Source organism: Caloenas nicobarica, chromosome 1, assembly GCF_036013445.1.
Source record: "Caloenas nicobarica isolate bCalNic1 chromosome 1, bCalNic1.hap1, whole genome shotgun sequence".
Lineage (NCBI taxonomy): Eukaryota > Metazoa > Chordata > Aves > Columbiformes > Columbidae > Caloenas > Caloenas nicobarica.
In genome coordinates this window covers 124,938,823-125,083,001 of record NC_088245.1, presented here as the reverse complement: position 1 = coordinate 125,083,001, position 144,179 = coordinate 124,938,823, and the positions used below count along the sequence as shown (strand labels likewise).

At 42.5% G+C, this 144,179-nt stretch overlaps 2 protein-coding genes across 4 annotated transcripts in view; one reads left to right on the top strand and one right to left on the bottom strand.

Moving 5' to 3' along the window:
* Positions 1-40,287, bottom strand: part of SCAF4 (SR-related CTD associated factor 4) — a 48,487-nt gene extending 8,200 nt beyond the window's left edge. Inside the window, exons 1-20 of one of the 2 annotated variants that reach the window (XM_065650625.1) lie at positions 39,999-40,287; positions 28,406-28,489; positions 27,715-27,759; positions 26,656-26,817; positions 24,229-24,364; positions 21,560-21,699; positions 20,831-21,007; positions 20,381-20,481; positions 19,830-19,877; positions 18,591-18,699; positions 18,078-18,245; positions 16,785-16,870; positions 14,702-14,892; positions 12,790-12,890; positions 11,627-11,740; positions 10,696-10,852; positions 8,468-8,622; positions 2,372-2,534; positions 2,158-2,238; positions 1,871-2,059 (exon numbers count right to left, since the gene is read on the bottom strand). In XM_065650625.1, coding sequence (XP_065506697.1) covers positions 1,871-2,059; positions 2,158-2,238; positions 2,372-2,534; positions 8,468-8,622; positions 10,696-10,852; positions 11,627-11,740; positions 12,790-12,890; positions 14,702-14,892; positions 16,785-16,870; positions 18,078-18,245; positions 18,591-18,699; positions 19,830-19,877; positions 20,381-20,481; positions 20,831-21,007; positions 21,560-21,699; positions 24,229-24,364; positions 26,656-26,817; positions 27,715-27,759; positions 28,406-28,489; positions 39,999-40,028 — 2,437 coding nt within the window. In that variant the 5' untranslated portion in view covers positions 40,029-40,287. The remainder of the gene's footprint in view (positions 1-1,870; positions 2,060-2,157; positions 2,239-2,371; positions 2,535-8,467; positions 8,623-10,695; positions 10,853-11,626; positions 11,741-12,789; positions 12,891-14,701; positions 14,893-16,784; positions 16,871-18,077; positions 18,246-18,590; positions 18,700-19,829; positions 19,878-20,380; positions 20,482-20,830; positions 21,008-21,559; positions 21,700-24,228; positions 24,365-26,655; positions 26,818-27,714; positions 27,760-28,405; positions 28,490-39,998) is intronic. The other variant, XM_065650634.1, reaches the window with a different exon arrangement.
* Positions 40,288-68,740: 28,453 nt separating this feature from the next.
* Positions 68,741-129,167, top strand: HUNK (hormonally up-regulated Neu-associated kinase). 2 transcript variants are annotated; one of them, XM_065648858.1, is made up of 10 exons: positions 68,741-69,004; positions 88,335-88,627; positions 99,223-99,278; positions 105,079-105,214; positions 107,040-107,167; positions 112,662-112,797; positions 117,234-117,402; positions 119,073-119,156; positions 124,761-124,824; positions 127,696-129,167. In XM_065648858.1, the coding sequence occupies exons 1-10, from the start codon at positions 68,741-68,743 to the stop codon at positions 128,340-128,342; spliced, it is 1,977 nt and encodes a 658-aa protein (XP_065504930.1). In that variant the 3' UTR covers positions 128,343-129,167. The 2 variants fall into 2 exon arrangements, with proteins under 2 accessions (XP_065504930.1, XP_065504939.1); XM_065648867.1 differs by having other exon boundaries at positions 124,644-124,824.
* Positions 129,168-144,179: the final 15,012 nt, after the last annotated feature.

Here is a 144,179-nt window from a genome sequence, read left to right as displayed (position 1 = left end):
AGTTTTCAAAGCAAAGACAATTGATATTAATCTTTTATCTTTAATCATGTAAAATATTATCGTCTGTTCCTTCTAGTTTTCTTGTATCTTGTATCAGATTGTGAACAGTCCCCCTTAACTCCAAAATGTCAGGATGGAAGGACTTTACATAATTCCTTGATTATAAATAACTTCTTGCAGTAAGACTCATCAACATAAGATGTTATTACTTAGGTAAACACACAGATCTCTAAGCTATTACTTCAGGTCTAACTCTATAAGCTCACACATGCAATCTAACAAAAAGAAAAAACTCTGCTATCCTCTTGTAGATGAGATAGAACGTTGGAGGAATCACTCTGACCACATGGACAACTTTACCTGCCTCAACTAGTCAGTAAACAAGTTAATAAAAAACAAAGACAAGTTTTTGATCTTCAGATAAGCTACTGTCCGAGTAACTAATGTGGGTATATAATTTACTTCACTCCAATCTTTATTTTGTAAAATTTTTCTCATGTGTATAGCAATACAGCAACCTGCAGAGAGTAACTCAATACATCCCAAAGGCTTGGAATAAAAAGTTCAAGTTATGCCATAAAACACATAGTACCATGAAACTTCAAAACTCTGGTAATACTGTGTTGCAATTACAAAAAGTGCAACTTCATCATTAAGATGTGAATGTCTTAAAAGTACAGTCTGATAATCCTTATTGTTACAACATTGTCAGAATCTATGGTGTCTGCAAATTTTTTTTAAGGTTTTCTCTGTTTGCCAAGTGTCCAAGATACTCTAAAACAATTACCTGCTGGTTTTGCATATCTGCTTTCGCAGCTTTTACAAAGCAGAGTGAAACTCAGAGAGAAGCAACTTCAAAGTTTTTGAAAAACACCTTTTAAAAGGGTCTTATTTTGAGTTTCCAACATGAAGGATCCAAAAATCACTAGTCACAGCTGGAAAATTCAGCCATCAAATCCAACAGAGCAGGACAAACAGTTGTGGTTTTTTTCAGTCTACACTGTAAAGTTCTGGGCAGAAACATCCTAAACCACAATTATCTTTTTCATTCACTTGTTAGGCTCTCACTTAGAGGTCTGAAATCCCATAAATGTAATAATCTCATTAAAATTTGTAGGAATCAAGTCTCTTGAGTATATTTTTGACACTGACCCATAAAAGGCCATCGTAAAATAAATATTTAAGCAGACCTCTGTAACACTAAACGGTATATACATCACTGTCTTTAAAAATCTGACCGAGTTCATATCATATCGTGAAATTAATTTATGTGAGATACTGAAAGTTAGCTTGGTTCTGCTATAGTCAAAATACCATTTTGTAGTATTTAAATAAGGTTAACATATTGTTTAAAAAGTTTCAAAACTTATAATACTGCAGGGCTGAATAAAAGCTTTTTAAAAATTTTATTAAAATAATTTATTCCATACATAAAAAGGAGACCATATTTTCACAGATTTAAAAAATGCTAAAAAAAATTACTGTTTCTAAGTTGATTTTATACATGTAATAGTTGAATCTAAAACATAGTTCATGTCATATAGATGTCGTAAGTTCATTTTCTATATGGTATAAAGCTCAGTTTGTTAAAAGTAGATAGCATTTCCTTCTGTCCTGAATTTGTAACATAAACGTCACAGCCTTTTTGTTTCTTCAGAAAACAGACCTTTGATAATAAAAATTACTGCTCCTTCTGTGCAAAATCCAGCCTCTAAAAATTATTTAAAAACCAAAACAAGGGCATAAATTTCAAAAAGTTAGGAAAATCTGCTTTACTTTCTCATGAACTGTAAGTCAGCAGTAAAGTCAAAATCATATTTTTAAATTCAGGGAACAATAAACTGAAGAATTTATACAAAAATGAACTTACCAAGAAGTGGAACACCTTGGGTGACAGGAGCAGGTACATTAGTAGGTGCTACAGGAGGTGGAACAGTCGCATATATTTTGGAATTATTGGTAGTTTCAGCATTCCCCCGGGATCCAGAAACCACTGTTGGGATGGGATTTCCTACGGATGAATCTTTTGTAGTGTCTTCACTTACACCAGTTGCTGTAGCTAAGAAACAACGCATTGACATATTACAAAAAAGTCAGCTTTTCCGCTTGCACGACACCTTCCTTCCACTGCTGCCTGCCCAAGATTTAAACACTTACAATTTGGGATGTTTACTGCTGGAGTGTGAGGAACTGATACTGGAGGAGTTATAGGTGGTGGTGGTCCAGGAGGAAGAAATCCTATGAAAAGGTAGACATCAACACTGAGTATCACTTTATCAAAACATACTTGTGCAGTTTATATAGCAGATGCTTTTATTTGCCATATAGTTTCAAAAAAGGACTTAGTATTCCTAAAATTATACACATATACCTGGGGGTAAATGCATCGGGTTGAAACCAGGCCGTAAAAATGGAGGTGGTGGAGGTGGTGGCACTCCAGGAGCAAATCCAGGAGGTGGGATTCCTAAAGGTGCTGTGAAAGCAGGTGGTTGGAGTGCACCAACCACAGGAGGACCTGATGGATGTGGTGGAACCTAAGAAAAAAGAAAGGGGAAAAATGTTACCTCAAGACTGAATATTGAGCTATTTCTTATTCAACTGTGGACTGCTGTTTTCTGTGCTTGTCCATCAAAACAAGAAGATTTAAGCTAGCTTAAATTACTCTGCAACAAGATGATTTACATAACTGATCTAATTAGCAGTCCAAAAAGTCCTACAACTTAAAATATGAACATTGATCTTGTTTGTCTTTGTTCTTAAAGAAAAAAAAAATCTCTGTGGTAAATCAATATTAATGCATGCTGGTAGCTCATCTAAATATACCCTTTACACAGTAGCTGGAATTAATTTTACCATCCAGCATGATACACTATAATGCACACAGCTTTGGAGCAATTAAAAAACCTTTTCTTTTTTCATTTTTGCTGCCTGAGTTTGTACATTAGAGTGACTACTGTTTCCTTATTAATTTATTTTTTATTATTATGATTTATATCAAGCTTCAAATGAAAACTGATTTAAATTAAGTTGGTCCCTAGACTCATATTTATGAGCTTACTATAAAAACTACATTAAATGTGTGGAAATCAAAAGGAAGAAAGTCTAATCAAGATATGCTCTGCATTTAAAATTGATTTATTAAAGCAAAGAAGAGCTGCGTACTCAAGTGATCGTAACTGACACCTCCATGACCATCAAAGTTTAAGAACTACTCCACTAAGACCCTTCATAACTCCTCTTTTATTTCTAGAGTAAAGAAGGAAAAGCTTTTACTCTTATATTCTCAGCACTGAAAGAAGTGGCACTAAGCCAAACTAAGAAAAATATTCTCCTTAAACCTGGAGAAAATGCTAAAGCTGCCAAGCACCTGATACGACTTCAAACTTCTGTTCCAAGTTCTTTACCAATGGCCAGGTTAACGAGCTGAGGCACATTAAAACTTGTACTATTAGAATTTTAAGAAAAATTAATTACAATAGGCTTTAATTCATTAGGCTTTAGTGTAGACCACCACTTTTTATTGTTAAGTTTTAAATTGGATATTTATTGCTTTATAATGACCTGCTGATTAGGTCCTGGCTTGAAGTTCAGCTAACTGAGCAGGATAGCTAACTGAGCAGGATGTGAGAAACCACTGGATGTGACATGAGAAATTGCCAGACAGGACAGGTAACAATGTGTGAAGCTGACAGATGTTACAGATGGCACCGTGAGGGATGACTGGATTCTGCAGGTGGTTAAGAGGGTGTTATGTGAACAACAGCCAAACTTCAGCGAGAAGCAGAAAGGAGGCACTGGGGACCTCCTGGGGACTAGGACCTTGCAAGGCCAACAGTGCACAGGTAAGCATTTCTAAGAGCACCATATAAGGCCAAGACTACCTACATGTACATTAACTTGGAGCAACGCAAGAGGTGCTGCCATTAATCACAGTTAAAGCTTTAGAAAAAGTACTCCAAAACCACAGTAACCTAATTTAGTAGGTATTTTTGTTTGTTTTGCAGGGCATTCCTTCAAAGCACAATGACAAAATTAGCTAGACATAGCGACAGACCCGCTGACTGCAGTAATGTTCTGTGAAGCAAGTGTTAATGTACAGTGTGTATGCAGCAGAAGGAATTGAGGACGGGTACCAAGAAGGCTAAAAGGTTTATAAAAGAGGGGAAACTTCCTGAATGCTGTCAGTCCTTAAGTAGTTAAAAGCTGCGAAAACTGTGGATGAAGCATGTGTACACTATGGCTTGAGAAGGTATAACGACTAGTAAAATCTTACGATGGAAGTAGAAGGAACATCAAAGGAAGATGGTTTAGGTATGTATTAGAGGATATTCATACCTAATTATCCAAGCTTAACTGCCGTATTTAATTTTTTCTAAAAAGTTAACCTAATGCATAATTGTAAGTAACACATTAAAACCTTCCCTTTAAGCAGAAAGAAAAAAGGAAAGCCATAAAAATCTGTGCATAAATGTCAAAACATCTAATTTAAAATACAATTCGAAGTGTAAAGTTTCCCTGTATGTTAAAGAGATGGAACTAATGAGATACCAAACACAGAGGACTGGTGAACAGTTTCAAAATAATGGCTAATGAATTGGATGAAACAAAATAACAAAAATGCTACTGGGAAGACCTTTTATTAATGGGGAGACAAATATTAGGGAAACCTCATATTTTACTAGCAACATTGGAAAGTAGAGTAACTAACCTCTCAATAGCTATAATGCAGACTACCAGGTGCATTTCAATGAACACTTCTTGGGGTCTGGCGTGTGTCCAGGTACAAATATTTCACCTATCAGATTGACACTTGAAGGAGAATCATTGGCCCTGTGAACTAAAGGAGCACAGTGTACCTACAGTGCTCCAAGACAAGTAAATATATATTTAAGTGTACCGGCAGGAAGACTGCCTTTTTCAACAGGAAGGGTATGGGACGGATATTGGACCAATGCACAACTCCCACATCTAGTTAGAGGGAGAAGGAGCATGTAGGACTGAGAAATAAATCAGCACATTTAGGAGGTACACACTCAACTTGGACTATGGCTTCTGGCTGAAATCCCATTAAATGAAGAAAAGGGACTTTGGGGTGCATTGGGAAATTTAGAGAAAGAGTGGTCACAGCAATGCTCCTGGACTTCAATGTATAGCCCTGGCAAAGTCAGAGCCATGGTTCACAGTAACAGAATGGCAGTTTTGGCAGGGTAACACCAAGCTTTGCCAAGAGAATGGAGCACCAATTGCCCCAAACCTCCTCAACGAATGAGCAACACAAGTAGTATCACAAGTGCTGTTAACTGAAACTGACTCTTAATAACCAGGAAATAGACTTAAGTTGGTCTTGGACACTGCAATATGACTTAAAAATTAACACAGACCTACCCTCAGAGCGGACCACTGAGATGCATTACTCAGACCTGCAGGAGTGGGACCAGATTCAGCAACAGCTCAGAGATCTGAATCTATAGGCAAGAAAAGGGCTCACTCCAGTAGCACAACACAAGTATTCCATCTATCTTGCCAACAACTCAGGTCCCTGTGCCTGAGAAGACGCTGTGTGCACTACTGAGGCCAAAGAACCAGACTTAGCTACGCAGGCTGTCACTCTTAGAAGGACATTATGGATCTAAAGTGCCTTAGTACATAAACGTTGCATTCATGGGTCCAGGTGATACTGGCAGTAACAAGAGGTCAGTCTGCAGTTAGTTACACTGCTCACAGGTCACGTCCAGCAGAGCAGGGCTCCATCCCTACATGTCTAGCCCCCACAGAGGGGGCAGCACAGAAGGCCCATTCAGGTTCTACCAGAGAAAGCAGTGATGCAGCTCCTTCCCATCCTACCTTTAAGCATGGGATTGTTAGGGTTGTGGGCAGATCACAAAGCTGCTGACGAGGCCCTGACCTAAAGTTAAGCTTCAAGAGAAAGGGCATTATGGGCATGAGAAGCTACTGGACACACCATGAGAAACTGCCAGACATGACAGCTAACAACGTGAGAAGCTGACAAGTTACAGATAGTGGCATGAGGGATGGCTGGATTTTGCAGGTGGTTTACAGGGTGCTTTGTGAACAATAGCCAAACTTCATGGATAACCAGAAAGGAGCACTGGGGACCTTACAGGGAAAAGGACCTCCCTTGTGAGGCCAACAGTACATAAGTAACCACATACAGGATTACCAGACGAGGACAATATTATTTAGGTAATCTGATCATAAATAGCAAATCTAGGTAGGGATGCAGCAAAACTAGCACCAATACAGAAAAAAATTATTAGGGGAAAATTATACTTGGGAGGAGATTGCAGTGGAGAAAGGGAAGAGAAAGCCCAACAAAAAGGAAGGTCAAGAAGTGAGAAAAGAGAGAGTACGTTATGCGAATCGTGCAGTCAAAGCTGTATGCATAAAGCCTGTTCTGCCATACCACACGCATCCACGCTGCTTCTCCAGTCAGTGGGAGCAGGCTGGGCAGGGGCTTTCCATGGCTAACAGGGGAGCAGCCAGCCAGCCAGCGCACCCTGGTATCACTGTACTGATGCCCGTTTCAGGCTGGACAGCACGAGCAGCTACCCAGCACTCCTAACAACCTCCCCACCTCTTACAGTCCCAAACACTAAAGCCAAATACAAATGAAAGCAGTTCTGCTTGTATCACAGGACAAAAAAGCATCAGCTAATTAAAAAGCAGTGGTACTCTACAAAGTTATTTAAACAAAAGAAGTGGAATATAATGAGCTTTTTCCTTCAGGTATTCAGTCACATTTGCATATTGCAAAACATATTACTTTTACTACTACCACCACTAACATCATCACACCTGAACTTAATTTGTAAATTTTAAGAACTATTTACAAATTATTAAACTACTGTAATTTTATGGCCAGGGAAGATAACTGAATTGGTCAAGTATAAGCATAAAAAAAGGTCATAGCAAAACCAAAGATAATGACTTAATACAGTTCTCTGATCCTGGCCTGAACTTGTGAAGATAAAAGTAAAAAATTGAAGCTGATGAGGCTGAGACAAGCAATCAGCACACTCAACATATTCTGAAACTGGTTGGTTTTTTCTTCACACGTTCTTTTTCAGCACAGATTTAAGGAAAATAAACAAAATCACTACGATTTAATACAGTTAATGGTTACTAAAACTCTCTGAAATTAGAACTTTGACTTACATGTTCATTTACTAATAACACCTTACAGCATTTCAGGAATTCTGTGTCAAAACAACACAAAATTAAACATGCTATATTCTCAAATCACGTAACTGGCTAAATGATATATGTCTCCAAATAATTTGAGTTCTTGATCTTTTCTGAGCGTCTGCCATATTGTAGTTCATAAATCACATTTTCTCAAGACGCAAAATAGTTTTATTCACACTTCCTCCTATTTGGGAGAAGATATACTACTATTTTAACAGTGACAAGAAAGAAACTATTACTGTAAAAGTAGTACCACATCTGTCAGTATGTAAAGCTAAAAGAAAACAGATTATAAAACACTGGAGGGAATAATTATTATTACATGCTACTTAAACTAATGGTAAAATTTCAGAGTGTTCTTTTAATGAGTGAACACACAACATCAGCTTTGACTAAAGAACCATTATAACAACAAAGGAAGAGTATGAAAATTTTTATATTAAATTCCCAAAGGCTGTTCAAAGAGAGTATACACAATATGAACAAACATGAAAGCAATATGCATATTTTAGAAGGTCTATAGCTTATTAAAGCCAACAGTGAGGAAAATTAATTACGAAACCAGAAAAAAAAAAAAGCAATCGTAAAACTGAGAGGATGCAATTCAGCTCGTTAATAAAAATAATCTACTGCAGTAATTTATCCGGGCCTGGGAGGACAGCTATTAGAAGTACAGTTCTACAATACTTCAAATAAAGATCTGGCAGACACGCACATACACTCTGCCTACATTAGCACTAGAGCAGCAATGAGGTTTTGGAGTAAATCCTCCATCATTCCCACTAACCACGTGCTGACTCAGTTCCCAGGGCTGTTCTGGTACATGCAAACTACATCCCTTTTCAGGGAAATCAAACCAGACACTCTGCTCTTGCCGGGCACAAAACATGCTCCAAACCATAACAGGTTCATTTTTTTTTTTCCCTCAGTCTTCCATTGCCACTGTGGCTTAGCAGAAAAAAAAAAAAAAGTTCTATGAGACTGTATTGCTCTTCTACGTGAAGAGGCTCAAATCATGGATTTCAGGTGCATACTTGATTTATGGCACAGCAAAGTTATCTTCATAAATCAACAGCATAGCCAGTCTGCAACAGGAGTATTTTTAACCCAGAACAACATGACAGACACACATACACAAAATCAACTAGTTACTGTTCATCATATTTCCTCCTCCTCTTTAATTTACTTATTGCCATACTCAATTATTATTTAAAGTAAGTTTTTGTTTAAATATCCAGAGCAAACGAGAAGCAACTCTCACCTGTGGAGGAGGTACTGTTATTGGTGCAGGCATGGGAACAGGAATTGGAACAGGTAAAGCTTTAGGTATAGGTGACACTGGTTCATTATGTGTAGCTTCTGCACCTCCATTTTGAGCTACTTCATTTTCAGACTTCTTGGGAATCCCCTTCCACTCTAAACAAAAAAAAACCAAACATATACGTATCAGCTCAGTAGAAGTGCACAAGTAGTCAAGCACTGCCATGTAAAATAACCGTGCTTTGCGATGTTTACAAAAAATGATGTAATTGAAAATATTCAGATGAGAAGCACAGAGCTAAGATGCATTTAAACATATATCTGATAATAAAATTTGCAAATTACTTTAAATGCAGTACAGCAAACCACTAAAACATAGCAGTAAATTTATTCCTTTCTTTAGTCATTCAACAATTTTTTGCACTGAAGGCATTTATCCATGCCCAGGACTCTGAAACACATTATCTGTAACAAAAACAGTGAGGTTGTTTTGGGACGAGCTTTCAACAGAGTAATTCTATTGCTCTCAAGCAAGAAGGCAGCAGCTTTTTCACTACTTTGAGAAGTCATTTCTGAAGAACCAACATTTTCAAGTCTTGAACAAGGAAAAGAACAATATAACAATGAAGAAGACAAGCAAATTAAGGGAAACATCAAACTCTATTTACAGAAGAAATATGGCTCCTATTATGGCTCCTATTGTTTGTCAGAAATTGCTGGGAAAAGCGAGTGAAGCAGAAAAAAGGAATCGGTGAAGACGCACTATGGGAAGGAGAAAAGCATTGAGAAGACTGCACCACACTTAGGTTATGTTTATCATTCATTAGACTTTTTGTTTCAAATGCACGCTCAATTTATTTTTGTGTTTTTATCAGGGATACTACTATTTAAAATAACCACACCCTACTTAGGGCAAATTGGAAAGACAAAACCCTGAAATAATGTTTCAATAACTATTAATAGACAGCACATTACACAATGATTAAAACCAACACAGTAGTCTAGAGCACTAATTCAAAGAACTTAAGGCAATTTCAATTTTTAAGTACTGCATTCATTTAATATTACTTTTAAAATCACAATGGCCAGCACGCTAGCAACTTTATATTGATTTGAAGCTGCTGATTGAGACCGCATCTGGAATATTGTGTCCAGTTCTGGGCCCCTCAGTTCAGGAAGGACAGAGAACTGCTGGAGAGAGTCCAGCGCAGGGCAACAAAGATGATGAAGGGAGTGGAGCATCTCCCTTATGAGGAAAGGCTGAGGGAGCTGGGTCTCTTTAGCTTGGAGAAGAGGAGACTGAGGGGTGACCTCATTAATGTTTATAAATGTGTAAAGGGTGAGTGTCACGAGGATGGAGCCAGGCTCTTCTCGGTGACAACCAATGATAGGACAAGGGGCAATGGGTATAAACTAGAACACAGGAGTTTCCATTTAAATTTGAGAAGAAACTTCTTCTCAGTGAGGGTGATGGAGCACTGGAACAGGCTGCCCACCCAGGGAGGTTGTGGAATCTCCTTCTCTGGAGACATTCAAAACCCGCCTGGATGCCTTCCTGTGTAACCTCATCTGGGTGTTCCTGCTCCGGCGGGGGGATGGGACTAGATGATCTTTCGAGGTCCCTTCCAATCCCTAACATTCTGTGATTCTGTGATTATAATGGGTAGCATTTTCTTAATACATAATAATATTTTCACTGTTTGCATACAAAATAACACAAATTCTATTAGGTCCCTATAAATGCAAGATTTGCTAAGGGAACTGAAAATGTCACAAGTGAGAAAACTATAGGCACTTTTTTCAGAAATTATAAAGTTGCTGTCTGCTCAGCTGCTACACAAGTACTCCTAAGTCAGGCTCGTTTGCTAGTGGTGTCTCACACAAACAAGGGGTGGAGGACCAGGCTGGCTCTGGGACAAACAAGCACAACACACTTGCATCATGCGTTGCCACCAAGGGCAACCACCAGCACAGCTGACAGGTCACCTGGTAACCAGGTGTGTTTTTAGCCCAGCCTCTCATAACACAGCTGCACAATTCCTGATGAGGGATTGTCCTTAACGGCTTACAAACTCCCTCCAATCTACAGGTTGTACATGATACACTTCTCAGCCATTTCAAGGATTTTATGTGCACCTCAGAGTCATGAAAGTCAGCCACACCAACTTCAGCACACCAGCACAAAGGAGAATTTTTTAAAAAGCATCTAAAGATGTAGCAATACTTTACCCGGACAAAGAGTTTCGTTGTCCAACATTCCTCCTTCACAGAAACTTTCAAGATCTTCAGGTTTTACTTTGTCCCATGGTATGTAAGTAACACCTAATTCTACATCCCAATACTGCTTATAATCTGGCTTTATTCCTTTATTCAAAGCCCATGCAATCTTGGGGGAAACAAAAATACATGTAGTCAGTAAAATGCTTCCACTTTAATGGATTCAATATTTACTTCTCAAAAACAGCATTAACACTTGAGGCTAAAAAGCTAAAAGAATACTCTAACAGTGAGAAAAATAGGTTAGTTACAAAACTCTGAAATAAGAGGGGTTTTTAAAGCAGACTTAGTTCTTATTTCTTGGTTTGACTCTTGCACAAAATAAAAATGTATAAATATAAAAATATAAATGAATTATGTATAAATATAAATAATAAATAAATGAAAAAGATAAAGGCATTTTCTTCAAATGTTCCCCCATCACTAAAATTAATTCTATTTCCCTTTAGAGGACAGTGTCACAGTCTAATATGATGTTCTACAAAAGGAAGAATTTCACTAATGAATGTGTTGTCCCTTATTTATTAGTACTCTTTGTAGGATAAGAATATATAATATTCTAATATAACTCAGTTATAAGACAAATAGCCAGCAACAAGAAAAACATAGTTACAGTCCACTGTAGTGACTAAAAGGGCACCATTTAATGTGGTTAAATAGACAATTATTGGCAATCTTTCAAGGAAACAGATACAAGTCCCACTAGTCACATTACAAAACAGGATGAATACATCAAGTAAACAGTGGTCCATTCACATAAATTAACAGAATACCATATCCAGAATACATAAAAGTCTAAAATACCCCAAGGCCTAGAATAGATGAAAAGGGATTACGGTGGTTACAGTAACTTTAGAACAGCTTGACATTTTCCAAGAAGTACCTTTATAGATTTCTGATTGACTTTGAAGTTTCCTCGGCTCAGTTTTTGCAGGGCACGGTAAGCATCTTGTCTGTGAACCATTACGATATAGGCACATCCTCTAGGGGGTATCATCTGTTTGTATTTTCAGAAAAAAAAAAAAAGAAGAGAAGATTTTTTTGGCACATTAACAAAGTAATGACAACATACAAGTCTTCGATTACAATACGCTGGAACATCAGCAAGTGTTTCAAAAAGGACTATGGCAGTATGAAAGAGAATGTTAGTTTAGAGGCTCATATAGCCAGTATCTTCTGGAAACACAAATTTCTAGCAAATTAAAAGCAACTTCTTATGTGGAAAGTTTTAAACACTGCTCCGTGTGAGAATATGGACAACTGTTGTATATTTAGTATTTTAAAACTGTTAAACAGTAGTGTTCATGTAAATGTTGTGGTCTGGCAATTAGTTACTTTGTTAGAAGAAACAAGACACTCTAATACCCCACTTCATTCCATATACAACAAGCAGCCAGCTGCACCTCCACGTTCTGTTTTATTTGCAGTTTTGTAATAATTTTTATTATTTGTAATGCATTTGAGAAAAAACTTCATCTTGTTTTACAAAATTTGGGAATAGGAAGAAAATTACAGTCACTCTTTTTTGGTTTGCTTGTTTAAATTAAATTTTATAGCTACTGGAAGAGCTGTCACTTGTAGAGAAAAATATCCTTAAATACAACAGTGTAACAATAGTTGTCCATGTTTATGACCAAAATGAGAGAAGAGAAACAGGCAAAAGAGATAAGAACACACGCTGAGAGTCCACACAAAATGGAGCAGAGAAGGAAGTCAGTAGCACAGCATGAAATTCTGTACCCATCTCAACAGCCCTTTCTCATTCGATTCTCTCCAAAGCATGATTTTTATGAAAATGGGATAATCTTCTGTATTATCCCTAAGAGCATTTTTAAACTGTAAGAAACTAAAGCAACTACCCTCTTGTTTTTCTACAAAGTGGCCAAATGAATTGAGTTTAAAAGTTAGAAAACAAAATCATGTAGGAAATGAGAGCTCTTGACTCTTCCGAATGTATCAACAATAAAGCTGTCTTAAAACAGTCTGAAAAGTCTTTTTGTAACCAGGACATATCAAAGTAGCTTACATCGCACCATTTATACTTACATTTATTGATTCAATTGGGCCAAACTCCTCCAAAAGACTTCCAACATCCTGTTGAGTTGTCCTTTTGTCAAGTTGTCCTACCCAAAGCGTAGTACTACAAACTACGAAGATTTAATGCAGATTGTAAGAGCACTTGGAAATACACGTTTCACAAACCACAGTGTCGAAACAGTTATTTTAAAAGTCAGTTATTCAAATGAAGAAAACAGCCAATATTAAAATTAATATTTTATTAATTAGAAGTTTTTGACAGAAGTATCTTTTTCTTGCCTCCCTGGAGCTGCGTTAACATTTAACCACAGCGACTACATCAGAATTGTTGTTAGAATGCCCTCACTAAGAAGCTCTCTAGTTAACTTAATATTGAAGTGACCTGCAACTACTGATGATCGTGAGCTCTGCAAATCATCATAAAAAGGAAAGATATGCTTCGCTGCTAGCAATGCACCATGAAATATCCCAACACATGCCGTGGATATTTCGCAACAAGGTAACTCACTTAGTATGAAATCCAAGCTAGAGGCCACCATCACAAGTGATGGATGGTACTTACTGGCAAGATGATAATTGTTTATGGTGATACACCCACTACTAGCAAGATTTACCTCCACAATGCGGCAGCAATTCAACTACAATGAGCAACCAAACTTTTAACATCTTTAGTGACCTACTCAATGCCATTTTCTCTACAGTTAAGTGAAAAATTGACACAAGCTTTTTCTTTCAGGAAAGAGTAACCAACGTGCTTACCTTGCTTTGTGCTTCAAGGTAATAAAACATACTCATCTATGTTTTCCCCACTAACTGATATAAAACTGCAAACCTAAAAAGCATTATGTGACAGAATCTGGGAGAGATGTTGGGAAAAGTGTATCCTGCACCACTGCCAGTTAGCTTTTAATGAACAGCTACTAAGTCTTTGCAGTCCTTTTAGACTAATGGTATTGTAATTCACAAGGTTTTGGCTAGATAAAACTCTCCAGTTTTTATTCCTCTTATATAAAAAAGAACATTCTCATTTTACTTGATGGCTCCAGAGAGGATTCCACACTCCCCAGGAATACTCAGAAGACAACTACTACATTTTGTCTATAAACAGAGGCAAAGCCAGGATTATTTCAGAAATCCGAAGATTAGCCTGTGTATTTTCCAGGTCAAAGCTCCCCTCCAGGTTTGAGAGACATACAACATTGAATAATTAAAAAAATTGTAATAATGTGCTCAACTTCTTGGTGCTCAATCTGCTTTACCTTATATGTCTTGAAGGAAGGAAATGAAAAACACAGTGTTTCAGCTTTTTCTTCCCTCATTTTACAGCCAAAATTTTTCTGACTTGGAGATATTCCAAAAATACCAAATTGTCTACTATGAGTAAAGGAAGTACAAGGATGTGTGGTGAATTTAATTCTTACCAGCTTTACAACAGTTCAGAGAATAAATCGCAGTACAGTTTACTTTTATTCTGTTTGGATGAGTCTTGGAACCCACATCAAATAGCATTAAAACCAAGAAAAAGGAACAAAAAAACCCAACAACAACAAAAAACCCCCACCACACACCAGGTTAAGAGCTGTCTTCTGGGATATTCTAAGCAGATATCATACACTGAAGGTAAGTAGACATGTCAAAATTAAATTTAAGAAAAATTCTAATAGATAGAAGAAGTGTATTTCTTTGACATTTACATTTTTCCTAAAATAACTGTTTGTCTTCTTAGTATTCCATTTTACATAGGTATGGTATCTACCACAATATCTTCAACTACACAGGACTCTAAAATTCATTAAAGAAAATACTGGACAAAGACAAAAAAATTCCATGTATGAACTTGGAAGATGCTGAGCATCCGAAAAAATGGTGTTATAGGAATTTGCAGAGTTACATCAACAATAAAGAGAAAGCATAAACTTACCACTAACAGTTTCTGACTTGATCTGAGGAAGGCCTTTTGACCTGCGTTCTCTCTCCCTCTCACGTTCACGTCTTTCTTGTGACCGAGACTTAGGAGAGTGTCGGCGTCTATCCCTGGACCGAGATCGAGATCGACGATGACGTGACCTTCGAGATCGGGAGCCAGATCTTGATCGTCTCCTTTTAGGTGACCTAGTTTAAACCAACAGCCATTTATGTTCAATCTTTCTGACCCAGACATTGACAGATAACTATTTCAGATATCTATTTAAAGAATCAGAGAAGAGTTCAATAAATAAAAAAATAAATAAATCCAAGTTCATTCACATGCATTTAGGACTAGAATAAATTATTACAGTAGCTTATTAATGCACTAAAAGTTCATTATTTTTCAATTTCTTATATTAATTTTGTATTGAAGTTTACTATCAAGACTATGTCCACATTAACACACAAAAAATTGCATCAGCTTAAATGAGGAAAATGTTCATTACTTTTACAAAAGAATGGCTAAAAAAAGAGATTAAAAATAAATTCTGCCAGTGAAACTGTATCTTACATCATGTTCAAGTTTTAAATCACTCAAGGTCTGGAACACAGAGTAAACCTTCAAAGAAGTCATATGAAAATTGGCACAGGAAAAGACTCGTAACTAAGTAGATAGCTTGGCTTTAATACTGCAGCCAGATTTGTTAGTCAGCTCAGACATGAGTAATACTGCCTCTGTGATCAGCAAAGTCCCATAGTACATTGGATCACAGATTTCCTTAAGAAAGATGTCTTTAGAGCACAGACAAAATAACACTATCATAGAATCACAGAATCGTTTTGGTTGGAAGAGACCCTCAAGATCACTGAGTCCAACCATAACCTAACTCTAGCACTAAACCATGTCCCTAAGAACCTCATCTAAACACCTCTTAAATACCTCCAGAGATGGTGACTCAGTCACTTCCCTGGGCAGCCTGTTCCAATGCCTGACAACCCTTTCCATGAAGATATTTTTTCTAATATCCAATCTAAACCTCTCCTGGCACAACTGGAGGCCATTTCCTCTCATCCTATCACTTGCTACTTGGGAGAAGAGACCACCACCCTCCATGCTACGACCTCCTTTCAGGCAGTTGTAGACAGTGACAAGGTCTCCCCTCAGCCTCCTTTTCTCCAGGCTGAATAGCCCCAGTTCCCTCAGCTGCTCCTCATCAGACTTGTGCTCCAGGTCCCTCACCAGCTCCGTTGCCCTTCTCTGAACTCTCTCCAGCACCTCACCTTTCTTGTAGTGAGAGGCTTCCCTAAAATTTGCTCAGTATTGACAGGCATAGAAGTTACACTCTACCAATAAGAGAGAGCTGTATAGATACCCAGTTTTCCTTAGAAGGTATATGGCTTTCAGGGGTTCACAAGTCTTAGGAGTCACTAATCGGTTTCTCATTACCACTGCACTGAAGAACATACAACATTTAGCTGTGTTTAAACACAACTCCCCTCAGAGATAAGATGTTGAAAGGGTCTCTTTTTTTTTTTCCTCTTTTCCAGAAGGGGAATTCAAGTAAAGTCCTTGACAGTTTTGACTGTACCAAGAAATTTCACTAGTGTTGTCCACACAGAGATTAATACACAGACAGTAACTTCTTGTAATTAATCCTTAGATTAAATTGAAATGGACTCTTTTGCTAAATGTGTCTTTTGTCATAGAATCCAACTTGTACAGCACAACTGGGCACTTAAAAGAAATGACCTCAAAGGAAGCACAGTGAGCAGGGCACCCAGGAAGTCAACTCAAAATGGAGGTAACAGGACTATGTCCTAAGGCATTGAAAATGAGCTCCATCAACAGTTCAAGTCACCTCACCTCTCAGCTATTTACTGTCATGTCAGTTAGAAATTACCACTCCCACAGTGGATTTGGCAGCACAGCAAAAGATTCTCTGAGCTCCAGATAATCAGCATAACTCTCCTCAGTAGTTGTACAGAATTAGTAAAGCATTTTCAAGTCTCTGGACATGACACACTTAGTTCTTCATGTTAAAATCCAATACTTCATATAATATGTACCCTCACTAAAAGAACTTTCACTAATTTACCTTGATGCAGATCTAGATCTTGACTTCCTGCTGTCAGAAACATGTCGTTTTCCCTCTTGAATAGGTGGCTGCTCCACTTCCATATCCTAAAATATTAAGTTGACTGGTGTTACGGGCAAGAAGCACAAGCATTTTATTTCGTTTTATGCCTAGACTAAATTACATAACAGCATGAAAATTCTACTGAATATTCACATACGTGAAATTAAAATGTAATAAAACTCTCTTCAAAAGCTTCACCACCACTTTGTGGTCACTAATAAGGAGACAGTCCAGTAATAAATGAACATAATACAACTACTGCAAAAACATAATAAAAGTAATTTACACAAAATTCTCATTTTCAATTTGCAAACTATTGTTTTCCCACATTTTAGTCAATTTCGGCACCGCATACGTCTCCACAGAATATCATGATATTCCTTAAAGTCAGTCAGTGGATCTTGTTCTGTCATCAAAATCACAGAAAAGTAAGGTCTACTAAACTTTTCTCCAAGATGTTATAGGAAAGTAGTTTAAGCCATATATATAAGCAAATTACAATACCATAAATTGGAAGAATGAAGCACTAAGTCATCAAAACGACACATAAAATGCAAGAATTTGCTTTAAAAAACCCCAGTAAGTTCCACAGTTCTTCCTTCCTACCCCAAATCCTCTACAGCTTCCCACTCTAGAACACACTGTGTCGTGCCTAAACTTTAGTTTTCACGATGCAATCCTGACAGGGAACATCCAAACAGTCTCTCAGAACGTACTGATTTAAAAGAATTCAAGACTAAAAAACTGATTACCAACATCCTCCAAAATCTTAGGAACAAGAAAGAAGTGTTTACCTACACTTGGATTTTTTACAAACTTTTACAGACTTCTGAGTTTATTTCCACTATATTAACAATCTACCAGGCCCTTAAAAACTGAAGTTTCCAGACGGTTTATCTCCAGAGTGAGATTGCACTGTTAGAATTCCATGGAACAAAATATTCCTGCAGCATGATGGGGACAGGAAAGGGAGGATGAGGAAAAGTGAGAAGTGGAAGGACAAAATGCAATCCAAAGTCTTTCACAAAAGGAGAGTTAAAGCATATGTATGCTGGGTTTGCTACACTTCTGAAATATCAGACTTGTCGTGTAGCACTGCAGCTATCCAACTTTTTCTCAGACAAGTTACCCTCACAGTCATCCCTTTCCATAGTTAGCATGAAATTTCTTCTCCTGAACAAATTACACAGGTTTGAGAAAGACATGTATTAGAGCATTTAAGTTAGTTTGTTTACTGCAAGGAGTCCTCACCTGCTGATGTGGTTTCTGCATGTGTGATTCACTCTGTACTGGAAAAGGAGACTGAAAAGTTTGCTGCACAGGTGCTGTTGGTGGAATCACAGGCTGAGCCATGGGTGGGAACTGAGGGGTAGGCAGGAGGCCAAAACCTGGCATTTGCCCGTTAGGAGGAAGCGGAACCTTGGGAGAAGAAAAAACACAAAACCTTTCAGTTAGGAAAAAAAATGCACTAGTGTTCCCAGTTTGCTTAAGTAAAATTGTATCCCTGCTCCAAAGTCACAATACAAGAGCAGAAGCCCAAGACAGATGAAGTAGCTCAAGTGTTTAGGCATATAAAATAGAAATCTTGTTCTTCAAAACTTGACCAGAACAGAGAACAAAAATGTTTCCTGGGAAAGCCAGAGGGCTAAGCCATATTCACTCTTCATTAAGAGGAACATCACTTCCTTATTTCTGCACCAAAGAAAGGAACAAAAGATAGAAAACATAACACAACAGAGGGACAAGGGAAAACCCTGAAGTTACCTGGTGACGCATTGGATCCTGCTGCATTCCCATCATCCGCTGCTGAAAAGGATCCATATTTGGGATTTGAGGAAATACTGTCTGTTGTACACCTTCTGCTGGAAACCCACTAAAACCAGTAATATTTTGGTGAGACCAGTCAGTAGATACACAGATTTTTTGCCTTTATTTTATATATTTCTATGTACATTTACACATTCTTGTTTCAAATTTAGACAGAAAAATTATCTTTATTATGATTCCATTTCCTCTCTAAAAAATGAAAACAAAAAACGGAGAAAGAGTGGCTTCCTTATCTTTTCTCCACTGTAAGAGTACTTCTTCAACATTTAAAGAAATGCTACATAAAGGTTTACGCCTCTCTTCTCTCTGTACTTATATGATCTTTCTAAAGATATCGGTCTATGGAAATTTTCCATGAGGGTTGTGTGCCTTAGGCTAACTTTCTTCCTCTCCAGTTCCTCTTTTGGGAACAAAATAAGCAAGCTTTTTCCTCAATGAAAATAAATTGGTCATACTTTTGCTAGAAAAAAACCCTTTAGTTTGGGAGGAATTTAGGGCAGAGGAGAAAGGATTACAGTAATGTCATTCTTGATTCAACACACAGAATGGACAGTGCTCAGGGAAATAATGAGGTCTGTGCATTTAACAGGGCCTGTTTACAGGATGCGGTTTGTGTAAGAAACTGAACAGGATTTCAGGAAGATAAAGGAATTTCATGGTGACGTGAAATGGAACTTTGTAGTATTTTAAGACACAGGTGCCATACAATTCTTAGATGATTCTGGGCAGATCAGTTTTTCATATAGAGTATTACTGATTTTGTGTGCCCAAAATGAGACTACTGGAATTCAGTCTTCAGAGGCATCTTACATAATGTAAAGGAATAAGGACAGAGGCTTTGAAGTGCTGCAAACAGAACATTAATATGCTGAAAAGCCTAGTCCAATGATCTCTAGTTGTGCATACACAAGCGGCGTATATGTTCGACCTACCTCTTCTTTCTGTACACCATGAGTTCCATCTGTATTACAGGGAAAACACTACTGATTTACTTAAAAGGCATTTTAATTAGGTAATACTTGTGGAACATTAAATTGCTCAAGGTGATAAACACAGTAAGAGAGCTAACGACAAAGTTAGTGATCCTGTTTTTGAGAGCAGGGTTTGGATGGCATATACAGAGAGTAAGACATGGGGCCACATACTGAAGCAGGGAAAAAAGAAATATTGACTAACCCAGGTATTGAGCACCATCCAGCCTGTGCACTGAATGAGAGAGGGGTCCTGTGGAAAAAACTAGTATGTGATCATGTAATTTAAGACTTTATCATAATGCATATCAAAAGGGAAACAGGAGTCTGAGTTAGTTTGCATGGGTATTTAATGCTTGAGAATTTAAAGATGCAAAGCCAATTTAAATGTTTTAAATAGCTAAAACTATCACGATGTTTGGAAAAGCATCTTGTCCCCAGCCAGCAAAGCAATCCAGCTGATTACTAACAATGCCCTGATACACTTAGTTGTACAATAAAAACATGGAACTCATCTTGAAAACAAAACTAAGCTTTTCTCGACAGAGCACATCCTCAATCGATGTAACATGCCAAATCTACACCAGATCACCAAAACAAAACAAAACACCCGAAGCTGTTAAAGTTGTTAATAGTGCTTTAACTTCGGACTATTAACAGTTAAGCACTGAATTAACTTGGAATTTTAATCAGCTTTCTAGCCTAAATATTTTTTAGAACAAAGATTTGTGAATTTTATTATGACACAAAACTTACAAAGCTGGCTGAGAAACTGAAGGAGAAGGAGCTGAATCTTCTTTCTTTGAATCTTCCACTGCTTCTGGTTCATCATCATAGTCAAACCGATCCAGCAATTTCTGAAAGAAATTACACCATTTTTTCTGTATGTTACAGAACTGGCAGCCAAAACATCCTTATTATCGAAGTCTTACTACATATCTAAGAGTTCTAGAAGTAAAGACAAGGTTAGAATCAGAAAAGAAAAATCTATATTCTAATGCAGAATCAGAAAGTACCCAAAAGCAGTTTTGTTCAGCTTTATAAAATGCAAAGACTATAAAAATAGGAAGCCAACCTCCAAAGGGAAAGAGAAGTAATGAAATTTGTATCGTTCTAATCCTAGCAAGCAGAGGACATTGAGGCATCCATCCATCAGTCTTCTGCTGAATTGAAGAAGTTAAAGATGAAGAGCAAATGAAGACTTACTTTGTCAAATGATGTTTTTTGCTCAGGTGGTGGGAAAGCAGCTTTCTGTTCTGGTGCTTGTGCCGCTGTAGTTTTCAACTGAGCAGTAATAGCTTGAACCTGAGCCATCACAGTGTTATCTATGACTGGTGACTGGGGTTTTTGAGGCTGTTGAAAAGTCTGAAGAATTTGCTGAAGCTACAAAAACATATATAGTATTAAATATTCACTCTTCTATAAACACATAGTATTGCAAGAGTTGTAGGATATAAATTTTACATCAAACCAGAATATGGCACAAGATGAACATGACCAACAACCTGACGGAACTATGAAGAACTTTCAGCAAGATCAAATGTCATTTTTAAATACTTCAGTGGCAAAATTCAGCAGATCCCAAGATTCCAGTATTCAGGCCTTTCAACACTGTGAATCTTTAAGTGGACCGAACAATAAAACTCAACATTTTGTTTGATATATTCTGCCTGTTCTTGAAACTTGGTACCTGCGTCAATTCAGAACTAATTATTTAGGAATATATAACTGAATTTTCCGCCAATACCATAATTACAGCATAGAAGGGTCACCAATCATTCAAATACTGACTTTAACTCTGACAAATTTTCCACTGAACACTTTACAGAGGCTTTTTATTTTGCTTCAAGTAAAAGCTGTTGCTTCCATTATTTTTCCCCCCTCCATTTAACATGAAAACTAAAGTTAGAAGGGAACCAAATACAAACAGCTTACCTGCTGTCCTTGTGTTGTTTGAAACAACTGAGCTACAGCTGCAAAGGCATCAGAACTGGGCAACTGTGGCACAGTAGGTACTGAGTTAGCAGTAACTTGAGGGGGCTCTGAAGGAACCTTTGCTGGAGGGGGTGGCGAACCTGAGTTTCATAGGAATTGAGAAAGTGCTACATTACTCCACGTTCATGTTCCTCTTCAGTGCATACATCTACCTCCTCGAAACAACTATCTACAATGCTCTATTTAAGTCCTACCTAAACTACCTCAATTGCATATTTGATTCATTTTGCCTTTAACTGCTCCATTCACTGCTCATATCTGCAAATTATACTCACTTAAGAGGAAAAAAAAAAAAGAAAAATGGCCTGAAAGCTAGTCTAGCATGCTATTTTAGACCACAACTCAATGTTTACAACTGTGCAATTTATAAAAGCTAAGAGAAAAACTATTACTCAAACAGTGTAAAGCAATGTGTATCAATACACTTAAAACGCTAGTTCTGGTTACAAAGTTCTGACTCATTCTTTTGGATGAATATTTCAAATCAATCATCTACTGTAGGAGTAGTTACATTTATACAGTGCTAAAATTACATATGGCCCTTTGAAGGCAACCGCGAGGCTGATGTGGCCCCCCGTGAAAATGAGTTTGACACCCTTGATCTACTAGTTCATTTTAAGAGCAGTTGAGTTTCTCTTAATATTTTCTATTTTCTAGCAGTAACTGAACTTTTGCTGAAATGGCTGGGAACAATTAAAGGTTTAAGAAAATTATTTCACAAGCAGCTTTTTCTTTGATAAGGTTTATTCACATGCCACTTTTGCATAGGCACAAGCCAAACCTGCATTTGATAAATAAATCCTACCATAAAAATAATCTTACTAATTTGTCCAGGAAAAGACTCCAATCTCCTCTGAGCTTTAATGAAACTGAGATCACATTTTAAGACATGCTATTAGCTTTGTTTACACATGCAGCCTTCCCATTCTCTTTGCTTTTTTTTAATAAACATTTTGCCAGTACAAAGTAAACAAGCAGTAATACCATCTACTCCTACGTTCTGTGAGGAAGCAAGTATTATTTAGCAAATAGATTTTAATGGACTACTATAAAACTGTACAAGGAGAGACAGTTAAAAAACCCCCACAGAGCTAAGTATTTTTAGTTTGAGACACTAAGCAAATAAGTTTGCCTCACAACACCAACTTGTTTAAAGCCATTCATATGTTTGCAGTTTAAATAACTGCTGTGTTGACATACAGCAAGCAGAGACAAGCATGTGGAATAATATTCTCCCAGAAGTCAGATGCTACACAAAAATACTGCAAAAAGATACATGAATGTTTTTAAATATAAATTAACTCCCAAATTATTTCCTGTATATATTCAGAAGGATATTTGCTTGCTCAAGGGAGAAAATTTGCATTTCACTCTCTCTCTTGTTTCGGCTAAACAGAATTTGTAGCATTATGAACTAAACAGATCTTATTTCACATAATGCATTAATGTATTTATTATTATTCATTAGCATATTTATTTCAGGGCCAAATTATCCCCTTTGGTGCATCTGAATAATCTCACTGAAACCAGTAATTCTGTACATGAAAATCTATGCATAACGCATCCAATCTGTTCGCTATTAGTGATGAGACAAAGATGGAAAAATTGTGCCACTCATCTGTCATATCAGAATGAATCTGTATAGCCAGCAGTCTGCACCCAAGCTCAGATGCTAAGACATTCCGTCTCCTGCCATGTTTATAAAACATGTCAATAGGATACACCTTCCAAAACACTGCTGGAGACAATTTCACTTCTATTGCACATTGTTATTTTGTTGTCTGTAATCACACCTCACTCCATCACATTTTTTTGCCAGTCCTACTCCAACGTACACAAGTACAATAAATAATGAGGTTACCCAAGTTAAGTCCGAAATATAGAGTGCAAACTCAAAAAGAAGGCCCTCCAGAGAAAGAGAGAATTGTGGCATGCATATTCTCATCTACAATTCAGTAACCTCGCTACCAGCTTTTTATGTGGCATAAAATAGGTCAGTGAAAAATACTATGGGCAGGTCGTCATTATTTTATTCTTTAAGTCACTGGTTTTCAACCAGTACTGTCAAGCATAAATCTACTGTTCAACAATTTGGATTTGAAACACCAGTTAAAATGTTTCGGGGTTGCATACTGAAAGAGACTGACAGCTGTTGCTTTTGGATACTAAGTTAACTCAAAGAAAGATGAAGCTCTTCAGATGTAAGACCACGCTTCACTTATCCAGATTCTAACATTAAAAAAATGACATCAGAATTCTAAAATTGAGAAACAATAGAAAAATATTTCAGACCAAAAGGAAAAAAAAGAAGTTTTTTTTAAGAGGGGACACTGAAGTCACCTGTAAGTAAAGTGTGCACATATGTATGTACATATGCATACACGATATAAATTTCAGACGTTTTGCAGATAAGCATTCACATTCTGATCACTTCTGAAGTACAGTATCAGCATTTATTTAGAATGAGCTTAGCTGCTCCAGATAATTGTGAAAACAAAGTTGAGTTTATTAATATGCAACTGTTGAAATTAATAGTAGGAGCTTTCATGTGAAAGCAAGCCAGCTATTATCATTCCGCCTTTTAAAAGAATTTACAATGTCATTCATACCTTCATTATTAGCAGCATTTTCTGTCACTGCTGCAGTGGCACTAGTTCCTGCTGCCATATCCAGAAGCGGTTGAATTATTTCAATTTTAAATACTCCATTTTTCTGCCAAAGGTTCAGGACACGGACTATTTTACTCTGTTGAAACAAAAGCAAGTATCAATGCTAAATGCATCTTTCTTAATTCAAAAACTGCAAATTTATCTTTCATATGTTGAAAAGAAAGGTTTGAACAGTACAGGAGTTTAACATAATAAGGCATACCTATTTAACAACCCCTGTTTTGTCACATAGGTCAGCAAGACCTTTTACACGGCAAAGATAAAAACTGCCAATTTATTTTACTATCTGCTTTAACAAAAAGCGACTTGTGCAATTTTTCTAAAACTGTTCTGGCCAGTCAGAAAAACCGGGTTTGATATACAATGGAGAAAGTCACATCAACCCCATAATTTCTTCACAGGTGGTCATAAAGGGGTGAAACAAACAACAAATGCAACAATAAAGATAGAAAATGAAGATAAGCAAGAAAACCCTAATGAAGAGAGGGGCAATTAGACCATAAAACACTAGAACAAAGCTTTAAAGTTAGATAGAAGATTATTTGCTTGAATTTTTTTCTATTAACCCAACCAATTCTGTGTTGACACCAGAAAACCAAACTCCATCATTAATCAAAAGATCAGGAAAGAAAGTGGAAAACATTCTAACTGATCACTGCAGAAAGATTAAAGTAGAACCTCTGATTGTCAGCTGTTATTTTAAGCTTGTTTCTTTTTTTAACATTAAGAACAAGGAAGCTTTCAGGAACAAGCTGGAAATTAGTCTTTCCTTCTTTAGCCCAGTATTTAATAATAATATCTAACTAGATGCACTGCTTACATGCAAGCAGGTAAAAGTCAGAATACATGTTATATTGCCATGCCTGTCATTTTTGTATAGTCATCTAACTTGGACGCATACATGTTTTAAGTAGTTTTTACTTCTAACGTAAGTGCTAAGAATGAATCTATTCTGTTCCTTCTTGTTTCAACAATAAAATGCCTTACTGTGAGGCAGTTATATACACCCATGCAAATCCACCTATACTTTCATAAGATAAGTAATTAAAGAATTTCACTAAATGTTTTCTACAATATGATCAATTAGCGAGAAACCTTAAAATGGCTATTTTAAAATAAGATTTTGTCTGAAAACCAGTTAACTCTAAAACAGCACATTTTTTGGCTTTGAGTACTCTCTCTCTCCAGAAGACTTAAAAATAATATGAAGGCCAAAAAATGAATAATTTTAATACTTCTTCTCAATCACATATTAATCTTACAGAAAGGCTGTTAAAAAAAAAAGTAGCACAATTTTCTTTGGATATCAACCATAGTTGTTGTCTATTTGCAGATCAGGTTTTTTGTTTAGGTACTGGAAATTCATTACGGCAAGCACGTTTAAACAGTATCATTCCCCTAGTGGAAAGCATCTTAACTATTTTAGCAGTGAGGTATGAGGTAGTACCATAAAGGAGAGGATAGTATAATTCATTTAGATGAACAAAATGGTAGCCACAGAGACAGACAGAAGAAGGGAACTGCTCTATTTCACCTGGGTATGAACCCAGAAGCTCCAGAATATCAGATTCAAGGCCTAAAGGTCTAAATGTTCCACACATTAGAAAACTAACAGAGCATCAAAGCCTTTGAAAAGCTTAGTCAGAAAGTTAGGGGAAAAGTCAGAATAAGAGTATTTTGCTCTTACGTTACAATTACAAAAAAGAACGAGTAGGCAATTTTCTGGAAACCAACTGGCAACTTCTAAAACACACTTATCTTGGGAGTCTTTTGAAATTGTCCTGACAGAGGGCATAAAAGCCATCTTCCGTTGGTAGCAACCTGGAACATCATGAATTCAGGATACTTTCTGAGACTGTTCTGTCAGCAAGTACAGCAAAACTAAGAAAAACAAGGCCTTAAACCAGTCCTGACAATGGAGAGCAGCAATGAAAGTCTCAAGTATGGGATTTGTAAAGACTGAAGAAATCAGCATGATGATTTTCTTAGAAAATATTTAGGAGTGGAACCTTCATTGCCTAAAACACCAGAGATTTTCCTATAACACTTTCTTTTTGTAGGTGACACCACCTTCCACAGTAAGTATTCCTGAAGGAGTCTGAAGAAGAAAAGTTTTGGCATAGTCACACACTGTTGAAGTGTCTGCATAAGCAAAACAAAACTGGTGAAGTTAGGCAAAATAAATATTTCAACTAGAACTTTCATTTAACTATCACTTTTGATAATCTTTCTCAGCATGTTTTACCATTTCATAGAATAACATTCACTACCAGGGACACAATCACCAAATTAGCTTTCACATAAGTGGAAACACCAAGGTAGCACTGTTATCAATTCACAACAACACTGGAGAAATTATAGTTGTACCTTGTCTTCAGATGGACAGAGATACAAATACTGGAATGTGGCAGTAATATTCTTAGAGAATCTTGGCCCAAAAACATCTTTGTCTGTTCCAAACTGGTGACGAGACTGACGAACAATAGAGTCAATAACGTACAATCCAGGGACCTTATATTCCGGTTTGCACTGAAAACATAAAAATAATTTTCTATTATGCAGAGATACTGACAAGGTAACATGCATTCACCTTAGATCCTTACAGGAAATCTATACTTAGTATACCTGGGTAGGAAAAAAAACCCAGTTAATTTGTTTTCATTTGTTTTATGTAGAATTATTTTAGTGCTTTATTTTCACTTTGTTCATAGAAACAGAAAAGAAAGGAGAAAAACGTGTCTTCGCATTTGTGACAGAGTAAATACACCTGGATATCTTGAAGCAGCCTTCGTCTTCTCAATCACTGCTTTTAAAGTACCTTTAGCTTGACAACATGTGACAACAGGTCTACTACATTACAGTACAGACTGCCACAACTCTGCTATCAAGCTCCCTCACACTCAGTGCACTGAAACTACCTCCATCAACTCTGTTCTCCAGAATTTAATGCAAAGTCCTTCTCTTTGGAGGTCTCTGAAGGACTTTGAAAAAGAGTATTTCTCTTGTTCACTCAGAGGAACTTTCTTTAGGCAGCATGACAGTTCTGCTTTAGTATTACATTCTAGCCTGTTGTTCTATATGCCTAGGCAAGCATGAAAACTGTATTTTCTGAAAATACGCATTAGCCAGTGAAAATTAATTTGAAGTTGAGTACCTCCAGTTTCGTCCCCAGCTGCTGGGTAGAGGAGAAAGGAGGAATTTCACTTTTTTTTTCCCCTCCTCCTCTTAATGTACTATGGAAAACTAAAATGAGGAGATTATATAGACAAAGAGATACCAAAATGCGTAAAATCCTAACAAAACAGAATTTCCTCCCACAATCCCTAAATAACAGAAGACATTTTTGTTATTTACTAGTATTATCGATAATATGTAGTAACAGATGCAGACAGTATCTTTATCAGTAGATTATTTTTTATCATTTACCTTTTTGATAAACTTCTCTACAATCTGGACAACATGCTTGTAGAGCTGGAAAAGAAACACATAAATTATTTTATCATCTACTCAACTGTGGTGCATCATTTCAGAAGTACTTTAACTCTTTGTGCTTACTACCATTTCGGAAAGACTACAAAATATTGTAGTCACATCCTAAAAATAAGTATGTTATCAAGCTGAGTTAATCAAGCCAAGGGAAAAAAACAAAACCAAACATGATTTCATGGGGGGAACAGACAGAAACAAACCATCCTTCCTGTCAGAAGTGTGTCTGTGTACACAAAAGATATCCTGCTTCTAGACTATTAGTGAGCTTTCTGGATTTCCTTTCTAGGCAAATCCCCTATGTTTTAATATGCCAAAGTGCAGTTGCATCCTGCAACATTTAACATTTTATTACACAGATATCACAACACCCTAGTGGGTGTAGTATTAAAAAGCAATGATTAAAAAAAAAAAAAAAAAAAAAAAAAAAATCAAGCTGGCATTATGCTGCTAGTCTAAAACCAAGAGATGATATTCACCACCCACTCGTTTCTAGATAACATTCTAAACGCCAACTAGAATAAACATCCATGAAGCTAAGACTGGGAAATCCAGAGATACATTTGCTTAGAAGTAAAATAATAAAACATCACTACTGTTACAGTTTCATGTTTGTCTCATTGTACTTTACCTTAATAGCTTTAATGGCAGCTTTTGTGATAAGAATCATTTTCGCTCGTGAAATAGGAGGTTTCATCTCCATCAATGAAAAGAGCTAAACCGAGAAAACAAATATTAAAAATGTACTCTGAAGTTTAAGCAGTTAACCAAAAAGACAACATTTCAGACAACTAATTGATTACTGATATTGCACAATATGTATCACCACAATGCTGGCTGGCCCCTGAAACAAAGAGACTAACAGACAGATCTTTTAGGCAATATTCAAAGTTATTTTCCTTGTGAACTAACCCATATTCACCCATTTACCAGATTTTGATAAGGCTGCTGTCAAAGTTCTATTTGTGTCTGAAAATTACTATCTGCTAACTTATGGTACAAGCAATGCTAACTTATGGTATGGGAACTTGCTATTTTACAGTAACAATATAAACCAGAAATAACCACAGCTTCATTTAAATTAGCCTGAGTATGAGCTTACCGAATAGAAAAATTAGGATGGCCCAACATAGAGCTAGACTGACATAATCCTATAATCTTAAAATTATGTCCATAAAAGTATGATGACTTGCATCCATCAAGGCAATCAAATCAATACTAACTTTTCAAATTATCCCGCTATATATACAGGCATTGCAAATGTCTTTAAGAGATGATTACCACTTTGTTTGCTATGGCGGTAACATATTATTATTAAAATTAACTGCACCAAATGTTTTGTAGAATCCTCTGCATTATTCTTCATACTAATGTCACCCAGTGGAAAAGCTAATTTCTCAAGTACGAAGTTTTCAGAAGTTACTAGTCTTCATAGACGACAGTTTGAGGCATTCTGCGAACTTAGAGAATAATTCTGATCTTGTTTCTATAAACATAGCCAAGGCACACTATTTCAAATAGTTTTAATCATATCAGAAGCTAAGAAGAGTGCTGTTTTGTTAAGACCATCAAGCACAAAAAGGGATTCTGCAGTGGTAGATTTATATACTATTTTAAAGACAAAAAAAGTCTGAAGTCACAGAAAGCATATTCTACATTCAAAATATGTAGGATACAGGTATGATGTTCGGCACTTCAAATCTAAAAGTGTGACTCTAAGCAAAAAAATACCCTACATTCATTTTCACAAATGGCATCACCATGACTTACATCTCACGTGTGAGGAAAATTTATTACAAAGCCCTTTCAAAGTCTTGAACCTAGACATCGTTCTGTCTTCTAGTATTGACCATAACTCTGAAAACAAGTTATTAGCTTCACATTTCAGAAACTGAGATAAAGTAAAGCTTGCACACAGAACTGTCAAGAGCTGACGAAACATCTGTGAAGGTCTGAACACAGAAATCCAAGGGCAGAGAGACACATTTTCCTTAGGACCCCAGCACCACCTGAACAGCATGACATTCTTACTGTACTTTGCTTCCTGTAGAGGATTTTAAGAGCACAGGGAAATAAGGGATTTGAGGAGGTTTGGTTTTAAATAACAGTCCTATAGCCTGGCACTCATAAGCATGCATGCACACACACCAGAATCCAATGAACATTTCACCACTTTCCAGACCACCCTGCCTTCTCTAGAATTACAATGAATACTCCATAAGATGTTGTTGTAATTTCACATCCTAAAATAACCAGTTGCAAAAACTACACTATATGCTACACTGTGTTTTTATGGCATACTGTGCACACTTCTGATCTACCAGTCATTAGATCTGGAAGCATAATCCATAGTGGCTTGTTAGGACCATTCTCCTCCAGTCTTTCTTCCCATCTTCCAAGCAGAAAGAGAAGCCAAGACATCCCAGTACTACTACTAAATCCCTCCTTCTACATCACAGCTCATGGTAAGGTGCTCTGCTTCACTAAATATTCTTTTCTATTCTTCCTTGACCTCTTATTTAAGCTGTGGCTTACTAAAGGTAGAATCATTATATTGTCATGATTTGTATAGTGCAAAAAACCATGGAGATCTTCAATACTTCCTACATATACACATAATCATTTTTATCTTGAAATATTAACAAGTCATAGAAAAAAAGACTTTGCGTTACATTGATTTTGCCCTTCATAAGAAAGAAAAAACAAAAGCCAAAAATGTAATCAATTATTTGCCACAAAGCAAAAATCAAGAGAATAATAGTATTTTCATTTGACAGTGTAATGGAAAGCAAAGTGTCCTCTAAAAATGTATCTCTTCTTTTTCTACTCATTTAAAGTTCCAAGATACTTCTAAAGTGACCAACTTACACAAGTTTATCCATCATCTCAGTTACGGTAAAAAACAATGCAGAAGATAAAAAAACCTGGCCAAATATTTAAAGGCAAGTAAAGTGATACCAAGACTTCAGCAATACAAAATGAAAGCCTTACACCACAGGTGTCAAACTCATTTTCACCAGGGGCCACATCAGCCTTGCGGTTGCCTTCAAAGGGCTGAATGTAATTTTAGGACTGTATGAGTGCAGGAGTAGTTACCCCTACCTTACACCAATAAAATACAAAAAATAGTCAAGAAGGTATTTACTTTCTTAATTCGATTCCTGTTCCAGGAGATATGAAGGAAGAAAAATTGTCCTTCAAAACAGTGGTAGCCAGATATCTTTTCCAACACCAACATCAAGACCACGACTTTTCATTACTTATCACCATAAAAGGCATGTCCTAGAGCCAGAACGTTTGAATTTTAAAGCTATTCAAGCTGTAAGACATACTTCAGCTAACATCCCTACTTGCTGAGAATTCACAGTATGGACAAATAAAAACTGTCAGATAAAAAACAGAAGGAAAGAGGTGTCTGTGAGTTGACTTGTTTTTTTTTAAAAAGGCTTAATTTCAATTTCTAACTATATTGCTTTAGAATAAGTGCAAAGACTCTTGATGGACAAAGTCATTGCTATTATTAAAACTCAAGAAAATCTGTTTTAAGATGTAATGAAAGATTAAAAAAAAAAAAAGGTACAAAACCCAACACCCATGAACAAACCACCAGAAAGCTCAAAAAATTAGGTGGAGGGGAAAAAAGGAGCCAGCATTAAGAAGGCACTCCTTTCCTTCACACACCAAGAAGCAACTGGTCCTCCAGAAAAAGGAGCCAGTCCCTATAACAAGAACAAAGAAGCCAGTGTGAAAGCAGCACTTCAGCATTCACATTTCAGGAACAGCACCAGAGAGAACCATGAAACCAGGAGAGCTCATAGCAGGACAGGAGATGACAATAAGCAAGTGGCAGTAAAAAAATAAAATGTGTCTTAAAAGGTATCCCAAGAATGACATTGCAACCAGAGGGAAAACAAACAAACAAACACGAGAAGGAAGCTGCCAGAGGGCAGGAAAACAGGAAATCAGCTTGATGCACTAAAGTAGCCAGGGAAGATGCAATAAAGAATATGGTAGCTTGGAGAAGTCATTAATTAAAGAACATGAGAGACTGAAACTTAGGCTAATAAGGCAGGAATAAACAAGAGCTTTGGAAGAACAGGATTGAGCAGATCACTGTAAATTATTCCTTTGCAATTACAGACAGCACTCTAAGCAACAGCAACAAAAACACAGTAAAAGCAGTGAGGTCAGTACACACAGATATTTCCAGCTCAGAGTGAACTACAGCTGAAACATGCAACAAACTGAGATGCAAATGTTTTCCTGTATAAATATATATGCATGCATACATGTATACACACATATACGTATATGCGTATATATATATATGTGTGTGCATATATATATATGTATTCTGCCCCCTCTTCACACACAACCCCATCACTCTCAGAATAACACATCAAAACTTTGTTGCCTTTTAAATTTTCGTAAGATTTTAGAATACCAAATGACTATTTTAAAGCTGATTTTTATTTAATTTTCAGTATCGCAGTTACATGTGTCAAAACCATGTTTTAAAGATGGGTACATCTAAAATTTAACCAGCTTACTAGTTCCTTGTGGATTTTCACTGTTAGGAGGGGAAACTTCAGTAAGACGCCCATGTACTTTACATTTGCATATGTTCAATTAGACTTGGATCTTCTCTCACACACATTTCCCAAACCAATATATGAAAAAAGCCTTCTTTTCAGAGGATCGTCCTTCCTATAATAAATCTAATTCCTCAAAGGGTACCATGATGAACTCACAAAACAACCTAGACACAAAAACTTACACTTTATTTAAAAAATAAATTAGATGGATGTAACAAAAGCAACGATAATTTGCAGCTTGAGAGTGTTTCCAATGTGCTGCCTCACAACAGGAGCCTGTCCCTGGAATGCTCTGCCCTGCAGGGCTTGACCTGCTAGAAATGACTTGCTGCTTTCACCAACCATAACTGGATGTTTGGAGGAAACAGCTCCTAGCTGTTCCCTACCTTCCTTCCCCATATAGTGACAATACTGGCTGAAGAAAAAAAGCATGAGTTTAGCTCTGCCTCTATTTCTACTACCCACTGCAATTTCATTTGGCAATGAAAACCACCCATGGTATCCCATTCACTAGGAGAGACAGCAGGGGAAAACAAATGAAACTTTATTTTTTATGTAAGAACTAATTAATCCAAGGACTATTCAAGACTTGTATCTTTATTCAGTTTTGATAATTTCAATAGTTTAAGAAGAATTGTCTCCTGCTGTCTGCATGGATTCTTTCATACATAAGGAAAAACTAATGTAGGAAAATTAGCAGAAAAGCTTAGCCAGAAAATGTTATCAAAATCATTCGGTCAAAGGTCATCAGAAATACTTTCCTATTTCAGTTATAACAGTTTCACCTGTTGAAAGTAGTACGAAAAAACACACATATTGTTTTATCCTAGCTTAGGATACGATTTCAATTTAAGATTTGCCAAACCTTTCTGGAACCTCTCTCCCTATATTTGAAAGTCTGTGCACTGTAACTACATCTGTTTTTAAAAGCAATAATTTCTTTGTTGCTCCATATCAACAACCCATGTACTACAAAAAAGTGGACATATTAAAAAGCCTACTAAACTCAAGCCACAATACAAAATATTGATCCAAGAGTACTTCTGTGTACTTTTCACAACAGTACAGAAGCACGGAATAAAATAGGTATAAAACCAAGAACCTCAAAGGCAGAAAAATCATCTGCTCATTTTCAGGCTAATAAATGCAAATAAACAACGAGGATGAGCCACTCATTAAACCACAGCAGATAGCAAAAGGGAGACTAACCATATTGCCTGCTATTTAAAAAGCAAGCTAGTAACCACCCCCAAATTATAATACAATGTACAGTACAGAAGTACTATAGAAAAAACGTGGCAGGAGTGAACTTAGAAGGCCTTTCAACCAAAACTGTAGAACCTGCTCCAGTTCATAAGCCCTGAGTGAGGTGTACTAAGAGGGGTGGGTAATGGGAAAAGGAATAGGATGATAGCCTTGGTTTTCAGTCTTTCAAGCAGCAAATTCTTAATTTCTGCCATTCTACAAGTAATTCCCTCTGAGGGTCTATTTTACACAGAAATCTGAGAATTATGGGTTTTTGAAGCAAAGGGGAGAATCACTATTTTCAAATTTACCTACAGCCTTACCTGAAATCCTAAAACGATAACATGTCTGGGCACAGTATGTCTTCAGAACAAGACCAAGTTGAAATACAGGAATACTATTAGCTTTACTTTTTTACTGATTTCATTACAAGAAAAGCAGAACCAGACAGTGATGTGTGAATTTCAGTAGAGAAGAAACAGCGGTGCCAAGGGAAAAACATAAGACACATGGTCCGAAAAAAAAAGCAGCTCATACACTTTCCAAACCTGATACTAGGAAAGAAGGGAGACAGTGTCACCCAGTGAGACTTATCCTGTTGGCACAGAAGGAGAAAGATCAGGCTTATATCCTTTGAGGTGTTTCAAGCTTGATGTATGATCTTAAGTCTATTTATCTGGTTTTGGCATGAGATAACACAGTAGGAAGGTAAAAATACCTTTTAAGACTTGAACTGACTTCCCTGACTTCGTTCTCTTGCTGAGGTTTCTTTGACACAAAAAGCTCTACTTGTAAATGAAGAGATACAGCTCCATTTTACACACTTACTAAATAAAACCCACAGAAAAGAAGCAGCACAGATAGAAGCATGATCTACTGAAAGAAACACAGTATTTAGTGATTAGTCGATATCAAGCACTCAGGTCATTGTTACAATACTCTCATTAAATATTCCCTTCTCCAGTTTTCACAGAGCAGTCCAACATGCCCTCAACAATTTCATCATCTCTTATGTGTCTAAGAACACCTCCCTAAGCAGGCTTCATATACACACGACACAGTCAGTACTCTGTACATTCATTCATTATTTTTTTGAATGTGTTTTATTTATGCATTTAGAAACCACCCAATACAACAGCCAAACTACAAGTCATTTGTAGACATATAATTGTAGTTATTTGTTCAGGTGCCTACAGAAAAAAAAAGGACGATGGAAGATGTGACTAACAAGCACAGATACTATATTATTCTGTTAACAAAACACCATTACTACTAATGCACAATCAGATCTTTAAAAGGTCAGACATTTTAAACAATACACATGGCTCAAAGAAAATCTGTTACAGTCACATACATTTTCCTCCCCCTATAAAACTCATTGCTTCTTTTTTTCCTTCAGGTCCCCATTCTTCCTTGAGCTAATAAGAAAAGAAGAAAGATAATGATGTCTACTAAACATCTGTCACCCAGCTATGTCTCAGAGGATCAATGTAAGTTTTAAATTCTTGACCATCAGCTGTGAAGCATACTAAGTATTAGGTACTGCTGAAGATAAGAGATCATCATAAAATTCATGGCCGTCAGGCTACATTCTTTGGAAAATAAAGTGAGATTTAAAGTTGACTTAATATGAACCCCAGGCAATGAAGCTAAATAGAACTCCATCTACTAAGCTATTTCTATGGCCTAGAAAGGCCATTCACAAACTCCAATTCACTGGGGAGAAACATCTTCACAAAAGACACTCATATGAAAATGACATCATAAAAGTACACAGAATAGAATTTTGTTTTCTGCACAAATGTTTTTGAAACTTATCTGACTCTTACGATCAGTGCTATGCTCCTAAGTTCAGCACGTCTCCTGAAAAGCTGTTCACCTCGTTTCTTCTCTTACAAAGAATCTCTAATAGAATTCCACAGCTTTCAACATTCCTGGAAACAGTTCAGTCCAGAAGCAACAGACAGAGCTCTTTCGGGATCACAGTGACGATGAGCCGTCAATTACTGTAATACATTCATCAAAGGAACAAAGCAACTCCCATCCCAAAGAGCTGCACACTGCTTCTGCAATAATTTCAGTTTGGGTTTCACAGTTTAAAAACAGGACTAAATTCACTCTAGAACTCTAGCAGCACTCTCCTATACTCCTCTCCCTCTACCCCATCCAAATAGCATCTGAACTGCTGCTTAAGCACTCTACCAGGACATGTGTGAGTGGCAGCAATGACAAAAATACAGCCTATTGTACCTACTGGAATATGGTAATCATTTTAGGCAGCTACGCCAGGTAGCAGCTTTCACTGTTTTCTTAAAGAGACAAAGGGTGCCAAAATGCACAAAAGACTATCTTAATCTTTCCTCCAACCACATATGCTGGTAGTTGTGTCCTTGCTGCCTTGTCATACAACAGAGGGAATCTAACCGGGGTTCATGAGTTCCAGTAACTGCTGAAGAACCACTGTGAAGGATATCCTGCTAACCTCTATTTATAGGACCTAGGGAGGATAGGGGAGGGGAAGAACAGTGAGCAAAAGATTGTAACAGAACATTCAAAATGAAGTCCTACCATTAGCATAAGATAGCTACACTAGATCAAAAATAAAACTGTCCAGTTCACTGAATATGGATAAACAGTAAGAATAACGCTGCAGCTCTAACTTTAAAGAAGCAGCCCACAAAGTATCTATCTTGTCTGTGATCTAGGCACGCTTAAGTGGGATAACAATTATTTCAGTGGTACAGATTAACTATTACCAACCTGAGACATACAATTAAGTAAATATACTGCATTACAGCAGCAAGACTGAGAAGAAATCTCCATTTCTAACTCTGATAACCAGTAAACTATCCTTCAAGTTTTCCAGGTTGAAGAAAAGGAAACATATACCCCCTAAACTAAAACATGGCAAGAATTAAAACCTTTATAAACCACGACAGATGTGTGGGGTTTTTTGTAACAAAGTTTTGCAGCATTATCAAGTTACCTTTTGTGATTTACTTACATTGTACTATTAACTTAACACAACATATACACTTCACAGTACATGAACTCTAACTCATTCTTCCAGGACAGAGTTTGAAATAATTTCCTCAGGGAAAATATACTATACTACATAACTGTTAAATCCCACCTATTCGGTTGGTAATATCTGCTGGATAAAAATAAAGCAGCAAACTTGTTGGGTCAATTAAAAAAAAAAAAGTGTAGAAAACCAAGAATTTTTAAGAGGCACATTTAGTGGTAAACTTGCATTCAAAATGCAGGTACAAAGAACAGGACTAAGGGAATGGGCAACACAATCAAGTACAATCAAATTACGCAACCCCTGTAAGTTACCACCCATTGCCAGAGCCAAACTAATTGATTCTAAGCGTTCTTTACTAGCTCACCACAATTGCTAAGTGCAACGTGCTAACTCAAACCTCTATATTTAAGTTTTACCTCACGATTCAGATGGGCAGTTAAGATCACATACTTATCACAACCAGCTGACAGGCAGAAACTTGTTACTTCACTGCAACATAATCATACACACCGTCAGCAGCCTATAACCCAAAGGGCAGAAACTGAACTTCCAAGTAGAATTGGAACCTAAGGCAGCCAAAACTAATGGTTTCTACTGGACTGGGTAAACAGCTTCAGCCAAAACAAAATGGTTCAAATTGCATAAATAAAAGTGTTGCTTTTCTCTTCCCGCCCAAGTCTTTTGTCTGAGAAGCAGATACCAGCCTAAAAGCTTAGAGGATGCCTAATTTACAGCCATGATTTGAACTTGGACCTCCCCCATTCAAGAAATCGCTGTAATTACTAAACCCACCCCAAAAAATCCCAATTGATCATATCACCTGAAGCAATAAGCGGCATCTCCTCCTTCACGTAGACTGGCAAAGAGCTGACAGCTGCCACCTCCACAGAAGAAGAGACAGTAAAGCCAGAATCACATCACCTCTAGCACACACGGCAAGTTCAGCAGAAAAGTCATGGCTGCTGCAGCTAAAGTTGCCACTATAAAACCCCAGTTCTCTATCTACAGTGGTATTGTGCAGCCAGCAAGTTCAGGAATTCTTGACCTACAGGGTATTCTGTAGATACCCCAATCTTCGCTGTTGAAGCTATTCCACTCTCAATAAAATAATTAACTATTCAGTGAACAGAGACTGGTATCTCTGTAGTCCTCACAATGTCTATGTATTATAAGAGAGTTTTACAGACAAAATGAGTTCTCACACACTCACTAGCCTGTGCTATTCCCACCATTCTGTGGATAATGTTGAGACCCTTTGTAAAACAGCTCTTTCACTTTCTCTGCTTTCACTGAGAAAGCCCAGAAATGGAACAATATCTGACCATAAATCTTACCCACCTCAAAAAAGTTGGAGATTTTTCACACTTTTATGGTAGTATACACCGTTTTGCGTGCACAGCTTTAGGCAACACACATGGAAGGAGAAGAGTTTAAGAACAGAACTTCATGTTCCTAGCTAATATCATAAATATGCCTTCTGAGAACAGGACAGTAATTACACAAACCCTGAATTTATTAATATGCTGGCTTTACGCACAAGTAGTCCTATGGAACTAGTCATATGCTTAAACGATTGCAGAACAGGGATTTTAGTAAGTATAGTTTTCTTTCCCATAACTGATGTTCAAATTAAATTCAGTGTTTTATTATCCTTCAGCAGCCAGCCACCAGAATTTCACTCAATATTTCTGATTATATCAAACAAAAGCTTCACACTTTTACTACATCTGAGAGGAAGAAGTATGAAATAAAACATGCCCATTTCTAAAAAGGAGTCACAGAATACCAAGAAACGCTTCTTTCACGCTCAAGTCACACAGACTTTCATCACCGGATCAGCAAAGTGGTTTTTGTTGTTTGAGAAACACTAAGCACTGGCTGTACAATTAAGTTTTATCAGGTAGCAACATGTTGAAATGAATGAAGTGAAAGTAATCATTTGCTAGAACTCTTATTTATATTTAGGCAGGTAAGAATATTTCTGTCTCATGAACACTGAAAACACTGCAGATGTGATGTTCTATTTTAATGTATTTGGGAAGGCTGCTTTGTACCCTTCCATACCACTGGTTCAAAACAACACAATACACCTCTAACACGGGCAAATAAATAAAAATAAAACTATTAAGGAGACGTATGCAATCTGCTTTTCACTTTGTACTTCTATAATTTTGTTAACGATGAGTAGATTTTCAGTTGTGTGTGTGTTTGACAAGCAGTTGCAGAGAGTGAACTTTACACAGCATGACTTCATCACATGAGAGCAGTCTGCCATTTTTCCTGATTCTGTTCAGCAAACATGCACAGCAACCTAACCTTCAAAACATATTAAACATTCTGGAATATCTTCTGGCTTAGCTTTAACTGATGATCTGCAACAAGAATATGCATGTTCTATAGTCCATAGAGCATCTGCAAAAGTAAAACCACCAAACTGAGGAGAGAGCGTCATTTAATCTAGGAAACATTTTAAGTAACGTGTCAAAAACTTTATAGAGGCCAGTGTTTTGCTACATATTATGCAAAAAACAACTACAGACCATTTTGTTTCAAATTCTGACTGGCTAAGGAATTAAAAAAAAAAAAGCATCACAGAAGACGGGGACCTTCTGTGTAACATGAAAGGAGACTGAATGCCTTACGCTTTCCAACCTACCTCCCATGTCCCTACTGTTGGGGTCGATCCCTTAGTCTCAACCCCAGGAGTCGATTCTATACAGAGATAAGCCCCCTCGCAGCTTTCCCTCTCTCTTTTCAACCTCCAGCCTATCCTATTTGCCGCCTGTTCACACGGCAGGTCCCTTGCCAAACCACTGCGAGGAAATAAAAAAGTGCCTCGCGCCCTGAAACGCGGCTTCCCCCTCCTTAACAACACGCACGCAGTGGGAACGCCTTGTCACAGGGATCCCAGCTCGGACGCGCTCCAGTGGGGCGAGGAGGAAACTGAGCGGGGGTGGGCAGAGAAGGGAGAGCGAAGATCCCCTCAGCGTCCCCCCCCCCCGGCCCGTGCGGGAACCTGGGCTGCAGCGTCGCCCGGGGAACGCTCCCGTCCGTTGCAACTGCCGCGGCGGACCTGACCCCGCTCGCCTCCATTTTACCCAGGAGACCCGATCTCCGCCCCACACCGCCCCTCCGGCCGGCGTGAGGCCCCCGGGCCGAGCCAGGCCGAGCGTTGCCCAGGCCCTCCCCAGCGCAGGCCTCTGGCGGCGCCGCACCGGGCCCGCGCGGCCCAGAGCCGGAAGCCGAGCGCGGGTTGTGAGGGGAGCGATGGCGGCCGCCGTGACCTCCCCTGTCCCACCGCGGCCCTCCCGGCCCGCGCTTCCCTCCCTCGCTCCCTCCCGCTCCCCGGCTCCCACCTCCTGGTTGAAGGCGTTCACGGCCTCCATGTTGGCGGCGTCGGCTGATGCGGGCGGGCGCCCGCGCGGGGGAGGGGAGGGGGAGGAGGGGCGGCTCGGTCCGGCTCAGGGGCCGCGCGCGGACATGGCCGTTGGGGCGGCGGGGGGCTCGCGCTCTTCCCCTCTCCCTCCGCGCGCTCGACCGGTGCGGGCGTCTCGCTGGCAGGGCCGCGGCACAGACCGTCTCTCCCAGCGGGATGGCGGAGCCCACGCCGCGCACAGCACCCTGGGATCGAGCAGGCCTCCCGGCCCCGCACCACCCACAGGAGAGAGAAAGGGGGGGAGGGAGAGAAAAGTGGGAGGGGGCGGGGGGAAGAGGAAGAGGGAGCGCGCGCGCGGCGCGGGCACCACGTGACCCGGGCCCGGGTTACTCCCCGGGCCCCGCCATGTCAGCGCTGGCCCCGCCTCGGGGAGGGGAAATGGCGGGGATAAAGCTGGCGCTACCGCCAGGGTTGGGCCCGGTGCCGGCCTCGGCGGTGGATGGGGGTTGGCCGCGTGTTCTGTCAGCCGCTGGGTGGGCAGACAGAGCTGGGAGCCTCCGCAGCTTCGTCCGCTCAGGGGAGGCCGCAGCTGCTTCGGCCATGTTGGGGCGGCTGGGCCCTGGCTCGGTGTGCGGGGCAGGAGGCGCGGCTGGGCCGGGAGGCTGTGGGGGCTGGGGCGAGTGCAGTGCCCGCTTCTGGCTTCATACTTTTAAAATGTTGTAGTTGGTTGGGGTTTTGTTTGTTTCGTTTTGTTTTTTATTCCACGTGGTCATGTCTCACAGCACACACTAAACCCCGCTCTGAAAAGAGCAACGGGCCGGCACTGGAGTGTGTTCGATAGCATGAATCACAGAATGTCAGGGATTGGAAGGGACCTCAAAAGATCATCTAGTCCAATCCCCCTGCCAGAGCAGGAACACCTGGATGAGGTTACACAGGAAGGCGTCCAGGTGGGTTTTGAATGTCTCCAGCGAAGGAGAACCCACAACCTCCCTGGGCAGCCTGTTCCAGTGCTCTGTCACCCTCACTGAGAAGAAGTTTCTTCTCATACTTAAGTGGAGTCTCCTGTGTTCCAGATACTATCCCCGTGGGAGAAACAGCACTGCTCACTTAAAGGTAAAACGGAGCAAAACTGAAAGGCTGTTCTCAAACACAATGCTAAAGAAGATGGTTGAAGAATTACTACATCCAAATTATCTCTGTCCAGTTCTTGCATCAGCTAAAAAGCTGTAAGAATGATTTCTTTGAGGGCTCCTGGCTTGGGGAGTGAGAATGGACTTCCTGCACTGGTGATTAATTTTCAGGTTTCAAACCCAGGTGTCAAATGGTGATGGCTGTTTCTATAATGTTGAGTACCTGGCATTATGTTCCTTCCAGTGTATAATATAAATGCAGTGCTCTCAAAACACTATTAGTAACTTGTACAGGAAAACGAAATCTTCACAGGACAGGGAAGGCTCCCAGTGGTTCTGGAAATTCACATTAAATTTGGGAGGTTTTTTCACCTATTAAAACTTCTCAAGTTTTTTATATTATATACTTGCCTTTCACAGGGTGTCACTACACGTTCTAGAGGTGACTCCTCTCAAACCTGAGTGTTAAATACTTCTCAGTTTTCCTCATTGCTGTTTATGTGTTAGGTATTGTTTTATTGCGAATCTTTTTTTTTTTTTTTTTTAAATCTGCTTTTGTAGGATGCTTATAATTAGAATTTGTGCATAATTAGATTTTATGTAATCTACGGGGTGAGGGGGGCGGGGGTAATAATGTAGGTGTACCCCAGTATGTTTCAGAATTGTCGAGTTCAGGCGCTGGTAGCAGCAGTGCCGTGGTGCTCAGTGGGCTCGCTGCGTTAGTGCTTGCCGTGCAGTGCTGAGCTCTGTTGCCCATTCCCTTACCAAGCCAAAATCCAGTGTGCTTGTGTATCCTAGAATATGCTCCTGGTTCTGCCTGCAGCATAGGCAAATCCTTAGGGTCTGTAGAATTATCCCAGGCAACTTCGGTTCATTGAGAATTATGTTCTGGTTCCTTAGGAGCTGAACGTTAGGATTTGGGGGTTGGATAGGGTGAACTAGATTAATTACTGCAGCCTTAGGCTTAAGTCTGAGTTTTACTAGGCTATGGCTCTGCTGTTCAAAGCAAATCTGCTTCATCAGGATAATATGCTTGGTAATTTTTAAGTAAAATTTGCCGTTGCTTATATTGTGTTATAACTACCTTTAGAGAGAGGAGACAATAATGTAATTTCTTAATGAAAAGCGTGTTCTTTTCATTATGCTTTTGTCAATTTTACATTTGAAGGTGCTTGAGCTTGCAGCAAGTTTATTATTTAAAGCTGCTTTTATAGCAACATTAGCCATTGTACAAATAGATGATGTACGATGCTCAGCATTTTGTTATATATTCATATAATATAAAGGATGGTCCTTGCCTCAAAGACCGTGTAATCCAGTATGGCTCATAGAACATTTAATACCATTCTTATTGTTCATATATATTTTTAAATATTGTTCCATATTATTCCAAATGTATTGTTTAACAGTTTTGACTTGTGTTGGTGCATGGGTTTAGTTTCTTCAGCTTGCTTACTTTTATTTCTAACAGATGGGCAATAAACGGGCTCACCAACATATGGAAAGTACTGTTAAGAACAAATTACAGTTACGTGATGTAAAGATTCTTTTTATCTTTGTACCAGCTGATGAAATACATGTGCAAGTCTTATTCAACCTTGTTGAAATCTGAAATATTTTTGCATTCCGTATAGTCCTTGTCATTTTGCACATAATGTCACAATCACAAGTTCAAGTGATTTTCAGTTAAAGAGTTTTACATAATGATATGTCTGTCGTTTTTTTTTCTTGCAGTAACATTAAGTCTTGATCTTTGAAGATGCTAAGAATCCTAAACCTTGCACAGTGTCCTAAATTATTATTAGCATTGTGCATCATCATTGACAAAGGAAATGATTGACAATGATCATCCATAAAAATGTCATATTCATTGTTCTTTGATTATCTGTGCCTGCCTATCAGTGTTTCTCTGACTCATTTGATAAGGATCAGTTATCACTGGTGCATTATCACTATCTATTGTTGTAATTTACCTTATGGGGCAACTTTAGATTTTGACTAGAATTTCCTGGAATCTTATGTTCTATAGAAAGACAAAACTGGTTTTCCTGCCATGTTCAACATATCGCTGTGACTTTATATTCTTTATTAAAATAATCCTGTATATGTTTACCATGATTTATAAGTATTTGCTATGTGATTGGTGCTCTGGCTAGATCTACCTCACACCATGGAGAGGGATTTACTGCTTGTTCTCAAAATGTTGGCCTTGAGTAGAGGCCACGCTAAAATTGGATCCCTGAAACAGGGTGAAACAGCTTATCGATGCTGATCTGTTATTTTACTTTTTACTGTTTGTAAACTCGGGTATTACAGACAGGCAGACTGTCCTGGAACTGTGCTCTGAAAGGCTTTAGGAAACTTCATAGGAGGGGGAGCTTTTTGCCTGCCTGCCTTGTGGAGTGTGCAGAAGCTTTGGACACAGCCAGCTTTCAGTTGGTTTTTAAGATCTATCGTGAATAAGCAGGAATAGTTTAAGGTTCTGGGTTCTGACCTAGAAAACCGTGTGAACTTTTAACAGCTGGTCACCCGAGAGGTTGGCTCTCGTCCTTTGTACCCACAATAGTCTCTTGCTCACTGCCCCCTGCCCCACCAAGTAGGGGAGAGAATCAAAAGGGAAGGGGGAAACTCGTGGATTGAAATAAAAACAGTTCAATAAAATAACAAAATAATATTAGTATACTACTATGAATACATATAAAATGAAGATATAAAATAAGTGATACTCAGTGCAATTCCTCACAAGCTCTGTTGGCACTGAGCAGCCAACCCCAGGCAGCAGCACCTGGTCCCGAACAGCCAAGCCTGGGGAGAGGGAGAAAAAGGCAGAAAGGCCCAGAGACCTCTGCAAACAGCAGGACGGGAAAAGGCCAAACTAAAGGAACTCCTGAATGGAACTCAACCGGAACGGAACAGAACTGGAATGGGTTTCCTGAGCCCGCAAACCCTACTTTCATTAAATATGAAGCAATGATGCTAATGGTATAGAATATTTTCATTGGTCATCCTGGATGTCAGTCAAGGTCTGCCCCATCTACACCCCCTTTCTTAGCTGTCGGCACATGCAGAGAGAGAGCCCAGAAAGACCTTAGTGTCCCAGACAACAGGTAGGGTAACAGTAGGTTCTTTCTTTCTCTTTGTTCCAACTCAAAACAACTAGCAAGTTATTTGAAGAAAAACATGGATTCTGTCCTGGAGTGTCGTCTTACTGTTTTCAAACTAAATCCAAACAGTGACTGCACTAGCTACAAAAAAAGAGCAGCTTCTAACTGCCTGAAAAAAATTAACTTCTTTTCAGTCAAACCAGTGCAGTGACCAAAGTAAAACAAGATGATTCTGCAAGCAGCCTTCTGATGTGGACAGTCTTATATTCTCAATGAATACCAAAATTTGAGCCTGATGTAAAATACTTTTTTCTGGCCAAGGGGCTACTTTTGAACTACTTTTTGAGGCAAGGTGGAGGAGGGAAAATTTATGCTTTTTGTCTGTTGTGAGCATTTAGATTTTCATGTTCTGCCATGATGTTACTGCTGTAGACTTGGCTTTAGTGTTAAAAAAGTAGATTTTTTTTTTTTTCTTTCTACTGCTGATGAGAGCATACCTAAAACTGCTGTTGATGGATAGCTAACCACTGAGGGTATGGGTTGTCTATATCTCATGCTTAGTATAATCATTTATTTTAACATTTAGTGGACAGGAGGAAGCCTCTGCCTTTTACAAAATATCTTGGATAACCTTATGGAAGTGGGACTGCCCACTAATCCCATGCCTCCAGTGGATCTGGAATATTACTCCAGTGTTTACAGATATTCCAAATCATACAGCAAGGTAATATTATAATAAGGAACTCACTTTGCAACATCTCTGCAAATCCTTCTTAAGTGAATGGAGGTTTTGCACTTGAAAGCTTATGGGATAGAATATTAACTTGGTAGAAGACAAGGGGCCGTTCAGGTTTTCTGTGCAATCTAGACTAGATTTTGCCAGTAGACACATGAGAACTGACTTCCCTCTTTGCTTCTCCACAGTTATCTCACCAACCTCTTTGGTCTGATGTGGAGGCTGGCAAGATCATGAGACTAGACAAGGTTTTATTGTAGGTGCAAAACTGAAGATCAAAGTATGTCAGAAATTACTTCCTCCTCTGATAACACTGTGGTACTACTGTTCTGGTGTCCGTTGGAGGCACAGAGACTGATGAGAGCTAACAGCCATTAAACAAAGACTAATTAATTCTTTTGAAAAATTCACATTTAAACTGGGGCTTAAGAGATGATGTGAACATATGGAATTTAGGATACGGCAAGGAAACGGATACAGAAATACATATATTATATGTGATGATTGGTAGTCCGTTTAGCACAATATGTGGTTTATAAGAACAACTGTAACAAATGCGTTCACATCATCACATTAAAATTAATTAGTGCTTTAGAAAACCTGTACAATAGGAAGGAAGTTGGATTTTTTAAATTAGCAGTCACAAAGTTTTGTAGTGAATCATTTATTTGAATAAAGCCTGCAATTCTAAGGCATCCGCTATTCTGAGTTTGCATTATTTTCTAGGCATGTGTGGAAGCCAATTGCAATAAAAATTTTAGAAATGTGAAACTGTTCACCACTTCTATAAACTCTGTCTCTTTCCGGTAACTTTGTGGTCCTAATTCTTTATCCTCTTTCTTGTTAGGTGTTTTAAAACAAAGTATTTCATTTTGGATTCAATTAAATTTGACTTCAAAGGGTTATTCCCAGCCTCTCCTTAAGTGCAGAAGCACTCTCTGTAAGAGAAGAAGCAAAAACCTGTTTGGATAGGAATTATGTGTCTTATTTATTTAGGAGAAGAAAAATCGAACTACACAGTCAACAGAAGCAGAAAATGTTGTCTTCAGGGAACCAGCTTTCCGCTTACTATGTTTCTCATGAGTGAAACCTGGGAACATTCTCTTCATCTAGGACTGATACTTATTTTGCAAAATCATTTCTAAATAGGATCAAACCTTGTTGTCTTTATTTAAGTTTTATGCTTCTGAAGTTCACCAAGATAAATCTTCCACAGGTTTCAGTGGGTTTTGGTGATACCTCATTGAAGGCCTCAGTTCCTTTGCTCTGTGCTTAACCTCCTACTGGCATCAGTAGGTGAGAAGCACTGGGGGCTTTGTCCTTCATGATTCTCACAAAACCCATCTCACCTCACAAAACCCAACTCACTTTAGACCTCAAAAGAGTTTGTGCCAAACATGTTGTGCAGAAACAATAGTTAGCTCCCTGTTGTTCCTTTTAGCTTCTCTGCTTCCCTCTCCATATTATCCAGGTCAAAAGAGGTTCTGGGTTTTAAAGTGATTTCTATTTGTGTGTAATTTGTTTGCAGTATATTATATCATTTATGTTTACAGTAACTCATTCTGCTGAACCTGAGTTAAAATGCCTTATTTTATACTGTCTGTGTCAGGCATTCAAAACACACGCTCCGGCCTTTTTTCTTCTCCCGTAAGGAGTGAGACTTAAAAATCACCAAGAACAGTAGATACATGTTTTGTAATTAATAATGTAATAATTGGAAGCTGGCCTTTTTGGTATTTCTTCCTCACACTGATGAGAAAGTTAGTTAGGTTTTTTTTAACATCAAGATGTTCAAGTAGTCATGATGTAGTCACTACTTCTGAAGATGGGATTTTAAGGCAGCTGAGTGTGATGGGGTGCAGTAAAATTCTGTGTACTAACAGTGATGCTTGATTTACAATGGGACATAACCATAAAGTGTTTAAGAAGGAATGTGTAATTAATTAACTTTTAAGCATTTTTGGTTTTGCAATATACTGGTAAAAAATTCTACTCAGATTATGCTTGAGGGAGGAGAAAGAAATCCTATGCAAGAGACAACAATTCTTAGGCCTAAGCTTATAAAATGTGGCAACAGGTATGTCAGTCTTCATGGGAGATGCATGGACAGATTGCTGAGATTCACTTGATTCAGTAGGGTTCTGTGTTGCTGCTGCAGCCCAACAACCCAGTCCAGGGGTGGCAAATGTCAGGTTCTCTGAAATTCTATTGAAGTGCCCTGAGAGGGATTTGAGCACTTTTCCTTGGCACTATTGAGAAATACCGGTAGCACAGTCCTTGTTTGTGGCATCTATGTGGCTTTTCAGGTTTCAGTACATTGATTTTTTGGAACATAGGATAAGAAGGACTTTCTGGGCCACTGGCTGCAGCTGCTGCTGACTGCAGCAAATGACTTATCTGATGAAGATGCACCTAAAAGCAGAGCTTTGTGTCTGTCCTTCCCCACTCTACCAACTTTAGAAAGATGTTTGCAAATGAGGCAGCTCTGAACTTCAGGAAGAAGCTTTCACCTTCCAGATGAAATTTCTTCGCATTAAATCTGTAGGCTCTTGTTCTTCGTCCCTTACTATCTCTAGAGAAAATAATTCTTCACATGCTTTACTCCTTAAACTTAAAAACTTTTAAAAATATTATTTTACCACTCCTCTTACAGTCCTTGTTCTGGCCAGAAGATGGCACTTATGTACACACTAAGGAGAAGTAAATGAGGCTAATATAATATTTATCTTTGTTGAAATTGTGTTTGTGGAATGGCAGTAAATATCTTGGGCAGATGATAACTCCCAGGATAAAAGATCACTTTGATCTCGTAGCACAAGTGGCACAGATTCAAGAACAAAGCCCAGGAACTTATTATTCCACATAGAAACTCTTTATTTCCTTATTCCGTAATCTGATGTGCTCCTGAACTCAGAAGGTAACCATCAAACAAAAATCCTGTGTGTTGATATATAGGTATATATGTATATTTTTTTAAAGCAGAATAATCTAATAGCAGTTTGTAGCCCTTTTTTCCTATTCCAGCTGAGATTTCGTGCTACATGTTAAGGCCTGGTCTAAAGGTGATGTTCCACTGAAATAGCTTTATCTGTTATGGTTTTTGTACTTCTGCTTGCCCTTCCTCCTCAAATTATGGGTTTATATCCTTCATGGAGACTGAGTTGTACTGTTCTGCAGCATAACTGACTTCTCATACTCATTTGTGATAAGCCATCCCAACATGAACCTTTTTATCCCAGTATAACTTTGACAAGCATCAGAGATATTGCTCTAAACTAGCCTTGTTTAAAACAATACAGCTGTTGTGTGTAGCTGCATTCGAAGGTATGGTGCACTGAATTTGCACATCGGAGATGGTGGGAGGAGGATATAAAGTGGCTGCCGTTCATTCAGGCAACTTCCTGAGGCTGTCAGTGTATTTTTGTGCCAAATCATGGGGCCCATCTAAATCAGTGCAGAAACTAGAGTGGTTTGACTGGCCTGTTGTGCATGGGGTAGTGTTGCCTAAAATCCCTGGACTCGTGCCCATGACACTCTCACAGGGTTGGGATCCAGTGTCCCTATAGCCTGGCTGTTCAAATAAACTTTTTATCAGGGTCTGATGACATCAGTTCATCACACCAACAGCTGGAGTCACTGACCCTTCATGACCTTCTGTCCCTTCTCACCTGCTGTTGCCCACAGCCTTCCTCCCACTACCATTTTGATCACTGATTTATTCTGGGGATTTACTTCCAGATCTTTTGTTTTTCTCTCTCTAACAGCAACAAGTGGTGTAGTGGAGAATGCCAGCTTGCATCCAAACTTCCCCAGCTCGTGAGTTCTGTTTCAGTCAGAAAACTAAGTGTGAGAATAACTTGAAAACATACCTCATTTGCCATTTTCATCAGATGTTTCTTGGTAGGAAAATCATTATATGTATGTATTTTACATATATGCACACATACACGTATACTGCACCGTGGCCGCTAACAACCAGATTATTTTCTATGTTGCATGCAGAATGATTGTTGCAGAGGACGGTTTATCCCCTGGCTCTGGTGATAATTTTTGTGATTCAAGATCACATTAAGCCTTATGAAACTCCAGCCCAATCTTTGAAGATCCATGTCCAAGTGCTAAGCCTATAAGCAATTGAGAGGGCTCCTGGGCTTTATGAAGTCTTAAGACCACAGTTGATAGTCTGGAAAGGGAAAGCAGTTGGAAAATGCCTCTGGTGTCGATTGTGTGCCAATGTAAAATACTTGACCACTGGCAGGAGATAAAAGACTATGAGCTGTGAAAGGAGGAAGAACTGCAAGGAGCACTAAGGGTGGGCTGGCTGTGTCCGAACTGGCCTTGGGAAGGTTGCAGTGTAAGTGCTGGAGTCCTGGCTTGTCAATGGTCCAGAACAGAGTCTTAGCTGGAATGAGGCACAGTTGCTATCCAGACTGCGTGGTCTCTTGTTTGTTTGTTTGGAAACCAGGTCTCAGTAGTTCTTTGAGTGGATGGCTGCAGGTGCTTGGCAGTGAGATTTAAGCCTTCTGCTGCTGTTCTGCACCGTCCGACTGTGTGGGTCGTAGGTTTCAAGCAGCTCTTGGCAGCGTGCGTGTACCTGCTACTAAATGCATGTGTAATACCAGGCCTTCTTTGACCACGAACTGTTAGCTGAACTGTTACATGCTTCATCTGCAAAACACACTGGGGTTTTTTGGCAAAGCAGAAACACAGTCATTTCAAACATAAATAATTAGCAAAGCAGACCCTGCCAAAATAAATGTTACTCTGCATGTGTGAATCTTCCCCTACTTAGAGAGAAAACTAGTTATATGATGGGTATGTTGATTCATGTGCTACTCTAAAAAACTCAAATACTATGAAGAGAGAGGTGTTGTAAGAGCCTGAGTTGCATGTAACTGAGATCTGGACCTAATGTACTCTGGGAGTTGGGAGACCTGGCTGCTTCTTGTAGCTGTCCTGCAGCATCCTTGTCTTGCTGCTCAGCCACTTGGCCCTGGCACTCCTTCTGTCAGATGTGGGTGGTGGTTTCTCTTAGGAGAACTCATGGCTCACTTTGAGGTCCCAGGTGGATTAGAGTTTATGAGCCAAGTGGAGATTAGAGAGCCTGTCTATTGCAAAACAAGAGGACGTGAAACATCAATACATATCAGCTTGCATTCGACTCTGCCTAATATCTCATGAGGTATGTTTACATTTCATCGAGTAGAGAAAAATGGCTTCTGAACCCATTAACTGAAATTAAGTCTATCAAAATAGCAATATACTGTTGAGGTGAAGTTTTCAGCTAATTACATAGCCTCCTACAAAATGTATGTAGGTTGTTTTAACTTACAAAAAGTCCCATTGTGTGCATGTAAAGTTAGTGCTCGCTCATGCAGGGTGCTCATCAATCAGGTTTGCAGATGGAAGCCCTGTATTTTTCTGCAGAAAAGCAGTAGACTGTTTGATGTTAGCATAAATGCCTTCCAGTGTGTCATATAGCGCACCTAAGTGTCCTGTCACCATGGCTGAGGTGGAAATTCACCCTATGTCCTTTGCTGGGACAACCAGAATGTTCTAGTTAGAAAGGTGGCTTGTTGGTTGCTGAAGTCCCTAAAATAGTTGAAGAGCACTCTTGAAAGCTTACTGTGAACATAGAATGATCCTTGGTTACTTTGTGGAGGTGTAGTCATTGTCACTTAAAATAATTAATTCCGTAGGCAATTGTTAACCTGAAGATATGTAAATCCTTTCAGTTTTAGGCCAGTCTGCTCCTCTAACAAAGAGTGACTTGCAAAACACCTGATGAGAAACTACAGAGACTACTGACCTTGCAGCTTTAGACATTTTGGAGCCTCACAATCAGTTGAGTCTTGCTTTAACACATATCTCAAGATGGTTGGATAAAGTGTCCTTTGCTGAACATTGCTCATTATACACTAAAATGATTATGTAACCAATATGCTGTTTAGGGTGCGAATGTAGTGATGCTTTTCTTTCTGGCATGCTGGCCTTATTGCAGCATCCAGACTTGCACAACTCTGTAATAGACAATATCTTGTCTCTGTGTGCTAAATTTGGCTCATTTCCATGCACACTGGGTAAAGAACCCTGTTTTGGGGACAACAGAGATATCACAGGCAGCCCTCCCAGGCCCGAGCTGTAGCACATTTAGCTCTCGAGCATCATAACAGCTGCAGAGTGCTAGAAACTCTGGAGAATGCCCACCAGCCGCACTTGCTCTTCACGAGGATGGCAAACTTTATTTTGAAGGTGACCTCAAAGCTCTCTTCAAAAAGCTGCAGGGACTTACGAATGCATTTCCCAAAGCCATGAAAGCTCTCAGAAGACTGCATCCCACAGAAGCCCACAGGAACTAGATGGCTGTGTGATGTGCTGTGTCTGCGCCCAGGTCTGTGTATGGAGGAGGCAAGATGGGCATCTGGAGGAGGGACCGTTGTCAGATGTCCCAGTGCCACCCACCTGGTAATATCGCCCACAGCTCCACATGCAGTGTGGGAGTGGGAGAGTGGCTGCAGAGTCCCTCCATCGCCCTCCTGGACAATGGGTGCAGCCCAGTTCATCCGCAGTTGCGAGTGCATGTGATGTTTAGTTGTAAACCTTCCCACATACCATGGAAGCAGGGAAGCCATTTGGGTTTTTCTGGATTTTTATCTTTAAATTCCTGTTAAAAGAGCAGTGTTCCTCTATTTTGTCCTGTTCCTCTGCAGACTAATTATGTATTTGTACTATCTTGTCTTCAGAGAGCTTGCCATGGCTCTCTATACTGGCAATATTTGGGTTTCTGAGCTCGCTTTGCTGTTGCTATGCGACGAACCACCAACAGCAATTTGCATGACCTTTTCTTCAGATGATATTAATATGCAGGAATTAGTGCCAGCTGTAGCTGGTGATGTGATGGTTTGCAACCAACCGTCTGCTTGCCTACTTCTTGCCTCTGGTATGAGTTATTGTATGTGGTTTGGTATTGAGAAACATGTAAGAATTGAATATTGACAGAAACTTTTTTTTTTTTTTTTTTTTTTAATTGCTCCCAAGTAGCAAGTGATAGGACAAGAGCAAATGGCCTCAAGTTGCGCCAGGGAAGATTTAGATTGGATATTAGGAAAAAATTTGTTCATGGAAAGGGTTATCAGGCATTGGAACAGGCTGCCCAGGGAAGTGGTGGAGTCACCATCCCTGGAGGTGTTTAAAAGATCTGTAGATGAGGTTCTTAGGGACATGGTTTAGAGCCAGTGTTAGGTTAACAGTTGGACTTGACGATCTTGAGGTTCTCTTCCAACTCAAGTGATTCTATGATTCTATGAAACAGGGTGTAAGTGCCACGAGGTCATCCTCACTTACTGAAAACATAAAAACACTCAAGGATGGAAAATAAGACTGTGGCCAAAGATTTGTGTGATAAGTCTCTATACGCAACTGAAAGTTAGAAGACTCTGTAAAAAAAAAAAAAAATCTTTGGGATGCTACATTGGCAATTCAAACACTTGTGAAATCTAAGTGGTTTTGTGGCATGTAAGGAAATCTTCCAGGGAAAGGTTAAGCTCTCCAGCCACCCTTTTGGTAGTAGCACAGTCCTCAGGATGGATTTTCAGAGGCGGCAGCAGCACATAGGCTATTGATTCCTATTGACTGTCAATGAAAATGTAGTACCTGATGGTTGTACCTGCCTTTGAAAAGCCTCTTTCATAGCAGAGGGATTTTTGTTTTTCTGTTTGTTGTTGTTGTTTTGTTTCGTTGTTTGCTTTTTTGTTTTGTTTGTTTTTACCTCAAACCAGAACAGTATTGTTGAAAGCACTGGTTGGCCCCATGGGTGAGCTGCCTTCCTTCCCCAGCACTGCCACGCATCTCCTCCAGCAGAACCTTTTGGCTGGCATTTCCAGGCAAGCTCTGGCTTGTGGCATCTTTTTTCTTGCCATTCTCAATATCCTTTGTACTTCTAGAGGTGCCATTTGTACTCTGGAGTATGACTAAGGGGTTTCTGTAAGGAGCATTCTTAATGTATTAGCTGAAGTGAATAATTTATTTGAGATCAGTGCATTGTTTTCTGTTGACATACCATGTAAGTGGGTATATAAATAGAAGCATAATATGTAAAACATGTTATCCTAAAGTTAAACCAGTATAGATTGATAACTCTGTCTTTTAATCTTAGTATATTTGCGAGGTCTCTACTGATATGTTAGCTGCAGCCCTAATGTCTTCGTTAGCATGATCCTTGTTCTGCATACGTGTATGCCTGTGTTCGATTTTACTAATGTTTACATGCCTGGGGATTATGTGTGATGAGAAACATACATTGCAAAGATATTTTCCGATATATTCATTACTTTAGTCTGTTTTCCTGTAATTAATCTACATCCACAAATATGAGAGATGTTATAAAAATATAAGTAAGTTTATAGTGGATTCTAGGAAAAATATCTTGTCATAAGCATACAGATAGAGTTGGAAACACATTAATGTTGAACACAAGGAATTCTAAATAAGATTTTTATTTAGATATTTTACTTGAATGTAGTGATTGAGACATACTGTAGAAGTAACTATTTCTGACATTTTGGAAAGATTCTTAGAATTGTTCTGTGGTTTTGATATTACACTATTTTAAAATCAACCAACTGGAAATGAGATACATTTGGCATGTATGGTGAAGACGCATGCATTATGCATTGATTGACCATGAGGTTTGTTAGCATTTTATTTAGAATACTAAGAAAATGAAGCTCATGTAATTATGCTTTTTGCACACCTTTTGGGGTTTTTGAGAGACCATGTCATCACAGGATGACATATTTATATTTGTTGTTATTGCTTAACTGATTGGGTAAAACCTTGACTATTCAGAGTCAAAACCTTTAACCCCCTCAAGTAGTAACCTTTATATGTAAAAATCATCCTGTCATATCAATAGAGTTACTTCTAAAAATAAACTCCGGTAAGAATGGATTCATTTTTAATATTAAGCTTTAAATATGTTTATGTATGGCTTTGATCGACTTGAAACTGCTTATTCTTCTATTGTTTCAAGATAACGATCTATTTTTTCCATCTGTCTTATTTCTTATCCTGTATTACTGTATTTTAGGGGACAGACTAAAGGAGCACTTATATCATAACTCTAAGTGATTCATAATGCTGTAGTGCACTCAATAACTAGGTATTTCATTATAATCTTCTTGCCACATAATCTTCACTGTCTGTCAGTTAGTTGATTGGTTTTCCATACCCAGTTTGATTGTCTGGCACAGTAAAATGCTTCGCTATTTATGTCAGAGGCTTGCAGGATTACTGGCATCAGAAGCAAGCTGATGAGGAGTATCTTGCTCCATCTCTGGTCCTTCAGGGGCCATCAAGCAGCTGGAAGTGCCCTGACTCCTGCAATTGAACATTTCCTGCAAATCAAGCTTGTTACTGATGGCTCGTGCCAAAGCAGCGATTTTAAGCCATGATAGCCTCTTTTCTGAAGGGTGAGGAATTTCGCACAATATAATGCAGGTGTGGGAAAGGTCTGCCTTGGAAAAATAGGATGTGCCTTATGTTGGATGGAGCCATCCTAGTTTTATCTTTGTAAATTGTTTATCACTTTGCTGCCTGCTTAGCTAACACTTTTTCGTGCTTTGAGGGTTTGTATTATGGAGGTCACTGTGTCTAAGGATTTGTGAAATTTCAGTTGCTTGACCAAGAGGGTGAGCAGCCGATTTGCCAGGCCCCTCCTGACTCCATACAAAATATACATAAGAGAAGAAGGGCACAAGGTTATCAGAGGTTAGATCTCTTATTTTCATAAATGTCATAGATATCCCAAACTGAAAGGAAGATGAAGATATGGAGCCATTGTCATTTTTCTAATAATTTGTGCAAAATTCCACATGCACTCAGGAGGTCAGTACCTTTGTCATGAGTTAACCAAGAATTTCTGCATTTTGACTACGTACCTAATCAGTAGGTATTTAAATATGCCACTGGATTCATTGCATAAACACAACTTTGTCCCATCTGCCCTTCACCCTTCCATGTCTTACAGCTTCTTCTCATCTTCACTGTAAGTCTGCTTCTCACTCCCTTTGAATTTCCTAATGGCAATCTTGTGACTAGTCCTTCGATCATCTTCCACAATAAGTGAAGCTGGGTTTGTCAGGAGATAAAATATTTTATTAGGTTAGAATGGATATAGGTGGAAAAATCTCCAGACAGGCTAGTGAAAGCTGATCAAACTGTATCAGTTGATTGAATAAAATATCGTGTGATTGAATAAAATATAGTGAATAAAATTTAAAAAAAATCCTTATAAATGATGCATTGCTTCGCCTTTCCGATCTCCCTGTTCTAGCAATGTAACTTCCAATTCTGATGGTAAAACTTCCTCCTGATTCTCCTTGGAGGATCTGATTCATTACAAAAGAATAATTCTGGTTTATGGTTCGTAATGCCAGATGGGCTACTGCGATGCTCTAGCCCACCTTCCTGTTTGACACACAGCATCAGGCTTCTTCCTGTTTGAAATACAATGTTTTTTAGAAAAACATCTGATTTTGATTTAAAGAATTCCAAAGAAGGAGATTTTGCCATAATGGCTTGCTGGGTTGCTGTGGTGGTTAATTATCCTCACTGTTAAAAATATGTGTCTTATTTTATAGCTTGAATTTGTCTAGATTCAGCTCCCAACCACTGGATCTCATTATAGCTTTGTCTGTGAGCCTGTGTTCATACTTAGACAAACAGACTATAAGCAATCACCCCCCTCCCTTTGCTAGTCTTAAAAGGACCAAGTTCTTCCACTGTAAAGTGTATTATTTAAGTCTTCCTTCACTTTAATATCTCTTTTCTGAATTTTCTTCAGTTTACCAACTTACTCCTTGAATTGTGGAGAGCAGAACCAGATGCAGTTTTCCAGATGGGGTTACAGGAGCGCAGAATACTCTGATCATTTAGCAGGTTTTTTCTTTACTCCTTGTTATTTTTCCTTTGTGTATGTATTGATGGACTAAATGCTATTGTTGATAGGCAGAAATACCCACCCAGTGACTCAGTCACATTATCTCTTTTGGCCATTTAAATTACGGACAGGGAGTAGTAGGATCTGAAAGTGATACCGAAACCAAAGTTTTTATGAGTAATTCCCCTTCCCTGCCAAATCTTTCAGGATACTCAGCATTAATCAGCCAGGTGGATAAATGTGTGCTGATTCAAGGGAGAAAGTATGTGTTTGCTATAGAAACAGGTGCAGAAGAGGCTAACCTATTGGGTTTTGTAATAATCAACATGTTATCCTAACGTATTCAACCACATCTCTGAGTGATGCTGTAATGATGTAAATACACAAACCCAGAACTGTGGGGGTTTTTTGTGTTTTGTTTTGGGTTTTTTTAATATTTTTTTTTCTCAGTTTCTCTAGAAAGTCTACCAATAAAAAATGTAAAAGCTTTATTTGGACCCAGCAGGAACTGGCTTCCAGTATTCCATTGAAGGACTTATGAGAATGTGTTGACTGGAAGCTCTGTGCAGAAAATTTGTAAATTACACTTTCTACACCCAAAATTGACTTGGTTGTTCTGTACACATTCAGGGCCTAATTTGTAAAACTTCCTCACTAGGACTAGTCTGATTTTGTTAAACAGGAGTGTTCATTTGGGCATGATTTACCTGTGTAAACAAAGGTTTGAGAAGATCACGTATGCTTAGGGCTACACTAAATGACCTGTGCAACACTAAGTTAAAAAAAAAAAAAACAAAACCAAAACAACACAACAAACAAACAAAACAGAAACCAGAAGGGGAAGACAAAAAGAGCTAAAACTTATTTTCAAGCTGGCTTCATGATTTCTGGAGTTGTGAGTAATGATTTTTAGATGCTTCGATGAGCATTACTGAATGAGGGTCTCCCTAGCGCTGGCTCTGCAGGTGAGCTGGCTAAGGAATCAGACAGGAGTGCAAATGCCAGCCCTCATGGTGGTGTTGGGAGGCTGGATTTAGTCTGCAGCTTCAGGAGCTTCATGTGGAGACAAGGCCGGAGCCAAACAAAACCCTCTCCAAAATTCTTATCTCAGTACACTTGATGTTCAGGGGTTTTAGCTCAGTACACTTGAGATTCAAGAGCTCAGGACCCCAGCAGAGGTGCCCAGAATTGTGAAGATGGTTTGGACATCCCCCGTCTGGTGGTGGAGCCAGCTGCCTGTTGTTGAGGGGTATGAAAAATGCATCTGGTGGTGGTGCGAGATCCAGGGCATCTCGGATGCTTTATCCAGATGCCAGGGTTGCAGCAGGAGAGCGTTGTGCAGTACCAGCTGCTGAGCACCGTGTCCTGCTGAAGCTGTTTTCTGCCGAGCTTGGTAGCCTGCCAGCTGCTTCAATAGTCTGGGCAACTTTCCTTCTGCTAACGCTGGCCAACCCCTATAATCTCTCTCCCTAAGTGCTTGAAGCAAATCCTCCCCTGCCATCACTGAAGCCAGAGCCTGAGTGACCAAAGGAGCAGCCCAAGTGGGAGCTGAGGGCAAGAAACCCATCTCAGTACTGCGAGCACCAGTAAGAGAAAGGACAACAAATTTTTGTGGAAAAGATTATTTCACCAACTTTTTTTTTTTTTTTTGGGGGGGGGCGGGGAGGGGAGGGTTGAAGTTGGAGATATGGGCGAATAGTCTAAACCATCAGTAGTCGCAGAGCTCCTGCTGTTTCATGTTCTATGTCTGAACCAATGCAGTGAGGGACTTGGGCTCATTGCTAATACTTCTGAAACCGAAAAATAAGCGAGCAAGAAAAAGTAACCTGGAGAGAAACAGAAAACAAATGGGATCAGACATCTCTCTGAATATGCAGTGAGCATCATTCAGATGGGCTGGTTTTGGCCAAATTCCCCATGAGGAGGTTGGGGGTGGCTTCTGGAGGAGCTGCTGCTTGCGGCCACAGCGTGGCAGTCTCAGACGCCCGAGCCAGAAGCTGGGATTTGAGATCGGTATGTAGCTGTGCAGAAAGGGAACCGTGCAACACTGAGAGATTCGGCTGTGGACTAAAACACGGGTGGGATGCCAACGAGCATCCCCAAGCTTTCGGAAGGAAAACCAAAACAGTATGGTTGACCAAAAGAGATTAAAAAAAAAAGATTCATACTGCAGGAAACTTCCAGGTAATTTATTAAATACTTATACAAGAATATAGTGTATGAGCTACACTATCGAGAGAGAGGTTCCTTCTGAAATACAGAGTCCTTGTGTACAGTGTTTGTTTCCAGGCATTGTTTCCTGCATCGATTCTGATGCTGTGAATCCAAGACCACCAGTCTGGACCAGTGAAACGGCGTAGCTTGGACTGAGGCTGCCTGAGGAATTTCCTCTTCTCCTGCTCTAAGCACTATCTTGACAGCTGAGACCAGCCAGAGAGCTTTTGCTGACACACCCTGAATTTGAACATCTGGAGAGTGTAAGCTCTGCTTGCTTTGTGAATCGTCCTCAGCTCAGGAATTTACTTCTCCCAGTGGCCTAGCAGAGCCAACATCCATTGACCTTCAGGGCACAATGTAAGGCCCATCTGTTTTCCCAAATTTTTGCCTGAGGGTCTGGCAGAGAGACTCATGGTTAACTTGTCCTGTGGGAGTCTGTGCAAGATGAACAGCGGCCAGCCTGGTATGTATCTGGGTTTTTTAAACAATATACATATGTCCAGACTTTTACAGGGAAATTAAACAAAATCTTTTTACCTTACAGGCATTTTACAATAAATAAATTTATTGAAATAAATAAATCCCTCAGATTTTGGTAACTGTGCTATGAAGGTTCTTCATGCTTGAGTGAGAAATTGATCTCTCCCAGGCCATCTGTTCTTGATCCTGCAAAAAAAGTGTATCACAACTACCTCCATGACAACAGACTGGCACATATATGCTTGGGATTAAATCGACACTGCATCAGAAAATAGGAGAAGCCCATGTGACAGAAAGTCCTCATTAACACTAAAAGAATTTCAACTCATGGTGGTGTTTGCCATAGATGCAAAGTCTGGTGGGAATGAGATGTCAAAAACCTGTTAGAAAGTAGCCTAGATCACAAAGGGATCATACTGTGTTCGAAACGAAAAGCTCTGATTCTGCAGAATCATCTGTTTCCACTTGAAACTGGACGTGATCCTGCAAGTCATCCCTCCATTCCTGTACACTCGGCGTGGCCGCCTGCTTCCCCTGCAGCAGCATCACATCCTTCCGCATGTTGTTTCTGCTTCCACTGCTCATCCTCTGCACCTGCTTTGGCCTTTCAGCGTTTGCAGAGCTCTGGAGCCAAGGATCAAAAGCCACGTCTTTGCCTTTTCACTTCCATGGGCTGTCCTGTTAAAACGTCAATCTCATAAATAAAGAAACTGGGAATTGGTCCCACGCTTATTTTCATGTTTGCAGAACGCCGTGCACCCCTTTTTTTTTGTGAGTTAAGAATAGTCCCATATAGATTTTTATGCTAATTGTGAATTGTTAGAGATTTCAGATACCGAGTCTCATTTAGGAAAAATCACAAAAACAAGTTTCAGAATTTTAAATTTAATTCATTTATTATTAAGCTAATGTCACTTTAGAAATGTTGGAGGACTATGCCAGGTCCTGAATGTATGCCAGAGTACTCACCTGTAAAAAATTGTGCACTTCATAACTGGGTTTTCCAGCACTGAATTTTTGATGTGGTTTCAATAGTTAGGGAAGTTGCGTACTGAGACATGACTGCAGCAAGTTAACTATGATTTCCAAACGAGATTTACAAGAGTCATGCAGCAAGTCTACCTGTATACAAAGGAAGACACTTGGAAAATTAATGTTTCTGGTTGCAAAGCACCAAGATTGATTTTCATAGCTTAGTACAAGACTGCATTCATTTCAAGATTTTTAATCTGATTAAATGTTTAAGGGTTCTCACATTCTAGTTAAAACTAAATATACTAACAAAACTTGTATTTGTAGCTGTTTCATGATGGGTTTTTTGTGCAACAGTCAGAATGATGGCTGGCTGAACTTCTTAATTGTTTTTCCTTGCCATACTCTACATATAGGTGAAGCATTCCCCAAGTCAACAGCCCACGTATTTAGTACATTATGAGCCTATGGGAGCCTGTTTATTGACAGCACAGTGTTGTTACTCTGCAGCTATCAAGAACCGAGGAAGCCTGGGCCAGAGCCGAGATGAGTGGAGCTGCTCTATGTAACATCCAGGTAACTCACATTAAAGCCAGCCTGAGTGGAACTGCAAGCGTGTCTGCTCCTGCTGTACATCTCTGTGCAGCAGGTCTTTACGCACCTTATAGGAAGGAGCACGGGCTGTTGGGTAGGAGCAGGAAGGAACGTGGCTGAATTAGTCCCCACATGCGGACGAGAGCAGAGGTAGAGAAGACGGGGAGCAGTTTGACCCAGGCATTGCAGATCCGGTCGCTAAGTAGTCGACCTCCCGTAGCCCATGTGTATAGAGTACGTACCTGCAACAGTTTTGTGGTAATGTTTACTTTTACTGCTGTACAACTCTGCCTTCCACCAATTCATTCAGACATCAAAAATTACTTCAGGCTTAAGCAAAATAGAGAAATCTTAGTTCAGGAGTGAATCACTGGTTTGTTCACATTTTAGCATGGATGTAAACAAGGTGTTTGGAACATTTCTTGCAAGAAAGCATTTAAATAAGCTGACTTTCTTCAACTGAAAAAACAATTACTAAAGATGCAAGCACAGAGCAGACAGGCTGGTGGTACTCAGCCTGCAGCAACAATGAGAAAACCACCAGTCCTATATTATACTCTGTGGTACTGGCATATATTCTGACTTATTGCCAAGAAAAAAGCTAAGGACGTACAATCTTAAGGCTTGAGGGCATCTTGATTCTGAATTTCCATTGTGGCACGTTACTTGCTTGAATGTTGGCATGGCATAACACTGGCAGGATTGTTTGGACTAGCATCTGTCCCTACCCGAATGTAAAACTTTATTTCAAATACACACTCATCTTCATTCTCTATTATGCATTTAAATTGCTCTTAGAGCACAATAACTGTATGCCAACATGGCACCGTGGAGTGACCCAAGAATTCCACTGGAGAGACTTTGTCAACATTTGTAATAACTCACACCTTTTTTCTGCATGATACACTAATTCCAGGGATTCACAAAAGTCTGATTTCCTTTTTCTTTACATGTCATCCATCATTGATATCTAAAGGCTTTTGAAAATACAGAGTATTTCACATAGGCATAATTATACAACACTCCTCTGTTCTCTCATTTGTAAATGAAACTTAAATTCAAGGTCCTAAATTTTATGACACCATGCACTGCAAGAAGGGTTTCACAGCAGTTTAAATTAAAAAATTGAACTTCTTAATTAATGAAATGTGAAAAAGAATAACAACGTTAATACAGCATCCTCATGCTGTTTACTTTGATATTAAATTCAATTTGGTTTATGGTACCTCCAAGTCATTACATGCTCTCAGTTTTTATATTGGCTGCATAGAACTATATTACATTTTTATATTGGCTAAATAGAACTATATTACTATAGAAGCCACAGGGCAGAGAGCAAACTGGAGATTTTGGTGGGAGCACAGGAAAAGTAGAGCTTTTGATGCTCAGACAGTGACAGATAACCTCATTGCCAACACATTTCTGTAAAAGTCATCAAATAGTTTCAATGCTTACCCAGCTACTTTTGCATTTTTTTTCTGAATATTTTTGAGGACAATTTTTTTTCCACTATTTTTCAAATACAAGTTTTAAGCTTATGAAAGCTTAGATGTAGAAGTCCTCTTCCTGCGACCATTGAAAGGTGAAGTACATCCATTCTCTATGATTACCAGACTACATGGATTTAAAAATACCGCTGTCACTGTCAGCTGAATGGTATCTGCAGTACCCATATGTAGGCACATAAGTCATAACATCATCAGCTGATCCTGGACATCACTGTCCTACTGAAAGAGTTGTCATCTTCATTGCTACCCATGTTGTAGTATAGGGGAGAAAGGGGCCGAACCAGGTACATAATCTGTTATTGTGGAAATGCCTGTAAACTTGGGTTCTTGACAGTCTGAACTCAGATGGAGATTTAAATGCTGTAAAAAACATGTCTTGTAAATTCTTTAAGAACAAATACGAATACATTCTCACTTCAAAAAATATAATAAAACCAACCAGTTTAAATAAATATCCCTGTAATATCTGACACCCAAATATTACAAAAGTAGACAGCTGTCAAAAAAAAAAAGGAAAACCCCCAGTTATTTTAAAGCAGAATGAAATACCAAAGAAAACATAAGCAACAACAGGATGACTTTTCTTTTTTTAACCTAAGTTATCAGGACTAAGTTAACGTTTCTCCTACAACCTGACTGAAGTCAGCAGTTAACCATTGACTTCAAAAGGCCTGGTGATGTGGCATGTAAATGGTAAATTACCCACTTTTAATTTGACCAGAACAGAATTTACATGTTGCTCATGTGCACCATAATTATGAGCTTACTTGCTTCTTCCTTTACCATCGTACTGTTGAAAAGAGCTGAGATTTCCATCCTTCCTTCACTCAAGGACCTTGAGTCTCTTCAGAAGAATGAGTGAGAGCAATTAATGTGAATTGCAGAGGCAGGTGAGGCATAAGGAGGATTCAAGCATCCCAGGCGACAGCCCCGTGCTTCCCCAAGGAGTGCTTGGAAAGCTGCCACCCCCACCTGCCACCAGAAGAGGCAACAGCACTGTAAGGCGAAGCAATTTGCTGATAGGCTCTCCAGCTCACAAACGTTTCCCTTGCAGCACCATGTTCTGCTGCTGGACCAGCAGTTTCCAGTTCCGTCCCCAGCCACAGCCTCCTTGGACAGGGTACTGTAGCCTGGAAACTCGGCTGTAGGGTTTGACCCCTTGAAGGATTCAGCCCAGCTAGACTTTGGCATTGGGGACTGGGTGCAGGGGCCTCAGTCTTCCTCATGTCTGCAAGACTCCCAGTCTGCAAGCTGATAATAAATTTTACTACAATATTTTTAAATGCTGAGTATGACAAAGGATGATACAGTCCGGGTAACTCTGAATTTCTTCACTTTCATGGGTTTAAATCAGGCTCTAATTTATTTTTAGTAGCTTGTTATTACAGCTTTTGCAACCTGAAGACGGACTACTGCCTTTAATTCATTAGTAATTTCAACAGTTAATCAGAAAATGTCATTACCTAGAAGGACTGCAGCTCAAAATAAAGCACATTGGAGTTAAATTTAAATTAAAGCATGGACACAAGTGAATGCAGCCTTTGATCCCCCTTCCATCCAGACTACACCCTGATGGGCACAGCTGGACAGGATAGAAATCATGAGAAGGCAGCAGTCTCGCCTGTTTAAAAGGATACTGTCAACTCATTAAGTCCTCAAGTTGAGTCAATTTAAAAAAAAAATTCACTACGTTCTTTCAGAGCTCTCCTAATGTTTGCTGCAATGGCCATTTCTTGCCAGTTTTATTTTTAAAAGAGGTTGTTTTTCAGGTGTTTGACTTAAAAACATACCATTAACTCCTGTTCAATCATCACAGTGGCCAAAACCACGTTTCTGTTAGCCAAGCGGGAGCCATGAGCCTAAGCAAAGGCACATACCTCTCGCTGCCTGTCTGTCTGAAAGCATATTCCTTTGAGCAAGGGAGGGGTCTGGTTTGTTTTGCAGCGGGTGAGGTCCCCCCATCCGCAGGTGGCACCAGCAGGGGAGCAGGCGATGGAGTTGCGTGGTCTCAGCTCACCTCTCCTATGCCGGGAAGGACGTACAGGCACTGATGTGCACCCCTCTTTGGGCATCCATACCTACAGATGCTGAGGCTGGCATGGGGTGGCTGAGACAAGCTCTGTAGCCAGGGAGCAGGGCATGCAGGCCTGTGCATGCTGAGTATCTCTTGCTGCATAGCAGATAGACTCATAGAATCATTTTGGTTGGAAAAGACATTTAAGATAATCCAGTCCAGCTGTTAACCCAATACTGCCAAGTCCACCACTAAACCATGTCCCTAAGAACCTCATCTGTGTGTCTTTTAAACACCTCCAGGGATGGCGACTCCACCACTTCCCTGGGCAGCCTGTTCCACTGCCTGACAACTTTCTGTGAAGAAATTTTTCCTAATATCCAATCTGAACCTCCCCTGGCACAACTTGAAGCCATTTCCTCTCATCCTATCACTTGCTACTTGGGAGAAGAGATCAACACCCTCCATGCTACAACCTCCTTCCAGGCAGTTGTAGACAGTGACAAGGTCTCCCCTCAGCCTCCTTTTTTCCAGCCTAAACAGCCCCAGTTCCCTCAGCCGCTCCTCATCAGACTTGTGCTCCAGACCCCTCACCAGCCTCGTTGCCCTTCTCTGAACTCTCTCCAGCACCTCAATGTCTTTCTTGTAGCGAGGGGCCCAAAACTGAACACAGGAGTCAAGGTGTGGCCTCACCAATGCTGAGTGGAGGGGAATGGTCACTGCCCTGGTCCTGCTGGCCACACTAGTGCTGATACAAGCCAGGTTGCAGGGAACACCATATCTCAGAGGAAAGACCCCAACGCCTCTGCAAGGAGAAACCCTGCACCCCTTTCCCTTACCTGAAAGGTCGATTTGGACCCCAGCTAAACAATCCTCTTCTTCTGTCCATCCCCAGGGAAGTGCACAAACATGAGTGCAGGAGGCTTTGCTGGCTGCCAATCCCTCCTCTCCCGGAGAGATTCTTCCCTCGAAATCAAGCAGAAAATGGCATATTGCCATTTAAACAATGAGCTGGTCTCCTGCTGCTAACTAGCGCTTGCTTTACCTTCCAGCTCTTCCCGCTCAAGGGCATGCTGTCTCTGTTGAAGCAGGGCTACGCCTTTCCTCTGCGCTCCATCGCTGCCTATAAGGATTAGCCAGAAGCTGCATCCAGGCATGTCTTCCAGCATTTTCTTGGGCAGCCACATTTCCGATTTCCTTGTTCCAGTTCCCTGCATAGGAGACACGTGGGAATTCTTGCATTGTCTGTCTGAAACGTATTGGGTCCATTACAAGAACAGCTATATAGCAAATATAGTTGCAAAATCGCTTAGCATAGTCATATCTTTAAATAATATGGGAAGATAGCCTCTCTACAACTGGAAAACAATACGTACTTTTTATTCTTCCAATGTAACTGTCTGCAGTACAACTTTTTCTTGCCTCCCCCACCCCCCAACAGTATTATTAAGAGTCTCACACTGACAAGAGAAGTCTTTGAAACAGACCTGGGCTCACCACTGAACAATCTCGCCTTGCCACTGTCCTGCCCTGTGCAAAGATTGTGTCGCCTTCCCTGCAAACACACCGGGATGCTCCTGGCACCTTCCCACTTCCAGCTTTGATTTAGGGAACACCAAAAAAAGTCCTCTCCTGAATGATTCAGTTTTGGTGGGAGCCAGTTTTATCAATCCCAGTTGATTCAGGAGGACAAGGAAGGTCTGATAATGGGGTAATGTGAGGCTGACATTGGCATGGCACAGTGTGGTGCAGGAGTACCTGCGCTGCCTCGCTGTGCGCTTCCACTTCTATTTCTCTGGTGGCCAGGTCAGTAGGGGAGTTGTCTAAAACGTCCTGGCACTTTTAAGAAGACTGAACCACCTCACCAACCCTGTTTATAGCACAGCAGCACAAACATGCTGTCACAGCATTGCACCATCAGGGACAGCTGGGGCAGGACCAGTTTTACTGTGAGGGACACGTCGTGTCAAAGTGCACCCCAGCTATGAGGAGAACAACTTCAGCACAGCAGCCATCAGCTCAGGCAGCATGTCATGGCCCTGTGTCCCTACAACTTCCCACAGGGGCCCAAACTGCTCCTGGAATAGTGGCAGGTTGGAGAACACACAGAATCTTGTTTTAGGTGGCTGTGTACTGTAATATTTGTAAAGGCATCCAGAGCATGGGATGAGTGTGTATTTTAAAAACAAAATATTATTGGCTTTGGAGCTTTCCCTTCTCCAATTTCCGCCTGCTGGGACAGTGCTGGATTTCTGTTTTGTTTGAAATTTCACCTGAAAACATCTGTAATGTGAGTGTGGTGGTGTGGAGCTGGTCCCAGGGTTCTCGGCAATGGAACTGCTCTATATTTAGCCATAGCAAATACATTCTTGAGGGATCAATGAAAGTTTCAGGGAACATGAAGTTGGATGATGGAAGGTGGCCAGCTGAGCTCCAGAAATCTGTAGTGCGAGCCTGCTTCCCCAGTTCCTTTCCCGTATTCTGCCTTGCAGCACGGGCCTTCATCCCACACAGCTATCTGCCACCACTGCCACACAGCATGGGCACCCACTCCCTCCATCTCTTCTTCTTTTCTTCCCAGCAGACGAGGCGCTTTCTTATCCCTGCAAGAAAAGAGAAGGGGTTTAGGTAAGGACTGCTCCAAAGTGTGGGAGGAGACTGTCATGACTCCTGACATGGCTGGGCCCAGAGGGCTGGCAAGGTGGGTGGAGAGGGCTCATATCCCAGCTGCACCCCAACCAGCCCCAGCCGTGGGGTCATCAGGAGGTGGTAGGTCTCAGCACAGGCAGCAGTGACACCTCCTCCAGTGCAGGCAGCCCAGAGCTCTTCACCACCAGCCTCCCTGGGCAGCTGCCCGCCTCTTGCTTAAAGCCAGAGCTGGGTATGTTTGAATCTGTTTATCAATCACCTGGGAAGCCTGGACTGACACGGGGGAGACTATGAATTGTTATCCATTACATTTGGCACCATAAATCATAGAATCATAGAATAATTTGGTTTGGAAGGGACCTTCAAAACTCATCTAGTCCAAACCCCTTCAATGACCAGGGACATCTTCAGCCAGATTAGGTTGCTCAGAGCCCCATCCAGCCTAGGCGTGAATGTCTCCAGGGATGGGGCATCTCTGGGCAACCTGTGACAGAGTTGCACCACCCTCATTGTTAAAAATTTTTTCCTCGTGTCTAGCCTGTCATGATGTTGCTCAGCTCTGGCTTAAATTAGGAAGTTTTACCAAAGTTTTACCAAAGCAGTGATGTAAAGGAAAGGTGGTGTGGAAGGAGCATGTGGCTCATCAACACCCATGCCAGCCAAAATCCAGTTAGCGATGCAGGCAGACAACTCCAGTGGAAGGGACCAGAGGGGTACAGTTGTCCCAGTGAGATGATAGAAGTGGAGTTGAGATAGAAGCAAAGGCTAATGCACAGCAGCGCGATGTACAATTGGTTCGACGTTTTTAAGGAGTAAAAGAAGAGGTTAAAAAGAGGTGGCAGAGTGTGCAGGGGAAGAGTTGTGCTAGCCAGCCCTCTAGGGGGAAAACCAGCTTCACATGGGGCAGTGGTGCAATTGCAGCAGAGCTCTAAGCCAGTTTTTATCAGGTACAGCTGCATCTTTACAGAAGGTTTTGCTGACATAGCTCGCACCTCCTAGAGTGTGCGTGATTTCTTTTTTTCAAATTGTTAACTAACACACAACCACGCGGGCAAAACTTGAAAATGCAGATTAGGCTTGAACATAAACAAGGGTCCTTGTTTACTTTCTTGCTGATACCATGCTAAAGATAGGTTTTAGGTTAAAATCCTTAGGATCCCTGAGGTATTTCAGTGAATTAACCGTTTCAATAGGTCGTCCACAGCATAACCTGAAGGTTGCTGGCATCACTGACCATCGGAAACTCAAGGCGCGGGTAGCTCTACTGGCTCTGGCTCATCTCCCGTCCCTGCTCTCCCTCTCCGGGTGCCTCCTGTTTCCCAGCGCTGCCTCCAGCGAGGTGGAAGGGCAGTGAAAAATGGCAATATACCCGTTTCTTCTCCCTCTCCACGAGGTGGGGAAGATCGATAGAGAAATGGGTGTCCCCTGGACGCAGCCCGCGGAGGATGGGTGCCCAGGTCGCCTCCTCTCTCCCGCTCCACCGGGCCCCGGAGAACATCTGGGGGATGCAGGCTGCGGGGGGAGACACTCAGCCAGGAAGCCCGCTCTGCCAAACAGGAGGAGGACGGCCGGCAGAGGAGCCGGGAGGAATAAGATGGAGAAGCGGGTGGTGAACGAGGCGGGGAGCGCAGCCCGCCGGCGCCGCCGGAGCAGCGGGCGGGCGGGGCGGTCACGATCGCGTCGCGGTAGCACGTTTCCCGGACACGGGAGTGAGAAGGACTCAGGCGTGCTCGGGAAGGAAGGTGGGGAAAAGCAGCACAAAAGATATTCTCGGGCAGCAATAAAACAAAGCCACACGCAGAGTCACGGCGCTGCCCGGCAGCCGGGACCCCTGGTTCAATTCCAGAGAGGGATGCGCTGCCACCCCCGATTTGGGATGCCGGGGGTGGAGGGGTGGAAGGAGGGGCCAGCCGGATTTGAACATACCCAGGCTGCCGGGTTTGGATCGCATCTGCTCCCGCCGCGTGCGAGCGGATTGAATTACCGCAAATTCAAACTGAATGAGCCCTTTCCCCCTCCCTCCGCCGGTCCCTCCCTCCCCTGGTCCCCTCCTCCCCGCTCGGCGCGGCAACCTCACGCCCGCAGCCGCTGCCGGCGCGGGGCAGAGCAGCGGCGGGCAGGCGGGCGGGAGGGAGGCGGAGGACGAGGAGGAGGAGGAGGAGAGGCGCCGGATCCAATGAGGGGCGGCAGCCCGGAGCACCGCACCGCCGGCTCGCCCCAGCCCCGGCCCCCCGCCAGCCCCGCTCCGCCCCCCGGCCCCTCCGCCCCAGCCTGGCCGGCGGCGCTCTCCCCCGAGCAACTTTCCTGCTCGCCCGGTGACCGCCCCGCGGGCCGGGGGCAGCAGCATCGGCAGCAGCGGTAGCGGCAGGGCCGGGCATGCCGGCGGCGGCGGGCGACGGGCTCCTGAGCGAGCCCCCGGCGGTGGCGGGCAGCGGCGGCGGCGGCGGGGAGGCGCGGAAGGCGGCGGCGGGTGCGGAGGGCAGTTTCCTGGCCGCCTGGCTGAGCGCGGCGGCGCCGCGGGAGCGGCTCCGCGACTTCCAGCACACCAAGCGGGTCGGCAACTACCTGATCGGCAGGAAGCTGGGAGAGGGCTCCTTCGCCAAGGTCCGGGAGGGGCTGCATGTGCTCACCGGAGAGAAGGTACCGCGCCCGGACCGGGACGGCCGGCACCCCTCGGGTGGCTGCCAGCACCCCAGGGAGTAGAGGGGGAGGGCGGTGTGTGAGATGAGTGTGCTGGGTCTCTGCCGGCCAGGAGGATGAGCCCCCAGGCGGAGACTCCCCCCGGGGGGCGCCGAGGCGGGCGAGGCGCGGGGCTCCCCTGGACGCCCGGCTCCAACTTCTCCGCGGCACCGCCGCACGCTGCGGGCGTGAAAACGGCGCTTCCCCTTCGCATGCCGAGTTTTCCCTGGGTGTAATTTTGCTTTCCTCTTGAAATACTTCTGTTGCCTTGAACTGCCTTCCTTTTTTATTCCGTTTGCTTCCTTTTTTTTTTTCTTTTCAGAAATGTGGTTTTAATGTTAATACTTGTATTGCTGAGGAGCAGTCACTGTGTGCAGCCTAGTCGCGACGTTTAATGTGTAGATACATACAGGTACTTCTTGGTCATCAAAGCCATGGGAGCTGCTGCGTGTGTTTGGAGGATGGTGTACAGTTCCGTGATTAGAAGTTGTTGGTATCACTGCATGGCAGAAGATGTGAGGTGCACTCTGGATTTCTTTTTTTCCCCTGGTGCTCGTGTGAAAAGTCTGTGGAGGGTGTCTGCTTTTTGTTTATTATCTGGAACCTTGCAGCGGAGGCTTTTACCCATCAATCAGGGTATGTCACAATGCTATAAAGAGTAGTAGGGGCTTGGCTGGGTGGTAAACAGAGCAAGAACAAGCCTCCTAGGGCTCGCCGATGAAGAGTTGTTTGAGCTATATGACTTCGGCTCTGTTTTAGCAGATCCTTAACAGAGGGCTACAAAAGGCGGGATGCCTTGGACCAGTGGGGCTAAGTACAGTGTAATTTCCTCCATCTCTGGCATCACTGTAAATGTGCTGCTGTTACGATTGCACCTTGGTAGTTTGCATTCCTGCACTCTTGGATTTTTGTATTTTCTTTTTTTCATTCCAGTAAATTTGTCACAGAGTGAAATTTAACATAGGGCTCTGAATTTCATCATGAGAAAAATGATAAGGTTAGTGATTATTATCATATCGGAATGCAAAGAGAAAAATTTTGCTCTCTTCTGTTACCAAGCGTGTGCTTCTCCTTGGTAACAGATACATCCAATGATCCTCCAGTTGATAAAAGGCACATGCACATACACGCTCTTCCCACCTCCTCATTTTTGGGTTGCTACATTTATCTCAGTCTGCTAAGAGGGGAAAAAATAAAAAGACTCACCACACAGCCCTCTGTCTCAGCTCCCAGGCCTGCTGCCTTTTTTTTTTTCCCCCCCTCGATGTCTTGAATAACACACACTGTGACAAAGTGACAAGCAGAAACTCCAGGAGAATCACACTTCCTTCCTGCTGAGCCACCATGTCCGTCATTGTGGACAGGCATGATGATCTCTGAGCTCCATCTGACCTGATCTTGTACCATGGGATCAAAGGAAGCTCTTGCTGTCGACTTCAATGGGTGAAAGATAAGTTGCATAGTTTCAAATTGACTAATCAAAGGTCCATCTTCCCAGAAAAATCTACCTATTTAATTCCAGGTATTTATGGATAAGCAATTTGAGTTAATGGGTAGGAGACGAGCAATTAATGGTTTGCTTCAGGTGAGGTCCTATCTCAGCAAGGTTCCTCCCTCTAACCAGAGGGGTGAATGCTTTCTGCCCCACGTGAGAATTTCGCCCCGCGCAGAGAGCTGATGGACACTCAGCTCTTCTGGGCATATTCTTCTGCCGAGCTTTCATGTGGCCTCCAGCCAAAGGCAGCTGAAACGTGCTCAAACTGGCTGTGCCTCACAGCTGCTGGCAGCTCTGCCTACATGGAGCCCAGCATGGGCGATTGAGCTGTGCCTGTGATACAAGGGAAAGAAGAACATCTGCTTACCCAGGCTAATTTCTTTCAGAGTGCAAGGCTGTGTTGAAGAGGAGGGTGAGGCTGGCAAGGGTGGGAATAGGATTGGGAGCAAAAGCATGAGGTGGAGTGAGGGTGGGGAGCCACCACAGGGAAGGAGGCTCTGTGGGAATAGGACATTTCACGTAAGAAATGGTTTATCTCCATGGCAAAGTACTTCCAGAAGAGTATCCTGATACATGAAGGGCCAGATCCATTGATTACACTATATTTGTGCCTTTAGAGAAATCTCGGTGAACAGCAGACCAGGCTCTGGAGAGTTAGGTATGACAGTGTCAGCATCTGAGCCCAGGCGACACCAATGGGGACAGACCTTTTAGCAAGACCTGTTATGACAGGACAAGGGGTAATGGTTTTAAACTAAAAGAGGGGAGATTCAGGCTAGACATGAGGAAGAGATTTTTTCCAATGAGGGTGGTGAAACACTGGCACAGGTTGCCCAGAGAGGTGATGGATGCCCCATCCCTGGAGACATTCCAGGCCAGGCTGGATGGGGCTCTGAGCAACCTGATCTGGTTGAAGATGTCCCTGCTAATGGCAGGGGAGTTGGACTGGATGACCTTTGAAGGTCCCTTCCAACCCAAACTGTGATGCTCAGCACTGACCTCCTCCTCCAGACGTCAAGTGGCCAGAGTCAGGCTGGAGTTAAGGGGTCTGAGACATGGCATCAGTAGCTGCACGTGGCAGTTCCCTTCTGTCATCTCTCCCTACCCACCTCCACCCCTAAACTTGTATTGGAGGAGAATCTCCCAAAAGTGATACCGTGCTCCTCCAGAGGCTGGAAGAGAAGATCACTCTGTTAGGGCCTGGTGCTGTCTCTCCTTCCATGGGGTGAGCCAGAAATTGCCCATGTACAGTCTTCTGGTCTGTTCACTTGCAGAGAAGTTAATCTGCAGGAGTGTATACTTAATGTGCTCACAAGTGGAGTTCAGCGAAACAAAATGTGGAAACAAAGCTGTCTCTCGTGGACAGCTTGCTGGATCAGTGTAATTGCTGCATTTTTCTAAGCTGATGCTTTATGAGCCTATTATTCCAGGATTAGTGCCTACATGTATTTCGAAAGAAAAAAAAAATTAACAACTGATTTTTGTCTGGTAAAGCCATTATTGAACAAGGGCATTGCCTAAATTTCAATAAAATTGCCATAATAGTGTAAAGTAGGGGTTTTATTACTGATGTCTGGTAGCTGTTTTGGCAGGATCTGGGCCATTATGGTCACCAAAATATCTAACTTCAGTGAGGGAGGCCCAAACAGGTTTTGATTTGCAGCAGACCTTAGCAACTCTGGAAGAGTTAATGTGCATTATTGTTTCATAAAATTGTGTGTTTATAAATGAAATCTGTGGATTAGTGAGTCCCCAGCTAGGCTTGGATCCATTGCACTGACACAATGCATTGTACAGAATCAAGGCAATCCAGAGTGGATGCCAAAAATCTGCCATTACCTCACTCTGAAATTGCTAGGAGCTAAAGAGGTCTTCAAGAGAGCATGGGATGTTATATACTTTGGGCCAAATACTAGTTAACTTTACCGGCTGCTTCGAGGACAGTTTGATGGACGATGCATTTTGAGTGACCTGTGTGGGATGCGAAACGGCAGCTCCTATAAGCACCTAAGCACGAGAGGGTGAACTGAGGTGAGATTTTTAAACTTTCTCTATGAATGTATTTAGCATTGGACTTTAATTCAAATCTTTTACAGTATTTCTTGCGGTTAATGTTGCCATAATGTAAGGCATGCTACTATTTTCTGGGCTTGAAAAATGTTTGGTAGTGCCTGATGCAATTATGTGTATTTTAGCTGAGTGCAGGAGAATGTTGAACAGATTATTCTTTCCATTGCTTTTGAATAACAATATCGCAGCCTATAATCTGACATTTTTGGGTAAAAGGCTGATTTGTCAGATCGGCTCAGGCAGTCTTTATTGCTAATCTTAAGGAAACACAGTTCCTCTATGAAGAGCAAGCCAATTTAGCTTTAAATTGTGGCTCTGAAACCCCGCTGAGTTAGCTGTATTCAGCTAACTTTGGGAGCCTGTGCACAATATATTCTGGGATTGTTTCGAGCCTTCTGCTTGGGGCTCAGAAGGGTCAACCGCTGGGTGACGGGAACTGGGCAAAGGCAGATACTGCAAGATAATGATTTTGTTGCATTTTTAGATAGCTGAGATTATGTTGCCATTGCTGTGGTGGAGGTCGTATGAGGCTCTGTTGGTGGACTGAATAGATGGTGTTATCTGCTGTGGACCCTGGTGAAATGTCCAAATGACTCCATAGAGCGTTGCAGTGACAATATAATGACATAACATTGAGCCAAAGTTCTTATAAACAAACTTAAACTGAGATTATATTTAACTACTTTTAGGTGTAATCTTTAGCACTACAAAAAAGAGTCATTGAAGCAAATGGAATCATTTGATTTCTCATTCACCAAAAGATTTGTGCGTTGTTTTCTTTAGCGCTATTGTTAAGCTCGGGAAAGGAACATTTTTAGGTACAGTCAGTCAAGGGCCTTTCTGCAACAGTGGGAAGCAGCGTCTAAAAATACAATTTACCAGTTTCTTCTATGAAGCCAAAGCAATTAATATTAACAGTGGCCTTTTCACAAAAGAGTTTTGTGTTCAGAATGCGTTTCAGTATTAAAGAGGCAAAAAACCAAAACAAAACAGAAGAGGTGTATTTGGGCACCCTGGAGGTGCTGGGGTAGGTAGGTGGGCAGAGCAGCCTCCCCGCAGGGAGCTGGAAATGCCTCTTTTCACCCCGGTAGGCTCTGCCCGGAGGAGGGAGGCGTTTCCAAAGGGCACTTGCTAGCGGCACGTTGCGCTGCCTGCATTGTGCAAAATTATACACCGGTGTAGCGGGAGCATTTCTGTGCGAGCTTCCTGCCCTGCCTTTGCCTCCTGATGCTCTTTTCAATGGGCTCGGTGGGAGCGGTGCAGCTCCCAGCGTTTTCGGTAGGTGTGGAGCAGCTGGGGCTGGAGCTGCTGCCAGGGAGCCCAGGGGAGGTGGAGGGGTGGTCAGGAAGGTTATGTGCCTGCTTTACATCAGCCAAGCCTCCTAAAATGCTTCCCGTGACCAGGCACAGGCTGTCTGGTTAAGCAGTGTTTATGTACATGAGGCTATAGAGAAGTCCATATGCGGCGCTGTCAGTCCCTGGCGCTGCACCCCACCATTCCCATGGCAAGCCCCCTGCCACTGCAGACCCCTCCATCCCCTTCCCGTCAGGGGCTTTGTTACCCAAAGCAAAGGCTGGAGCTGCTTGTTTTGCACAATTTCTGTCTTGTAGCCACAGTTTAAGAGAATACAGGCAAATGGATGCTGAGAAATACGGACACAAGTGGTGCCAGTAGACAACAGCAGCTGTTACAATGCTATATATCCTTTCTCATGTCACGGTGTTAATTTTGCCTTGACTAAATTCACTGTTTTCCTGTGTCTTCCACCATAGTCCTCAGTGAATGGAGACTTGCTGGCCAAAGGCCTTTAGGTGTGTTGGCAGATGAGATCTTGCCCCGTTAATGCCCTTGGTAATCGTGCCTTTCCCAGCAACATTGCCGCTCTTCATCTGGGAAACCAACACTGGTGGGGGCTTCCCGTTGAGGGTGTCTGCACCAGGACTTGGCTTTGTCAACCTTGTCCATATCTCAAGATCCAGGGTTGCCCAAGTGGTAGTACTGACTTAAAAAGCTGGGAAATTTGGTATATGCTCATATATAGTCCTAGGATCTTTACCTCTGTCTGATTTCTGAGTTTTGGGGGCTGTGAGTGTGTGTGTGGGGTCACTCACATACAAACCTTCTTGCCAACCAAATGGGCTGGGAAGTTACTTCATTGCAGACAGAAGCTGAGTTTCTAAGGTGGTTGCTGGTCCTTCATTTCAACCCTTTCCTTTTTTCTCCCCCAAATATTGTGAGGTCACAGGTGAAACTGTGAAACTTGGAATGTCTTCATTGCTTTCAGTGGCTCAGAGGGTAAACCCACAGGATTTTAATTTGAAATTTGATCTGTTATTTTATGTTCTTCCTCCAGTGATACTTGTATGTGAGTTTTCTAGATGCATTTGTTCCCTCATGCTAAGTATTTAATTAGTACTTCTCTTTTTACGTGTTTCTCTACATATTTTAAAATTTTATCGCTATTTAAAAAACCCTTGTTTTGAAAAGTGCTTACTGCAAATCTGCATGGTGGCTTTCTCCCAGCATGCTTTTCACTTTTATGAACAGCTGCCAACTGTTGCACCTGGGTGATATGCCACTCTTAATTACATGCACTGAGGGAATAAAATGAGGGTGTTTCTGGAGCCTGAATTTTGACATTTCCTTGCTTCTAAGTGTTTGCTTTCACAGCTTTGACACTCTTCTTTTCACAGAGGTTTGTGTGTGTGTGTGCAGATGCCTAATTTTTATTGAAGCTGTTAAGCATATGCTTTTGTTAACATATGATACTTCAGAAAATGATTTGAAGGACAGTGTCATGGTTGCAATTGCATCAATGAGGACTTGTCTGGAAGCAGGACCAGAAGGTTGGTTGCTGCGTCAGTACAGAGTTCCCCCATACGTTATATGAAGCGTGCAAGAATTTGAGCACAAGGCAGAATAAACACTAAACTGCTGATGTGCACCTACCTGCTCAGTTTGCTCTATGATCACCTGTTAACAGTTTGTTCATCTGGAGAATGATTGCATCAGGCACTTGTTATAAAGCCACACTCTTCCCTCCAACCCTTTTGTATCTTGCATACTTGGCGTAAGTGGGAATAGCCTTTAATAGACAAGAAAGCCTCTTCATTAGTGCAGTCTGTCTTCCAGCAAGATTGCTTTAATATTTTTCAGCTGTAGCTTGCAACTTGTTCTGCAATGAGATGAATTGATGCACATGTGGCAGTTGCTTATCCTCTTGAGATAATCTGCTTTAAAGTTTACATTCAGCAGTTTTAAGAACGTCACTAACAGTGCATGTCAGCGATGTGCTGCTTTTCATATAGACTGATATAGTTTTAGTGGCATATGCAGGATTGAGGGAAGCCAAGTGTTTAGGTTGAATTGATACCAGGTGTAGTTCTTATGCAATGCTTACATCTGGATCCTTATATTTGTTCTTGCACGTTTTGTATTTTTAACATATTCAATGATATGTAAAGCTGTATGCTTATTTTTGTAGGCATGTGTTACCTATAAATGTCTTGGTAATTAAACTATGTCTTGTTCCTACATCTTGCAGTTTGCCATGTCTCCTTTTACACCAATGAGGTGGAGAATGCTACCGTAGCTTCATGCTTTTCAGTGGACATAACACATTAGACATATTTGCCCATCTGCCCTTGTGAGTTATTTGCTAGCCTGCAGTTGGGAAAAGGGATGCTATTAGTAAGCAGCACTGGTTTGTCACAAGGATATAACCTCAGAAGAAAAGCAGTCGTGAGATGGTGTGATAAACCTTCTGGCAACTGAATCGTGATAGTCTGCCTAAACCCAGAGCTGTTGTGTTGTATGAACAATAGAAAAATGAGCTGCGAGTTTACATGCTAACTACGGTACTCTTTAAGGTTATGGAGAAGCATCTGAAACTGTCCCAAGCCAATGATTAGGTAGATATCAGCCGGAAGAAGAATTACGTGGATTGCAGTGTTGGTGCTCACCCAGTAGCATGGGATACAACCAAAGCAAAGCAAACCAGTACTGGCTAGATTCAGACTATCTCAAGTACTTTTCTGCTTGGCATGTAGCCACGCTTTGCATTATTTCAACTCCAGATTGGCTTAGCTGTTATTTTCAGATAAGCTGAAGAGCAAAAACCCCAAACCTCTCAATTCTGCTGTGCTTTCTTGATGGGTTTCTGTTGGCCAGTCTTGAGGGTATGAATTTAGTGGTGCCAGTGTTCTTGGTGGGCTAATGGAGGTCGTGCTGATGAAGAAAACTGGGTAGATTTTTCCAGTAAGCCTTACAGGAGTAAAAGAGAGGCTACCATCACAAGCATGGCTGTGGGGCCCACGCCAGGATGGAGGTACCTGTTTCTAAGCTGATACAGTGAATCCCTGCAAAACCTGTCTGTTGATCTGCATTTAGGATCGGTGCTTGCAGGGAGCAGCATCAAACCTCATCCTCACAGAAAGAGTCTGGGAGGAGTTACCATGGCCTCCCAAGGAGACCACCTGCAAAAACAGAGCAGAGAACTGGTGCTGCCCTGACCAAAGTTTCATTTTCTGTCAGTGCTTTGCTCCACTATGGCACTGCTGAGCTTTAGGTCCATTACCTTTAACGCTAAGTCCAACAGGGCCCTTCTCATTTGCAGTGCAAGATTAGTGCTACTAGTGCTATGAGAAAAATCATTGCAACAAAGAGAACTAAAAAAAGATAAGTTATATATAATAAAGTTCCTTTACTCTGTGCCTGTTGTGGAAGATTGTCATGGAAACATTTTTTTTTTTTCCAGAGAATAAATTTATTTTCTGTGAATAATGTCCACAGAGCTAAAGGAGAGAACATATTATTTATATATAAAAAACTTTATTGGAGACACCCTCCTCTTGCCTCCCAAGAGTTGTAAATGTTTTATTGACTGTGTTTTAAATCACTACAAAGGAGGAGGGTATTACCTGGGCCTGAAAAGCAGTGGCTCTTGGGTTTTTGTTGTTGTTTTCCTTTGTTTGTTTACACAGTTTTTGTTTGCCTTTTTTTTTTTTTTTAAATCCTTAACGCCATACAGCTGTATTGGTATTAAAGCACTTTAAATCAGGGACACTTAGTCTTCCGTAAGTCTGGTTCTGCATTTGATCACTAAAATGTGAAACGGGGACTATTTAATATGAAACACATTATGAATCCGAGATCAGGAAAATGGGAAGCGGCATGAGCTGCCGGGTTTCTCCCATAGGGATCAGTGTTGGAGGAATGTCATTTGGTCTCGCTCCTCTGCTTTTGCTTCCCCACGCGTAATCCGAGATCTTCATCCATCTCACTGTGACAGAAGACGTTTTCAGCATTCGGAAGGCACGTTATGGTTTATCAGAAACAGCTAGATGGGATACGGTTTGTTTGCAACCAAGGCATCAACCGTGCTCCAGCTCTGGTGGCTGCTTCTTGTGCTGACAGCTCGCCAGGGCCACGTCAGGGTGGAGAAGACCTCTGTTTTCCAGCAGTTCTCACGCCGGCCTCCTCTGTGAGGGGTTGTGAGCAGCCATCAGCTTCCATCGATGTGAAATAAGGACCTTGCTGCTCTGAACGGGGTTTCCATCTGCTGCAGTGACTACACGTCAGGATCCCCATGCCCCTGTGTGACAGGCCCTGAAAAGTGTCTGTCACGTTAGCTGGTGGTACCTTGAGCTCGAAGAGTTTTCACATTAAGTACTGGGCGGTACTTCAGCATGTCAGCGTTGCCTTATGAACAGCCCCTTTCTGAAAAACAGCTCATATTTGGAAAGTGATACCTGATGAATATTTCACATGCGAATAGCAAGGCAAACCCGTCTGTCCCAGGCGGTCAGGGGCACGCTGTCTCCTTGCAGGGGATGCCTCTGGCCTGGAGGCTGCTTTTGACAAGCTCACAAGGATTTCTTTTGGAACCTCTTTAGTGCATCCTCACGTATCTCTGTGTCTGGCTTTCTGCCGCCACTGCTTCCATCAGTCTCTGTGTAATCTCTCTTGACTTGTGCAGATAAATTTAGAGGCCAGGGAGGTAAAAATATGTTCCTGTCCCTCAGGAGATGCAGTTATGGCTGCCCCATTAAGTAGTTGACCAGGAGAGTGCTGGAAGGTCACTGGAATTGGTTTCTTTCTGGCAGAGGCAGAGGTAAGATAGATCTCCTCCATGACCCACTCAGGACGAGCCATGGGTTCCTTCCCGTGGATGGGGCTGTGCTGTAGCTGCACAGGTTCCTGCTTCCCAGGCTGCTGGGCTGTGCTCTGACCCCGTGGCATCCACACGTTGTAAAAATTCTGCTGCTTGGGACATACGGCACCGAGGGAAAACGTGATTCGTGGGGGTTTCTGTTCAGAGCAGCTGGGTAGGGGCAGAATTATGGCATCTTCCCTGCCTCAAAACCGTCTCCTGCTGGTCCCTGTGTTCTGAAGGTCTGGCTGTTTCAGGTGGCAGAGACGCTAGCAGATAAGAATGTGTCTTTCTTTCAGTTGCTTGAAAAGGGAGTGAAACAGAAGATGAGAGTGAGGGCACAGCTGGCTTTATGGAACCAGCAGTGTAGAAGCGTGTCCAGGAGAGGATAACAGTTGCCCGTGAAGTATGTCGTGAAGTTACCCATAAATATGATGTGAAGTAAAAAGCACATTGAAGAGAAATCTGGCCGAGAACGGCTTTCCTCCAGCGAAGCTGAGCTGCTCTGTGGAAATGGACCACATCAGACAAGGCATTAGTCATGTGTTAAATCAGCAATTGGCTCCGCTTTATTTCCTTCCTTCCTGACTGAAGTAAGAGGGAAAGGAAGGAAGAGCTGCAGAAATGCAGGGGGTGCCGTACCATGTGGAAGGGCACTAAGGCAGAGTGTGAGGAAGCCCTGAGGAGTCCGTGCGCACAGTCTTGCAGTACTGACAGCCTTAAAACCTTCGTGTGGTCTGTCCTTGCTCTTAGAATAGCGGGAGCAACCTCGCAGTATGTCTTTACAAACACCAGTGCCTCGACACGTCAAAACTCTGTCTCCCCGCAGAAACACTGATTTGACTGTGCCGATACAGTAGGCAGCAGATTCGTGGGTGAGTTGGGCTGTCTGCAGCAGCATCAATATTTGCATGACTCTTTGTGACACTTTATGTCTTTTGTGCTGAGGAGCTCCATAAAGGATGTCAGAGAGAGCCTGTAAAATTTACATCCGTTGATGTGACTGCTGATGTCTCCCAGAGTGTCTTGCCAAGGTCAAACCCCACCCTTCTGTGTCATGTCTTGTCCCCCACCACTCTCTGCCAGGGCCAGAGACCCTTCGCATGTGTACACAGGCACTGAAGCCCAAAGGGATCACAGCAATCGTAATGGCCTCCTCTAGAAGATGAGCCCTGGTATTCTCTTCAGGAGTACCCGTATCAATGTTGTGTTGATCTATTGCATACTTTTCAGAGAGGGGGGAAAAATTCAAGACCTACATTCATCTCAGTAAGATAAGATGTTTCTATCATTACTTCACCACACCTAAAAAACATGGATCATGGTTATAGCCTGAGTTTGCCCAATCTACCTTTTGCAAAGTTAATTTTTATTTGGGTAGATTAGAGATCTTTCTGTTATCAGAGATCTTTTCCTCATGTAGGTACTTGCAGAAAATGATCAAGTTAGTGCTTAACATTCTCCTAATTAAGTATTTTGAGCTTCAGTCAGTTTCTACGACAAACAGTTCTTGGACCTCAAACTGTTCCTGAAGCTCTGTTCAGAACTCATTCCAAATTTTTAACATTATTTTTTAATTCCTGGCACCAGAACCAGATACAGTAATCTAATAATAGTTCCCAGTGCCTTGGACAGGTGTAATTAATACCTTTTCTTACTTTAACAAATACATCCTGCTTATGCTTTTAGGGATTATGTTTAAGTTGGCTGTGGCATCAAGAGGGCTTATGTTCATTTTCTTATCTAAAGTACTCCTGAATCCTTTTCTGCATTGCTGGATACTGTTGTCTTTGGGTTGTAGGTAAGTTAAGATTTTTTTTTTTTAATTTTTTAATTTTTTTTTAATCGCCTGGCGATTTAATTCCTTCTGTTCAAGCTACCTTGAATCTGAAGTATACGAGTGAGTTTACTCAGGACTACTTTCTTATTTAGAAGAGTTTACATTTCTTCAGGCACTGATTTCAAGCTTTCCTGACTCTGTCTAGCCTGCTAACAGAGAGAGTGGCCTCCTGCCTACTCAGACATTTATCCTGTGCTTGTCTACGGCAACGGGTTTTATGTATTATTAAGCTCAAAACTCTTGGGTTATGCTGTCAGAGACTCAGAAAAAAAAGAGGATACTTTAACAGAAGTATCTACTCTCTACCTTTTTTCATTGTTGATTTCACTTACGTCAGGGCAAATACAAAAGAAAAACTATATATTCAGCTGTCTTACAAAGAGTAGATACAAAATCTATCAGACTGAACACCGCCACTCAAGTGTGAAGCAAAGAGATGGTACTGCTTCTTTTAATGTAAAACCTCAAAGCATCTCTAATTGTATAGCTACTGAGCAGGCTTTTCACAGTGCATGTATGTGCACATGCATGCACGTGTTTAACTCAACCTCTGTCCCCGCTATTCCATTTGTAGCAAGCTTACAAGGTAAATATAAAAGGTATCAGATGGCCATCACTGAATGGTGGTTCTTTTCTCTTCTTGATAAATAGGACAGGTGTTATTCTTGTGGAGGAGTCTGCCTTTGCACATTGCTGTGGGTTTGGAGGATTGCTGGCTTCCTTGAAGTGAATGGCTAAGCTGTAAGAAGGGTTAGCAAGTGGTTACCTTCTTGTGATACTTTCAGAAGTACTCTGTGGTTTTCTTTGAAAGCTCTTCTTGGAAGGTGAATAGAACGCTAACATTTGTTAGGGAACTAGGAATCCAAGCAGGATAGGCAAAGGTAGTCCCACCAAAAATGCTGCCCTGGGAGCCTCTTCAGACTTTCTCTGAATTGGGTAGTTATTGGCTACAAGATAATCTGGCAAATGCCTAACATCAAGGATCTTACCTTTCTGAACAGTTTCGTTGTGTATGGTCCCATGGTGAAAGTTAAGTTTGTTTTACTGTGATGTCTTGTTTTACTTGTTTTACTGTGATGTCTTGACTCATCCATGTCTGGTGGTCCTAACACAAGAGCTGTGATTTCTCTCTGTCCTGAGTGGGACATGTGTGGTCCTTTCTGAAGGCATACAGTTTATTGATTTCTGATATGCATTTGCTTGGATGATCCTTTTTTAATGCTTTATTTCTGAAGATATTGGAACTTGCTATATAAAAAAATATTTCTTTGCTGTACTGTAAAAATTTGCAAAGCTGTAACAGCTAAAGGAAAGAATAAATGCTACCCAGTGAATGAAGTTGGCATTTTCTAATCCTTGGATTCAGTTGTGAAAAGCTGGTTGGTTGCCCAAACTGAGATACCTTTGAAGGGATTGCTTTCACAACTGTGCTGACAACTCTGCAGGCTTCAAAGTTAGGTCTGTTTAATATGATTTGAATTGGCCACCCGAAATCACCAGCCGGTTTTGAAAACTAAGCTCAGATTTTTGTGGTTAGAACAGTGGTAAATACAAAGCAAGCTACAAGTGATGCCAGACACTGAAAAGAAGAAAAGAAAATGAATTCATTGAATAAGTCATCCTGTGCACTTAAAAAAAGAGCTAGAGATGGGCTTCCACTAATGATGGCTGTAAACCACATACTTGGTCTGGCTCTTCGTCTCATTCTCCTGGCCAGGCTTAAACCAGACAGCAAAGTTAAGTGCAGAAGTCCAAGTCTCAGGCTTTTCCACTGACTGTCCCCCAAGCTGCACCTTGTAGCCTGCAGCTCTGAACTTCATCTGAATGGTCAGGGTGCACCAGGCCTCCCATGGCCCAGGACAGTGCTGAGAGTCAGCACTGCTGCCTGGCTTGGCGTCATCTCCAGACTCTGGCAAAAACAAAAAGAGGAGGAGAATTTAAAAAAAAAAAAAAAAAAAAAAAAAGTCAGGGGGGTTGTCCTTCCAATAGTTGAATAATCCCTTCAGTAATTGAAGTGACTTCTCTTGTGCTATGTTGTTCTCCTGGCCAAACCCCACAGTGCTTGCTAGATTCTTATTCAATCCAGTTTCCTCTCAATTCAGCTGGAGCTCCCTTTGGCAGAGCTCTGCAGGAGCTGCCTTCCTCTTATTTAAAGCTGGGAAAGAATTTGCAGAAGGAAACAATTCAGGTCGTTGGGTAAGTGGGGAAAACTCTTAAAAAGTCCTCAAAATGTCATACCCTGATTTCGCAAGGTCACGTGCAATCTTCTGTTCTCTGTAAAGTTAAACATGTTATAACATCATTTGCCAGGCAGGGCCATTACTATGAAGCTATTCTTCCAGATGTTATTGCAAGCATCTGATGTATTGTTCAAAACATCTTGGCAAACAGGCCATTGCAAAAACCCATTTTCTGGCAATCAGAAGGCCTTGCTGCCATTGAGGTGCTTCCTTCTGCCAAGAGACAGCCTGTGCAAAGACATCCAGATCTGGTGAGCAAGAAACCCGAGGCTGAACTCGACCTGGGTTCCCCAAGTGCTAACATATCGTGTGACTGAAGTCACTGCTGGACGTGTGGTTATTACATGGTTTTTTGTTCAGATGGAATCATTATGTGTCTTAACTGGTTGAAGCTTTAGATTGACCAGGGAAAGCTAGGTAGAGGGAGAGGTCTTCTTACTGTAAAACCATGGCTCGAATAAAACTTTTTGCAGCTTGGGGAGGGAGAGAACAACCGACCAAAAACCAGAAACCCGATTGCCTTCCATCAATTTTGTGTGTAGTTGGAAACGTGTTCTACAGCAGGCTTGGATCCATCCTCCCCCCCAATATTATTGTGTTTTTGCGTTCAATTTCATCCTGGTACCTGACATTTAGTTTCTCATCAGCAGTACACTGCAGGCATACCATGCCTTGAATTTCTTATTGAAGCACAACAGAAGTTGAAAAGTCTGAGTTTTCAAAGCAGGTTGCCAGCACCGAGGAGTATTTATGGAGGGTTGGTCTGAAGAAAAAAAAAGTCTCAGTAAAACTGAGTTCCACTGTGACAAAATGATGCTGCTGCAGAGCAGTCGGGCAATGATCTGGACAGACCTTTGCATGTCTGCTGGGTAAGCAAACATTTTTCCCTCGCTAACAAAAGCACTACTTCTTGACTTGTGATTTTTCCAAGTGTCACTGGCAGGCTTATAAATGGCTGGCCTAAGGGGAGGGGGAGAAGATGACTTTGAATTCTACCTACTGAGTACCTGGAGGTTCCTCCTGCCTGGTGCAGCAGACCCGTCGCTGGCTCCATGGGCTCGGGCTGCTGTCGGGGCACAGATCTGGGAAGCCGCCCACCGTGAAATGTGCCTCTTGCACGGGCATATGGATGCTATGCTGGGGCATCCTTAGGATGTGTGTGAGCCGCCTGCCATGCTTTGTTGCAATTTCATATGTCGAGGCATGACTGTTTACAAGGAGGGTGCAAAATGTGTTTTCTCTGGATGAGGCAGTGATCTAGCAACCGAAGCCCTGGCTCCCAGACTTCTCCAGGCAACGTTTGGTCCTTTAAACTGTCTCTTCTTGCTTTTTCTCAGGGCCTTGCTGTGACTGTTCTTGTGCAGTTTGGCGCCAGTCGGCTCCACCCCTCCGCCTCTCTCTCTTGCAGATTCACAAACTCTCCTAAAACACCAGCTGGCAAAAATCCTCCGCCCGTGTGTGTCAAACGTGTGCCTTTGTTTGGGTGATGACACGTGCCTGTATTTGCTGATGGTGTTTTAGCTGCTTGGTTCAGTAACCGATGTCACCGTCTCCTCCAAGGATCTGGGGAGAAGAGGGGTGCTTGTTCTTCCCCCTCACCTCTGCTTCAGTGTGCTTTAGCCCAACCTGAGCTATTTTAGTGCAACGATCGAGAAAAGCAGCAATTGCTCATATGATGTGTCACACCATAAACTTCAGGAAAGTAATTCATTCCAACAGTATAATTCTAGGACTCGGGAACCAAAAATATGTCCTATTACTCATCTTTGTATCTCATAACACAGAATAACCCAAACCATTCATTTATTTACACAGCAAAGGTTTAGCCAAAAGCAAAGTGTCGAATGTCAAGAGCCACTGTTGCAACATATTCACAGAGTAAATACTTGTTTTATCATTTATTTTTTTATTTCTGTGCCAATATAGGCCAAGAATGCAAGTCAGGAGATAGGCATGATGCAGAGACAAAGAGCCTCTGCTTGAAACTTGGGAGAGCAAAACTGACTAACTGGCACGTCTTGGGCAGGCCGTGAAAGCTCAAATGTGTTTATTTTATGGTTATCTAACATCTATAGTATTTACTGAATGCATTTTCCTTCTGCAGGAATAGAAACTTTCAGGTGTATGCACACACACAGCCTTTCCCAGCTTTGTTGCCCTCCTCTGAACTCTCCCCAGTACCTCAGTGTCTTTCATGTAGTGAGGGGCCCAGAACTGAACACAGTGTTCAAGGTGCAGCCTCACCAGCGCTGAGTACAGAGAGGTAGATAGATAGATAGATACAGAGAGGTTTCTTTAAAGACCATGGCTCTTGAATATTTCCTGAGATGGAGAGTGGGTGGGCATCTCTCTGCCATCTTTCCGGGGTGCCCTGTGCTGCAGGATGGACCTGGGAGAGGATGCAAAGTCCCATGCGCATCTGTCCCAGGAGCAAGCAATATCGCCTGAAGCTGGTTTCCTACCTGCTGCGGGACATGCAACTCTGCCCTAGTCTTACCTGGACTTTCACTCTTCTCTTTTCGCCTATGCAAGGCTGCTGCCAAAACAAAACTGTTGTTTCCACCTTTGTCAGCTCTGTCAGCTGTGCTGGTGGATCTCTCAGACCCGATGCAAGAGGCCTTGAAGGGGGCAAGGTCAGGAGTCAGGGATGGCTCTGAAAGCAGCTTCACTTGTCTTGTGGGATAGGTAGGGTACCTGACCAAGTATCTGTCAAAATCAAGGAGAAAATTTGTCTTTAAGGCACAGAAAGCTAATTCTTTGTGATAGTCAAAAAGTCATCAGGTAGTCACGTAGTTAGCTCTGTCTCCTTGGTTCAGGTGGTTGCCCCATCTCCACAGCTGTGCTCAGCCTGGGCAGCAGATGTGTACATGTGTAGTAAAGTGCTTTTTTTGCTCAATGAATTGGGGATGACTTACCGCTATGGGTAACAGATTACTGCACCATACTGTCAATACTCCATGTTTTGTATCCTGCAGCTGTGGAAAATATCAGCTTTTTTTCTTTCGGCTTTTTGAAAAATTTTTCGCAGAGATTGTGTGGTGCTGCCAGCAAACAATCTGGCATCTCATGTTTCTGTAACCGATGAATTTGTTTGTCCTCACCAGAATAACTTCTGTGGTTTTCTGCCTAAATAATCCATGCAAGCCTGTATGTTCTCAGTTCTACCTTATTATATGGAAGAACATACTAATTTAAGACTGTTTCCTTGGTGAATCACCTGGGGCTTTCAAAAATGGTGAAGTTAAGCTGCAATTTACCTGTTGTTTTATCTTATGACTAAATGATCTTTCTTTAATGTGACTAGTCAGGAATGTAGCTTCCAGGCGTTTATGGTCTGATGCTGCTCAGGGCTTCACCCAGGTGGCTGTCTTGTGTGTGGTGTTCAGCCTTATCTCTTTATCAAGGGTATTTAATCAGAATCATCTTTTAGCAGCAGCAATGTATCCAGTTAATAACATGCCCAGCGATACTGACTTCTGGCTCTTAGGACAGGCTATGAAGCCCCAACTCCTGTGGTTTTATTCTTCAATTCCTCTGCTGATGAAACTTGACTTTGATTCCAGGGCATTCGTGTCAAAGGGTATGGACCTATTTTTGTTATCGTATTTCCAGACCGTATTTTTTGTGGTTTTTGTTCTTTAAAGGAAAATGAAAATATTCGCTAATTTAATCTTTGCTTGCAGAAAAAAATATAGGTAGGGCTAGTCAGACTGGGAGCTGTTGTGTGCTTGGCACTTTCTCAAGCTAGGAAGGCAGCCAGATGCATTCTGGCTAAGTTTGTCTCCCTGTTGCCGAAGCCCACCAGCCCGCAGCGCTGTGGATTGTCACAGTGGGGTTGGCCGTAGTTGCAAGTGAGTTTGCTGTGAGTAGTTAGTTCGTCGGCCATGAGGAGGGATGTTGTACGAGCTGGAGGTGGAGGGAAGCCTCTTGGGCTTGTTCCTGTCTAGGGTAAATAAAACTCTGAGGTTTTCCCCACATTTGTTATTCGGTCTCCTTGTAGGAGTAAGGTAATGTGGGAGATCCTCCAAGGCCAAATCAAGGCAGACGGCAAAGATGTGGGTGCAGCATCTTTGTGCCTCTCTCTGGGGGGGGGCGATGTGGCATTTTCTGTGGTTTTGTTGGGCCTGTACCCATGCAAAGAAGACTCATTCACATCATATAAAATTCAGCGTCGGGCAGGAATGCCAAGCACCGCTTTTCCCCCACTCTAATCCTCACAAACGAGCAGCTGTCACTTGGATAACGATGGGGGAGCTGTGGGGTCTGGGTGTGTGCGGTGAAGAACTCCCTTTGTTGCAAAGCTCTGAGGAAATGAGGAGCCCGGGAGGAGGATTTCATGGAGCCTTTTGTTGCTCAGCCTGGCACAAGCTGTTAAATCTTTGTCTAGTGCACCCAATCTGTCTGCAGCACCCAATCTAAATAAGAAATCTCAATAAAGGTCTATAAATTTCAGGCAGAAAAAGGCAGATACTTTTATCATATCTTATATGTATATTATACTTCTATTTATAAATGTAGGAGTAGTTACATTTATCCAGTCCTAAAATTACTTTCGGCCCTTTGAAGGCAACTGCAAGGCTGATGTGGCCCCCGGTAAAAATGAGTTTGACGTCCCTGATTTAGTCAATCCATTAAAACAATAAAAGGAACCAGATTTTTTAGGTGTGATGTTGTAGCCAGTCCCATCCTTTTGTTCTCATGTGGCATTCTGCAAGAACAAGGAGACAGAAAGCACTTCGATAGGCACTAGCATGTGCTGTGTTGTAGATTGTGGTGGAGTTCCCTTAGTTGTATTACGTACTTCCATGACGGCCTTCAGTTGACTTGGACAGCTATGAGCAGGTGTGCCACTGAGAACTTGCATTAAGAAAAAAAAAAAAAGTTTTGCCTTCTTGGGTCTTGCAGAGTTGCTCGGTTCTAGACGTCACAAGGAGATAGTCTTTCATGTAGATTTTAAAAGAGAAAAAAAGAAATGTGCCAAGAGAGTGGTACAAAAATTATTTTGTTTTTCATAGTATGTTTTTATTCTGTTTAATCATGCAAAACTAACACTTGGCTATATTTTAAGAAACTTGTCATGGAAGCATATAATCTCAAGTCGTATATCCAACACTAGGAAAAGCCAAAAATTATACTTAAAACTTGTAAACACCAGCTTGAAGACTTTCTGGGAAAACAGATAAAATAAATTCCCAGTATGAAGTGTGCTGTTTGGATATGGTTAATGTGTTTGTCTCCTCTTCTTTGTTACCTGTTTTCTTGCAATAACTTTTGTCTGTCATCATACAAGAGAATAAAGAAAGAAATTGTCAGTGGGTCTGGAAAAATGCTGTCTCACTGACCTGGACGGTCATGCCTGAAACCATGGTGTATCTGTTGAGACCGACATATTTTTGATTTTTTATTTTTTTTTTTAAATGTTGTTCATACAAGGTTAGAGAAATAAATCATCAGTGTGACTGCTAACAACCCCCTCTCCTCTGTTTTTTTATTAGGTGGCAGTGAAAGTAATTGACAAGAAAAGAGCCAAAAAGGACACTTATGTCACCAAGAATCTGCGACGGGAAGGGCAGATCCAGCAAATGATCCGCCACCCAAATATTGCTCAGCTGCTGGATATACTGGAAACTGAAAACAGCTACTACCTTGTCATGGAGCTGTGCCCTGGTGGCAACTTGATGCACAAGATCTACGAGAAAAAAAGGCTTGAGGAGCACGAAGCGCGCAAATATATCCGGCAGCTTATCCTGGCAGTTGAACACCTTCACCGGGCAGGAGTAGTTCACAGGTAGTCTTAAAAATGCTCTCTAGGTAAAATTTATCTCAGAGCCTCTAATTGGCATTTTGGCATTTATTTGTATATTAAGGAGTGTTCCTTATTAAAACATGTTCCTGACAGCTTTTTCGGCTAATCTCCGTTATGTTGTTTAGATGCTCATATTGTAGACATCAGGAAGTATCTGCAGAAAGCACCAAAGTAAGTGTGTGACTCCAGGTGGGCACACAGGAGCTGTGCTGACTCCACGTCCTTAAAGATAAGCCTGTGCTTTCCAAAAGTAGGACTCTTTTCCTGCAAGTAGCACTATTTTGCCTCTTCAAAGCGCTGTACCAACATTAACTAATGAATCATTATACTATTTCTTTGAGGAGGTGGTTGTGTCTGTTGTTTTGCCAGTGGAAATACAGCAGTATGGGGAGATGAACTGATTTGCCCAAAGCCTCACAGTGACACAGCTGGGACAAAGCCTGAACGGGACCACAGAAGTCCCTTGCTTCTACTTCTCTGCTCTTTCTGCTGCTTATATTGCTCCCACAGGACCTCACAGGTTTGATTACTGTGCAGGACAGTGCAGAGTACGCAACTGTTCATCTCACAGTGTCTTCTCAGGAGAGATGCAGAATGTTGTGATACCTCGCTTTCTTCCTTCAGGACCTTTGTTCAATCAGTGTATAGGCAGGATGTGGATCTCCTTGCAGGAGGAGGATGCTGTGAAGTTGAAAGTTTGCCTGGGCTCAAGGGGAAACAAGTTCATCAGAGAGAAGTCTACAGAGGGTTGCTGAATAAGGAATAGCTACCTCTGCCTGAAGTCCCTGAGCAGCAAGTGGTAGAGGCTAGGAGAATATAGGTGGAAGTGTCACATGTGATTGCATGTCCCTGTTCCTTTCTCCACTTATGTGTTCTTGGCTGCTATGGAGACAGGGGGATGGTGGGCTGGGTGGACCTTTGGTCTGAGCCACTATGTCTCCTTTTCCTTTCTTTGGTGTATTTATAGGGTCTTGTCTAAGCAGGAAGCTCTGCTTTCTAAATTTGGGCCAACTGGTGTTAAGTCTGGACTCTCACATACTTCCCATATGATGCTGAGCAAGTTGTGTAAGTCCCATCCTCTTAGGTTACACAGGCACGTAGTAGGATCTAGACACCTGAACGCTTTTGAGGATCTTAACTTCCTTGGCTGCGCTGACTCTGTATGACTCTCTGATGGAGAGCTGTGGTTCACACCCATCCACAGGGCTGCTGTGCAGCTGGCAAACTGCCTGAAGGCAGCCCACAGCCAGCTCCTCCAGCTGTGCCCAGCTGTGTGCTGAACTGCCTACTGCTGTGCAACGCTGTTGGGTGCATCTGGCTTGGTGGAACTCCATGTGCTCTGAAAACTGTATTTTTTTGTCTTGAATCTCTCTGCGTGTTCCGTGTGATCCATTAGGGATAGGTGCTACGTGCGCACACAACCTCGGGTGTACCGAGGTCTTATCTTGAGCTAAATTTATGGTACCGCTGTAATACAAATATTTGAGCAGCCACCAGATCTATTCTGCAGGTTCCCTATCAACAGCTAAACTGCTGACCTCTTTAAATTATTAACCCTACGATTTGGAGCATGGAAAAGGAAAAAGTCTACTTTTTGCCTTAAGGGGTCAATTGGTACCCGGTACGTACAGAGAGAGGAAGGAAAAAGGTCAAAGTCTCTGAGGTGGGCAGAGGAAAACCAGGCAGGAAAAAGATGAATGCATTTGGCTTTTGAGAGCAGTATTGAGTTCAGCAGCAGTTCTTCTCCCTGAAAAATTTGCCCTCTGCATAGTGGCTGAAGCACTTATGGGGGATGATAGATTTGGCTTTGATTCCCTTTTTTTCCAGAGAGGATTCAACCCCATATTTTGTACTAAAATAGCTCTTTTGGTACAAGCTAGAATCAACAGGCTACTGTGGGGGGAAGAAGGCAAGGCTTTGGGGTCCAGAGAGAACATGAGGACAAGGACATATCAAGGATAAGAGGGTCATCAGGGACAGTCAACATGGCTTCACCAAGGGGAAGTCATGTTTGACCAACCTCATAGCCTTTTATGAAGACATAACAAGGTGGATTGACGATGGCAGAGTAGTGGATGTGGTCTACCCTGGCTTCACCAAAGCATTTGACACCGTCTCCCACAGCATCCTCACGGCAAAACTGAGGAAGTGTGGACTGGATGATCGGGTAGTGAGGTGGACTGCAAACTGGCTGAAGGAAAGAAGCCAGAGAGTTGTGGTCAATGGGGCGGAGTCTGGTTGGAGGCCTGTATCTAGTGGAGTGCCTCAAGGGTCAGTTCTGGGACCAATACTATTCAATATATTCATCAACGACTTAGATGAGGGAATTGAGTGTACTATCAGCAAGTTTGCTGATGACACCAAGCTGGGAGGAGTGGCTGACACACCAGAAGGCTGTGCTGCCATCCAGCGAGATCTGGACAGGCTAGAGAGTTGGGCGGGGAAAAATTTAATGAAATATAACAAGGGAAAATGTAGTCTTACATCTGGGCAGGAACAACCGCAGGTTCCAGTATAGGCTGGGGAATGACCTATTAGAGAGCAGTGTAGGGGAAAGGGACCTGGGGGTCCTGGTGGACAGCAGGATGACCATGAGCCAGCACTGTGCCCTCGTGGCAGAGAAGGCCAATGGCATCCTGGGGTGTATTAGAAGGGGGGTGGTTAGTAGGTCCAGAGAGGTTCTCCTTCCCCTCTACTCTGCCCTGGTGAGACCTCATCTGGAATATTGTGTCCAGTTCTGGGCTCCTCAGTTCAAGAAGGACAGGGAACTGCTGGAGAGAGTCCAGCGCAGGGCCACAAAGATGATGAAGGGAGTGGAGCATCTCCCTTATGAGGAAAGGCTGAGGGAGCTGGGTCTCTTTAGCCTGGAGAAGAGGAGACTGAGGGGTGACCTCATCAATGTTTATAAATATATAAAGGGTGGGTGTCACGAGGATGGAGCCAGGCTCTTCTCGGTGACAACCAACAGTAAGACAAGGGGTAATGGGTTCAAGCTGGAACACAAGAGGTTCCACTTAAATGTGAGAAGAAACTTCTTCTCAGTGAGGGTGACGGAACACTGGAACAGGCTGCCCAGGGGGGTTGTGGATTCTCCTTCTCTGGAGACATTCAAAACCCGCCTGGACGCCTTCCTGTGTAACCTCACCTAGGTGTTCCTGCCCTGGCGGGGGGATTGGACTAGATGGTCTTTCGAGGTCCCTTCCAATCCCTAACATTCTGTGATTCTGTGATTCTGTGAAGTTCCTGTATGGATGTTTGTGTGCTCACGGCAGTTTTGGCCCTCACCCCCTCTTCTCTCTGCTGCTTCTGCAAACAGAAGTGCAGCTCAGGGACCTTCATGAGCAGAGGGAGGAGGCAGCCCTGGAAATAACTGATATGCTCTGCTGCATCTGGCAGCTGAGTTCTCTCGGTCCAGCCTCGTGGTATTGGATTAATTCTTACCCCAAAGGCAGTGTGCTCCATCCACTCAATTTCTCAAATCACAGTGCAGTGCAGACCTCGTCCTTGGGATTCTTCCATCCAGATAATGAGCAGGTCCAGTTCTGCTTAAACTGATAGAATTTGACAGAACCACAGTCAGTAAGTATATCTGCAAGTATTTTCTCTAGCTTAACCATTCAATGTCTTGACTTATTCTGCAAACGAAGTCTGTAGAACAGCATAGAGATACAGGAAAAACACTGCTGGAGTGATCCAGATTTATTCTCCTGACTCTCTGCAAGCAAGAGAGGAAGGAAGAATAATAGTTACCCCAGGAGATGTCCTTCAGCGTCTCAGGCTTTTGACTGTGGCAACTCTAAAAACAGACTACTCGTTCGGCACCTGAAGAGGGGGAAAAATAGTGCAGAAATCTGATTCATTCTCACCCTGGATAAAATGGCAATGTTCTGTTGTTGTTATTGTTGTTATTTTTAAAACAGGTAAAAATAACAGCACTTTCATCTACATGGTGATCTGTGGGTGTTCGCATTCACTGTGTGTGAAACAAAACATGGCATCCTAGGCCAGAAGGCAGTCTGCTGTTTCTCTCTCCAAATGCTTTCATCATTCACATTGGAAGTGTTCACTGACTATTTTATTACGAAAGTCACCAGCGGTTTTGTCTGCATCATTCAGGGAATAATACAAATGACTTGCCCTGTTCCATAACTCAGGATGAAAAAAAAAGCCAGATTAAATAAGTTGCATGAAATTTGATTACATTATTTGATTAATATCATTGTGTAAACTTCATGACTTACGGTCAAGACTTGGCATGGCAGAAGAGCACTCTGGACTAGAGGTGGAACCAAGAACTCAATGGAAACACCTCTTTTAAGAGACACTAATGTGCAAACAGCCTAAAATTAAAAAACTTCAAGAAACCTCATTTATTTAGAGAAGTTAAACCAAAAATACTCACGTTTGACTGTGTAGATGTATTTCAAATTATAAACATTTCATCTGCTATGATGGATGAAGACCCCATGTTCCTGAGTACAGGAGCTACATCTTTGGTGAGGAGCGTCCAGGTTTCAGGACTCCTTGGCCGCTCACCAAAAAAAGAAATGCCACTATTCTATATATAATTGCATATAATCATTTGTTTCATTCTATCAGAACAGCTGGTTGGTTGCTAAAAATATACTTGCAACAAACTCAGCTGTGAATCAGGTAGGAATATTTATCTTTCCCTCTGACAGAGGAAAACAAACCCAAATGGCAGTATCTGGTGAAGCTTTCTCTATTCAGAGGGTGTTTACATAGGCCTTCACGCTGTCAAAAAGCAGGATGAACAATAAGCCCCTGGGGAGCATAAGGACAACAGGGAAAATGAAGTGAATGCCTTGGTGCTTGCCACTGCATCCCACAGGAAATTCTCAACAACCCTTTTAAAGTAATTTTAACAAAATTCAATCCCATTCAGTGCAATTACTGTCAGGATGTCAAAGAAAAGAATTTAATAATGTATTGGTAACAAAGATAGCTTTCTGTATTCCCCCTTTTTCTGTCTTTGTGGCAGCATATTTGTACCTTCCACTGCCATTTTGTAATTAAAATCAGATCAGGAGTTTGAAAGACCTGAGGTTTTGAGCAGAGTTTATGTATTTTTCCACGATCTCTTTCCCTAGCAGAGTAAGGTGGTGTCATATGATCCAGTTGCTCAGGGTGCTACAGGATTCCTGCCTTGGTACCTGCTACTTTGACATGTTGGCTTTGATAACTTCCATCCTATTAATTTTAAGTGCCAGTAATCTGGCTGCTGATGCAATATTTATGACAGATCCTGCACTACAGACCAAAGTCTTCTTTTGAAGTGCAAAGCTGGTTTGTCTTTCTATTTTATGTCAGATTTTAAAATTACCTTTGGGCATTCTCTCTTGGAGTACTCTGCTGTAAACAAACTAAACATTGTTTTAGTGCAGACAATAGACTGAATTCCTCTTTTACAGAGGCAGCCGCATTGAATTCAGTGATGTGACTGATAGAAGAATCAGGCTCAATAAATAATATTTTGATAACAAAGCCTTTAAAATGTGTATTGACGAGATGATGAACCCAGATCTCTGCAAGCTTTGCAGCTCACCCCCGGCTCTTGCATGGGGCTAGAAAGTGGGCTGGCAGGCTGGTAGTCAAGGAGTGATTTTTTTTAATGATGCTGTTCTGATTACAAATCAGATGCAGGAGACAGGAGCCAACCACTGCTGCTTTGCAGCTGCTTGCTGGTAAAACCTTCCTTCTCATCCCTCCTCCCCCAGACAAGAAATAAAGTGTGAAATGCAAGAACTTCAATTTTGCTGTCTGATGTTTGCAATGGCACTGAATAAGCTGCTTTCAAAAGCACGCCGAGCTGACAGCTGAAGCCTGGGGTAGCTTGCTCGGTGGAGCAGGCTTGTGTTGCTTGGGGGAGTCACTGGCTGGAGTCGGGGTTTCCAAAGTGGTCTGCGAAGGTCTAAGTAAAGCCAGAGACAAACAGCAGAACAAACTCCCAAACAACCCTGGAGAAGAGAAGGCTGAGAGCAGATCTCATCAATGTTTATAAATATCTCAAGGGTGGGTGTCAAGAGGACGGGACCAGACTCCTTCCAGTGGTGCCCAACGATAGGATGAGGGGCAGCGGGCACAGACTGGAGCACAGGAGGTTCCATCTGAATATGAGGAGAAACTTCTTTACTTTGAGGGTGCCAGAGCACTGGAACAGGCTGCCCGGAGAGGCTGTGGAGTCTCCTTCTCTGGAGACATTCAGAACCCACTTGGACACATTCTTGTGCCATCTGCTCTGGGTGAACCTGCTTTAGCAGGTGGGTTGGACTGGATGATCTCCAGAGGTCCCTTCCAACCCCAACCATCCTGTGATTCTGTAAACCATCCCATGAAGAAGGCATATTTTCAAATACAGGGAACGCCAACTGCATGCTGCTAGCTTCACTAGCTGACGAGGCATAAATATATGCTGATTCTTCACATTGTGGAAAGGCAGCTTGATCTTTCTTGACTGTCTTCATTATTCATAGACTTGACTAACTTATACCATAGTTAGAAACTCTGAGCATCACAGAACTAACCCCTCAGGAAAAGGTAAAATTTGTTGTTTCTTTAGTATGTAATCACCGAGGGCATTTTAAAGTTTTTTCAGCAATGAATGCCAGAAATTTGCTTAAGGGGAGAAAAAAAAAATCCTTTCGTCTTGTTGTTTGAGGAGCTGTGACAGTGAGGAACAAGATCAGATTTACTTCAAGGAGGGAAACTGAAGGTCTCCAGCAACTGCATTTCTTCTGCCCGCCTCAAGGCCACACAGCGTGGCACGTGCTGCTGGCATAAGAGAGTTCTTGCCCAGCCCTTCCAGTTGCAAAGCAGCTGTGTCCAGCTCCAGGAACCCACCAAGAAGTGCACACCACATGCAAAACTGTGAGGGCCTTTGAGTCCACAGTGACCAGCATGTGTTCCTGATGTTCAATTGATGTTCAATGCTCTGGGTCTTCCCATTGACTTCAGCAAGGACTTCAATTGCTGTGTGTGTCGTAGGTGGTAACTCACATTCTCTCTTGCAGCATGCAGCAATTAAAAACATGCAAAAACCTCTGCTGACTAAAATAAATAAGGTGGTATGTTTGCTTTGATTTTTTCAACAATTTATATTATAGTGCATGAAATTCAGGGTTCCCTAACGCTTTCGGGTGCAATGGTGCTACTTTTTCCATTGCAATGAATTAATGCATACATTCAAACAAAGCAGCAACTCAGATAAGCCCCTCTTTGTAAAAAATAATTAAAGTTTGAATTGGATAGAACTGACATAGCGAAGCATTTAGGAACTTTGGGGAAGTTGATCCTGTCTCTCAGTAGGATGAGCAGATACACAATTGGATTATACCACTACACTTTTTGCTAAAAAGAGGGTAATCTGGTGCGTTGTTAGAGTTGCCTGAAGTGCTTACTGAATAACCTTTCTGTCCTGACGGCCACAGGTCTTGCCCAGGCAGGTAGGTTCTGTTTGCACGTTTGCTGTCCTGGCTGCAGGTACCTGCCGTCTCTGCCCCGCTGCCAGCTGGCTGCAGGGGATGGGGCTGCCCGAGGGTCCTGCCCGGTGCCCGCTCAAGGGCCCAGATCTGTTTAGTAGCAGTTCTCCAACTATGACTTAGTCTGGGGATTTTTGGTTTGGTTTCATACAGCTTTCGCTTCGTGTTTCTAAGGCTGGTTCATGTGGAAGCTGCTGCTTAGGTTTTATCAAGGAGTAAAAGCCTGTTGTCCCACCTCCCAGTGTCACACTGAAAAGAAGTGCTTTCTTATTGACATGGGTTGACAAAAATGTGGTGCATATGGACTATTAGATCAGTTACCACTTACCAGCAAATCTGCAATAGGCATACGGGTAAACATCTTTAATTAACCAGGTCTGATTGCAGTCTATACTGAGGCTATATTTAAACTTTTTTTTTTTTCCTCTAATAGCTTTGAAATGTCCTGTAACATTTAGCTTTAGTGGTTCCTTTTTTTAAACTTTGGATCCTTTTAAATATCTTGTGTTTATTTTTAGCCCTCCTATCACTCATTTATTATTCCAATTGCCTGTGTGTCTTTTCTCCTCAACTTACAGCTTTCATCTTTCCATTCCCTTGCCTTTGTTTTTAAAGTCTTACCTCTTCTTAGATGATGTTTAATATACTCAGGGCTTCCAAATGGCCTTTCTTCTCGCTTTGAGACATCATACTGAGCATTGCGGTGTATGGGCTGAAGCTCCACGTGTTGATTTCAGTTTAGTTTAGTTTTTTGATCTATATTTTTTTCCCTCTTTCCCATACTGTTTTTTTGGCAGTCTCTCCTGTTAAATTCCCAGCCCTGATATCTTTCTAGAAGCTAACCGCGCTGCCTGTGAAAACCTTCACCTGCAAGTAATAAGGCACGAGACTTGAAGAAATAAGCCCTTTTTTGGCAGTAGAGGGAAGCAGAAGAGGGTTGATCTGGATCCATCTGGCAGGGCATGTCCTCCTTGTATCAGGCCATTTCTCAGTGGCGGCGGTTGTCCTGCAAGAGAAGCTCCTTTTGGAGGACGCAAGGTGGTGGGTCTGCAGCCCCGTCACGACATGCGGAGTCTCCCGTGGATGAGGAGAAGGGGTGCTGTGGATTCCAGCTGGGCTCATGGGGTGCATGGTCTGGAGCCAGCGCTTGCCGCAGGAGCAGGGCTGGAGAGCAGGCTCTTCGTGGGCTGGGTCTTGGTCAAAACACAGCCAAGCGCGGTTCCATCTCCGTCATGATATTTGAAAGTGGCTGTCACTTTTAAGGTGGCTGGTTTGCTCAAGTCAACACGCTGGGTTATTGCCAGAGGAGGGAATATAACTCCCTCCTCCTGTCTCTCGCTTTATTGACTGAGTTACGTTACCTCTCCGTGAAGGGGACGGGTGCTGATGTGTTTTGCCACTAAGCACAGAACACGGTCCTCTCCTTAGGAAGCGCACTGTTTGGCTGGACACTCTAGGAAAGCTGGATATCTCCCCTGAACAGCTCAAATTTGCAAAATACTCTCCTTTAGTAGATTTATGTAGTATTTCCCCTGTTTCTTTTTACATGTGGAGGAAGGAAAATCTTCAAGAATTGCTCACAGGGGTGCAGAAACATCTGTTCAATTCTAAGGAGGTCCTTGTGGTTGTATTGATGAAGCGAGTGGCATCCTACCTGCAAGCGGTCTTTTGCCACAGATTGATTTGAAACACAGCATGGGCATAAAATGCAATGGAGGGGAGCATTTAAGAAAGGCTTAGAGTTGGTCACAGCTGTTTTGCTTTCTTTCCCAGATCCTTTCTTGTGAAACTGCTTTGTTTGGTTTGGTTGGTTGGCTTGTCTTATTTTATTGAGCCTTATATTTTCATCTGTAATAGAGACATACTTCATTACTCCTTTTGCCTTACAAAGGCGAAATACCATGGATGTCACTGACTTCCCATAATTATAGCTGATGGCTATATTATCCAGATTTTTCCGAAGCGTGCTGAGAGAAGCATCACTGCCCGTCTGAGCTATTGCAATCCCAGCATGCTAATTGTTAGAAATATTTTATGTCTGGATAGGGGAAAAAATTATCGTGATAAAGACACAGCCAACTGCCAGAAGTCACAGACAAGTAATGTTGCAACCTAAATGATTTCTTCACGTTATACTTAATGCTTGGCCTGTACAGTTTGGAGTTTTGGGGTGTTTTTGCTTGGTGTGGAAGCGTAACCTCTGGGATATTTTTCTTGGGTAGAACATGATTTAGGAAAGCACAACCACATTGTTAAATGATGAAAGGGCACATGTGAAGTGAACAATGTGCTGACATACTTGTCAGAAGGAGGTGTTGGCCTTCTTGTAGGGGGAGACCACAATTTTATCCTCTCTCCCTCAAAACTGGTCCCGGCCCTGCTCCGTGCAGTAGCTCTTTGGGGCCGGGCAGCATGGCACAGTGGGGAAAGTACTAACGTGACACTCGGAAAACACATGCGACGTCTTCTCTTGGCTTTGTGACTGGCCTTCTGGATGGCATTGGGCAAATCATTTCAATCCCTCAGCCTCATTTTTCCCCTCTAGCAAATGAGAGTGCCAGTGCTGACCACCTCTTGTAGGGAGTTTGGCTGCCTCATCACCAGGGAGGGCTGAGTCTGGTCTCCCTTGTAGACAAACAGATGCTTGAGTCCTCAGATCTCTGCAGAAGAAAGTTTATTCTTCAGCTGCGGCCAGTGAAGAGCCTTTGGTTGTGAAGAGTGATGAGAAAGTGACCTCCAGTTCCAAAAACATATATTTGAAATATTTCCAGTGTATAACATTTCTGCAAATTTTTAAGTACGTGAGAAATCTGAAGAACCTGATTAAGTACAGGATGTACTGACAAATGTTTATAAAGTTATTTTGTGCCTGAAGAATAGGTGTGAAATGTGTATGAAGGCACTGGTAATTTTGGAGAGGAGACAATGCATGGGGCTTTCTGCTCTGGATGTGGAACTGTGTGTGCTGCTTTCATTATACGTGTTATTATATATGGATCTTGTAAATACACTGATGAGAGTGATGGGAAGCTGCTTCATTATTTTGGAGGCTCACTCAAAATATTTTATTTCTTTCAGAGACTTGAAGATAGAAAATCTGTTGCTAGATGAAGACAACAATATCAAGCTTATTGGTATGAAACCAGTTTGGCAATTCCAGTAATTAAAATTGGTAGTTTTATACAGGGAGTTTTTGAAACTTCATAATCCTCCATGTGACAACTGCTAATGTTGCTGCAGAGTGGAGCTGGGAGAGCATAGATAGCAATCAAGCTGTTCCTGACAGCATCTTGTGAAAAAAATGTTCCAAATAATTCAGCTTTATCTGGTTATGGGCATAATCCTTCATCTTTTATCCAACAGGTTTCATATTCAAATGGGGAACTTTCCAAAGAATTAAAGAATTGACACCACAGAAGTAATTTATTTTATTATCTTGATAATTTCTGATTTACTAAGGGTAGGATTCTGCCCCCATATGCATATGCTTCCGCTGAAGTCTGTGGGAGTTACACACATTTTTAGCAGCTGGCAAAATTTGGTCCTATATTTATATTCTTTAAATTTGCTTCCAACACCCAATACAAAATTGGTTTAGAGGGCTGTTAAAAAATAAAAAAGACCAACCTTAGACTCTTAATTGTATTTGGGTATCAGTTGTACACAGTGCTTGATTCATTCAAGTTGTGCAGACATTTTAGATTAATCATCGGTGGGTACGGTCTCTCGCTGCCTTTGCGTAACTCCCATTAATGTTAATGTGGGCATTGAAAAGAAATCATGCCCTTCATAAAAAAACCCTGAAACATCTGTTTATATTTATCTCCATGCCTACACTTTTGCCAACAGCAGTGTCTGTGGTTGCAGACTTAAAAACTTGACTGACTTTCTTCAAAAGGTTTCATAATTGGAAAAGTGATGAAAAACACAGCTTTCAGGTCAAATGAACACTCGCTGTAATGTATAAAGCACATACATATCCAGACAAACAAGAGAAGGATCATTAACGAAATCTGAAATACTAAAAATTTACTTAGGGAATTCAGTCTTCGGAAATATTACCACAACTTTTAGTCATTATTCTGCAGCAAATCAGCCGACTCTGGGAAAATAATAGCAAAAGAGAACTGTGCATTACCTCAGCTACGGGTCAAGAGGATACTGATATGTTACCATGAATCATTCATTAGTAATGATGGATACCACCCATTATCTTGATTTAGCAGATAAGTGAGACCAGATGGTTTGCAACAGTGCTATCCGAACATCTGATAAAGAATTTCTATAACTTTCTTGTTATTGGGTGTTTGATTACGCAACAGTATGTGAACTTGACATCCAAACCCAGACCTAATCAGATGATACATGTACAATTAAAACTCACATGCCAAAAAATTACTTCAGAACTTGCTTCGGTTGCATAGAAAGGTCTCCTCGCAGTGGGTGGTGTGGGAAGAATAGAGAAAAGAGACAGTTCTATCTTCCGTAGCCTTGCTAGCGTTGAAATAAATTGTCCTCAGGTCTGCAGCCTGATGTTTTAAGCAAAGCAGATTGTACACAGTATTTATTTTAAAACAAAGCAATTAAATCCCACCGTCCAGCTGGGTATGTTATAGAAAAATAGAGATTGCTTTATTAGTAATAATTTCACTGTAAGTAAAAACAGATTTAATATCAGCCAGCTCATGCTGTATCTCGACAGCGATGCTGGTGACCTCTGGTTGCTCACCCCGAAGAAGCAGTGCCTCCGTTCTTCGTGCTCTGCCTGCTGTGCTTGTGGGGAACGCTGGAGCAGGGGCTGCCAAACCCAGCCTCAGGTCCCTGGGCAACCTCTCCTCACCAGCACCTCTTTTCCAGGTGGTCGCAGTAGTGCTTGAGTTGCCAAGCAGCTTTACCTTACCACCAGAGTTTCCCAGGACAAGGACAATTTTCTAGCACCTGTCTGTGGCTGGTAGAATAGGCCACATAATCTATTCCTCTTTCTCCTCCCTGCCTGTTCCCTCACTCAGCTCTTTCAGCACTTAGTACAATATTTTATGTAGTCTGTTTTTCTAGAAACCCAATGGATCAACTGTGTTATCACACAGTCCTACTTAGGAAGGTTCTTCAGGGGTGAAGAACATGTCTCGAGGATTTAAGTGCTGCTTTCCATAGAATCATTTTGGTTGGAAGAGACCCTCAGGATCATCGAGTCCAACCATAACCTAACCTAACTCTAGCACTGAACCATGTTCCTAAGAACCTCGTCTAAACACCTTTTAAACACCTCCAGGGATGGTGACTCCACCACTTCCCTGGGCAGCCTGTTCTAATGCCTGACAACCCTTTCTGTGAAGAATTTTTTCCTAATGTCCGATCTGAACCTTCCCTGGAACAATTTGAGGCCATTTCCTCTTGTCCTATCACTTGCTACTTGGGAGAAGAGACTTGAAGCTACAAAAACAGCTCTCATTAACTGCTTTGGGGTGGGAGCTTGGTCTCCGTGACTTGTGCAGCTGCAAACACATGAGTACCTAATAGAAATGTTGCTCTTGTAATAACTATGAAATGAAGAAAACCCACCACAAAGGAAAAAGAGAAGGTGAAATGAAGGAAGCGACATTGAAAGTCTCTGCTTGTTCATGGATTTCAATGAGAATTGAATTGCTTGAGTCCTTTTTTTCACCCAGCTGCTTTTGTTACTCTTTTTAGCTACGCGACAACATCTGATAAAGAATTTTGTGACAAGGTGGTTTATAATTTGTTCTTAGATAGTATTATTAGAAAAATTCCTTTGCTGTGTTAAGTGGCCTTATTCTTAGCTGTCTGTTAAGTCTCAAATCTAAGAACATCAGGATTGGAAATGCTGGAAATGCTTCACTTCTCTTCATCTACCAGCCCGTGGTGGTAGGTGTCTAATAAAGATGCTGTGAAAAGCCACTCATGTGCCACACCAAGTCCTTGGCATCCTGCTCAAGGACCGATGCCACCAAAAGGACCCTGCCAATACATACGTAGCTCTGCTGAGCTCTGTGGAGCTCTGATGCTCAAACTTGTCCATGAGGTTGGTGCTAAGGCTTCTGCTATTTAATAACTCTGTCCCTATTCCAACTGTCACAGCTTCGGAGATAGCCATATATCCATAACTTAATGTTGATTTCCTGGAGGCGTTAAAGAGTAGTGGTGTAATGCGATACTTTGAGAGTACGCACAGTATGAGCAGTGGGAGTGGTGGAGTTTCCATGTCATAATATTTACTTTGGAAAACCACGTGTGGCCTTTGATCTGAATTCTGTAATTAGTTCGGCTTATTGAGAGGAAGCCTGAGACAGAGGCAGGAACGGCAGCGAAATTATCAAAGCTGGTGGTAATACCGTTCTTATCAAGATCAGCAGTGCATCCTTAACAAAAGTCACACTGCGATCACAATGTGCTGCCACAGTGTTAATAACAACATTCCCATTTCTTTCGCAACAAAATCCCTGTCCCCAATATGCGTGTATTTGCATGCATTCTGCATTTCAACAAGCACTAGAAAAAATGAGTATACCAGCCTAGATTAAATGCATGAGCTGAAAAAAGTGAATAAGATGTTTGTAGTTTAAGAAAATAAGATAATGAAAACCTCCACTAGAATATACCTCCATTGATTATGATAAAAGGATGCTGATTTACACTATCTCGGAATATAGCCGTTATATAATTTGATTGTAAAGGATTGTATTACAGTCAAGTAATCTTGAGGTGGTATGACATAGTAGGGTAAACACCATGAATAATACTGCGTGGAGATGTTATTTCTAGGCTTTTTTAAAAGTCTTTTACAGCTGACATAACCCATCTCAAGCCATAGCTAATAAATACATTAATTAAGTAAATGGATCCTCAGAAGTATTTGTATAAGCCCCAGGGATAATACATATCTAGCAGAGATGATTTAGCAGTGTCCAGAGACAATTGTCTTCCATCAGAGGCAAGGAAATTGTCTTGATCCTTCCTTCCGCTTTGACAATGTTCTCCAGCAAACCTCCTTTGAGCCCCTTTGGATGTTTAAATATAGTGATTCTTGCCTCTCTTTTGCTTGTCTCGCTTTCAGAGATGCAGCCAGTCAAGTGGAAAGCCCTGTGCAGTCATTTGGGCACTCCAACTCACATAGTCATCTTTATAATTGCTTTTTTTATGCATTATAATTTTTTCACCTGGTTTTGTAAGGGAACAAGGTTGATGTGACCACCCTGTCAGGGCACTTCTGATACCTTGAGAAACTCCTGTCTGATTTCAACCAAATTTAACCTGGGGGTAAAAGCTAAAGGACAGGCCATTACTTCAAGTCTTATGCAGATAGTAGGCAAATAAGGGAGAGAGATTCAAATTAATGACTCTATGGAGAGAGAGTATTTTATAGACTCAACAGTTGCCTGCTACATTTGACCTGCAAGATGTGGTGTTTTTAGCCCATCCAGGCAGGTGGATAGAACACCCAGAAATATGCTGGTTTATGAGACGCATGGATGCAAGACACCAGTCTATAGGAAGAGGATTCAGTGGTCTGCTTCTCCTGACTGCCTCATTTGTGTATAAGACAGTTTTCATTTTAAACACGTGCATTCTGGGATTTTTTGAGAAGACTGGATCAAAAAAAAAGAAAGGAATGAAACAGATGTCAGTGTTCTTAATAGCAGAATTTTTGTTGTTGCAGCTGCCATCAATAACAAGTTATTAATAAATGCGAACATCTTTGCTAGCGACCTCCCTAGATCTGCTACTTCTGGGTGTGCTGCCCTGCAGCAAAGGCTGTTCTCCCAGCCTGTCAGCTTTGCCCGTGTCATACCCCTCCTTGTGAGCTTGTCTTGCTTCTTCCCCTTATCACATCAAGTTGTTCAACTTTACTTTGAAGCCCCTTTGCAACCTCTCCTCACATTCCATGTCAGCTGTGGTTTCGTAATTGCTTTCTCCCAAGCCAGCCATGGACTACCACGAGGCAGGGTGGGCTTGTGCTCCTCTGGCTGCACATGTTGCCTCCAGCTGCTTCTGCCGCTCGTGAGACTCTGCCTGCCTTCCTTTCCTTGCTTAGTGGTTTAAATGTTAATATCCTTCCCTAAACCCAGCTGAGCCTGCAGCCATACCAGCGCTGGAGCAGACAGGGGAGATTTTGGGAACACCCTTCTCGGCGCCAGCCTGGGCTTGGGTTGGCTGAGAGCACTTGGGAAACCACAGCCTCCTTCGGTGCAGAGAGGCTGCCTCTTGGCTCCCATCAGCTCATACTGCCAGGCTTTGCCAGTCCCTCATTGTTATTGCCAGCAAAAGAATGTCAGATACACCCAGGGACCAGAATACAGTAATTCAAGGCAGAAGTCAGGGAGGGGGAAGCCAAATCAACATATTCCCTTTCTTGCTCCAATATGTCCCTGTGTTGTTTCAGAGCTGAAATGCTGATTCTGCAACCCTGTGCGTCTGTGCATCGCCACAGTAGACCCAGAAAGCAACCCCCTCCCTACCCCGTCTTACATCTGATGGCTCATTTACACAGTTTAGAGGAAAACGTTGAAGAAGTCCCAGCCTTGGCTTCTACATAACATACTGCAATACTATGGGATCCATGACAGCCCAAGGTGGCTTTCTTTCTCATCCACATCATGTAGTGCCTGGGACAAGCTCAGTTCCAGTTGTTGCCATTCAGTTCCCAGGGAAATGTAGTTGCTTTGTGTGTGAAATTGATAATTGTACATATTCTAAGACTTTTCTATTGTTTGTGGAAATCTCTGGTTATTTAGCACCTCAGAGAAACAAATTTTGTAAAAATTTTGCAAAAATTTTGCATGTGGATGGATGATTTTTCTCTTAGGCAGTTCGTTGCTTAGCTTTTGGAAAAAAAATGTGCTTTTTTTCCTTGTGTTCTAGCGCGGTTTTACTGTATCTGTCTCTTTCATAACTCTATCTCTTTGCCTTTCACAGACTTTGGATTGAGCAACTGTGCAGGCATCTTAGGTTATTCTGATCCATTCAGCACCCAGTGTGGGAGCCCAGCATATGCAGCCCCTGAACTTCTGGCAAGGAAAAAATACGGGCCCAAAATAGACGTTTGGTCCATGTGAGTTACTTCTGTAGTTTATAATTGTTATTACTGTCATCATTACCCATTGCTCAAATGAGAAACATTATTTATGTATTTGGCTACTCTGAGCAAGAAAATCTGTTTCATTAGCATGACTCTCTGAACTAAGCTGCACAGATATTGTGTTCTGAAATAGATCTTTTATGTACCTATATATAGCTTGCTATAACATATAGCATAAAGAGATTGCAGTAAAGCACAGCTGTTGATCAATCATGTTCAGACATAGTAGAAGACATGGCTTTGGCACAAGAGGGCCAACAGCTTTTTTTGTTTTCTCCGAAGGATGCTCAAGCATTCACGTGGACTCTGGGTGTTATCCACAGTCAAGTCTGACAGGAAATGCAATATGAAGTCAAGTCATCACTTTGAAAGCATGGTCTTTAAAGGGGAAATAAAAATGGCCAGAAAACTTGTAAGCTTTTTTGAGCTTATTAGTGTTCAGGCAAAAGAATAGACAGAAGTCCCTGGTGCCAGAGACGGGAGAAGCTACAGAGATGTTGTGGAGACAATTAATTTGTCTGCAGTACTGCTGTAGACTGTGCATCTCCCACTACCCTCCTGTTGGCCATGGACATGATGTCAGTTATCCTTGTTGGTCCTGGAGAGGAATTAGCTGAAATCAGTCGAGTTATAGCTTTTGCATTAGTATTGATAGATTTTCCCTCACCAAGTGGGGATATCAACATTTGTATAAATTTCAATGAAATAACAGAATTACAGTAATGCTTGTAAAATGTGAAGTACTGTAAAAACACTACTACTGCTAAGAAAGATTGGCCAGAGTTTATATATGAGACTAGGACCTGGGTCGAATTATTCTCTCAGTTTGACCAGGTGAGTTCTGTGTTGCACTTCAAGGCTCTTTAGAACTTCCCCTGCTGAAGCCTAATTTGCAGTCCGCCCTCCTAGAAGACCCACAGCTGAATCATTGTGTGGCTTCTGAACTTCTCACTCCTGCAGTGGGCCATCCGTCCACATCCAGGGTGAGAGTACCAGCCCTGAGGAACACGGGCAAACAGAGCACAGTCATTCTTGTAAACCATTTAAATTTGTCCAGTAATAAAGACCTCCTTTTCTTTAAAACAAATTAAAAAAAAAAAAAGAAAATATGATTAACTCTTACCCTTCCTCATAGCTGAACAAATGGTGTCTGTGATCACAGTTCATGATAGCACACCGGTTTTGTTTCTTTTTGTTCACATATGTGTATTCAGCAGACTGGGGAAACAAATTCCCAAAAGGGAGGAATTCCACTCAAATTGAATTTAAAGCCCTTTTAAAAGGAAAAAGAACAAGAATGCCCAACCTGCTTTTCATTCCTGACTTTGCTGGGCATAAACAAGCAGTAAGTTTTCTGCTCTGAAAAACGTAATAGTTCTGCATCTGATCTTTGGGCTGCACCAGAGATGGTGGAGGTCACCTCCAGGCTCTGCAGCAGGACCTGCGATGTCCCCGTTGCCGCGGGCAGCCGTTCCACAGCCAGGGCAGCACCAGGACAAGGCCTCCAAATGCTGCTTGTTCATGCAGCCTGAGGAGAGACTCAGTTGTGGGGTGGCGTGTAGCCCAGGAGTTGCCCAAGAGCTGGGCTCAGTTCTGTGGCTCCCAGCTGATGTCCTACACATTGTGTGACCCTCCACAAGCAAAACTCTGGGAATTCTTGCCCAAATTATTGGGTGCAACAGAAGAGAGAGCCTGGTTAATGTCAGACATTCAAGATGAAGTGCAGTCACTAAAACCTAAGCTAATTTTTTTCATTGTTCCTGAACACTTCGGTTTCTTTTTCTGTGTTTTCTTTTAGTGGGGTGAACATGTACGCAATGTTGACTGGAACATTACCTTTTACCGTGGAGCCGTTCAGCTTGAGAGCTTTATACCAGAAAATGGTGGACAAAGAAATGAACCCTTTTCCCACTCAGCTCTCTGCAGGTAATCAAGGGGGTGTGCTGGGACCTGTTCAGATCCAGTCGGTCAGAACTGCTGCATTGAATTCTGGATTGTGAGTCATGCTGCCGACATGGCACACCAATTGAGAAAAATACTTTTTTTTTTCATTTTAGCCTGCAAAAGATCTGCAGGAGTTGCTGTAACATAACTCCTTTTGCTTTGACTTGTGTATTTAAGCTGTAGAAGTGCCAAGTTGTGCTGAACACGAAGAGGAACAAATCAGTGAAAATACGTGAAGTTGCTTTTGTAGAGTAGTTGGTCAGTTTTGCACGTTCAGAAGATTTTAGCATAGAGCATGGATGCAGGAACACATTACTTTGGAATAACCAATTCCTGGGCATTATCATGACTAAGGCTGAGTGATAAGCTACCTTGAATGACCTCACATTTATTGTGGAATAATGATATGCACACAGAAAGATATTTTGGGACAGTGGCCTGTGATAACCTTTGTGTGTTCACAAAATGCAGAATTGTTGATGTATTAGTATTAGAAGTATTAATTCCTGCTTCAAAGCCATGTCACTAGGCAACAGAATAATTTTTCATCTTGTAGCAGGACCGTTGTCAGCATTTGGAACAAACTCTGTTTTGTAGTTGGGTTTTATTTTTGTGTGCTAAATTTGTTGTTCATAGAGAGCTTCTGTTCTCCATATCTGACAGGCTGTTTACAAGGGACAATCAAAAAAAATCAGAGATTGCAAGTAGAAAAAGGGTAACAGAACATACCTTTTTACTTCACACTAAGGCCAGCAACCATTGTCATGGCGGGTGAGAGAAAGCCTCTGGAAGCTGTGTCACAAGATGAATTCTCCCAAGTATAGATTTACCTACACATGGAAGAAGTAGGTAGTTAAGGGTTTTCTCACACAGATTATCTGTGGCTCAAATGGAGTATGTTGTTGCTTGTTCACTCAGCATCTGTATTAAGTACGCTTTCCCTGCCTGCAGTTCATATTGCTGGCATGTTGTAAAGTGGCAGGTTTACAAGTGAGCTGGGATGCTATGAGTCTTGCCGTCTATTTGATGCAATTAGAGTGTTTGGTATTTCCATTCTGGAGACATCCTGTTAGGATTCAGTTGCACAAAACAGTTATTTTAGTGTTGTAGCGCACACTCTAAAGTCCCACTGAGTGAATTAAAAGAAAGATTATACTGACTGCTTCATGCTGTACTGATCTAGGTGCCAAATCCTGCATCAATTGCAAAGTTACTCCTGAATTCAGGGACTTGCATGTCATAATAAACATTTTCCAAGTGTGGCAAAACGTTTACCAAACTTACCTCCCAGAGTGAGGCTTTTACCAATAAAGAGCAGTTACAGGATGTCTGTGTAGTGTCTTTGAATCCATGGACTGTTTCCCTGATCATTTTCTTTCAGTCATCTCTAAGTGGGAGATTTTACTGACTTCAGTGGGACAACTAATGTGTTAAAGGCTGAATCACCCATGAAAGGCCTGTAGAAGACCAGACTTTGGGTGGCAAAAAAGATAACGTTACTTTTAAACAGGTTTAATTTTACTTTTTCATTAATCCTGCCATTGTATAATGGAGATCAGATTTTCTCACAAAAGCATCTCTGTAGCATTTGTAGCTCACTGACACAATGGTCTCCAGTGAAAATGGTATTTTGTTTATCCCATGAGAGCTATAGCAGCTTGAACTTTCAGAGATGATGGCAAATTAATGGAATAGATTTAAACGTGTTAACGTTTACTCACTGTGAGCAAAGGTACGCATCAGTTCTTGATCTAAGTCAGCAGCCTTGCACATTCACTGACATGGCAAACTGTGATTTAAGATGACATTTGTTCTTGCCACGTTTAGGCTTTGGGTCAGTAGGTAGAAACTCTGGTCCTCTGCTCTGCCAATTGTTGTGTTTGTTAACTTCTTAGGTTTATGGATAATTTTCTTTTTTTTTTTTCTTTTTTTTTGGTCTGTAAATGCACATATAGAGTAGAGATTTTTTGCAGGATTCTGTTTCGCTTGTTCAGCACATTGTCTTTCAATATTTAATTTCACAGTTACTGAACACACAGTCCCATTAAAGTAGCCAGTCTTGTCACTAAGCGAGAGTATGTTTTATTTGTATTAGTTAAAATGTTGGGTAACCCTGAGCACCCAACGCAACTGTGTAGCAACAGGGGAAGTTTGGAGTTAGTGTTTGATTTTCCCAATTAGGAAACCATTTTCCATTAAGCTTCTTAAACAACACAGCTATCTGATTATTGATTTTAAGTAGCAGAGTTCGGTTGTTCAGGAAGTTGGTATTCACTTTGCACACATTCCTTTTTTATCCTCAATTTACTGCTTCTGTGTGTTCATGGTCTTCCTTCTGGAACAGAGGAAGGAAGTAGAGATAATCTCTATCCATCTATCCATGCGGGTAGTTTGGAGGAAGGATTTTATTAGGTGGACCTCGCTCGTGGCTTGTGAAATGACCTCATTTAGTTTTCTTCATCCAGTTTTGTGAGCAGCACCTGCATGCCTCATTTTAACCAGGCACACCCTGACAGTGTGAGCAAGACACTAAATTGGCTTTGTTCATGACAAGGAACGTGAAGACAGCAGATGTCTTGTAGTCCCCACTGAAGCGCTCTCCATTTCTGGTCATCACTGAGCTCATGATGCTCAAGGAAGTTAAGAGAGAAATGGAGTTTCTCATGATGCTGGTACCTCATTTGACAGAAAAGCAAAATTTGCCCCAAAATTACACCATGGGAACAAAATTCCACCAAGAATCAGGTTAGTGCTGGCCTGAGCTCATCATAAATGAGGCCTCACATAATAAAGCCCTGGCAGGGTGGTTCACAGTCCCCTTTGCTCACCAGCTCACTTGGTGCAGCAGGAAAAATGGCTTCAGGTGCAGAGGGTCCAAAAATCGATTGGGCAGCTTCATGTTTGCTTCCTGGGGATGAGTTTTGCTGTCCCACAGCCATGGGACTAACTGGAAAAGGCTTCTCCCCTCCCCATACCATCTGACAGCTCAAATCGGCCAAGGTGCTGTTACTCATCTCCTCCATGTCACCCAGGTCTGGCCTGCCAGGGAGCCTCCCAGGGGGCATCTTCTCTCCAGAATTTCTTAGTTTCTTAGTTTCTCCCAGTCTGGATCTGTTGATCTTTGTGGTGCTTCACAGGTCTCATTAATTAGCTTGCATTTTGCCCAGGTGGGGGGGAAAAAAAAAATAAAGAAAAGAAGATTTTTTTAAGATGTTAGCTGATTTGGGGACTGAGGGTGGTGGTGATGGGAGGGAGAGAGGTTGGTTTGGGAAAGAGTTATTTTGCTCTGAACCCGTGGGATGCATGTGGTTTCTGAGACAGGGGAAGTGCTGGAGAGGAGATCAAATGGAAGAACAAGGGGTTTGTTGTTTGCCTTAACAAGGGGATCTGTGCCCAAGAGGCATGGAAGGGAGGCACTCGGAGCATGCAGAGAGCAGTCATAGCATCAGCTTCCAGCAGGTTTATGAACTGGGATATGGGCTTTTCCTGCTGTTGCCACAATATTACCGCCATAGGAAAACCAAAACCAAAACCAACAACTAAAAATGTTGGGAAGTGCTTAAAGTACCTCACATAAATCAGCAATTTGTGAAGACAGAGCTCAGAAAAAACCCAGCTGATGCTTATCTGAACCAGTAAATACATAATCATAACTCTCTCTCTCTCTTCCACATATAAACTTCTTGATGTGTTGAAATGGACAGGCTCTCAGGGCCCTCTCCAGCTGATACTTGATTTTTGCAGGATGTTGAACACCGAGCTTACCCAAGTCGTTAGGAGTCAGCACCCATCGGGTCTAACCCTGATTTATTTGAGGATAAACCCTCCCTCCCTTGTCCACTGCCCTTCCCTGGCACATCAGCCCAGCTATCCCATTCTAGACTGCGGGTGGAGTGTGATACAGGGGGGCTGGGGAAATAAAAATGCTCAGAGAGACGGCCAGGCAAACGTGAAGGAGGACAGCAGCCTCATTGAGGAGAATCTGTGATGGGCAGCAGCACTGTGCCTAGGTAAACTTTTATGGCCTTTTCAGATGAGGACTTGCGAGAAGGCATATTGTTCTCCTGAAGCTGGATGTGGGAATGGGGGTTCATGAGGTTTTCGCTGTATTGCTGATGTAGAAGACATGTCGTGGCCGCTTTGCTTCAGAATAGGGGATGGTGTGGTGCCAGTAGAGCATGCTGTGGTGGTGAGACTCGACGCCTGTAAAGCTGAATGGGAGGACTGGCTCATAATTTTGCAGTTTTCTAGCATTGAAGCGTTAGCACATCCAGTTTGATCTGCTTTGCAACACAAGCCTTTAAGGGGTTTGGTTTGCCCGCCCTGAGCTGCAGTAGCTGTGTTGGCAAGGCTGTACTGCAGCTTGCCGAGAAGGTACATCCCAGGGGACACCATCCCATGCCAGAGTGGTCCTGTCCCTACCACTGCCCAGGCCACCTGGTCAGGAAACGAGTAGACAGGACATGCTCAGGAGAGCGTAGGAGGAGGCCCACAGCTCTGCTGTGGGAGAAGGTGGAAAAAAGCCCCCAAGGTTCTGCCCATCTGACCTGGAAAAAAACTGTGCCGCAGACATCACTTCTGCCTCTTGCTTGCCATTGGCTTAATTCGGGACACATCTGGCATTATCTCACTTGGCTGTATCTCCTCTACAAAATCATTCTGATCTTGGTTTTCCCAGAATGAGGTTTCGTTATCTTTCATGCAGGGAATTATAGAGGAGATAGTTAACTCTATACTATCTTGTAACTGATAAACTAAATCTAGCCTTGATAATTTGAAGAATAAAGACCAGACCTAGTTAAAACAGAGTTTATTTTCGGCTCAGATATGTGCTTCTTGTGAGTCTTTATGAAAATATTTCATTGCTCCTAACCACATAAGAAGCACATGACTTCAACATACTAGAAAAGTACTTTTGAGGGGTTTTGCAAGAAACTCCCGAGAGATGGTTGTATGTCATGGAAAGTTGAAGGTTTAGTATCTGAAAACAGAATGAAGCCCATTAATTTTACTGTACTCTTTTAATTTGTCCTTATAATGTCAAAGGGAGCCCAGTTCTCCAGGTCTTCCCTCCCAGCTCTGCATCCTTCCCCTCCACTCACCAACCGTCCATCTCTTTCTACTTTAAACACAAATTGAGTGATTTGCCCCTGACCTGATTCCAGCCGCTTGTCCTCACACAAAAATTAAGTTTTGGCTAACCTGTGTAGAAACTTCAAACCAGCTCTGAAACAAAAGGTGCTTTTTCTCCTCTTCTTCATGACTCTATAAATCATTGTGACTATAAATCATTGTTTATTTTACTTTCTAATCCCTTATCAGGTTTTCCTTTTTCTCAAGGACATTAGAGCATACCGTAAGGAAAACATTCATTTTTAGTATACCCTTGGTCAGTCTCCACACCTGTAGTAACTCAACTACCCTATTAAGTCATAAAGATGTGACATATCTGTTGTTTTTCTTGGTTTCTTCACAGCGGCCATAAACTTTCTACGATCTCTACTAGAGCCAGATCCTGCAAAGAGACCAAACATCCAGCAGGCGCTTGCAAATCGATGGCTTAATGAGAATTACCCTGGGAGAGCACCACCTAATGTCACATATCCGAACAGGTACTGTGCGAAAGAGTGGTGAAAGCCTGCCAGGGTGTATGTGCATTAAAACGTTAATTACTCTGGCACTGAAGTTTTCATTCCTTGTGTGACCGCATCCCACTACATTTTCTGGAATTGCTTTTGTGACTCTGCCCTAAAATTTTTTGGGATTGGACATTGAATATGTTTTGCTTTTGTGACAAGTAGCTTGTCAGCTCTGATCTTCTCCTTGGTTGTCAGTAACAGCCAAGCGACTTTTACAGTAGAGGCTCTGCCTGTTTGTGATACATGCGTGAGGTTCTGTGGATTAGGTAAATGGTGGTGAGAAAAGTCGGAGTTAAATGATCTTGCTCTGTTGGTTGTTGATCTTGAATACCTGTGCAATGCTGAATGCATGGCTAAATGTAAACAGCGATCAGATCTGATGGCCAGTCAAGCATCCATCTAGGGAAAAAGAAAAAGAAAGATACTTGTGATCCACTTTGGTTAGAAATACTTGACTTTAAACATCTGCAGTATAGAGTTGACACGAGCCAGCCAGCCTGGGCTCTCGTTACAGTCAATGGAGAGAAATAAGGACGCTTTTTACAGAATCATTCATCTGTCTTCTTTTTGATTCTGTAGCAGGATGACTTTGCGCCCAGGTGATCCGAGCTCCTCTCCAGTGACTGCAAATGGAGCCTCAGGCAGCTCACATAGAAATATATGTCTGTATTTGATCAGATAAAACCTTCTTCCTGTATCAAAGCCCTCCAGCTGTGTCTCATACACAATCTAGTGCCTGCAGAGGATTCACTGTAGGAGTTATTAGCTTGCAGATCAAGATCCTAAGTAACACCGAGGCAAAGACAGCAACTTAAAGCCTAATTTTGGTGCTTAAAGTTTGATAGCGCCCCAAAATTTCTGCCCTAACTTGCTAAGAGGAGTGTCCCTAAGTGAAGATCCCCTTCCCCCTACAGTTCACTCAGTTGCCAGATACCAGATGTAGTGTATGCCTAGCAGTGTGACGATTTACTTTTGTCTGAACATCTGAACCACTGTCCTCCACCCAAAAATGACTTGGTGTTTGCCAACCAGGCCATCTCGTTGTGTTGATGCCCTGAAGGACTCGGTCCCATAGGCATGCTCAAGTCATGCATACAGCCAGCCTTCAGCGTTCAACCCAGGTCACAGCTTTGCTCATAAGAGTGCCTCCCACCCGTTTTCCCCTCTGCTCCACCACTAGCCAGATGAACAGGGTGTGTTTCAGAGCCATGGGTCCAACCCCTGTGGGGCTGAGGGGCACCTGCAGCACCCTTCTTACTGCTGAAGCAGGTGACAAGTGCTCCCACTGTTTGATCAAGCTGAGGCCAGGGCACAGGAAATCAGTTTGAGCCCTGAATCCCGGGAGAGCCTTCAGGAATTTTTTGAGACCTTTTTCCCTTTGACGTTGCAGTTGGCTGGCTTACGGGTCGCGGCTTGCATGGTCCGGGCTCCTACGTGAGTCACCTCCCTTTTCCCTCTGCATTGACAGGGAACAGAGGTGCCCCGATTTAGCAGCAAGCATTTCCCTTCCAGAGGTAGGGTCTTAACTTTCAAGTACTGCATGGTGGAGAATCACTGTGACTATGCCTTTCTTTGACCTGAGGAGAGTAACAGATCTCCTGCTCTCCAAGTATGGTTGGGTAGATGTGGAGCAGCTTGGATGCCTGGAGGCATCACTAGAGCTATCCACTGAAATGGGGAGAGCAAATGTGAGGGTAGCTCTCTGCAATCCTCAGACTTACGTGGACAAATATAAAGATGGCCCCTATGAACAATTGTTTCACAAAGAATAAGAGTGAGAACAGGCAGACACATTATCTCAACATTACTGCCTCAAATTTAAGTGCACTTGAGTTAAGTTGAGTAGTATGCTGTCCAACAAAACAAAATCTGAGTTTCCATGGTGCATTGGACTGTACTGAGGTATGGTTCATACGAATATTGTATGGTAAAGAAAGGGAAAACAAATGTAAACTGAATGAGTCATTAAGCTAATGAAATCACTGTCATAATGAGTCTAATCAATCTACTAAATGTGGCATCTGTTAAGAGAATGTAAGTGTAACTGAGAACTGTATGGGTAATTTAATTCTCTTGCTGTGTGTGTCTGATTTGCAGAAAAGAGAAAAAAAAGACAGAAATAGGGTTTGAATGTGGTTTCACAGTTCTTTTGCATTTGTAGGTACATTTTCATGCGTCTGTTTTTGACTTCCAAGCTTGCAGTTTTCAGGCTTTAGTCAGGTTGTGGTGGAAGCGTCCCTTCTAGGATCTGCTCATTGGTGCAATTAGGTAGGTGACTTACAGAAGAGGCTGGCCTCTATTAAACAGAATAGCTGTGCAATGCTCTTTTTTTATGGAGTGCCCATTAATCATTCTCTTCTAAGGGCAAGCAAATCAAATGGAAAGAAGATGCAGTGCTGAACTATAGAGAGAGCATATGTTTGCTCATGCATAGATGTATATATGGTGATGATCCTGTTATAAGCACTTTTAAAGGGAACATCAGTGGCAAATGCCATGCTTTGCTATTAAAAAAACAGTTATTAATATGGTTTTTATTTCTTTCATGTTGCACAGCTTTTCTCTTAATTTGATCTGAAAACAAGAGAAAAGCAGATATTCCTTCTACCTGAACCCACATTTTAAGTGAAGCTGAAAAGGTTAAAAGCCATACAGATTCTTTCTTTCACTTCATTTCTTTGATAGTATTTCTTTAGTTTAATTGATGCCTCAAGCTTGACTTACCTAGAATGCTGGAGCCTTATAGGGAAAATACTCAGGAAAATACTTATAGGGAAAGTTTGTAATATTGAAAGACATGGCTAGGCTCCTTTTGAGCTTGCCTCAGAGAGTACCACTAGAGTCAGCTTTGACAGAGTTTCTCCAAGTTTTTGTTAGTGCACAGGTGTGGGTAAAATGCATTGAAATAGTTTTGAAAAATCCACTACTGAATTTGAAAGGAATCACTTCCTCTCTCAGTCATGCTTTTTATAACACAAGCAAGAAGCTGCGTTGTGTTCTTGCAGTGCTCTTCCACCATTCTGGGTGTAACATCTGTTGTTCCCAACACAAGAACTTGGTAGGAAAAGGGAGAGCATGGAGATGGGGCAGAAGAACGGCAGAAACTACATTTGCAGAAGAATATTCTCCCAGGCTTTTTATAAGTTTGCTTTTATTAAAGAAATTCCCTGAAGGCAAGCAGAAATTTCCCATTTTGCTGAGCACTTCAAATAGAAATTGCTTGAATTTCTTTTGCTGTCCAGATGCTTTAATGTGCAATGGCCAAGATAAGTTTTGCTTTTGAACTCTGAAAAAAAAACAACCCCAAGCATTCCTTAGCTGCAGAACGAATGCTCATAAGCACACCGAAAAAAGGAAAAGAGTTATTTAATATTTTCCAGACTGTGTTTGCATCTTGTCTTAAGTCTTCTACATCAGACCCAGGCTTCTGTCTGGGGATTCCTCACATCACAGGTGCACAGGACAGTGGGACAGCAGGGCAGGAGTGGGAAAGGTGGAGAACGGTCCCTTTGAAGGGAGAAGGCAGGTTGTAAAAAAGCCCACAACCTAAGCTCTCTTAAGCTGCCTTAGCCAGATACTTGACTTGATATTAGGAACAAGGGATATCCTTTAGAAACCAAATGAAACCCAGCATTTCTTTGGAGATGAATGGGAACTGACAGGTACATCTGGGAAGCTGGCCAGCACATTTAGAGGTCTAAATAGGAGCAGAGTTCTTTGGAAAATCTGGTTTTAACTTAGACTGAGAAGATGCTTTGCCATTTCCACAGGGCTGCTGTTCTCCATTTATCGCCTTGGCTGAGTCTGTTATTGACGTTACAGGGGAGCATGTACATAAACATGTCTTGTACTTGTGCTTTTAACTAACATGAGTAAAGCAGCAGTTTTACCATTCTGAGAGCTGCTGTAATTACCATCCCTGTACAACCCATTTCTCTGGCATAAAATTCCCCGCCTGCTTAGTGCATTAATATTGTGCCACAGGTAAGGGGTGAAGCTGAGTGCAATGGCGTTTGATTGCAAAGAAAGGGTCATTTCAGAAAGCCAAATATAGCTACCTGAGTTGGATTTTACCTCTTTTCCTTCAAAACCAGCCAGATTATCTTGGCAGTCTTCACTGTTCAGACGTAGGATAATAAATGGTGGCATCCTGAGCATCACGGTGCTGTTGTGCATCAGGGTAGGACATGGTAGGCACGATGCTGTTTGTTCAGCTATTACAGCTTCCCGTGGTGCCTGAATCATCTCCCTTTTTCCTGCGTGCTGACGGGGGGAGAAAGCTCATCACTCCCATGTCACTGAGCCTTTCAGGCCTATTCCTTACACCCTGCCACGTCCCCCATGTCTGGCAAGGCTTTGTGGCTTGGAGGACAGTACAAATGGCATGCTCTTCCTCTCTCTCTGTGCAGGATTCACCTGGAGGACCTCAGCCAAAGCGTGCTGCTCCATATGACTGAGAAGCTAGGCTACAAGAACAGCGATGTCATCAACACTGTGCTCTCAAACAGGGCAAGTCACACGCTTGCCATCTACTTTCTGCTTAACAAGAAACTGGAGCGCTACTTGGCAAGCCTCAGGGTAAGTACCACTCGATGCTGAGTCTTTGGATGGGTGGGTGAGGAAGGTAAAAAAACATGCTAAAATTTCCCTGCTTGCTGGAATTTTATCTCAAGACTTTACCCAAGTTTGTTTGTTTGTTTGTTTGTTGGGGTGTTTGTTTGGTTTTCTAATTTTGTAGCAGTAACTATGAAGGGGAAGTATTCCTTGCAAACTGATAACATTAATTCGGATAAGAATTCAATTCCCCAGGTTGCAGAGATACTTGCTGATAGGCTTTATGTCTCACGAGTCCCTGTTTCCATAGGAGGTCCCCTCTAGCTAAGCAGTTACCCTGTAGACAGCAAACTGTTGCCATGCAGAGCCTTACTTGTGACTTGTGGCGTACTGTTGTCCATATGTTGAGATAATTCCGGCACTTGAAATATCAATAACACAATGTAATTTGATTCAGGAAATCAAGGGGAAGCTTAAGAGTGATTAATATTTTATTTTGTTTATAAGGGAAAGCTTAGCTGGAAGTTTTACATGAGGAAGAATATGAACGTAAAGTCTAATGTCTTGCCAACCTTCCTGGCCCCTGAGTATGGCTTAGGGATCAGAAACACTGCTCATGGGTTTGCACAGCAGCTTTCTCTAGGGCAGGATTCTGCTGCCACCTGTCATCTTTCCTTTTAGAACCATAGAATCATAGAATAGTTTGGGTTGGAAGGGACCTTCAAAGCCCATCTAGTCCAACCTCCTGCCATGAGCAGGGACATCTGCAACTAGATCAGGTTGCTCAGAGCCCCGTCCAGCCTGGCCTGGAATGTCTCCAGGGATGGGGCTTCTACCACCTCTCTGGGCAACCTGGGCCAGTGTCACCACCCTCATTGGAAAAAATCTCTTCCTCATGTCCGGCCTGACTCTCCCCTCTTTTGGCTTAAAACCATTACTCCTTGTCCTATTGCAACAGGCCTTTCTAAAAAGTCTGTCCCCATCTTTCTTACAGGCCCCTTTTAAGTACCGAAAGGCCGCAATAAGGTCTCCCTGGAGCCTTCTCTTCTCCAGGCCTAACAACCCCAACTCTCTCAGCCTGTCCTCACAGGAGAGGTGTTCCAGCCCTTTGATCATTTTTGTGGCCTCTTCTGGACCCTCTCCAACAGGTCCATGTCTTTCTTGTACTGAGGGCTCCAGAGCTGGACACAGAACTGCAGATGAGGCCTCATGGGGAGTTCTCAGGCCATGTTTTACGTGGTACTTGCTGGAGTGCTGTGATGGGCACAGCACACAGAGACAAGCTGCCCGTTCTCTTCCCTTGGCCTCTCCACACAGCTGCCTGTGGTCTGGCAAGGAGTCTTACATAGTTGAGGGTCTATAGGCTCCTACGTGACTGCACAGGCAGGAGGGTGGGTTGTATGGTGTTTTTGTCTTAATGTGTTTGCTTCTTAGAGAAATTATCCCCAACACCCTTCTGAGCTGACAACAGCTTCTTAGTTTTTTTTCTTTTCTTTGCTCTTTTAGCAAAGCTTGTTTTAATGATGATGCCATCAATGATATTTAAAATGTAATGGACTAAATTCACCATCTCTGTAAGGTGATGCTGCTCCACTGAAAGCCAAGAATGGATATTATCCATTAAACATTAATTGAACATTAGTTTTCTGTAATTATCTTGCATACTTTACTTTTCTGTACTTCTCTCTCCACAGAAGTCTGAAAGCCAGGACAATATCTGCCACAAGAACCAACTATACCAGATAGAAAAATACAAGGCAAATAAAGACTCCTATGAGGTAAAGCTCATTAAAGCTTGTTAAGGTACTTTGAAAGCAGACTGAATTTGAGAAACCGTGGTGATTGTGATTAACGTGTTGGATTTCTGGACCTGTGGAGAAAAAAAAAAAGACCTGTGGTCTTGCTTGTGCAGGACAAATAATTCCTTCAATTTCTTTTTGAAGGAACAAATAACAACCCCCTAGGGTGGAAGTGTAAAGGTGGCTTTCAGCTTTTATGAAGAAAATAAAAGTTTTAAACGCTTTGTTTAGCAAGGTAATGCAGACTTTTTCAGGGGGCTCTATAGTTTCATTCTGGGGTGCAAGTTGCTGCTGTTGTAAGAAGACCATAACCGTGTTGCCTTGAGTCTCAAGACCTTGGTGGTGTAGGGCAGAGAGCTGAGTGACAGCCAGGGTGACCCATCTGGTGTTCCTGGTGTCCTGGGCCAACCCTGGCTTGTCTACAAGAAATGATAAAACTGTATTAGCACAAAACTCTGCCCAGGTTAGTATTTTTTGCTTCTTAGCAGAAGTGATGCATGAACTAGCAAAATGCATCATGAGGCACTTCCCTTGGCCAGAGAAAAGATTTAACCAGGTCACCTTTTGCTCTGTCAGTCTCCAGTCTTTTTGCCTGCAAACAGGGAAAGTAGTTTGTATTAAAAGAATACACATCAGATAATAGTCTTCTCTTGCAGCTGGGTTTTTCTTCCCTGATTGATTCTTTGCCAAGCATTAATATTACAAGAGTAATGAGAGCTGTGCAAGTCTTACCTACCAACACAAAGAGCAGTATTCTTGAAGAGCCTACCTATTTCAAAAGCTACTTTTCAGTGCCAGATGGATGATCTAATTGCAGGAGATTTGTACCATGGCTGGTTTTGTTTATTTTAAAGACTGCTTCCAAGACAGGTTGAACTGTAAGCCAGATGGAACTATCAGGGCAAAGTATTTATCATTCTTCCCTTACATAAATCAAAAAACACCTTACTTCAAATGTATCAACAGTGGGTAGACTCAATTAATGTAATCTTTCAAAACGCTCTTTGACAGCTTACTTCAAGCTGTTGCAGGGCAACCTTCCCCTGGAAACACAGGGAGGTACTTGGAGGTGAATGCTGCAGATATCACATGGTGCATCCTGATGCTCTCTGGACCAGCTTCCTGCAGCTGCTGGTGTCACTTGTCTGTGCCATGACAGAGACGCACCGGTGGCTGTGCCTGCCATCCAGGCGCTATCTTGCAGCTTCTGCCTCCCTGCCCCTTGCAGGGGAGCCTGCAGCAAGGTCTGCCATAGAGAAATGCATGGTCTGTTTTTTTGGTGGCCCTGAAATCTCTGTGCCTCTAGAGGGGAACTGATGTTTGACTTCCTTAAGGATAAATAAAAACTAATTGTAGCACCACCACATGACCCCAGTTTGGTTTGCAGGCATGCTTAGAGATAAAGGCTCCCTCCAAAGCCTTTCCTGCATTCAGAGTTAGTCCCAGCGTAGCTATTTAGGGATGAGGGGGTGTCATTTCTTTCTTGAAATAGTTACCTTGATGCAATCACAGTGCAGACACTGGGATAATAATACCGTATATTCTGTTTCTGCATGGGCATAGCAGAGTATAAAGCATGTTTTATATCGCTTTAGCTGTATTTACACAAGGGGATTGTGTTACCCTTACTGTACCAGGACAGTTACAGCAGCACAGCTGAATGAATACAGACCCTGGGAGGCTACTGCTGTTTGTAACTATGGCAGACATCTCTACTAAGTGGTGGAGTCACCATCCCTGGAGGGGTTTAAAAGATGTCTAGATGAGGCTCTTAAGGACATGGTTTAGAGTTAGAGTTAGGTTATGGTTACACTCTATGATCTTAAGGGTCTCTTCCAACCAAAATGATTCTATGATTCTAAAATGTCTTCATGTGGACAGGAACACAGCCCTGGTAGTGTCTCGTTCATGCCACTGGGATCAGTGGGTGCCACTGGGACTCAGGGCTAGGGATTCTGTAAGCTCAGGCAGGTTCATGAGCTGCACATAGAGTCCCCTTATCACCTTCCATTTCCAGAGGGGAGCCAGGAGGCAGTGGTCCCTCGGCAGGCACTGCAAGGAGACCGTAAGCTATGCGTTGCCATGGGAATAGCAGGGGGAGAGCTGGTCAGCTTCAGCTTCAGCCGCCGACTGAATTTCTTCCCCATCACTCCAGCCATGCGGGATAAGGACTTTGCTGCGGGTGAGGGCTGCCAGCCAGCAGCACCATGGGTTGCCGGGGTGGGCAGAAGGACAGGTGGGCAGTGGTCGTGTCCAGCCCCTGTTCTTGAGGTTTCCCAACCTGGGCTGCTGGGACCAGCACCAGGTCTGAGAGCTGCTGTCGAAGCTCAATAACCTGGCTGTGTGGCAGGCTGGTTGCATGGGATTGCTCAGGGCAGACAAGCAGCGCAGAGAGCAGGGACGGAGGCAGCAAGCTGTCTTTCTCCATCTCTCTCTTCTTGTTGGAGAGGCCCCAGGTGATGGGCAGCCGTCCCTCCAGTGAATCCAGGGGACCGGTGCTGGGGATACCTGCCTGCTGCAGGATAGCTAGTGGGCTCAGACTCCAGGAATTTGCAATTTTTAAGAGCTTGTGTCATTGCCCTGTCACCATTTCAGACATGGCCAACGCAAATACTGTTTATCTTCCTGTAGATTCCATTGCTGGGACTAGAGTAGGTTTTCAGGTCGAGGTCAGGACAGGAAATAGCAGAGCATGATGTAATGCCAAACCTATTCAAGTATAACATACCGGTACAACTCCTGCATTGTGCGACAGCATGCCACTACACAGCTGTGCACGGTACAGTGGGGAGAAAACTTTCATAGCTCCCCTGAAAGAAATCTTCCTTTCCTTTTAAAATGTAATAGTATGTGGCACTTTGGGAGTTTAGGATTTTGGTCATTTCACCTCTCACAACCACCGTCTAAGAGAAACAATGTTAGTAAGTTTTAAAAATACTTATAAGACTATTTGTAACTTTCATCAAGGGTAAACTAATTAATTGCTAACACCGGATATGTGAATTTTCTTTTTTGGGAGTGCTTTAATTGTATGGCATGACTGTGTTACAGCTGCTTAGAAAACATAACAGCAGTGTGAAGACAAATTCAGGCGCACTTGGCAGGTGAGGAGCTGTGGCTTGGCTCTTGCACCATTAGGCTAAAAATATTGCAGCACCAAACCGTCCTGCATTCTGACAGATGCTGCAGCAACCAACATGCAGATTCTTTCCTCACCTATCCAAAATAGCAGAAAGCTGCTAACAATCCTGATTGGCTCCTTTAGGCTTAATATAGTCACCACTTGGTCTCATCCTCACAAGTACCTTTAAAAAAAGATATTCTGTAGAGCCCAGTCTCTGCTGAACTTGGCGGCAGAGTTTCAGAGCCTTGAGAGGAAAAATAGTGTGATGGGCTCAGAATTAACTGTACAGCTCCCACTGGCTCTATTGTGTTATTCACACAGCATTATTATTATTATTATTATTATTATTATTATTATTATTATTATTGCTATTATTGCTATTATTGCTATTATTGCTATTATTGCTATTATTGCTATTGTTGTTATTACTTCATCGTCATCAGTAGTGACTGCTTGCCAAGAGAGTGCCTGGGACCAATCAGACATTGTGTTGTTCGAAGCACAGCATGGGCAGGGAGGAATAAATGCTTGGTGCCAGAGGTGTCAAAGCCTCTTAAAGGCAAGGGGAAAGACATCAGGTGGACAAAGAGGTATCATGCAAGCAAACTGATGATGGCTCCATAATGCATTGGTTTATTTCTGTGGACAGGTTAGCCAGCTTTAGCTAGCTAAAGCGAAAGAAATTGGAGGAGATAAGGGACAGATGGAGAGAAGGCTGGGGACAAAACACATGTGTGCGAAGGGAGACTGAGGTGAAAACAGTGAGGAGTTCCCAGAAAGTCTCTGATTCTCGCTCTCCCAAGTCATCTAACCACTTCTGTAATAAAACTGAAAACTTTTTTGTGATTCACTGAAGCTCTTCCTTCCAGCTCTGTTAACTTCTGAAAATTCAAAGGTTAATGAGCCCAGTGGTGCCCAGACACCATCTGTGCTGGGAGCTGGACTCTGTCTGAGCTGGGAATGATCATAACAAGTGCAGTACGGTTATTTTCCTCTTAGGTATCTTAATATGTTTCCAGAGCTGTTTAGTGGCCCAAGAGAACCCAAATTGTCTTCTGCGTCTTTCTTTCTCCTCTCTCACATGTATGCACATCACTTTGCATTTGAGGATTTCAATAGACTTCATGACAATGAACTTTGAAAAGAAAATCGTCAAGAGAGCCAGCCCTCCTTTGGCAATGCATAATTATCAGACAAAATACAGGCCTCAGCACATAATTAGGTGAAGGAACTTTCCTGCATTTTTGAAAAAAGACTTATAGTTACAGTGACTTTTGAGTAAGACACAGTGAAATATGTTGCTTAAATGAGAATTACAACCACACAAAGAATGTCCTATAGATGCTCCTCTAAAGAAACAACCCCAAAACAAAGGCCCCACTTCTTTGAGATTGACATCTAAAACCAGACCACACAGATTTGTTCCAGCAAGGCAAGACATTCTTGAAGTCTTTGAGGGATAGCAAAATATGGGCCACAAATATGATGCCTGATTTTTGGAAGTGAAATAAGACTTTTGGCTGTCCCAGGAATTGGTGGCAGGCAAAGAGTGTTATGCAGCTTGCAGAATCTAGTGATTCATGTTGAAAAAAGATAAAATGAATTTTCACTGTAAAACAGGACTTTGAAAATCGGATTCCTCTTCAGAGTCCCACTCCCAGATTCTGTTTTTCCTCTGTCATCACTGGAGGTCAAACCTACCTTTTAGGATGTATGTGCTTGCAATCCCACCTTCAGCTGCCTTCTCTGTCACAAACAGGAGTTAGGGTTCAGTGGAAGGTTGGGTTGGTAATTTTCTCCCCCTCCATGTCTTATGCAGTTGCAGAGTTGCTGTAAAAGCAAGGACCATGTTCCTCCAGATCTTGTTTGAACAGAAGATAAGTGACTCAAGGAGTTTAAACATCCTTAAAGCTTTGCAGCTCAGCTTTTCAAATGCCAGAGGAATTGCAACAGGGAGAAATCAAAGACCTTTCTTTGATGCTTAAATAGGGAGGCAAATTTTAGGTATAGAGGAGCACAAACCTCTATCTGCTTACTTCAACGAGGTCTCCTAGGACAAGTGGCCTCTGAAGAGAAAGCTTTCCTTTTCCTTTAGTTTTCCAAAACTGACTTTCACACTGCATGAGTGTCAGAGCAGATGGGAGCCATGAAATCAATATGTCAAACAGATCAGAGGAAAATGAGACATGGAAGATTTAGTTATTTTCAGTAGCCAGGATAAGTTCCTTGTAAATGTATAGTTTTTAATTCAGCTGCAGTAAGTGGTGTACTTATAAGTCTGGGGATCATTTAAACTTCCCTTAAGTAAACCAAATTGTTCTTGTTTGTTTTACAACTTAAAGGACAAAAAACTCAAAGAACAAGAAAAGAAAGGGGAGATTCTTCATCGTCAGCTCCCAAAGAAAACTGAGAAAAGTCCAGTTTCATATAGACAGCCTTCTTCCTGTCTTATCTCACAGATACAGAACACCAAGGCTCTGTCAAAGGACTGGAAAGTCACCAAGGCTGGAGGTCCGGAGAAAGGTCAGTGGGAGAAAAAACAGTGGTGTGTCCCTGTGTGCATGTGCATGCATGGGCATGTGTGGTATTAATGAGTGTCTTGTGTTGTGTGTTTGTTAGTGAATTGTTAGTAAACAGTTGTGATCTTGCATTCGCTGTCTGCTCCACAGGTGGTATGTGAAAGGAGACTGGATAAGGTAGTCAAACATTGAACAAAACATCCTGAGAAAACCGTGATGATGTTCAACAGTCATGAGTCCTCACTTTTACTTCTCTTTTTATTCGACAGATTTCCCACAGTGTTTTTTAAAAAAAAAACAACTTTCTTTCTCTATTTATACATACTTATGCAAAATCATCTGCGCTTTACACTTGTGCTCTGAAAGCATCAGCGCTCACCCCAGACCACTGACAAACGAAAGCTGGTAGAGACGCTTCTTCCTACCAGTGAATGTGTTTTTACTAAGAGGGGTAAAAGGGGCAGCACAGGAAAAAATCCCTGACTGGAGAAGCAGTGAGAAGCAGCTGATGGTGGTGGAAGGGGAAACAGGCAGCTGAGAGGAAACGCAGGTGGAACTGCCAACCCAGCAAATTTCAGGCAGCAAAAAGGATGAAAAGCATTAATGGAGAAAGGAATAGACTAGACTAGACTAGACTAGACTAGAATAGCATAGAATAGAATAGAATAATAGAATCATAAAACAGTTTGGGTTGGAGGGGACCTTCAAAGGTCATCTAATCCAGCCCCCTGCCATGAGCAGGAACATCTGCAACTAGATCAGGTTGCTCAGGGCCCCGTCCAGCCTGGCCTGGAATGTCTCCAGGGATGGGGCATCTACCACCTCTCTGGGCAACCTGTGCCAGTGTTTCACCACCCTCATTATAGAAAAATTCTTCCTCATGTCTAGCCTGACTCCCCTCTTTTGGCTTAAAACCATTACTCCTTGTCCTATCGCAACAGGCCCTGCTAAAGGGTCTGTCCCCATCTTTCTTATAGGCCCCTTTTAAGTACCGAAAGGCTGCAATAAGGTCTCCTTGGAGCCTTCTCCAGGCTGAACAACCTCAACTCTCTCAGCCTGTCCTCATAGCAGAGGTGTTCTAGTCCTCTGATCATCTTGGTGGCCTCCTCTGGACCCTCTCCAACAAGTCCATGTCTTTTCTGTGCTGGGGACCCCAGAGCTGGATGCAGGACTGCAGGTGGGAATAGAGGAGACAGCCAGAGGAGACCAGAGCATTAGTCACACAGGGTAGGAGGCAGCCTGGGAGGGATGGGTGAGAGCTGCTCGCAAAAGGAGGCAGAAGAAAGGAGTGGAGGAGAAGGGGAGTCATTGGGGAAAACGGGGTGTGTGGGTGGTGCGCACCTGTCTAGGAGACACTGAGGAGCAGGAAGGCGATGTAGCTGGCCCTTAGATGAGGGAACTAAACGAGAGCAGGTCACTACAGAGCAGGGGAGGGAAATACGGTGATGTAAAAGATTTACTGTAGTGTCAAGGGGTTATTTAAAGTGGTAGCTTATGGTGTTTTTATACTCTTTCTAGTGACTTGGTAATTTATTGTTTGATGTTTTCTACCTAAAAAAAAATCGAAATAGTGTTCAGCAGGCAGCACAGGCACCTGTACTGCAAGGTAGCAGTACTCCACAGAGCTGGTGAGAAATGGGACATGCTTATTGTGAAAAATGTAAAAAACATTTTAAAATGCTCATTTTGTTCAGAATTCGTCATTCCTCTTGGGAGGGAAGCACATTTTTTTTTCCTCTTTAGGTTTCTCCCTGCTTTTTTGAACTGAAACCTAAAAATCATTCAGATCTCAGCTAAAGCATTTCTCTGCTTATGGAAAGCATGTTTTGACGCCTCTTAAATGAAATGGTCGGATAATTTTTACCAGTTTTGGTAAGAAACTAGTCAGATTAAGCCTGGTCTGCTTTGCCCGAACAACTCATTGTGAGTGATTTCATCCCGTACATCCATGCAGGTCTCAACCCTTGCCAAGATCATCCCTTTCAAAAGAAATATACATGAAATTTGTGGCTGTGTCCTGAAGCCTGACAGACCTGAATTATTTTATATCCCTTTTAGATGGTTTGAGACCCAGGGAACTCAGGGACAGTGATTAACTGGTGGTCCACTGTTCTTTCAATTAGGGGGAACCTAGCAAAGCAGGCTCCTTGGACAGCTTTCCATAAACACAGCAGGACGTGTTTTCTTGCGACTAACTTGGCATAAGTGAGTGCCACCATCCTGATAGAAACTGAGCAGGTCTTCTCTATGAGCTGTTTTGTTTTACTGGGCCAAATCCTGCAAAGATTGTTCCATTTATATTTGGTCCTTGCTGGGGGATGATTCTTGCTGAAGTTAATGCAGCAAATCTGTTCCAACTGCAACAGCCTGAATCTGGCCAGTGCAGCTACTCCATATTTACATGTGTGAAACCAAGAACAGATTTTCCTCCAAAGTGCAAGTGAAGACTCTTGTCCCCTGTGTCTCTAGGTATGTTGGTGAATATAGTACACAGACCTGGTTAAAGTCATGCAAAGTTGTGCTAAGAAAGGAGAAATGTGAGATTTCTCAGACATGGCCTTAGAGGATATAATTAATACAAACAGCTGAAGACATCTGTGGTTTTCCATTTCATGTCCTTGCCTTGCTCAGTTTAAGCACTCTTCCTGCCTTTGAGGATAGTAGCAGATAAATTACCCATGAAACAGCAATGTAAGTATCAAATGAGAGTAAGGGAATTAGGTCCTGAGTGTATCCCTAAGACCATTTGCTTTAGCTAGTGCATTTGTCACACTCATCTAAAATTTGTTAAAGGTGATGCTGGACGCTGTCTGCCGTAAGGCAGTGCTATTAAATGCAATCTGCTCTTCTGGTTCCTTTTCTGATTGCTTTGCAGACTCCAGCGGTGGGGTAAGCCCTTTCCACGAACCCCTGGCAACCAAGACGGGCTGCGTCACTTCCAGCTCCCTGGAGTACCTGGAAGTCCAGCAGCCGCCCCCCAGAACCCCTCGGCTCCTCAAGAGGCAGGAGTCCCCGCAGCAGGAGCCGGCCCGGATCGGGGGCCGGGCAAAGGACTCTCCTCTCATCCTGAATATCGTGCACTCCTTCGAGTCGGTTGACAGAGAGGACCAAATAGACCAGGTTTCCCCCTCTCATCAGTACAGGATTTTAGGCTCGCCAATGAATTTCCCTTACAAAAGCTCAAGTGAAAGGACACTGTCCCCGCTTTTTCAGCCAGGGAGTACATCTCCTGTCCACCCCACCCAAGTCTCTTTCACGTATGAAGAAAAAGCGTATCCAGCAAAGGAAGAAACAGTGTCCCCTACTCAGCTGGTTTCCAACAACCCCTTGGGCAGCCCTAACTGCGTTAAAAGCAGAGGCAGATTCCCCATGATGGGGATTGGACAGATGCTGCGGAAGCGGAACCAGACAATGCAGTCGGCAACAGACAAGCCGCTGGAAGCGAGGATGCCTCAGCTGCAGCAGATGAGCCCCACGCAGATTTCCTTCAATGCAGCAGATGCTGTCAGCGGCCAGTGTTAGTCTGATATCCCAGGATTTGCACTGCTGTCCTCTGGGACCTTTGTTTTTTTTACTTTTAACAAGAAGGGAAAGCCACAGGCATGTTACTGTCACTATGTAGTACACTACAGTGGTCTAATGTAGAAAATCAGAGGTCTGCTTGAAAGGAAGGCGTTGTCCTACCTAATAAAGTTGAAGGAAAAGGGTTCTGCTTGTGCTGTTAAACACCAGCATTTGGCATCTGACTGTACAGTAAAACGTCTTGAAAGAGCTACAAGAATATGTATTTTCACTGCTCTCATCCAGTATTGCAGTAAGGTTGACTGGAAGAGCAGCGAACATTAATGGTTTGATTTGCCAAGGTAATCTGCGTGGTGCCATGATTGCTGGTCCCATTCAGGATCTGTGGTAAGACTGGCCGTGCTCCATCTGCCTGTGGCACATGGTACATGGTACTGCTACAGGCATTCTTCACACGGCTAAACAAATGGAAAAACTCAAGATTCTGTGTCCAAAGTCAACTTGCTAAAAAGTACTGCCAAGAGGATGAAGCTTGAATAAAGACACAAGTGATCTAAATATTCAGAAGTGGGAGTGTTGGAAGTCAAAGCAGATTTTACTGTTAATTACATAAAGTAGCTAATAATGGAGTCTTTTTTTCCTAAATAAAATGGTGATTTAATTATGTCATTCAGAAGAAACATTATTCTTTAAAAACAAGTTTCATCACATGGAAATTCACTGCACTAGAGGCCTGTTCCTTTCATATGATGGGTCTGCAAGCAGATGCTTCAAACAGTAATCCAGATTGCAACACGTTGTGTTTAAACAATGCATTCACCTCTGATTTTTGTAGTCATACTAGCTCCAGAGCACACCTACGTGCAGGACTGCGTTAGCCCCTGTTACAGCAAGGCAGTGTTGGACACACCTGAGGGCTTTTCTGAGAGACTGCAGTGAATGAAAAAGACTAATAAAGGACACATGAGCCTGTACCAATGCCATTTTATACTGCAAGATTGGTAATGCAGTGGTTACCAAAAATTCAGTATTGTTACAAGCGGTGAAGATAACTTTCTTAAAAGGCACCATGTTCTGCATACCGGTCTTGTTTTTCTAAGTAAATGATACATGAGAGGTTGGCAGCGGTTTTTTTGTTCTGTTTTTATCTTCAAATCATTTCCTATAAATTAGAAGGTTTAGCCAAAGACTACTGTTTTGTTTCATCTGTACCGCGCTTGCGTATGTGTTTGTGTGTATGGGACATGTCAACAAAGCTTGTTCCAGCCTGGTTCCCAAGCGGGCAGCCCTGGCCCACATGTGCCCCATTGCTGCCCACTCAATGCCATTTCAAAACCCAGGCAGCAGAGGCTTTGTCTTCTTCTTGAGGTTGTTGCTGGAAGACAGGGATTTACCTCGAGACCATCAGTAGGAATCTAAGCCCTATTTTTATCAATATTTTTGCAAATGCTTTTGTATCCCTGTTGCTTTTGTGTCTGTGCAAATGCTGAGAGTTTCCCATTTCAAAAGGTTTCCTTCCAGTTTCCTTCAGAGAGATACACAGGGACTGGGGGGGAGGGAGGGCCAGCAGGGGCAGGAGAGAAAGTCCTCAGCACAGCCCATAGCTGAACGCATATTCCAGATTCTCAGTCTAACACCAAAATCTGAAAGAGAAAAATTGGATTTTAATCCAAATACTGACAGAATAGGTAAGTGGACTGTTCGGTATTTCGAATGCTTGCTGGAAAAGCCAGCAGAGCATGAATGCCCAGAGCGACCTCATCTCCGCAGATGGGCCCTTCATCTTGGCACTGAAGCTGCCCATCAGTTTGGTACGGGGGAGTCCATATGTGTCTTGTACTCTTCAGTGTAGTGGGGACACTCAACTCTGAGGTAGCTAAGTTACCTAGAAAATAATATACATAAAAATCTCAATATGATAAGAAACAACCCTGAAATAATATTACTCATTTTCAGATTGAAAAATGTCATCTTCTGTTTGTACAGAGCACCTGTGCATCCAAGGGATGTATTTTAGCTCTTCTTTTCGTTTAAAAACATCAAAGCATTTTCCTTTTCTTCATGTTAAGAACATTTGCACTGCAAAGCTGGCAAGCGGGGACCACTGAAATCCCATCTTTTGCGTGCATTGGACTTGCATACCTGAACAGATGGCAGATACTGACTTGAATTACAAACTCAGGTTTATTTGGAACCCAATAAAAGGTTGGGAGAGGCAGGAAAGAGAGATATTTTTGTGAAAACCCAGTAAATATGTGTAAGAATCAGAATGGAAACAGAAATGTTAAATCTTTTATTATATTTATAGAGAATATATGCATATTACACTGCTAAAACGTGCCCATGTATCCACCGTAGACAGTAGCTGTGTACAGTCAAACTGCAGTGACCATAGAAGGGACTTAATGAAATACAGTAGAGGAAATTCCAGGGGGAAAAATGTATTTGTTATAATTATTAAATATATGTACTTTTTGAACAAGATTGCCATGGACTACTGACTTTGTTTGCCAGGTCACTATGTAGCAAGGATTATCTAAGTACAAAAACAACCAGCAAGACGGTGAGGTGACAAGAGGATTGCCAGCACCTTTACCTTCACCCATCAAAGACTATCCCTTTGAATCTGGCTGCTGACTTGTCTATAAACCCCAAGTGATCTAAAAGGCACGGGACGGGATTTCCCATGCTTAATATTAGCCCTCTGCAAGTTGTGCATCTAGTCTGCTCACTTCTTGCTAGGTCATTATCCAAACTCCCTTTGTCACCAGTGAAGACTGGTAGGTATCTCCAGTTCTTCCCACCTTAAAACAGAGGTCCAAAATGGTGGGAATGGATTGCTCCTCAGCAGCATGTAGCTGTTCCCACATATGAGGGAGGGAATAGGGTTGGCCAGTTTGGATGAGAACCCAGCTTTTAGACAGTCATGGGAAATCACGCCAATATAAACAAAAGCATTTACTGATCAGCTTTCTGCACCTCTGGACGTAGTGTCTTCAAGTTGTAGGGGCTAGTCCTATCTTTGCGAAGCTTCGCACCACCATGCAAACCAGCGAACGGCCTTGCAGCTTCAGCTGGAGCATTTCTGTCCTTGGTCCCACAGTTCTTCTAAGTACTGTTTCTTCATCCTCCTACCATTTTACAAATGTGTTTCCTACGACAGCTGATCCAAAGACCTCAGCTTTGGTCTTTTTCTGTTTTTTGCAATAGGCTTGGCACTGAGCCTGTAATGAACCTGTTTGCTAGATCTGAAAATACACTTTTGACTTAAGGTCGTGCACTGGGAAAGAGAGCGCTGCCAAGCTTTGGATGCAAGGTGGAGGCGCCATGGCTTTCTGGGGCCTTTTTTAGGTACTGTTCATGTGCTGAAGTCAAAGGAGCAGCTGTGAGCAGTTGAAGAGCTTTTGCAAACTAACTGATGTCTGGACCGGGATCCATAGTGATAAAAGTTATCTTATTCAGGCTCCTCTGCCTGGAAAAATAGGTGTTGAATTTATTCAGCAAGGCAAAAACCAAAAATCAGTATCTATTGTTAAAGATGTTGGCCTTTGTATTTCTCCGGTAAATGGACTTACAAATATTAAAATTCCCAAGTATCTAGGTTTACAAATCCTAAAAATAAATAACAGTTACTTTCATACTTTTTCAATTGACGTCACTTGATCTTTGCAACAAAATCCCTTAGTGTGCAGCTGCAAAAAGGTTGGGTTGGGTTTGCAGGAGACTTTTCAGTCTCTAATGCACCAGTAAGATGGTTTGTCAGCCACTCCCTGGGGACAGCCCAGCACAGATGTGCCCAGGCCAGCGGTGTGGCTAATGTACGGAAGAAAGAAAAGGAGAGTGGAGAAAGGCTCGGTGGTCAGTATAGCTTTGCTGTACATCCGCCGGGCAGACTGAGTATCAATGCTAGAGCGTGAGGCTGGTGGGTAGATTCAGCTTGTTGGTGGCTCTTGGGCTGCTGCAAGTGGTAAAGGAGTTGTAGGGTGGCACAGATAAACCCCCTCCGCAGCTGGTGTGCCAAAAACCTCCAACACAAGAGGAAGCTGACCCTTTATTTGCTCATTTGTGATTAAGATTTAAACTTCACTGTTTGAAGCACCCCAAGCTCGTAAAGGCTTTGCCTATCAAGAAGTGAGCAGAAATTTCAGGGGCGCTCTTGCAGTGTGCAGTAGTTTGGGGTTAGCCTGCCTCCCCCCTGCTTTTTTAGTACTCGGTAGTAACAAACGGTCAATTTTCTCTTTTGTTTCCCGTTCCACATACCTTCCCTAGAGCAAAACTAAACCGCTGGGTACAGCGCCGGGGCCTGTTTTTCATATTAAAAAGTTACAATAGCTCTGTGGACTGAGACCTACAAATCACTCACGTGCAGAAATACAGCCGTGTGGCAAATTCATTACTTGGTGTGACTGTAGGGTCCTTCAGCATGCTCCCTGCCTCCTGCTTACACGACTTTTTTGCATCGGAGGCAGTCTCAAGCAGGAGTAGCATGGGGGAATACCGGGAGAGGGTTCAACTTCATGTCATCGCTTCTCATTGAGAGAAACGTGCTCCATCAGAAGTGAGCGAGTGTCTCATTTGCAGCAGGTTTTCTGTCAAGGGAGCTGCTTGAGCATTGGTTCCTAAACCATGTACATTGGCGTGTGTTTCCTGGGGCATGTTTGCATTGCTTGTAATTGTCTTTCACAAAGATGGCTTGCAGATGTATTTGGGGGGGTGCAGGACAGGCGAAATCATTTTGAGTCCTTTCAAAACTTAATATCAAAAGAAGCCTGTAATTTGATGCTTTCTGAGTACAGGCAATTAGCTGTTGTTAGAAACAAAGGATGTCAGGATAGAACCTAGAGTAGGATTTGGTGTTCACCTGAGCATCTCTGCTGTCTGCCTGCCGATGCCAGACCAGTGGAAAGCCCAAGAGAGAAGGAAAAAGAAGCGGTGTATTGATTAAGGGTGAAGTACTAAACTTGTTTTAAAATTTTGACTAAAACCAGCACGAGTGCATTTTTGCAGTGTAGATCATAAAGAAATATATTTATTAATGTTTGTATGTATAGCACTCTTCCAGCTATAAATGTAAAAATCCCCCAGTTCTTTGTATCTTCTACAACCAGGAAAAACAGACTTAATCTAAAACAAAAGCCATCAGAGGCTTTATTTCAAAATAGCTTCCCTTTTTCCATTTCACCTGAGGAAACGGAAGCATTGTCCTGTGCTTATAGCATTGGGATGGCTGTTAGATAAAACTGGTTTTTTTCCTCTCATCTCTACCTGCCCCCAAGACAATTTGTTTCTGACTTGCCCGTGTGTGGACTTGGACTCATGTTTCTTGTGCACCCCACTGAGCTGATCTGAGTCTCCTTCTCTACCCAGTCTCCAATCTTCATGAAATCTGTGAAAACTTTGGATTTCAGAAACCTACTTTTGCTGAAAGCAGCCAGGTGCCCTCAGATGTTGTTCAGGAGGCTGACGAAGGGATGGGCAGACTGATCTGTGATCCACAGCAAAAATATCTTTTTCGCCTCACATCATCCTGAGTGTTACCGAGGGGGGTATCCGATATGTGCTGATATCCAATGCACGAGGTGTTTACCCGATAGCAGAAATTACTTGAGCACTCTCATACAGCAAGATGACATCCACGTGCCCAGCTATCAGGCAGGCTGGCCATTTGAAATTACTGGGGTTTTTTGGTGGCTTCACTTTTTAGACACTGCTTTAATTAAGCAAGATGTTTCTTTCACTTCAGAGAACAGGGTTTGGAGGTGGAAATACGGATTTGCACTTGCCAGGCTCACAAGCTCTTGCAGCTTCTGTCTTTGAGCAGCTCTCAGAGTACAAACCCTTCTCCAGAAAGCCTTCGGGTGGCCTTAGTGCTGGAGAGTGGTCTGCCCATCTCCATGGGAGCCGCTCACGTCAGACCAGTCTTTGAAAAATGGTGGTGGGCAGATTTTTGGGAGGAGGCTGGGTTGTTTTGGCAGCTTGATTCCCCAAAGACCCTGCCCTGAAGACCCCGGCACTGCAAAAGCAAGGAATTTGGGGGGCAGGGGGGGACAGGCAGGCAGCAGAGCCACCCCCCTGCAACATCTAAGTGAAAGCTGGAGATGGGACATGGAGCTGCTGAAGGTTGTGAAGGACTAGGCAAGTTTCTGGTGCGATCTCGCTGCATGTGATCAGCACCCAGTGGCATCGTTGGGAAATCTTCCAGGCAGTGTCCGCAGGCCTTGGGGCTCATCCTCAGAAAGGCCACCATCATAGTTTGGGAGTGGTGCCTCCATCAGATTGCACCTCACAAGCACCTGCACAGGGAAGGGGGAAGCTGCCCTCAAAGGCAACACAGAGCAGAAGCTCCCCCAGAGACAACGTCTGTAAAACTGGGAGAATCTTCTGCCCTAACATTTTAGTCAGGGCATTGGCCGTAACTTCCCCAGCAAAAGTTCCTCTTTCACTTTGTTGATTATCACTTTCCAAAGAGCATTTAAGTAAAACGTTAGTGCAAAACAATTTTAGCGGAGTGAAAAAATCCATTTTCACAGCATGCCTTCTGAATGGAGGAGTTAGCTATCCCAACAGAAAATGTCTTAAGTCGGTGCTTAACTCTCCAGTCACTGCAGAGGCCACCAATTTGTGACGGTTTATGGATTAATTAGATTTTACTTTGAACCCCAGGGCTATTGATAAAAACTTCAAGCTTTTTACTGATGGGTTTAAGGCGTACCTTCCTAACAACCACACACAAAGCAAACCTTCTCATTTAGTTACTCAAGCACGCAGCAAAATTGCGAGTTACAAAGCCAGTCTTTATTTATGAAAACAACAGCGTAGCGGGTGTTGCAGCCAACATTTTAACACACGCAGCTGTTTTGTCAAGCACCTGTGAAGAGTGAAAGGAAAGAGAACAAGCCTCCGTCCTGCCGCTCAGCAGGCGGTCGCTGCAGGAGAAGGTGGCCTTTGGGCTGGGTCCTTCAGGTGCCGGCTCTGGACACCGGCTGAGGGCAAGGGAGAAGGTGGAGAAGACCCATCCGGAGGAGCAGGCTGACAGCAGGACCCCAGGGGGGCAACTGTCTGACTCTCCTGCTCTTTGCCACAGCTAAAATAGTCCTTGGAGCAAGCAGGACACCAAAACACATCGTTCCTGTGCAGCAGTTAACAAGAGCTCCATGGGGCGCCCCTTTCCCTCCATGCAGCTCATGCCTTACCTGTGAAGGGTTTCCTTCTCCCAGTTACCAGCCTGAGCCTACAAATGGGGTGGCATGTGTGATACGCTTCAGCAAGTGCGATTTGCAGGTTTAATGGGGATAAAACACAGCAGCAACTCAGGCCACCAAGGTCAGCATGACTTGGCGTGCTCAAGGTAGGGTATCTCCTTGGAGGAAAGGTGCTGCTGCTGCCAGCCGATGTCCAGAGCGGCGTGGGGCATGCACGGGGTGTGCAAGCAGCTCAGCCGGGCTTAACTGGGATGTGGAGCCGATTGGTGCTGCCTTGAGGGAACCAGAGGTGAACAGAGACTGGGAAATCCCAGAGGAAAAGTTAGTAAGTGACACCTCCCTCGGAGCCAGGTGTCCTGAAGGGGAAGGGGGAAAGATTTCATTTACAGCAGAGCACAAATAACTTCAGGATAAGAATCTGCTGGATACCCGCTTTATTAGCACAGAGCCAGGTTGAGCTCCTTTATTTGGCCTTATTTTGTGTGTTAGGAGGGAAAAATCTCACTTTAGCCTGTACTCTGCAATGCACTGGTGTTCATGGGTAAATCCCATGCTCGTGGTTATGTGCAGCAAAAGCATGGCAGAAACCAGCTCAGCAAAGACAGACATGATTTGCTTTCTCTGAGAGTCACCACACTAATTATTAACTCACAAATAAAACCAGAGGGCAGGCAGAGAGAAGACAAGGAGCAGATGAAGGGCAGCTCTCCCGCAGCTGGAACCTCACAAAACCAAGGCTGCAGCTGGACCATCCACCCCTTTCTTCTCATGCCCACTACCCTCCTCTGGCTCTGCTGACCTATTTCTGCCCTCTCCCACCCTGGGGATGCTTTTCCGACACTTCACAAAGAGTGACCTCAGAAGGTGACCCAGCTGAAAAATAATTAACTTATTTGCTGGGCTGTTTTTCAGCTCCCTTGAGACCACATTCTTTCTCACGTTGGAGAGGGGATGGGAGCACATATATGGAGTGGGGATGCCTGTCACCCAACCAGCCAGGGCAGCCCGTCACCAGTCTAAGGTCCTGCAGAACTGCCCCTTCTTCTCCCAGGTGGGACCTTCCTGATGGTTCATAAACAGAGATCAAACACTTGTTTCTTCATTTAAACGTGAAGGCAAATTTCAGATGTGAAAGCCCACTGATCTGCATGTGCTTGCTTCAGCAATGGGTCTGCCTCAGCCTCCATAGCAAAACCTGCTCAACCTTTCATGTCTATGGCCCCCAGAGGCAGGAGAATCTCTGTTGTGTGTGGGAGAACAAGAACACGCCGAGCTCGGGCAAAGGTGTTATCGCAGTTGCCAGGAACAGGGCCACGCTCTGTCAGCGTGTACTGATAACTGTGACAGGTCAGCAGCACTTCTGGCCTGAATCCCTCACAAGCCAATCTGTATAGTTTTAATCTGCTATTATAATTTCTGCAGCCTTGAGACGGTCAGAGGCTACACTGCAGCTAGGCTGGATGGATGGATGCAAAGCCCCAGGTAAAAAATGTTGATGCTGGGCCAGTGAGAGCATTTAGGAATATGAAGCTGACAAAAAAAATGATTCTCCATACCTAAGAGAATTTCATGTGCAGGAATAGGGCTAAATAATAATAATAATTATTTTTCCCCATAATAAAGCAATGCAAGCTCAGAAAATAAACATTTTTAACTGAGTATGAACTGCATGGAAATAGGAGAAACTATGGGGGTTTTGCTGATTGCAGCATTAAAGAAAGCCAACTCCTGCCTCACCAGTGGCTCTTGCTGTCCCAGACCTCTGTTAGGCCAGTGTTGATGACTGCATAACTTCTTTATTTTGAAGGGACATGTAGCAGGGCAAAAAACCGTGATCTTTTGGGGCTACCACAGCATTGGTGACATATGGCCCAAGTCTGAGAACACGGATTGAGATAAAATGAGAACCTGCTGCTTTTCCACAAACTGAAACAAGTTCTAACCTTTCCCCTTCCTGAGCTTGGAAAATAGCTGGAACTGATGCTTTTAAAAGCGTGCCTGATCCTTTCCAGCAGCTGTGTTTTGGGTTTCTCTGCTGAACCAGCAAACCTTTCAGTACTTGCTCCACAATGCTCAGTTCAGCTGGAGTTTCTCCATTGCAGTTTCGGTGGCTGGTGCAACATCTGAAGGACGGACTGGAAGCTGAAATGGAGGGTTCCTGCCAGGCAGGGCTGCCTGGAGACTGGCTCAGGCTTTGCCCAGGGAGAGCTGCTGCAGAGCTGCTTTAAATCACATGTAGACATGTGTGTCCCTAAGGGCTTAGGTGCCTCTGAGTGCAAGCAGGAGAGGGTGGGCTCTGCAGCATCTCCTTTGCGAGGTATTCAGTACACCTCATAGCCAAAACTGCACTGTGGACAGGTATTTCAGTGTGTCTGTCCTATCAAGGAGCCACTGGGAAAGGGAAGGGGGGCAATTATTCAGGGTCTACATCAGCTGTCTTTACTGTATGTCTACAGTAATGGAACTGGGGCAAAGTAGAGGCCTGGAGTAGGGCGGGTTGTCTTGTGCATTATAAGGACAATATATTACCATGCCCCAAGGGCCCCTTTCACAGCATTTCATTTAAATATTTTATCCATGGATGCATCTGGATGTGACCCCTCCGTCCTTTCCCAGTGGCTGGATGATGGTGTGAACCTTCAGCTGCGCTGGGAGTTTCAGGTGGAGCTGTGCTGATGGCTCTGCATCAGCAGCACCTGGTTAAAAAATGCTTGCCTTGCTATCCTGGGGTGCCTCTGGACGCAGTTACTCATCACTTCTGTTTCACAGAGTGCCTGTCAGGTTGTAGATTCACCTGCTCCAAGGCTGCTGAAATGCACAGAGCAGTCGATGCATAAATCCGTGCAGTTGTTAGCCATGGTTGTCCTTCCCCTTCTTCTCCGGGTCTGATGTCAGGCGGACTTGCTGAGGGGGCAGGGACGGGGCAGGACTGCCTGTGCAAATTCAGCAAGGAACCGTCAGTGTTTTAGTGCAGCTTGTCTCTAATCTGGCAAATCCCGTGGATGCTCCAACTTTTCTGTTTGTCAGAGATGTGCTTTCTTTTCCAAATGGAAAAGATGACATATTTAGGTCTGCTCTCCAGAAGGGTGCTTTAAACTCCCTACAGCTGAGTGCAGTCCCCCAGATCGCCTGTGCTGAGGCACCAGGAAAGGACTCACGTGTCTAAGGTATATGCTAGTCTCAGCTCTAAGACGTGTTTGTGCAGAGCCTGGCAGAGCAGTGTTTGACCGCGTACCGCTCCTGCCTGCAGCGACAGCTAGAGCGATGAGAGATGCTGAGAGATGCTCCTGTACCAGCCTCTGAGAGAGGAGCTGGGCTGGCAGATGGCCTGAGGCTGTGATTAAAGCATGTAACACACTTACCGTGTCTGTAAGTGACAGCTAAATGCTCCCTTCCCCCTGGGCCTCCACCCAAGATTTTCCTGGGTCATGTTCTTGCATTTCAGACTGTGTGCTGGGATCAAGGGGGACATGCTGCTCCCCAGGGGCTGCACACCCAGACATGCTGCAGCTGCTGAAAGGTGCAGTTTCCCTCAGCAGGTTTTATGTTCCTGGGCTATTATGGCCATCTGGCCTCTGGTCCAGACACAGGTGGGAGCCCTGACATGGAAACTTGAGGTTTGTCTGCGCCCGTCCCCATAGATCCACCTTGAGAACCTGTGTAACTGCAGCTCCCACTGATTTCTCTGCCTTTTGAGCCATTGCAAGGCTTTACAGACAGTGCAGAGTTTTCTGCGAGGTTAAACCCCTCCGTTAGCATGAGGAGCTGGAGACTCTCCAGACGAAACAGAATCTGTCCATTCCTCTGATGAACGAGCCCTGACTCCCACCACCTCCACCAGTGACAGTGATCTGATCCATGACATATGGACTCTTCTGCTTCAGGAAATCCCACCTAAGCACCTGGCCAGTGCACCTACGTTAGCTGGGAGGGGAAAAACCTCTCTTTGCCTTCAGGCACTGCACAGCAGTGTGAAAAACCCCCGCTTTCCAAAAAGCTGCCCAGGACCTGTTGCTTAGTGCTCAGCTGAAACACTAAGCCCAAATTGGTGACTTTGCAACTGTCTCCATAGTGATTAATTGTAACTTCACAGACAGGGCATCGTGACTTGGCAGGGGAAATCGGATGCAGAAGCAGAAGGCCTCCTTGCTTGTAAAAAAAAGGGGAGAGACATATTTGATTCAGCAGACCTGCTGTGTGTTATCGCTGCTGCTCCTCAGCCTCTCCAGGTCTGTGGAAGGTGCTCGGGAATTCCCCCTCTAACCCAAACAAGTGATTTCACGGAAGATGAGACTTCTCTGCCTACCGCAGCTGATCCAAATGCATGATGAGAAGGCACAGGCTGACAGCGCCGGAGATTGAAAATCCTCATGTCGTTCGCTGATGCATATGCCGAATGATCCTTCCAGGAAATGGGGATGCAGCATCCACCTGAGCCCACTCACTGCCTGTTCTGTGGGACAGTTGGGCAAACTTCTTACGAGAATGATTTAAGGGTGGTCAAACATTACAGGGAAAAAGCATTTGTCATGAAGCAAATATCCTCCACTTTTTCTGTCTTTGCAGGTGCATTCTGGGAGACCCTAGCCTCTGTGTACTGGGGCAACTGCTCCTCTTTACAGCTCATCCTCTTCTCTGGATATTTTCTGCTTCGCAAATTGTGGTTGCCAAGAGAGCAGGTTGCATGGACAGTGTCATCTTTAGGGAGTCCCGTCTCATCTTTATTCAGTTACCTGCAATCCTCTTTGAATGAAGACACCAAATCCCTAGCTTGCAGCCAGATTAGAGAAGCGATTAGTTACCTGTGCATCCCATGTTAGAAGGATAGGATTATATGGCAATTATAGAGGATCAGACTCAGCCAATTTAAAGGGATGCTGACACATTGGAAACAATTTTTACAAGCACTTTACACTGAGCATCCTCACCTCAAATGCTTTCAGGCTTGCAAAATTAAATCTTAAAATTCAGTTTCTTAAAACCATTGCATTTTTTATTTTGTGCTGAGTTGATTAAGGACAAGAAAGGCAAACTGCTTGCAATTACCCTTGTCATTCTTGGTCTCAAGTCCCAGGCAGCATCATGATGACAGCACTGCTTAGGCCTAAATCTGACCTGGAAACATGATACAGCTGTGTGGGGTTTTTTTCATCCTTGAAAGGAAAAGCTATTGATGCATTGAAGCGGCTGCTGTGCCTTCAAAGTCTTAAAGAGCTACTGACTACACCATATTTTTAATAACTAGTAATATAAGCTGGGGAATACAGTCATGTATTCACGCATTTTTACTATACAGATGTATTATTGTACATTAATATATAACTCACAGATGAGTGTCTACTATCTAATTCACATGCAAGGTAAGTGGGAGCAGGCAGGCTCACAACATTATTAGCTGTTTTCTGTCCCTCAGTGTATATGTCTGTCTTCCTCAGTCATTTCTGCACTGTTGGCCAAGCTCAGCTGCAGTTCACAGAGATGCAGCAGTGGCAGAAATCACATTGTTCCTAGAAGTTTCATGAAAATACATAGAGAGATAGAGAAGGTAGAGCTTGTACTTCCATAGAGGATGGACTAAACCTAACTTGCAATAGAAGCCAGAGTACCTGCTCAGGACATAGGCGCTGTCACCACCACAGCTGTGGGAAAGCTTCAGTCAAAGTCCATGTCCTCCATGGGCTCCACAGACCCCAGCCATGGGACTGATGTGTGGGAGGCTTGACTTAATTACTCATAGAATCATAGAATGTCCTGACTTGGAAAGGACCCACAAGGGTCATCGAGTCCCACTCCTGTCCCTGCATATGGCAACCCCACAGTTCACACCGTGTGTCTGAGGGCCTTGTCCAGTCTCTTCTTGAACACTGTCAGGCTTGGGGCCGTGACACCTCCCTGGGGAGCCTGTTCCAGTGCTCCATCACCCTCTGGGGGAAGAAACTTTTACCACCGCTCATCCAAATATTCTTTCTGTCATGCAGTGATGGCCCTTTCACTTCCCCTTTAAAATGCAGCCAACTACTTCCAACTGACTATTAAGTTTGTCATTTCAGTCCTTCTCAAATTCCCAGCAAGCACCAAGGGCTTTTCTTTTTCTTCTTAATTCAGGTTCTAAAAATCCTTGTGCACAACTTCTCCATATTTCCCCGTAGTCTGTGTTTATTGTATGAGCTTCCTTGGGGAGCAAACAGCTGTGAGGCTATAAAATGCATCCTAGGGAGGTGTGTTTTCCAGTGAGTGAAAGCCATGCTTCTGACAGCCATGGAAAGAGAGATAAGATCAAATCTAACTAATGCTTTCTCTGTTGCTCATCAGACCCATAACTCAGATGCATGTGCTGATGTTGACCAGCAAAGGGCTGTGGGAGACATTCATAACTCCTGCATTGCATTCAGCTCCTTAAATTAGGCAGGGGAGCTTCCTTCCCAGGCACCAGGGAGAGGCAGGCTCCTGCTCTGAGTCAGCCAACGGAGGAGCATGACTGAATGATCTGCCTTTGCCCTGAGAAGGAGCCGACCTGTCTCTGCTGACAGAGGGAGGCGGCTGAGTACCTCCACATTTATCTTTGGAGGAGTTGCAGCTCCTGGTAAGATCTGCTTCTTTAGCGACAGTTGAGTCAAGTGTGTTCAGGCTCCCATTCAACAGGCCTGGCCTCCTGCGGCTTTATTCCTCCTTTATTCCTCAATGTACTGCTGCATAAGCAGTACAAAAATAGCCTGTCTTCCAACGAGGAGCCTTTCCAAAGCTGCTGTGCTCGAGCAGAGGGCAACGGGAAGGGGTGGAGAGAAGAAGTTCTTGTTAATTCCATGTTACTTTTCTTCTAGTGTGTTGTTTGGTTGGGTTTTTTTCCTCACTTCTTTGGGAACAGAGAAAGGGGAGAAGGTGGCCAGGACTCAGAAAGGCTGCTATCGGCAGCAACCTGCAGAGACTGGGAGAAGCCGAGGCTGGGGAAATGGATCCTGACAACCAATTGACACACCAAACAGATCAATTCTTTTCACACATCAGACCAGAGTACCTTTAAGAAAGAAACACACACAAAAAAACTCACTCAAAAGCACAAATGCTATGGAAAAAAAGCAATGGTCCTAAAAGAGTTTTCTCTGAAAGGAAACCTAATGATGATGGATGCATCAGCTCCATGAGTGAACATCTGTGCTCCTCCTGATAGGCATCTTCTGAGGCAGAAAGGGGGTGTTTCTCCCACAGCACTGGCGCCCAGAAACATCTGAAACCCAGACTCCCCTCCATCTCTTCCCCTAGAGAGGAGCTGCATTTGTATTGAATGCCAGCAATCCCTCTGCCTTACAGCAACAACCCAAGGGAACAGCATGGGGTTTACTGGGCAATAAACCTCCCGCTGGCACATTATCCTCCTGCGAAGTGTCAGATGGATGACCCAGGGGCAGTACTGTTTTATAGCAGCCATTCCCAAGGAGAGAAGCTAAGTCTGCCAGATCTTCCACCCACAAAGAGCAGTGGGATACCAGTCCTTGAAGTATGTTGCAGTATAAGCAGAACTGGTGCATCTTCATGTTTTAGGCTACAGGACCATCTTCCCTCAAGAGAGATAGGCACTTAAAAAAAAAAAAAAAAGAGAGAGAGAGAAAGTAGCAAAATAAATAAAAGTATTTTTAGCCCAAATCCCCATCTGAAGGAAATTGGTGATGCCTCACTGAACTCAGTGGGGGTCAGGTAACTTACTGCTTGCCACAGTAATGAACCGACAGATCCGATCTCGGATTCAGGTTCTGACCCAGGTTCAAGCATTGGAGATTTTGGTTGTGTTTTGGTTTGGTTTTTTTTAACTGTTTCCCTTAAGTAATGATGTAAAAACTAGCTTAAACAAACAATAAGAATGGCTCTTTTTGGTTTTAATGGTTTTGGTTGGTCTGTCCACCGGAGGATGGAAGGACTGCTCTTGTCACACATCTAAGGCATAACAGGACGTGGCAGGACTCCAGAACTTCAGTGCCTGGTGTTACTTACATGCATCTTTGTCCATAAAACTGATGCATGGAATATCTGTGAAAATGGTTGCTTCTGCAAGACGTTAGAAAGTTTCCTGATTACCATTTTCCCCCCCTGTAATTCGTGTTAATCTGGTAAATAACTCTATTTTAAAGTTTACTTAAAGTTTACACTTACAAAGTTCAAGACTTCTGCTGGGGTGTCTTAGGTAAGAGAAGCAAATGCTGTTTGTTATATCAGCCGATGGTGGTACTCTCTCACCACTTGCATGTACAGCAGGGCCCGGAAGAGATAAAAGGGGTGAATGATAGGAGGTGTGGGGGTACTTGGGATGTAGCAGCTGTGCTTGTCTATAGCAGGCAATGTTAAGGGAAGAACAGTTACAGGCCGTAAAGTCTCTCCAAATGAAAAGCAGACTGCTAGAGAGCCAAAATTGAAGAAAAATACATGGACAACCAGAGCAGGGAAAGTTGCTGCTCTGTTGCTAGGTGATAGATCTATTATCATGCTAATGACAATAAAGGATGATACTGGTACCAATAAAGCATCTTTCATCTGAGAATTACCAGACATCGAGACAGCAAGGCTGTATTATTCCCATTTACCAGAGGCACAGACAGAGATTAATTGATTTGCCAAAGGTCACCCAAAGCAGCACTGACGGATT

Bases quoted from the DNA above. Each gene is read 5' to 3' on its own strand.
- HUNK (XM_065648867.1), top strand. From the start codon at position 68,741: ATGCCGGCGGCGGCGGGCGACGGGCTCCTGAGCGAGCCCCCGGCGGTG. The intron at 69,005-88,334 runs GTACCGCGCCCG...TTTTTTTATTAG, and splicing joins ATGTGCTCACCGGAGAGAAG to GTGGCAGTGAAAGTAATTGA. The intron at 99,279-105,078 runs GTATGAAACCAG...TGCCTTTCACAG, and splicing joins CAACAATATCAAGCTTATTG to ACTTTGGATTGAGCAACTGT.